At 43.8% G+C, this 137,278-nt stretch overlaps 2 protein-coding genes and 1 non-coding gene across 4 annotated transcripts; 2 read left to right on the top strand and 1 right to left on the bottom strand.

The window, feature by feature from the left end:
- Window positions 1–74,691: 74,691 nt before the first annotated feature.
- On the top strand, window positions 74,692–83,173 carry ARPIN (actin related protein 2/3 complex inhibitor). 2 transcript variants are annotated; one of them, XM_019983620.2, is made up of 6 exons: window positions 74,692–74,911; window positions 76,193–76,268; window positions 79,628–79,760; window positions 80,756–80,962; window positions 81,382–81,545; window positions 82,382–83,173. In XM_019983620.2, exons 1-6 carry the CDS (start codon window positions 74,820–74,822, stop codon window positions 82,388–82,390), a joined length of 681 nt encoding a protein of 226 aa, XP_019839179.2. In that variant the 5' UTR covers window positions 74,692–74,819; the 3' UTR covers window positions 82,391–83,173. The 2 variants fall into 2 exon arrangements, with proteins under 2 accessions (XP_019839179.2, XP_070631228.1); XM_070775127.1 differs by lacking the exon at window positions 74,692–74,911 and adding an exon at window positions 75,203–75,619.
- On the bottom strand, window positions 77,052–77,124 carry TRNAG-UCC (transfer RNA glycine (anticodon UCC)). Its single transcript has one exon. It is a non-coding gene; the product is annotated as a tRNA-Gly (tRNA).
- Window positions 83,174–86,976: 3,803 nt separating the features above from the next.
- Window positions 86,977–128,113, top strand: AP3S2 (adaptor related protein complex 3 subunit sigma 2). The gene is made up of 6 exons (XM_019983624.2): window positions 86,977–87,134; window positions 91,601–91,692; window positions 92,384–92,495; window positions 97,315–97,386; window positions 124,771–124,878; window positions 126,444–128,113. Exons 1-6 carry the CDS (start codon window positions 87,066–87,068, stop codon window positions 126,570–126,572), a joined length of 582 nt encoding a protein of 193 aa, XP_019839183.1. The 5' UTR covers window positions 86,977–87,065; the 3' UTR covers window positions 126,573–128,113.
- The last annotated feature ends 9,165 nt before the right edge of the window (window positions 128,114–137,278 follow it).

Here is a 137,278-nt window from a genome sequence, read left to right as displayed (position 1 = left end):
TGCAACCCCATGAATCGCAGCATGCCAGGCCTCCCTGTCCATCACCAACTCCTGGAGTTTACCCAAACTCATGTCCATCTAGTCGGTGATGCCATCCAGCCATTTCATCCTCTGTCGTCCCCTTCTCCTCCTGCCCTCAATCCCTCCCAGCATCAGGGTCTTTTCCAATGAGTCAACTCTTTGCATGAGGTGGCCAAAGTACTGGAGTTTCAGCTTTAGCATCAGTCCTTCCAATGAACACTCAGGACTGATCTTTAGAATGGACTGGTTGGATCTCCTTGCAGTCCAAGGGACTCTCAAGAGTCTTCTCCAACACCACAGTTCAAAAGCATCGATTCTTCGGTGCTCAGCTTTCTTCACAGTCCAACTCTCACATCCATACATGACCACTGGAAAAACCATAGCCTTGACTAGACAGACCTTTGTTGGCAAAGTAATGTCTCTGCTTTTGAATATGCTGTCTAGGTTGGTCATAACTTTCCTTCCAAGGAGTAAAGGTCTTTTAATTTCATGGCTGCAGTCACCATCTGCAGTGATTTTGAGCCCAAAAAGATAAAGTCTGACACTGTTTCCAAAGTTTCCCCATCTATTTGCCATGAAGTGGTGGGACCGGATGCCATGATCTTCGTTTTCTGAATGTTGAGCTTTAAGCCAACTTTTTCACTCTCTTCTTTCACTTTGATCAAGAGGCTTTTTAGTTCCTCTTCACTTTCTGTCATAAGGGTGGTGTCATCTGCATATCTGAAGTTATTGATATTTCTCCTGGCAATCTTGATTCAAACTTGTGCTTCTTCCAGCCCAGCGTTTCTCATGATGTACTCTGCATATAAGTTAAATAAACAGGGTGAAAATATACAGCCTTGACGTACTCCTTTTCCTATTTGGAACCAGTCTGTTGTTCCATGTCCAGTTCTAACTGTTGCTTCCTGACCTGCATACAGGTTTCTCAAGAGGCAGGTCAGGTGGTTTGGTATTCCCATCTCTTTCAGAATTTTCCACAGTTTATTGTGATCCACAAAGTGAAAGGTTTTGACATAGTCAATAAAGCAGAAATAGATGTTTTCCTGGAACTCTCTTGGTTTTTCAATAATCCAGCAGATGTTGGCAATTTGATCTCTGGTTCCTCTGCCTTTTCTAAATCCAGCTTGAACATCTGGAAGTTCACGGTTCATGTATTGCTGAAGCCTGGCTTGGAGAATTTTGAGCATTTCTTTGCTAGTGTGTGAGATGAGTGCAATTGTGCGGTAGTTTGAGCATTGTTTGGCATTGCCTTTCTTTGGGATTGGAATGAAAACTGACCTTTTCCAGTCCTGTGGCCACTGCTGAGTTTTCCAAATTTGCTGGCATATTGAGTGCAGAACTTTCACAGCATCGTCTTTCAGGATTTGAAAAAGCTCAACTGGAATTCCATCACCTCCACTAGCTTTGTTCATAGTGATGCTTCCTAAGGCCCACTTAACTTCACATTCCAGGATGTCTGGCTCTAGGTGAGTGATCACACCATCGTGATTATCTGGGTTGTGAAGATCTTTTTTGTACAGTTCTTCTGTATTCTTGCCACCTCTTCTTAATATCTTCTGCTTCTGTTAGGTCCATACCATTTCTGTCCTTTATCGAGCCCATCTTTGCATGAAATGTTCCCTTGGTATCTCTAATTTTCTTGAAGAGATCTCTAGTCTTTCCCATTCTGTTGTTTTCCTCTATTTCTTTGCATTGATCACTGAGGAAGGCTTTCTTATCTCTCCTTGCTATTCTTTGGAACTCTGCATTCAGATGCTTATATCTTCCTTTTCTCCTTTGCTTTTCATTTCTCTTCTTTTCACAGCTGTTTGTAAGGCCTCCTCAGACAGCCATTTTGCCTTTTTGCATTTCTATTTCTTGGGGATGGTCTTGATCCCTGTCTCCTACACAATGTCACGAACCTCCATCCATAGTTCATCAGGCACTCTATCTATCAGATCTAGTCCCTTAAATCTATTTCTCACTTCCACTGTGTAATTGTAAGAGATTTGATTTAGGTCATACCTGAATGGTCTAGTGGTTTTCCCTACTTTCTTCAACTTAAGTCTGAATTTGGCAATAAGGAGTTCATGATCTGAGCCACAGTTCAGCTTCTGGTCTTGTTTTTGCTGACTGTATAGGGCTTCTCCATCTTTGGCTGCAAAGAATATAATCAATCTGATTTCGGTGTTGACCATCTGGTGATGTCCATGTGTAGAGTCTTCTCTTGTGTTGTTGGAAGAGGGAGTTTGCTATGACCAGTGTGTTCTCTTGGCAAAACTCTATTAGCCTTTGCCCTGCTTCATTCCATATTCCAAGGCCAAATTTGCCTGTTACTCCAGGTGTTTCTTGACTTCCAACTTTTGCATTCCAATCCCCTATAATGAAAAGGACATCTTTTTTGGGTGTTAGTTCTAAAAGGTCTTGTAGGTCTTCATAGAACTGTTCAACTTCAGCTTCTTCAGCGTTACTGGTTGGGGCATAGACTTGGATTACTGTGATATTGAATGGTTTGCCTTGGAAATGAACAGAGATCATCCTGTCGTTTTTGAGATTGCATCAAGTACTGCATTTCGGACTCTTTTGTTGACCAGCTATATAGTACTGTACTTTAATAGGGTTATAACAATTTTCACAGACCTTACAAAGGACTGGGAAAAGACTCTTGGAGGGCACAAATAGAACCCTGTGTGCACCAGGACCCAGGAGAAAGGAGCAGTGACCCCACAAGAGACTGACCCAGACTTGCCCATGTGTGTCCAGGAGTCTCCAGTGGAGGCTTGGGTCGGTGGTGGCCTGCTGCAGGGTTGGGAGCAGTGAGTGTAGCAGTGCATGCATGGGATCTTTTGAAGGAGGTTGCCATTATCTTCATTACCTTCTCCATAGTTTGGCCCCAGGTAAATAGCAGGGAGGGAACACAGCCCCACCCGTCAGCAGAAATTTGGATTAAAGATTTACTGAGCATGGCCCTGCCCATCAGAACCAGACCCAGTTTCCCTCTCAGTCAGTCTCTCCCATCAGGAGGCTTCCATAAGCCTCTTATCCTTCTCCATCAGAGAGCAGACAAACTGAAATCCACAATCACAGAAAACTAGCCAATCTAATCACATGGACCACAGCCTTGTCTAACTCAATGAAACTATGAGCCATGCCTTTGTACGGCCACCCAAGATGGACAGGTCATGGTGGAGAGTCCTGACAAAATGTGGTCCACTGGAGAAGGGAATGGCAACCTACTTCAGTATTCTTGCCTTGAGAACCCCATGAACAGTATGAAAAGGCAAAAAGATAGGACACTGAAAGATGAACTCCCCAGGTCAGTAAGTACCCAATATGCTACTGGAGATCAGTGGAGAAATAACTCCAGAAAGAATGAAGAGACAGAGTCAAAGCAAAAACAACACCCAGTTGTGGATGTGAATGGTGATGGAAGCAAGGTCCGATGCTGTAAAGAGCAATATTGCATAGGAACCTGGAATGTTAGGTCCATGAATCAAGGCAAATTGGAAGTGGTCAAACGAGATGGCAAGAGTGAGCATCGACATTTTAGGAATCAGCTAACTAAAATGGACTGGAATGGGTAAATTTAACTCAGATGACTATTATATTTACTACTGTGAGCAGGAATCCCTTAGAAGAAATGGAGTAGCCATCATGGTCAAGAAAAAAGTCCAAACTGTAGTACTTTATGCAATCTCAAAAATGACAGAATGATCTCTGTTCGTTTCCAAGGCAAACCATTCAATATCACGATAATATAAGTCTATGCCCCGACCAGTAACTCTGAAGAAGCTGAAGTTGAATGGTTCTATGAAGACCTACAAGACCTTTTAGAACTAACACCCAAGAAAGATGTCCTTTTCATTATAGGGGACTGGAATGCAAAAGTGGGAAGTCAAGAAACACCTGGAGTAACAGGCAAGTTTGGCCTTGGAGTACAGAATGAAGCAGGGCAAAGGCTAATAGAGTTTTGCCAAGAGAACGCACTGGTCATAGCAAACACCCTCTTCAGACAACACAAGAGAAGACTGCACATGGATATCACCAGATGGTCAACACTGAAATCATATTGATTATATTCTTTGAGCCAAAAATGGAGAAGCTCTATACAGTCAGCAAAATCAAGACCGGGAGCTGACTGTGGCTCAGATAATGAACCCTTGATTGCCAAATTCAGACTTAAGTTGAAGAAAGTAGGGAAAACCACTAGACCATTCAGGTATGACCTAAATCAAATCTCTTACAATTACACAGTGGAAGTGAGAAATAGATATAAGGGACTAGATTTGGTAGACAGAGTGCCTGATGAACTATGGATGGAGGTTCGTGACATTGTGTAGGAGACAAGGATCAAGACCATCCCCAAGAAATAGAAATGCAAAAAGGCAAAATGGCTGTCTGAGGAGGCCTTACAAATAGCTGTGAAAAGAAGAGAAGTGAAAAGCAAAAGAGGAAAGGAAAGATATAAGCTTCTGAATGCAGAGTTCCAAAGAATAGCAAGGAGAGATAAGAAAGCCTTCCTCAGCGATCAATGCAAAGAAATAGAGGAAAACAACAGAATGGGAAAGACTAGAGATCTCTTCAAGAAAATTAGAGATACCAAGGGAACATTTCATGCAAAGATGGGCTCGATAAAGGACAGAAATGGTATGGACCTAACAGAAGCAGAAGATATTAAGAAGAGGTGGCAAGAATACACAGAAAAACTATAGAAAAAAATCTTCATGACCCAGATAATCACGATGGTGTGATCACTCACCTAGAGCCAGACATCCTGGAATGTGAAGTTAAGTGGGCCTTAGGAAGCATCACTATGAACAAAGCTAGTGGAGGTGATGGAATTCCAGTTGAGCTATTTCAAATCCCGAAAGATGATGCTGTGAAAGTTCTGCACTCAATATGCCAGCAAATTTGGAAAACTCAGCAGTGGCCACAGGACTGGAAAAGGTCAGTTTTCATTCCAATCCCAAAGAAAAGCAATGCCAAAGAATGCTCAAACTACTGCAAAATTGCATTCATCTCACACGCTAGTAAAGTAATGCTCAAAATTCTCCAAGCCAGGCTTCAGCAATACGTGAGCCGTGAACTTCCAGATGTTCAAGCTGGATTTAGAAAAGGCAGAGGAACCAGAGATCAAATTGCCAACATCTGCTGGATTATTGAAAAAGCAAGAGAGTTCCAGGAAAACATCTATTTCTGCTTTATTGACTATGCCAAAGCCTTTGACTATGTGGATCATCACAAACTGTGGAAAATTCTGAAAGAGATGGGAATACCAAACCACCTGACCTGCCTCTTGAGAAACCTGTATACAGGTCAGGAAGCAACAGTTAGAACTGGACATGGAACAACAGACTGGTTCCAAACAGGAAAAGGAGTACGTCAAGGCTGTATATTGTCACCCTGCATATTTAACTTATATGCAGAGTACATCATGAGAAACGCTGGGCTAGAAGAAGCACAAGCTGGAATCAAGATTGCCAGGAGAAATATCAATAACCTCAGATATGCAGATAACACCACTCTTATGGCAGAAAGTGAAGAGGAATTAAAGAGCCTCTTGATGAAAGTGAAAGAGGAGAGTGAAAAAGTTGGCTTGAAGCTCAACATTCAGAAAAGTAAGATCATGGCATCCGGTCCCATCACTTCATGGTAAATAGATGGAGAACAGTGGAAACAGTTTCAGACTGTATTTTTTTGGGCTCCAGAATCACTGCAGATGGTGACTGCAGCTTTCAGTCAGCAACCAAGCATTAAAAATGCTTGCTCCTTGGAAGAAAAGTTATGACTAACCTAGACAACATATTAAAAAGCAGAGACATTACTTTGCCAACCAAGGTCCATCTAGTCAAGGCTATGGTTTTTCCAGTGGTCATGTATGGATGAGAGAATTGGACTATAAAGAAAGCTGAGCACTGAAGAATTGATGCTTTTGAACTGTGGTGTTGGAGAAGACTCTTGTGAGTCCCTTGGACTGCAAGGAGATCAAATGAATCCATCCTAAGGAAATCAACCCTGAATATTCATTGGAAGGACTGATGCCGAAGCTGAAACTCCAATACTTTGGCCACCTGATGCGAAGAACTGACTCATCTGAAAAGACCCTGATGCTGGGAAAGATTGAATGCAGGAAGAGAAGGGGTCGGCAGAGGATGAGATGGGTGGATAGCATCACCGACTCAACATACATGATTTTGAGCAAACTGGAGATAATGAAGGACAGCGAAGCTTGGCATGCTGCAGTCCACGGAGTTACAAAGAGTTGGACACAGCTGAGTGACTGAACATAGAAAACAAACTCAAAAGATAAAGAAAACGTTTTGTTTTTTATTTTTTTAAAATGTTTATTTTTGTCTGCAGCAGTCTTCACTGCGGTGGGCAGGCTTTCTCTAGTTGCAGTGGCCAGGCTTCTCATTGTCGTGGCCCTTTTGTTGAGGAGCACAGGTTCTGGAGCGCAGACTCAGTAGTTGTGGTGCACAGGCTTAGTTGCTCCAAGACTCGTGGGGTCTTCCTAGACCAGGGACTGAACCCGAGTCCCCTGCACTGGCAGGCAGAGTCTTAACCACTGGACTACCAGAGAAGTCCAAGAAAACATTTTCAATCTTACAGTTTAGTAAGTAACCTTACAGTACAAGTAAGTAACCTTGAAAGTACAGTAGAGTACCAGCTACATCAGTACCACAACCGCTCTTTTTGGACATCCTGGGCTTGAAATAATGATGCTGTACTACTATACGCTATACAGTACTGTAAAGTGCACAAAATCACAGTCACTTACAAAGCATGCAGGCACGTGACAACGTATGCCAGATACTTGAACTATTAGACATGTGGACTATCTTATGTGATCAGACATGGCACATTCAAATCTTTGAAAGTTCAAAGAAACTTGAAGGTTCATACATAGGGGACTTACTGTATGTGTAATAAAAAATACAACAAAGGAATAAATATAAAAAAAAAGTGAAGCAGAGTCATAGATATAGAGAAATAACTAGTGGTCCCAGTGGGGAGAGGGAAGGGGGACAGTGACATAGGGTTAGAGGATTAAGAGGTACAAACTACGGAGTATAAAATAAGCTACAAGGATATATTGTATAGCACAGGGAATATAGTCAATCTTTTATACTAAGTATAAATGGAGTATAACCTTTAGGAACTGGGAATTACTCTACCATACACTTGTAACACATAATATTGTACATCAACTATACATCAATAAGGAATTCCCTGGTGGTCCACTGGTTGGGATTCTGCGCTTTCACTGAGCCCAGATTTTATCCCTGGTCAGAGAACTGGGATCCCATAGGCTGTGTGCGGCACACCAAAAGAACAAAATAGAACAACGACAGCCATTTCCAACTAAAAAGAAAAAAGCAGGGTAAAAAAATGAAAGCAGCTCTTTACCAAAAGACTACTTGGAGCCCTTAATTTGTCATTTTGTGTTTGGATTCTCTAACCTGGGTATGCTATAGAGAATTTCTTAAACTTATTTGATCAAAGAATGAAGGTTCTAAGGAAGATGACTTGGAGAAGTATTGCTGTAGGCATTGGGCAACCCTGAAAGGTTTTGAGGGGTATAAAGCCATGGGGTCAGATTTATGTTTTCTTATTTCTTAAATAATTAATTACTCAGTTGGCTGTGCCGGGTCTTAGCTGCTGCTCATGGGATTTTTTTGGCTATGACATGTGGGATCTAGTTCCCTAATCAGGGTGAACCTGGTGCCTGGCATTGGGAGCTCAGAGTCTTAGTCACAACCACTAGGAAGTCCCCAGATTTCTGTTTTAGGCCAAGAAATTCTGTGGCCCAATTGCCAGTGGGGGAAGAAGCATAGGGAAAGGAGAAGAAGGCAAATATACAATCCACCAGCTTCATGAAAACAGAGGCTCGCATGCCTGTCAGAGAACTGACTTCAGCCACTGACTGACACGGGGAGCACTGAGCTTAGGCTTGGCTTGGTTGCTGTCTCCATACATCTAGAGGGTCTGGCAGGGTAGATGCTGAGTGCTAGAGATGGGTTTCAGGCATCCGGTGTCTGTGATAAATAAGGGGAGCCTGGCGACTTTCTCCTCTACATACTTCCTCTGCAGGCCGGGGCCTCTCACGTTCACTGTCCAGCCTCTCAGGCCCTCCCCGCCCCCCGCCCCCACCCCTGGACACTTCCTGCCCAGCTGCAGTCGGACCATCCTGCTTTCCTCTCCTCCCTTGGATTCCATGTGTGAGTCCAAAATGGCCTAAGTCGCTGTGGAGCTGCAGATTCACCTCAGTCTTCCTTGTACACCTGTAAAAATCAGATATAAGAACGTTCTCCTTGACACACCTCTATCAAGAAAAAACAACAACAACCCATAATATATGAAGAGACATTCAGCCTAACAAAGCCCTGCCGTCAACCCCCTGAGCCCTTGGAAGCGCTCAGAAGCCCCTTGAGTTCCCCACTGGAGTCTCCATCTGCTAGATGATTCTCATTAATTAAGCTTGCTTTTTCTCAAGCACCAGCTCTTCTAATAAATCAAGTCCAGGTTTCAGATCCAAAATCTTTTTTATATGTCATCCGCGGTTGTAAATTTTGCTTTCTAATTTTTACTGCAAATATCCAAGCACTTCCTCTATATAATGGATTAAATAAAAATTTCCCTGCTAGCCTGGGAACTTGATAATTAGAAATCTCTCCTCTCCTCTCTTCACCCGAGTAAAAATGTGTCTGTTGTGGAGTGTGACACTGATTTACAAAAGACCTTTTCCAGCATAACCTATCTGGGAGCTCTTAGGCACTTTCCCTAATCATATAATTGTGTATTTCCTTGTGCATTTGGTCACCCCAGGTGAACTTTCACCTTACTCTTTCTCGATCTTTCTGACATCTAACACCCGCCTCTCCTGCTTCTTAAAATGTGTCCCAATATGGCTTCGAGGGCTTGACCCCAAGGGACTCTAAGTCTGTGCTATTGGGTGGGTGTTGACTCCACCCTCGAAGGCCCAGCCAATCAACACATCCCATTTCTGTGCGTCAGTGTAGAGCCAAGTCAGGCCTGCTAGAGTCAGTGAAACTCAACTAGTTACTTGACTTATTGGGTTTCCTGTTCCTTTTTCCTGATCGGCTGTTAAGGATGGGTGCCATGGCTGCCATCTTGCTGTTTCAGGAAAGTGAGGCCAACGTGAAGGAGAGCAGAGCTGAGAAACGGGACTTAGAATTAACCGTCCTTTGATCCTCTGATCCAGCTGCACCTGAAGCTCCACCTACACTGAGGTTTTAGTTCTATGCATCAATAAATACACTTTGGTTAAATCAGTTTGGGTAGGTCTTCTGTCACTGGGGAACCAAGAGTCCTCTCTCTAATACCCGTTTGCTTCTGCATTAGTGAACCCCAAGGCAGACTCTGGGATCCTGCACTGTTGATTCAAACACCCCACTCCTCTCCCTGTCTTTGGAGGCTCAGCACTGCGTACACGTCTTGCTGAAAAAACGGGAACAATTTTTAAACAGTGTGAGCTCCAGTCTCCTCTGTACCTCCAAATAGGCAAGTCACATATGTTCCTAGGGCTCCAGCAGACACTCTGGTTGATATCTGGCAGCGGTCCTGAAACCCAGAGCAGTTTTCCTGCAGGGAGAGACAGCCAGCCTCAGGCAGAAATAGGGTGTCAGGGAGCTCAGGGCGCTCTGAGTCTCCTCATGGGCTAACTGAACAAGTTTTCCTCTTCCTGGCCCATCTCCAGAGGCAGAGAGAATTCATGCCGTGTTTGGAAGAACTGTCAATATTGTGGGCAAGGTAAGGAGAGGTTAAAGGTAAGGGCTCAGGCATCAGCCAGATCTGGGTCCAAATCCTCATCTTAGGACACACAAGCTGTGTGCCAGTGGCAAGTAACTGAGCCCCTGAGCCTCAGTGTTCTCATCTGTAAAATAGGGATAACAGGATCCTAGGGCTTCCTAGGTGGCTCAGTGGTAAAGAATCTTCCTGCCAAGCAGGATACACGGGTTCAATCTCTGGGTCAGAAAGGTCCCCTGGAGAAAGAAATGTTAATCCACTCCAGTATTCTTGCCTGGAGAATTCCGTGGACAGTGGAGCCTGGTGGACTGCAGTCTATGGAGTCACAAAGAGTTGGACACTTAGCGACTAAACTACAACAGCAACAAAAACAGTATCCACCTCAAAAGTATTGATGGGAACTGAATGACAGTAAAAGACAAAGCCTGAAGGCAATACCCACTATATGGGAAAAAAATTTATTATTTTCATCTCCAAGCTTGGCCTAACCTCTGCTGCTGCTGCTAAGTCACTTCAGTTGTGTCCGACTCTGTGCAACCCCAGAGATGGCAGCCTACCAGGCTCCCCCGTCCCTGGGATTCTCCAGGCAAGAACACTGGTGTGGGTTGCCATTTCTTCTTCCAACCTCTAAGCATGCTAAAACATTCTGTTAACCGGAAGAGTTCAAAAGACAGAAAAAGGGACCTCCCTGGTGGTCCAATGGCTAAGACTCCAAGCTGCCAATGCAGGGTGCCCAGGTTCGATCCCTGGTCAGGGAACTAGATCCCGCATGCCACAAGGAAGATGGACGATTTGGCATGCTGCAACTAAGACCTAGTACAGCCAAATACATAAATAATTTTTTTTTAAGATTTAAAATATATAGGAAAGGCCAAATCTGGCTACAGTTTGGTTACCATTCAATAGGAACCATGGGATGAAGAATATGGACTTTAGCTTCGGGTAGACCTAGGTTCAAGTTGGGCTCTGTCACATACAGTTGTGTGACCTTGAACAAGTCATGAGTGACCATTCTGAGCCTCCACTGCTTCATCTGTAAAATGGGCAAATGAAAACCTACTTCAGAAACTTGTGGTGAGGATGTAATGAGCACCTGTTTGGCACATTGTTCAAACCTCCGTAACGGTGGGTATACCTCAGCTGTGTCTATGGGCAGGCTATGCAAGCGATGATCCTTATTTACATGAAGAGAGGAGTGAGGCTGCTGTAACTTTATTCAAGCAGCATTAATTATTCCTTAGACAAGGGCTGTGATTTATGATGAGAGAAGAGGAAGAGAAGAAAAAAGAAGAGGAGAGAACAGCCTGTGCTGGGGATGAAGAGCTCGGTGGAGAGATGTTATCATGAGACCATTATGCAGACTGCTGTTCCTGGAGCTGATGGCAGGAGTGCTGATCCAGGTTTCCTGAGACCTGCGTTCTAGCCAGTGCCTCTCCAGCCAGATATTTCAGTCCTGGCTGAGGCGCCTTCCTTAACTGTGTGACCTGGAAGGGCACAGCCTCTCTCAGCCTCTTGTCCTATCAATAAGATGGGGCTGTGAACACTGGTCTCTTTCACAGGATGGCTGTGGGCATTGAACGAAATGTGGAAACACTTTAAAAACTCCAGAATCCTCTTATTGCCCCCAGTGGCCCTCATATTCTATGGTTTAGGTTCTGCCATTTTCCAGTGTATGTTACACAGTGTAAAAACACACCTTTTCGGGACTTCCTTGGCCATCCAGCAGTTAAGACTCTCTGCTTCCACAGCAAGGGTCACGGGTCTGGGAATTAAGGATCCCGCCTGCCATGTGGCAGCAGCTAAAAAAACAAAGTACAAAAACATTCATGCTTTTTCTATATCTGTTTCATGCCTTGGAGGGTGGACACCGTGGGGACCTGGGTGGGGCAGCAACAAAGAATGTGGGCTCCCTGATGGAGGAGGTGGTTAGGGTGGGGCTGTTAAAGAGGCAGTGGCTGAAGGGGTGGAATGGAGACAGGCTAATCCACTTAGGTGTCAGACAGACCTGAATCTGAATCTTGGCCCCCAGCTGGAGACCTTGGGCAGATCACTTATGAACTTTCCAGCTTCCCTTTATTCACGGGGATGAGAGAGCTAATTGTAAGGACTAAAAGAGAAACATGTTTGAAGCACTTAGTATGATCCGTTGCTTGTTTTTGTTTTTGTTGTTCACTCAGCTGTGTCTGACTCTTTGTAACCCCATGAACTGCAGCATGCCAGGCTTCCCTGTCCTTCACTATCTCCCAGAGTTTACTCAAACTCATGTCTATTGAGTCAGTGATGCCATCCAACTATCTTATCCTCTGTCACCCCTTTCTCCTCTTACCCTCAATCTTTCCTAGCATCAAGGTCTTTTCCAATGAGTTGGCTCTTCACATCAGGTGGCCAAAATATTGTAGCTTCAGCTTAAACATCAGTCCTTCCAATGAATATTCAGGGTTGATTTCCCTTAGGATTGACTGGTTTGATCTCCTTGCAGCCCAAGGAACTCTCAAGAGTCTCCTCCAAAGACACAGTTTTTGTGCTTAGTCACTCAGTTGTGTCCGACTCTTTGCAACCCCATGGACTATAGCCCACAAGGCTCCTCTGTCCACGGGATTCTCCAGGCAAGAATACTGGAGTGGGTTGCCATGCCCTCCTTCAGGGGATCTTCCCAACCCAGGGATCAAACATAGGTCTCCCGCATTGCAGGTGGATTCTTTACTGTCTGAGCCACCAGGGACTCTTTGTAACCCCATGGACTGCAGCACACCAGTTTTTTGGTCTCCATTAATTCAGAAACAAATCCTCCCAGGGTTGAAACCACACACACAGATTGGGACTCGAACTCAGTTGCACCTCAGATGGCATTTGAGCCCAGCTAAAACTCAGACTGGGACTTGAACCCATGGGCTGGAACTTAAACCCGCTTGACTTACTGACAATCAGGTTCTTTATGTCTTAGCACAGAAAGAATTCATCAGGAGGCAAAGTGATAGGTAAAAAGTAGATTTATTAATATAGGATGCTTCTGAGGAATATGAGTAGGTAATCAAGGAGGGCTCTGCCTGGGGAACTAAGTGGGAAAGTAGGTTTATTCAGAGAGACACACATTCCATGGGCAGAATGTGGTCCATTTCAAAAAGTTGGAGCAGGCCCAAAATACAGAGTGGTTCGTTTTTACAGGCTGGGTAATTTCATAGGCTAACAAGCAGGAGGATTATTCCAACAATCTTGGAAAAGGGGCAGGCGTTTCTAGGAACTGGTTCACCCACCCAATTTTTGGCTGTTTTTGGTCAGTTAGAACTGCCACAGTGCCTGTGGGCCTATCGTTTTGCATAGGCTAATGTATCCCAGTGAGGCTCATGGTCTACTGGAAGTCGAATCTTCTGCCTTCTTGGGCTAATCATTTCTAACCAGTTTCTGTTGTATCCTCAGGGGCTATATCATTCCTTAAGGGTTGAACCATCCCCTCCCCACTTCTGTTTCAAGATGAGTCTGAGATTTTCAAATATACTTGGCTTCCTTCATTTAATGCTATTTGATTGACTTAGAATGGTGAAGTGTGGACTTTTATGGTTGGAAGGGATATTAGTCAGGGCTTAATAGCTGTGGCCTCAGGAATCCTGGGCTCTGCAGAGCTGCCTCAGAGTCAGGAAGGCCCAGCAGGCAGGGTTCCAGGACTTGGTGGCTAAAAGAAGTTTGAAAACCCCATAGTCCAATGCCTGGATCCATTATGCTGTTCTTAGTGTGAGGCTGAGGAGTAATTCTATAGCAGTAGAATTCACTATCTTTCTTTACTGGAGAATTGAGTGTCCTGTCATGGTCATCTGTGTCCAGCTTTTATTTTTATTTATCTGTCTATTTTTATTTATTTATTTGTCTGTGCCATGCATCTGGCAGGGATCTCAGTTCCCCGACAAGGAATTGAACCCACACCCTTGGTGGTGACAGGAAAGCCTGGTGTGCTGCAAAGGGTCGCAAAGAGTCCGACACGACTTAGCAATTGAACAACAATCTGAGCAGTGAAAACATGGAGTTCTAACCACCGGACTGCCAGGGAATTTCCTGTGTCCAGCTTTTAGATCAGAGCTCTAGAATTCTCTATCGTTAAAAAGCAGCTTCCAGCATAACCCACTAGGAGCCCCAGGGTTCTGCCTGATTGGTCCTCCTGAGAACAGGCTGGAGGGCTGAAGCCTCATGTTGAGGAGCAAAAAGAGGAAGGAGTCCAGAATTCTGGAGAAGTCAATCCTTTTGGGGGGAGATGTGGTCCTGGAGGCCAGATGCCTCTGGGACAGAGAACTCCATCCTCTATGAAACCTCATGTTGTTATACAAAAGGCTGTAATTAATACCACCAAGGCTCCGAAAAGACATCTTATCTTTCTAATAAAAAATGAAAGCTACTGGGCCCAATGCCCAAAGCGTGCAACCATTGCCAGCCCAGAAGCCTCCAGCAGAGGGCGTTCACAGGGACCGAGGTGTCCTCATGTCAACCACCCAAACTGCAGGAGAATGGAGCCCTGCCCTACCTAGTTCTGCTCAGCCAGAGCAGGGCAGGTACCAGGAGACCTGAGGCCCAGGGGATATGAGTCATTCAGTGAGGAAGCCTTGGAGTGTCGGGGGAGGCGGGAGATGGAGAACACGTATCAGGGTTGATTTCCTTTGACCTCCAAATTGCACATCAATTTGTCACCCATTTTGCACTGAACAGGCTTTCCACCCTGGCGCAGAGCACAGGGGCTCAGCCAGGACCTCCCCACACACTGCTTGCTCACCTGCTGAAAGCGCCCCTGGAATATATCATGTAAAAGCTCCCCATTCCATGGTATCATGTAAATGTCTCTGCCCGTTGTCAAGGCCTTTGACTATCTGCCTCTACAGTCTGCCTCATCTCTACATATGCTGTTTGCTTTGGGCAGACTGGTCCCCTGGACGGCTGCCCCACACTGCCATCCACTTTCCCTTTTGCAAAATGTCACTAGCAGGGCCCACTTCATAGTTGCTGTTGTGAGGATTAAGTGAGAGACCACATGTGAATCGCAAAGCTGGAGCATGATGGATACTTAGCATAAATGTTTGTGATGATGATAATTGTGGGCTTTTAAATATTTATTTATACATTTGGCTGCACTGGGGCTTAGTTGTCACATGTGGGATATTTAGTTAGCAGCGTTTGAACTCTTAGGGCAGTGGCAACCCACTCCAGTGTTCTTGCCTGGGAAAATGGACAGAGGAGCCTGGTGGGCTACAGTCCATGGGGTCTCGGAAAGAGTCGGATGCAACTGAAGACTCACGCCTGTGCTTTTGGTGTCACATCCAAGAAGTTATTGCAAAATCCAGTGTCATGGAGCATTTCTTCTCTGTTTTCTTCAAGTTTGGGGCCTTATGTTTAGATCTGAATCCATTTTGAATTAATGTTTGCATATGCTATAAAGTAAGGGTCCAGTTTTATTATTTTGCACGTGGATATCCAATTTTCCCGGCAGCATTTGTTAAAGAACAGTTCTTTCCCCACGGAGTGGTCTTGGCACCCATCATTTTGTAAGGGTTCATTTCTGGGCTCTCTAATCCACTGATTGTGTCTATAGTATCACAACATTTTGATTGCTGTATCTTTGTAAAACGTATAGAGATTGACATGTGAGACTTGCAACTTTCTTCTTTTTTTTCAAGACTTTTTTTTTTTCAGTTCAGATTCCTTTGAGGTTCCATGTGAATTTTAGGATAATTTTTTTTTTCTTAATTTCTGCCAAAAGTCGTTGGAATTTTGATAGAAATTGCGTTGAATTTGTAGATCACTTGTAATGACATATATTAAGTCTTTCAGTCCATTAACATGGCATGTATTTCCATTTATTTGTGTCTTCTTTAATTCTTTCAGCAGTGTTTTGTAGTTTTCATTGTACAAGTGTTTTTTTTTTTTTGATTGTTCTTTGTTAGTGTGTAGAAATGCAACTGATTTTTATGTGTTGATTTTGTATCCTTCAACTTTGCTGAATTTGTTTATTCTAACACTTTTTGGTGTTTGGAGTCTTTAGGGTTTTCTATATATAAGATTATGTCATCTCTGAACAGAGATAATTTTACTTCTTCCTTTCCAGTTTGGACCCATTTAATTTCTGTATTTCTTATACGATTGCTCTGGCTAGAACTTCAGTACTGTGTTGAATAGAAGTCGTGAGAGTGGGCATTCTTGTCTTGTTCCTGACCTTCAGTTCAGTTCAGTTCAGATGCTCAGTCATGTCTGACTCTTTGCAACCCCATGAATCGCAGCACACCAGGCCTCCCTGTCCATCACCAACTCCCGGAGTTCACTCAGACTCACATTCATCGAGTCAGTGATGCCATCCAGCCATCTCATTCTCTGTCATCCCCTTCTCCTCCTGCCCCCAATCCCTCCCAGCATCAGAGTCTTTTCCAATGAGTCAACTCTTTGCATGAGGTGGCCAAAGTACTGGAGTTTCAGCTTTAGCATCATTCCTTCCAAAGAAATCCCAGGGCTGGTCCCCTTCAGAATGGACTGGTTGGATCTCCTTGCAGTCCAAGGAACTCTCAAGAGTCTTCTCCAACACCACAGTTCAAAAGCATCCATTCTTCGGCGCTCAGCTTTCTTCACAGTCCAACTCTCACATCCATACATGACCAACTGGAAAAATCACAGCCTTGACTAGATGGACATTTGTTGGCAAAGTAATGTCTCTGTTCCTGACCTTAGAGGAAAAGTTTTCAGTCTTTCACCATTGAGTATGATGTTAGCTGTGGGCTTAACATACATGACCTTTGTAATGTTGAGGTTATTTCTGTCTAGTCCTAGTTTGTTGAAAGTTTTTATCATAAAATTTTGTTAAATTTTGTCTAAAGCTCTCTCTGCATCAATTGAGATGGTCAACTGGTTTTTGCCCTTCGTTCTGTTAATGTGTGATCTTTGAATGTTAGATCATCCTTTCATCCCAGGAACGAGCTCTACTTGGTCATGGTACTTAATCTCATTTTTTTTTTGGCTGCGCTGGGTCATCATTGCTTTAAGAGGGCTTTCTCTAGTTGTGGTGAGCTGGGGCTACTCTCCGCTGCAGTCCTCGGGCTTCTCAACACGGTGGCTTCTCTTGCTGCAGAGCACAGCCTCTAGGGGATGGGCCCAGTAGTTGTGGCACACGGGCTTAGCGGATCAGGGATCGAACCATGTCCCCTGCTTTGGCAGGCAGATTCTTATCCACTGCACTACCAGGGAAGTATGGTACATAATCTTTTTAAGGTTCTGTTGAATTCAGTCTGCTGATATTTTGTTGAGGATTTTTGCATCAGCCTTCATTTGGGGTATTGACCTATGGTTTTCTTTTATTGCAGTGTCTTTGGCTTTAATATGAGGGTAATGCTGGCCTCATAGAATGAGTTTGGGAGTGTTTCTTCCTCTTCACATCCTGTTGAAAGATGATGCCTAAAGCTCAATTTCTCTGTACGCTGGCGCCAATTCAAATCTTGGAGACAGCGTTTTGGATAAAGTAGAAAAGAGTAGCTTTATAGCTTTGCCAGGCAAAGGGGAGTGTAGTGGGCTAAGGCCCTCAAAACCAAGTATCCCAGCTTGGGGAAGACAGTGACAGGTTTTATAGTAATTGTTCAAAGACAGCATGATCAGCTTATGGACATTCTTCTGATGGATTGGTGGTGAGGTAAGTAGGAGCCCACATCATCAACCATCAGGTCCAACTGGTCTGGCGTCTACATGTTATGGCCTACTATAATTAATTGTTACTTCTTCCTCCTGGAGATGGTTTCAATATCTGCAGAATAGCTCAAAGATATTGTTGTGTGTATCTGTTAACGGGGCAACAGGACTTTGCCCTAAGGCTGCTCTTGACTGTTTCTCCCTGGTCTCACATCCCCTCCCTTCCCTAACCAACAACTGCTTGAATCTGCCCACTGGAACCCAGGAAAGGTCATGGAGGATGAATGAGTGTTGTTTCCTATAGTCAAAGAAATGGGGGACACAGAAAGGCCTTGTGCCCAGGAGCCCCACAGGATGCTGCGTGGTATCAAAGAGTTTGACGAGGATTGGTTCTAGTTCTCTAAATATCTGATGGAATTCTCCAGTGAAGCCATCTGGTCCTGGGCTTTTCTTGGGAGGTTTTGGGAAGTTTTGTTTACTAATTCAATCTTACAATAGTTATATGTCTGTTCAGATTTCCTATTTCTTCATGACCCAAGTGTGTATTTCTAGGAATTTATCTGTTTTTTTTTCTAGGTTATCCAATTGTTGGTGTACAACTGTTCATAATATTCTCTTATAATCATTTTTATTTCTACTGAGTCTGCGGGCTCTAGAGCCCATGTTCCAGAGCCCATGGAACTGGAGAAAGCCCTCATGCTGCAACGAAGACCCAGTGCAGCCAAAATAAAAATAAATAGTAAAAAGAAATTTAAAAAAGAAAAACAATAGAAAAGAATCAACATAATTAAGAGTTGGTTTTTGAAAAGATCAACAAACCCTTAGCTAGATTCACAAGAAAAAAAGAGAGAAGACTCAAAAAACCGAAATCAGAAATGAAAGAGGAGACATTAGAAACTTGGTAACCAGTTTGATGAAAAAGTGAAAGAGAGGCATCTTAGTATATTGTTCAGTCTGTATGCTAGTGAAACAATCCCTATTAAAAAGCCTCTATACAGAGACTTCCCTGGTGGTCCAGCAGTTAAGAATTCACTTTGCAATGCAAGGGATCTGGGTTCGAACCCTGATTGGAAAACTAAGATGCCACCTGCTACTGGGCAACTAAGCCCATGCTTCGTAACAAGAACCTGTATGAAGAGCCTGTGCATTGCAACAGGAGCCTGTGCGTGCGTGTGTGCTCAGTCATATCTGCCTCTTTGTGACCCCATGGACTGTCGTCTGCCAGGCTCCTCTGTTTTGGGGATTTTCCAGGCAAGAATACTGAAGGGGGTTGCTATTTCCTCCTCCAGGGGATCTTTCAGACCCAGGGATGGAACCCAAGTCTCTTGCATCTTCTGCATTGGCAGGCAGATTCTTTACCACTAGCGCCACCAGGCAAGCCCCTAATGAAGGCCCAGCACAACCAAAATAACAGTAGAATAAAATAAAATCACAACCCTCCCCACAGCACTTCCCATTACTCGTAAAAAAAAAAGGGTGTGGGGGAGAGAGAGAAGCCTTTAGGCAGAAAAAGATGTTGATTCCAGTGTTACTTTTGACAGAAAAAAAAAATTGGGGAGCATCCTGAACTGTTTTGAGATGTGTTTCCTGGGGTAAAGCCTGGAGATCTGTGGGACTAATTTATCTTAGCAGAAGCCTGACATGGGGAGGCCACAGTTACCAGCTTCTGATGGGAGAAAAGCCGTCTGAGGAAGATGGTACAAGGAGTGTAAGATCTTTGAGGACCAGAGACAGGCTTACTTCAGGAGGCCCCATCCCACATCACATGAAGCATATTAAAATGCATCCTTTGCTAAGTCACTTCAGTCGTGTCCAACTCTGTGCGACCCCATAGACGGCAGTCCACCAGGCTCCCCTGTCCCTGGGATTCTCCAGGCAAGAACACTGGAGTGGGTTGCCATTTCCTTTTCCAATGAATGAAAGTGAAAAGTGAAAGTGAAGTCGCTCAGTCATGTCTGACTCTTAGCGACCCCATGGACTGCAGCGTACCAGGCTCCTCCATCCATGGGATATTCCAGGCAAGAGTACTGGAGTGGGGTGCCATTGCCTTCTCCAAAATGCATCTGTATCCATAATTAAATATAATTTATGTCTAACCCCTCTGTAAGAATTGCATTACAGTATTCTGCTTGACAAATATTACATTTTGCAGACAGTTAAACATTTATCATTCATGACTACCATTTAAGGTTTTGGAGTCCATCCTTTTCGTTTGCTTGTTGTTCGTGTTTTAGGTTGCAAACATTTGACTGGGCCTCAACTCTGTGCCACAGGATCCGGTGGGTGCAGCAGCGTGGGGCATGCCAAGGCCAGTGAGTGACAGTTTCAGGAGCCTGGACAGGCTCTACAGAAGGAGCTCTCTACCCATGAGAGAGCTGCCTCCACCAGAAGAGTTTCCTGTTCCTCGAAATAATTTTCTTTTAGGACAACTAAGGTCTATTTAGCACCTAGGACATGCCAGGGACTGTCCTGCTATCAGAAATGCTGCAGGGAGGATTTCTGGCTTTAATAGGAAGCAGGGAATCATGGTTTCTGGAGTCTCTTCCCAGTTTAATGATTTCATGGGCATGAAGTCCTGGCTAGCAGCTGCCACTCATTCTGAGATTTCTGGACCAGCAGCATCAGTCCGGAGCTTGTTAGAAATGTTAATCTCAGGCCTACCAATTCAGAATGTGCATTTTCACAAAATCCCAGGTGATTCCCATATACATTGCCTTTTTAAAACTCTGACTAACCTGTGTCACAATGTTTGACTACGTGGGCTGGGAGCTGAGGCTCACGTGGGTGAGATGACTTGCCCATGCTTCACAGAGGGCTGCCCTGCACTCCTGACCTGAGAATGCCAACGGCCAGGGCCTGGAAGCCCTCAGGGTGATGTGGAGCAAGCGACAGGGGTGTGATGGATCTAGCAGGGACTGAAGCCAGTGGGCGTTCAACACTGGCCCTCGTGGAGCTGGCAGTCCTGGGAGTGTTAGACAAATGCCCATGTGACTCTGAGATAAGCTGGAAGATCTGGAAAGCCCCCTTGGCTGCTGGGTGGCCATGAAGTTGGCAAAGGTTGTGTCATCTCCTGGTAGGGAAGTTTTGCCATTGTAAGGATGCTCCAGGTCTCTGGCCTGCAGGACCTCTGTAAGGACTCACCCCTGATCTGCGTTATAGTGGCTCCTTTTCAACGTTTCTGGCTATTGATTTTTACATATTTTTAATCTTTTATTCATTTATTTGGCCGCATGAGGTCTTAGTGGTAGCATGAGGGATCTTTAGTTGTGGCATGTGAGATCTAGTTCCCTGTGTGCACGCTTAGTCATGTCCAACTCTTTGTGACCCCATGGACTGTAGCCCACCAGGCTCCTCTGTCCATGGAATTCTCCAGGCAAGAATACTGGAGTGGGTTGCCATTTCCTTCTCCAGGGGATCTTCCTGACCCAGGGATCGAACCTGGGTCTCCTACATTGGCAGGGGGATTCCTTACCACTGTGCCACCTGACCAGGGGTCACACCTGGGTCCCCTGCATTGGGAGCTCAGGTCCTAGTCACTGCACCACCAGTGAAGTCCTTCGACACTGACTTTTAGTATATTAGCTTGTTATTTTGTCTTATTTTAGTGCACATCTATTTTAATTCGTTCATTCTTTAGTGTATATACTTTATTGTTTTGGTTTGTATTATTCCCCATTATTTTTCCTTTCTAAATGATCTCATTGTACCTTCCATCCTTTCAAACCTTTTATGCCTCCTGGTTTCCTTTCAGATCTTCTCTTTAATTATCTGTGTTTATTGTTATATTTCCCTTCAATTTAAAAAATCATATTTTTCTGACTCAAAAAGCATCATGCATTTTTATTGCTAAATGTTGGGAAAATATAGGAAAGGGTATAAAGAAGAAAATTAAAATATCCCATTAAGCTCTTCTCTAGGGATAACCACTGTTGTTTTATTTTATTCTTTTCAACTACTTTTTCTGTTCATAAACACATAGACATTGCTTTAACCCTTTGTCTCTGATATGTGTTGTAAATATTGTTCGTTATTTGATGTTTGTTGAAAAAAGTCTTCATTTTTTAAACAGCAAAAGTGGCATATGTTTGATGTGAAAATATCAGACAATACTAATAGGTCTACAGGAGAAATGCAGTACCTTCCTCCCCCCATGTCTGGGAAACCAGCCTGAGACAACCACCAAGAAACTGTTAGGCAGTCATCCTTCTGCTGCTGCTGCTGCTGCTAAGTTGCTTCAGTCATGTCTGACTCTGTGTGACCCCCGAGACGGCAGCCCACCAGGCTCCTCCGTCCCTGGGATTCTCCAGGCATGAACACTGGAGTGGGTTGCCATTTCCTTCTCCAGTGCATGAAAGTGAAAAGTGAAAGTGAAGTCGCTCAGTCGTGTCAGACTCCCAGCGACACCATGGACTGCAGCCCACCAGGCTCCTCCATCCATGGGATTTTTCAGGCAAGAGTACTGGAGTGGGGTGCTATCGCCTTCTCCGAGTCATCCTTCTAGACTCTGAAAATGCCTTTTCATGTTCAGGTATTTTTCTCTCTCTTTTTTTTTTTTGCTAAGCTGCATGGCGTATGCGGGCTTCCCTGGTGGCTCAGTGGTAAAGAATCTGCCTGCCGAGCAGGAGACGGAGGGCTCCATCCCTGGGTCAGGAAGATCCCCTGGCGGAGGAAATGTTAACCCACTCCAATATTCTTGCCTGGGAAATCCCATGGACAGAGGAGCCTGGCAGGCTATAGTTCATGGGGTTGCAAAAAGTTGGACACAACTGAGTAACTAAACAACTATGGCATATGGGATCTTAGTTCTCTTACCAAGGATTGAACCTCTGCCTCCTGCAGTGAAAGCACGGAGGCTTAACCCCTTGACCATTAGGGAAGCCCGTTGTGTGCAATATTTGTACTAGACATACTGTTCCACCTTTTGCTTTTCCACTCAAAGGCACATGAAGGGCATCTTTCAACATCAGCCCTGAGCAGTGTGGAGGTGGGGTTTTGAAGGGACCACAGCCAGGACACCCTGGACGGCTGTACTTGCCAATCACTCGAAAGGTTCCCAAAGTAGTTTGCATACAAGAATCAGCAGCAGGATAAGGATCAAAGTGCCATTCATGTCATTGTTAGCTGAGCAAATGCCTGACACCAGAGAGGGCTGGGTCTGAGAAACCACACAAAATGTGTGCCCTGATGCTTCCGCCTTGTGTAGCAATTCTTCTGTACTGCAATTAGCACACGGCAGGTGACTTTCAGCCCCATGACTAGGTTTCACCCCCATGGGCTGGGAGTTTGAGAAGGTGACTTCCCCTGTCTCCTGGTTCTTCCTCAGGAGAGGTACTAGTGCAGGCAGCTGTCGAGGGTGGGGCTCTGCCTGCCTGAGCAGAAGTTTTCTGGGTCTCTTGGATTTCACTGTAATGATAATAACATCCAACAGACTTCTAAGTATGCTTCACATACACTAAACTTGGTTATTCTTCATGCATTCTAAGTCATGTCCAACTGTTAGCGACCCCATGTACTACAGCACGCCAGGCTTCCCTGTTCTTCACTATCTCCCTGAGTTTGCTCAAACTCATGTCTATTGACTCAGAGATGCCATCCAACCATCTCATTCTCTGTCGCTCTCTTCTCCTGCCCTCAATCTTTCCCAGAATCAGGGTCTTTTCCAGTGAATCTCCATTCTCTTCACATCAGATGGCCAAACTATTGGAGTTTCAGCTTCAGCATCAGTCCTTCCAATGAATATTCAGGGTTGATTTCCTTTAGGATTGACTGCTTTGATCTCCTTGCTGTCCAAGGAACTATTTTTGGATAATAATATTTTACAGAGGAGAAAACGGAGGTACAGTGTGGTTAACTAACTTTGTCAAAGGTCACAGGGCTAGCTAGATGTCAAACCTGGATTTGAAAGCAGGCAGTCTAAAACCTGTGTTCTTAACTAATATGCTACTCTACTTCACGTCCTAGTTCCTAGTGGCTTCTGGTTATTTGAGACTTCCCTGGTTGCTCAGACGGTAAAGGAATCTGCCTGCAATGCAGGAGACCTGGGTTTGATCCCTGGGTTGGGAAGATCCCCTGCAGAAGGGAATGTCTACCCACTCCAGTATTCTGGCCTGGAGAATTCCATGGACTGTATAGTCTGTGGGGTCAAAAAGAGTCTTGGACATGACCGAGCGACTTTCACTTTCACTTTCTAGTATTCTTGTCTGGAGAACCCCATGGACAGAGGAGCCTGGCAGGCTCCAGTCCATGGGGTCACAAAGAGTTGGACACGACTGAGGGGCTAACAATTTCACTTTACTTTCCGGTTGTTTACATCGTCCAGATCTAGCATCGGGGTTCACGGGATCACTTCTTCCTTCGCAGGACACCATATTGCTACAGTGTCCTCTGGTTATAAAGCAATGACTAAACATTGCCTGGGCATCCCAGGTGGCACTAGCGGTAAAGAATCCGCCTGCCAGTGCAGGAGACTTAAGAGACTTGGATTCCATCCCAAGGTCGGGAAGATGCCCTGGAGGAGAAAATGGCAACCCACTCCAGTGTTCTTGCCTGGAGAATCCCAAGGACGTAGGAGCCGACATAGGCAGACTGCAGTCCCTGGGGTCACAAAGAGCCGGACATGACTGAGCAGCAGCAGTGTGTTGTGGACGCTGTCTGTCGCAGCCACGCTGTAACCATGAGAGCATCTCATCTGCCTTCTGGGTCAGGAGGCCGAGGACAGTGGGACTAGCAGGCCTGGCCATGCTTGGCACAGTGTCTCTCGGGACTCGGCGGCAGATACCTGAAAGGGAAAGTAAGGGAATCTGAAGCCTAAGGGGATCTGAAGAAGATCAACTATTCTTTCATCTATCTAATTAATCTATTTTTAAATTCATTCAAAATATACTCATTGAGCTCAAACTCTATATCACGCAAAATTCTAGATGTCTCAAATACATCATTCAACAAAAGTGCTAGATTTACTGGAACATATTCTGGTAGAAGACACAAAATTTAAAAACTAAACATTAATTAATATATTCTTAATGTGATATGTTAGTTATAAAAGCAATGAAAAATGGGAAAGAGATGGTGAGTAAGAAGTGAGGAGAGAAACATATATTTATATATTTAATAGCAGGGAACAAAAGCTACCTTTCACATATTAATGTTGCTGAATCTCAGACAATTAATATTAAGCTGCAAAAACATGATGCAATATGATACCATATCCAAAATTCAACATAAGTTATGAAAAAAAGGATATTTATCTTGATAAAAGATTTGTTGTAAAAGTATTAGGAAAGCATGAAATGAAAATAATTGTGGTGAGTGAGAGAATTAGAAGGAACTTCCAGTGAATATCAGTAATATGCTTTCTTGATTTGTGTGGTAAACTAATGAATTCTCATTTTATTGTTGTTTTTAGAAATTATATGTCATTTTTGATAATTCCCGAAAGCACATTCTTTTAAACCATGGCACATCATGCAATCAGAAGGAGTAATTCATGAATATCTAGGTTCTCTCCTCTTTCTGTCTCCTTTCAAAGATAAAGATGGAGCGCCTAAATTCCTGTCCCTCACCAAGCTCTCCGTTTCCCAGGCTGTGGTTCGTGTCTTCCAATGAAGTTATTAGGCATTCCACATTTCCTGTTAAATTTATGCCTAGGTATTTTACAGCTGTTATCACTGTGAGCTCATGGTGTTTAAAATATAGTGCTTACAGTTTTGTGTTTTTATCTTGTCAAATCTGTCAACCTGTTCCTTTGTGCTTGCCTACTTTGATACTAGTCTTAGAAAAGCCTTCTCCACTCCAAGACTATGGAACTGTTTGCTTATATTTTCTTTCAAACCATTATGCTTTTACTTAGTGTGATTAAAAGTTTTTTGTTCACATTTAAATCCTGTAAGGGTTTATTTAGCACCTGATATGAGGTAGTGCTCAACTTTAGATTCCAAATGGTTAGCCGGTTGAACTGATGCACTGTATTGAATCACCCATCTTTCCCCCATTGATTTGAAATTCCACATTTATCACACATGCAGTTCTTATATTTATTGAATCTCTTTTTCAGTTTTCTCTTCTGTTCTATTGATCTGCTATTCCCCAACCAATACTACAAAATGACTTTATTTCTTATTAGAAAAGCAATAAAGGCTTATTACAGAAAGATCAGAAAATACACAGACATGAAGAAACAAAAAAACACCTGTGACTGTATCCAGGGAACTACCATTTTACTTGGTGTTTATCATTCCAAAGCATTTAATTTATATAAATATATATTCATAAAGTAAAACTAAGACCATGTCATATACTTAGTTTTGTAAACTTTTTCAATTTATGATGCTCCAGGAATGTTTCTTTGCCAGCAAGTACTCTTCTTTTTTAAACTTAAAAATATATATATTCATTATTTATTTGGCTACTCCAGCTCTTCATTACAGCATGCAGGATCTTTAGCTGTGGTGTAAGGAATCTAGTTCCATGACCAGGGGTTGAACCCAGGCCCCTGTATTGGGAGTATGGAGTTTGTTTTTTTTTTACCTAGTGGATAATTGTTTACAACATTGTGTTGGTTTCTGCTGTACAACAATGTGAATTAGCTGTAAGTATTTATATGTATATATCTCCTCCGTCTTGAGCCTCCCTCCCACCCCCAGGAGTCCGGAGTCTTAGCCACTGGACCATCAGGGAAGTCCCTTTTTAAAACTTTTTTTTTTTTTTTCCTGTAAAATATAACGTTTGTACAAAGAGTACACAAAGTGAATGTTTTTAGCTCAGTGATTTATCATGAAATAAACACTCACGTAACCGCTACTCAAGTTAAAAAACGCATGTCAGCACCCTGGAAGCCCATCTTGTTTGCTGTTAATCACTGCTTCCTTCCTCACAAAGATAACTTCTAACCTCCTTGCTTTTCTTCCCCTAGAACTTTACCACGTGAACTTTAATTACCAAACAATATAGTTTTGTTTTGTTTCTGTTTGTTTTTGGCTGCATGATTGTGGGCTCTTAGTTCCCTGAGCAGGGATGGAACCTGTGCTGCCTGCAGTGGAAACCCAAAGTCCTAACCACTGCACTGCCAGAGAATTCTCCAGCATATAGTTTAGTCTTAGCTAATTTTTGGACTCTATAGAAATGGAATTATGCAGTCTATGAGCTCATTTGTGGCTGGCTTCTTTCACTCAGTGTTATTTTTGTAGTAGCCCTGCATGTTGTAGCAGCAGTTCATTCATTTTTACAGATGTATAATATTCCACTATACAACCGTATGACAATTTATTTATAAATTCTACTTTCTATGCAAATTTGGACCGTTCCAAGTTTTGAACTATTACAAACAGAGCCACAATCATTTTTTGTGTTGTATATCTTTTGGTGTATGTGTGTACATTTTTCTGTTGGTTGTATGCCTGGGAGTGGAACAACTAGTCATCGGGGTTACTTACGTTCAGCTTTCATACATACTGAAACAGTTTTTCAAATGATTGTACCTTCTCGTCCACTGAGAATTTTAGTGGCTTTATGACTTTAAGGTTTTTTAATTAAAAAATTTTCAGCTTTATTAGTTGACCCAAAGTATATATATTTAAGGTGTACGATTTGATGTTTTATTTTTTTATTTTTTTTTATTTATTTTTTATTTGATGTTTTAATATGTTTACATTATGAAATGATCATCACGTCAAGCTCATTAACCTATCCATCACCTCACATACTATAATGTGGGAAGAGGAAAAATATTTTTTTCATCCCCTAAAGTTTTGATGACCATGAAAGAACAGAAAAGTTTGGGATACCCTACTCATTCTGGAAACTACTAATGAGATCCTGGGACAACAGGTAAAAGCTGGCAAAAAGGTAAGAATTCTTACCATGCCAGCCTTCTGCATTTCTATCTGTAGTGTCTGGTTGAGAAAGGAAGGCAAGAATTTTTCTTTGTCTTCTTTCTCTCTAAACACAGATTAATAGGAGAAAACATTTGTGTAGACCACTTCTTTGGGTTTGGGCAGCTTTGATTATTTGTTATCAATCCAATTCTCTCCCAAGGGAGGATTTAATTTTTTTTTTGTCTTTGTCTTTTGTGTTATTTGTCATAATGAAAAGAATCATAAGATAAAACATAAACGTAGGTCCTAGAAGCCTGCCGCCTGAGCTGGCCTCAAAAACAGGTGAGTTTAATTTTCACTGGACTGTCCTCTGTTGGGATGACCTATGTGGGGAGTCATCAACTTTTTAAAATATTTATTTATTTGGCTAAACTGGGTCTTAGTTGTGGCATGCGGAATCTTTCAGCGGCTGTGAACTCTAAGTTGTGGAATATAAGATATCGAGTTCCCTGACCAGGGAATGAACCTGGGCTTCCTGCATTGGGAACACAGAATCTTAGCCACTAGACCACCAGGGAAGTCCCTTATCATGCCTAATTAACCTGCTGCTGCTGCTGCTGCTAAGTCGCTTCAGTTGTGTCTGACTCGGTGTGACCCCATAGACGGCAGCCCACCTGGCTCCCCTGTCCCTGGGATTCTCCAGGCAAGAACACTGGAGTGGGTTGCCATTTCCTTCTCCAATGCAAGAAAGTGAAAAGTGAAAGTGAAGTCGCTCAGTCGTGTCCGACTCTTTGAGATCCCATGGACTGCAGCCTACCAGGCTCCTCCGTCCATGGGATTTTCCAGGCAAGAGTACTGGAGTGGGGTGCCATCGCCTTCTCCGCCTAATTAACCTAGGAGAAGGGAAATACCCAAATTTAGCAGGCTCTAGCCTTCCACCTGGGAGAAGTGAAATCCCTAACTCCTGTGCATTCTAGCCATCCTGTCCCAGGTAAGGAGGGTGTGGAGATGAAGAAGCACTTATGTATGAAGTTTATAGTTCAGACGCGCTGGCTCACTAAAACACTCAGACTTAATCATAAGACTATAGAACGCTTCTCCTCCCCTCAGGATTTAAACATTACTTAAGGCCTATTTGCAGCAGTTATTTTTAACTAAGACATCTTGCCCAGCACCAATAAAAAATCACAAGAAAAAAAGCAAAACACACAGTTGGAAGAGAGAGAGGGGAAACTTCAGAACCAGGCTCAGATATGACAGGGATGTTGAAATGATCACACTGGAAATTTAAGACCACTATGATTAATAGGCTAAGGGCTCTAATGGATAGAGTAAACAGCATGCAAGAACAGATGAGTAATATGAGCTGCTGCTGCTGCTAAGTCGCTTCAGTCGTGTCCGACTCTGTGCGACCCCATAGACGGCAACCCACCAGGCTCCCTGGTCCCTGGGATTCTCCAGGCAGGAACACTGGAGTGGGTTGCCATTTCCTTCTCCAATGCATGAAAGTGAAAAGTGAAAGGGAAGTCGCTCAGTCATGTCCGACTCTAGCAACCCCGTGGACTGAAGCCTACCAGGCTCCTCCGTCCATGGGATTTTCCAGGCAAAAGTACTGGAGTGGGGGTGCCATTGCCTTCTCTGGAGTAATATGAGCAGAGAGATGGAAATTCTAAGGAAGAATCAAAAGAAATGCTAGAGATCCAAAACACTACAATAGAAATGAAGAATGCTCTTGATGGACTTAGTGAACTAGAGACAGCTGATGAAACAATCTCTAAGCTTGAGGATCTCTCAATAGAAACCTCTAGAAGGTAATGTTAGCAAGCTGGCAGAATAGGAAGTTACCAGCCCTTGTCCTCCCACAAAAACAGTGATTTGGGGCTTCCCTGGTGGCTCAGAGGTAAGAATCCACCTGCCAATGCAGAAGACACCTTTCCATCCCTGGTCTGGGAAGATTCCACATGCCGCCAGACAGCTAAGCCCGTGTGCCACAACTACAGAACCTGTACTCTACAGCCTGGGAGCTACAACTACCGAAGCCCAAACACTGAAGAGCCTGTGCTCCACAACAAGAGAAGCTGCTGCAATGAGAAGCTGGTGCGCTGCAACTAGACAGGAGCCCCCACTCACCACAACTAGAGAAAAGCCTGAGCAGCAACGAAGACCCAGTACGGCCGAATAAATGAGAAGTTAAAAAAACAAAAAAAGCCCCAAACCAATGATTTGGTGGCCATCACAGATAACAGTGCCTTTGTGGGAGCTTTGGGATCCAGGTAGGAGTTTGTAAACCCCTAGTTGAGCCCAAGACTGAGGAGGGCCTCTTTGAGAAGGCAGATCCTGCATCCCAGTGGCCGGGCCATGGACCTTGGCCACAGCGGCAGGCCTGGAAGAGCCCTCTACCCCTGTGGACTCGGCTCCAAGCCTGCTTATCTATGGTCATGATATGGTTCTCAGCAGGGGAACTAGAGAGTGTCACACTTGTCACGCTGCTGGAATGACCCACAGACTGGAGAGCTAACTGAACGCCTGCGAGCAGGCCCTTCCGCTTTGCTCTCCCGCAGTCCTGATCACCCAGGGGCCCTGGGTGAGCCATGCCAGCCGGCACCTCTAGCAACAGGTGTGTCGACTGCAGACTTGACTGTGGGCAGCCCCACGACCCAGCTCTGGCCCCGTTCTATGACAGTCCAGAGGTAGTTGTGCCAGTCCAGGGGTCCAGCAGGGGCCTGCCCAGGCTAACCCCATTCATGCCCCAGGTAATAGGCCTGTCACCTGTGGGCCGGACTGTGGACCTGGGAGTGGCCGTGAGCCCTGGCCTCAGTCCACCTCAACCCTGGTCCCAGAGGCATTTCCCTTAAGTCTTGGGATCTTCGAGGAACCACTCCTGCCCGTGCCACTGGTAACAAGCCCACTATGTATGCATTTATGCTCGGTTGTTTCAGTTGTGTACAGCTCTTTGTGACCTCATGGACTGTAGCCCACCAGGTTCCTCTGTCCATGGGATTCTCCAGGAAAGAATACTGGAGTGGGTTGACATGCCCTCTTCCAGGGGATCTTCCTGACCTAGGGATGGAACACGAGCCTCCTGTTGTCTCCTGCACTGCAGGTGGGCTCCTTTACCTCTGAGCCACTGGGGGAAGCCCAGTAAGCCCCCTAACCAGGCCCAATTGTAGACCCAGTAACAATTCCATGACCCAGCTCCACCCTGGCTTTACCACCACCCTGGAGGCAGTCTTGTTGTCCCAGGGACCCAGCAGGAGAAAACAAGGAGAAAGACCTGCCAAAACCAGTCTGTAGAGACTAGGAGAGGTATCTGTTCCTTCAAATGCACAGACACCAGTGTAAGTCTACAAGTATCACACACACACACAAAAATCAGTTAATCATGATAAAACAAAAGGAAACTAAAGAATGCAAAAAGTGAAGAATACATTCAGGACTTACCAGTATACCATCAAATGAGATAACATACACACTGTGGAAGCTCCAGGGAAGAAGAAAGAGAGACAGAAAAGGGCAGAAGGCGTATTTAAAGAAATAATGGCTGAAAAAGCAAAGTGGAAGTATAAGTTACTCATTTGCGTCCAACTCTTTTCAAGTCCATGGTCTGTAGCCCACCAGGCTCCTCTGTCCATGGGATTCTCCAGGCAAGAATACTGAAGTGGGCAGTCATTCCCTTCTCCAGGGGATCTTCCTGACCCAGGCATTAAATCCAGGTCTCCTGCATTTCAGGTAGATTCTTTACCATCTGAGCCATCAGGGAAGCCCTACCAGGGATCAAACCTGGGCCCCCTGCATTGGCAGCTTGGAGTCTTAATCACCAGACCATGAGGGAAGTTCTCTTATTAATCTGTCTTTGTCAGTTTAATTTTCAAATCCAGCCAGGGACCCTAAGAGGGTTGAGGAGTACCTTTTATTCCCCAATAAATATGTACTTCTAAATGAAAGAAGCCAATCTGAAAAGGCTATAGACTGAATGATTCCAACTATATATCATTCTGGAAAAGGCAAAACTATGGAGACAGTAAAAAGATCAGTGGTTGCCAGGGATTTGGAAGGAGGGATGAATGCGTAGAACACAAAGGATTCTGGGGGGCAGTGAAACTATTCTGATGTAGTGGTGGATACATGTCATTATCCATGTGTCCCCACGCATAGAATGTGCAGCACCAAAGTGAATTTGAATGCAAACCATGGACGCTGGATGACAATGATGTGTAGGTTCATTAATTATAACAGATGCATCACTCAGGTGGGGTGTTGATAGTGGAGGAAGCTATGCCTGTGTGTGTACAGGAGGTATGTTGGAAACCTCTGTACTTTCCACCGAATTTTGCTGTGAATCGAAAACTGCCCCAAGAATAAAGTCCATAATTTTTTTTTAATGATTCAGTGTCTTTGCCAACCACAGAATCATTCTTATTTACCTCAGGACACTTTCAGATTCTGTAAAAAGTCAGGACATTGCGAAAATAATTGTCCTATAATTAAGAAGAAAGGAAGGGGGAATTTAATAGTGATTGCCCTAGATTTCTGATAATGGGCAAATAGGCCCCTTGAATTCCTCTTTAGAGGAAATCTACATCTTTTCTCTGTCTCCTTGAGATATACATCTTACTGAATCTTTGAAATATAAACATCCAAGGAGATAACTCTCAGCTAGCAGAGCCATCTGAGACTAAAAGGAATAAAAGGGGGAAAAGAGGCTCTTTGGAAACAAATTGAGACTTGCTTTTTCTATAGCGTTGCTGGCCCTAAATTTAGTCCACATTCTTCATAATAGTATATATCAGGACAAATAAAAATTCTTACAATTTTTCTCCAGAAAAATTGGTAAAAAGCTTTAGCCTTCATGAGCAGGTAATTTTAGCTGTTCTACTTGCTGGAAACATAATTCGGATTAAGAAAAAAAAAATAAGGCAAGCATGAGAATCAACTAACAAAAATTAGTGAAATATATGTTTTCTGTGTTTATACCTAACTGGTGGCCAAAAGAGAGAGAGGGAGGGAGGGAAGGAGAGAGGGAGAGGGAGAGAGGGAGAGGGAGAAATCTCTCGGGGGTCAAGCCAGCTAAACTGAATAGTTTTATTATAAGGATTAAACGAACTTTAATATCAATAGTGTACAAATGCAAAAGCAGATTTTTGTTTTCTTTCTGTTACAAGGATAAAATTTTCTTGGATTATTGGTCTGCTCTTAATGAGAGATTGTAAAAAGGGTGCTGTTTTTGTATTTTTAAGTACGATGAATAATTTTCCTAGGAAATACAGATTTGATGGCTTATCAAAATATAATTTCCTGTGCTTCTTGTTGACTTCATTAGGTCTTTGATTAGTTATAAAACCAAATCTTCTCAATATTAAAAGAGCTAAGGTTTTTTTTTTGTCTCAAGTATTTTACTTCCTATATTTGCCTTTGATATCTTTTATTGTCACTTTGGTAAATGAATATGTAACTATTGTTTCTTAGTGATCTATGATCCTATTTAATCAAGTGTTCAAACCTTTTGGCATTTTGACTAACTTTAAAACATAAAATTCTAAATAATGTCTTTTTGACTTCAGAGTAACTTTGAGATTTTCCAGAAGGCACCTGGAAAATCTCAAAGGATTTGTTTTCTCACCTGGTAGAAAGAGAGATGTTAAATTGATTAGATTTATTTGTGATGTTAAATTGCATGGGCAGCATTGTTAAAAAAAAAAAAAAGATGTTTAACCTTCTTTAGATTATATTTGTTGGATTTATGTTATTAATACAAATCTTTCAGGGACTCCTCTGGTTGTCCAATGGTTAAGAAACCACCTTGAAATTCAGGGGACTCGGGTTCTATCCCTGGTCGGGGAATTAAGATCCCACATACCTTGGAGCAGCTAAGCACCCCGAGCTGCAAATACTGAGCCTGTGTGCTACAACTAGAGAGTCGGTGCACCTCAATGAAAGATCCTGCATGGTGCAATGGAGATCCTGCCTGCCGCAACCAAGACCCAACACAGCCAAATAAATAAATGAGTAAATATTCTCAACTATATTTAAATATTTCAGCAATTGTGTAAAACTCCTAGAAATTTGTTAATGTACTTACTATCTATGGAAAATTCTGAAAGAGATGGGAATACGAGACCACCTGACCTGCCTCTTGAGAAACCTGTATGCAGATCAGAAAGCAACAGTTAGAACTGGACATGGAACAACAGACTGGTTCCAAATAAGAGAAAGAGTACATCAAGGCTAGTATATTGTCACCCTGCTTATTTAACTTATATGCAGTGTACATCATGAGAAACGCTGGGCTGGATGAAGCACAAGCTGGAATCAGGATTGCCAGGAGAAATATCATTAACCTCAGATATGCAGATGACACCACCCTTATGGTAGAAAGTGAAGAGGAACTAAAGATCCTCTTGATGAAAGTGAAAGAGGAGTGTGAAAAAGTTGATTTAAAGCTCAACATTCAGAAAACTAAGATCATGGTATCTGGTCCCATCAGTTCATGGGAAATAGATGGGGAAACAGTGGAAACAGTGACAGACTTCATTTTCTTGGGCTCCAAAATCACTGCAGATGGTGACTGCAGGCTTGAAATTAAAAGACACTTACTTCTTGGTAGAAAAGTTATGACCAACCTAGACAGCACATTAAAAGCAGAGACATCACTTTGCCACCAAAGGTCTGTCTAGTCAAGGCTGTGGTTTTTCCAGTAGTCATGTATGGATGTGAAAGAAAGCTGAGTGCCAAAAAACTGATGCTTTTGAACTGTGTTGTTGAAGACTCTTGAGAGTCCCTTGGACTGCAAGGAGATCCAACCATTCCGTCCTAAAGGAGACCAATCCTGAGTGTTCATTGGAAGGACTGATGTTGAAGCTGAAACTCCAATACTTTTGCCACCTAATGCAAAGAACTGAGTCATTTGAAAAGACCCTGATGCTGGGAAAGATTGAAGGTGGGAGGAAAAGGGGACAACAGAGGATGAGATGGTTGGATGGCATCACCGACTTAATGGACATGAGTTTGGGTAGGTTCCGGGAGTTGGTGATGGACAAGGACGCCTGGCGTGCTGCAGTCCACGGGATCGAAAAGAGTCAGACACGGCTGAGCAACTGAACTGAACAATCCAAAAGTACTTAATCCTCAAAGAGATTCATGGAAAAGACTCTGACAAATACTCTGGAGTACAAGTTTCTGATAACTCTGAGATCTTATCACTGGACTGGGTAAGGATTTCCAGAACTCTAGTAAAGAAACTGATGGATTCATAAAGGTGGTTAACTCAAGATAAAGCAGAACAAAAATTAACTCTACACGACTGAAAAAACTGATGAGGATGACTATAAAATTGTTATGATCTTTTTGTCCAAAACTTCGCTAGTTCTTCCCAGGTGGTTCAATGGTAAAGAATCCACTGTCAATGCAGGAGATGCAGCTTTGATCCCTGGGTCAGGAAGATCTCTGGGAGAAGGAAATGGCAACCCATTTCACTATTCTTGCCTGGGAAATTCCATGGACAGAGTGGCCTGGTGGGCTACAGTCTGTGGGGTCACAAAGAGTCAGGCACTACTGAGTGACTAAAACAAAAACAATAACAGTTCTTTAATGTTTTATTTTCTGGATATAAGGGTTTTTTTTTTTTCTTTTTTCACAAGTTATTTATAACTTACAGCAATTAATAAATTATACTATTATAAACAGAAGTAAAATTTCCTTATCAATTGCATTATAATGAACTCTAATCAGATCTTTAGTACTACCTACAGACTAACTATTTAGTGAGTGAAAATTGCTCAGTTGTGTCCGACTCTTTGTGACCACCCACCCCCATGGACTGTAGTCTGCCAGGCTCCTATGTCCATGGAATTCTCCAAGTAAGAATACTGGAGTGGGTAGCCTTTCCGTTCTCCAGAGGATCTTCCCTATCCATGGATTGAACACTGGTCTCCCACATTTTGGGCAGATTCTTTACAGTCTGAGCCACTAGGGAATGTCTGTGCCCACTCCGCCTCAGGTTGGTATGTTGGAATCTAACTCCCAGAGTGATGGTATTTGGACATGAGTGGATCATGTGGGTGGAACCCTCAGGAATGGGACTAGTGCCCTTATCAAAAGAGACTCCAGAGAGCTCCCCTACTGCTACCATGAGGACACAATGAGAAGACAGCTGTCTGTGAACCAGGAAGTGGGTTCTCACCAGACTCTAAACCTCCTAGCAACTGGATCTTGGACTTCCCAGCCTCCAGAAAGGTGAGAAGTACATTTCTGTTACTTGCAAGCCACCCAGTCTAGAGTTGGAGAAGGAAATGGCAACCCACCTTGCCTGGAAAATCCCATGGACAGAGAAGCTGGGAAGGCTGCAATCCATGGGGTCACAAAGAGTCACACAAGACGTAGTGACTAAACCACCAGTATAGAGTACTCTGTTATAGTAGTCTGAACAGACTAAGATACTACCTGATCCCTCCAGGGTTCAGAAATTCTTATTGAGCCTTGTAAACAATATACTGCTTATTTAACGTATATGCAGAGTACATCATGAGAAACGCTGGACTGGAAGAAACACAAGCTGGAATCAAGATTGCCAGGAGAAATATCAATAACCTCAGATATGCAGGTGACACCACCCTTATGGCAGAAAGTAAAGAGGAACTAAAAAGCCTCTTGATGAAAGTGAAAATGGAGAGTGAAAAAGTTGGCTTAAAGCTCAACATTCAGAAAACGAAGATCATGGCATCTGGTCCCATCACCTCATGGGAAATAGATGGGGAAACAGTGGAAACAGTGTCAGACTTTATTTTTTGGGGCTCCAAAATCACTGCAGATGGTGACTGCAGCCATGAAATTAAAAGACGCTTACTCCTTGGAAGGAAAGTTATGACCAACCTAGATAGCATATTGAAAAGCCGAGACATTACTTTGCCAACAAAGGTTCGTCTAGTCAAGGCTATGGTTTTTCCTGCGGTCATGTATGGATGTGAGAGTTGGACTGTGAAGAAGGCTGAGTGCCAAATAATTGATGCTGCTTTTGAACTGTGGTGTTGGAGAAGACTCTTGAGAGTCCCTTGGACTGCAAGGAGGTCCAACCAGTCCATTCTAAAGGAGATCAGCCCTGGGGTTTCTTTGGAAGGAATGATGCTAAAGCTGAAACTCCAGTACTTTGGCCACCTCATGGGGAGAGTTGACTCATTGGAAAAGACTCTGATGCTGGGAGGGATTGGGGCAGGAGGAGAAGGGGACGACAGAGGATGAGATGGCTGGATGGCATCACTGACTCGATGGACGTGGGTCTGGGTGAACTCCGGGAGTTGGTGATGGACAGGGAGGCCTGGTGTGCTGCGATTCATGGGGTCGCAAAGAGTCGGACACGACTGAGTGACTGAACTGAACTGAACTGAACCAATATACTGAGGCAACAGGGAAGCTGTGGGGTTTCCCAGGATGAGTCAGAAAAAGCTTTGCAGTTTCTGCCTTGTTCTCTAAAACACTCTCTACTGAAGCCCTTAGACACCATATTAAATCTGACTGTATAAAATCTGACTGCCCACCTGGGAAGACAATGTGAGGGAAGCTGGGGACTACCTAGAAAAGTAGAAAACCCAAATTGAGCCCAATTTGGTTTTTAGCTATTCCCCCCAAGGCACGAAGTATGAGAATGAAACCTTCTTGGACCTTCCAGCCTAGCCCAGCTGCCACCTGAATATCACCTAGTGACCCTTGTCAATGCCATGTGGAAGCTGAAGAATCAGCCTTGCTTAAATTCTTTTTTTGGCTGCACTACGAGGCTTGAAAGACTTTAGTTTCCTGACCAGGGATTGAACCTGGGCCATGGTCACATTCTTGACCCAAATACATTAAGATCTATTTCAAGTTTTTTTTTTTTTCTTTAAGTCACTAAGTTTCATGGCAGTTTGTTTTGCATCAATAGCTAGCTGCTGCTGCTGCTGCTGCTGCTAAGTCGCTTCAGTCGTGTCCCACTCTGTGCGACCCCATAGACGGCAGCCCACCAGGCTCCCCTGTCCCTGGGATTCTCCAGGCAAGAACACTGGAGTGGGTTGCCATTTCCTTCTCCAATGCATGAAAGTGAAAAGTGAAAGTGAAGTTGCTCAGTCGTGTCCGACTCTTAGCGACCCCATGGACTGCAGCCTACCAGGCTCCTCCGTCCATGGATTTTCCAGGCAAGAGTACTGGAGTGGGGTGCCATTGCCTTCTCCGCAATAGCTAGCTAAAACAATATTAATGTCAAATACCTTCATTCTATTTTTTTAGTTTGTTTTATTTCAGGTACATAACATTTATATTTTCTTCCTCAGTTGATTTGTACGAAGTCTCTTTTATTATTTTTCCTCCTATTTTGCTGTTCTTATAGGCACCTATGCTATAATCTTCCAAATCTACCAACTACATTTATTAAGATACATGTCTGGTCTTGAAAATATATGATATTTTATTTTTTGTACATACTTTTATTTATTTTTATTGAAGTATAGTTGATTTACAATGTGTTATTTTCAGGTGTATAGCACAGTGATTCAGTTTTATAAATATATGTGCTGTGCTGTGCTTAGTTGCTCAGTCATGTCCACCTCTTTGCTCGGCAGGCTACTCTGTCCGTGGGGATTCTCCAGGCAAGAATACTGGAGTGGGTTGCCATGCCCTCCTCCAGGGGATCTTCCCAACCCAAGGATCGTACCCAGGTCTCCCACATTGCAGACAGATTCTTTACTGTCTGAGCCACCAGGGAACCCAAGAATACCGAAGTGGGTACCTATCCCTTCTCCAGAGGATCTTCCCGACTCAGGAATCATCGACTGAGCGACTGATCTGATCTGATATACATATATAAAGTAGTGCGTGCTCAGTAGCTCAGTGATGTCTGCCTTTTTACGACCCCATGGACTGTAGCCCACCTGACTCCTCTGTCCATGGGATTTTCCAGGCAAGAGTACTGATTCCTCACCACTAGCACCACCTGGGAAGCCCAACACACCAATCTCTCTCTTGAGTGTACCCTCTCCCGCCTCACCTCCCCCAAAACTGTCTTGTGAAGGTTTCTAAGGTTTACAACAACCTTGTGTGTCATAGAAAGGACCTGGAAGCCAGCTAGATCCAACACTAGCAGAAAGGAGGAAGAACAGGGGCTAGGTTTTAGATGGAAGGATATCAGGGAAAAAGACCTAGATTCCATGAAGCAAAATGGTAAGATCTCAGAAATTTACAGTTGAGTGTAAAAAAGTAAAAAACAGGACATCATTTAAAATAAGACGTCAATTATGTAACTTTAAAAGTATGTACATGTACACCTCAAACTGGTACTACATTGTAAATCAGCTATCAGTTCAGTTCAGTTGCTCAGTTGTGTCGGACTCTCTGCAACCCCTGGACTACAGCACGCCAAGCTTCCCTGTCCATCACCAACTCCTGGACCCTGCTCAAACTCATGTCCATCAAATCCGTGATGCCATCAAACCATCTCATCCTCTGTCTTCCCCTTCTCCTCCTGCTCTCAATCTTTTCCAGCATCAGGGTCTTTTCAAATGACTCAGTTCTTTGCATCAGGTGGCCAAAGTATTGGAGTAGCAGCTTCAGCATCAGTCCTTCCAATTAACAGTCAGGACTGATCTCCTTTAGGATGGACTGGTTGCATCTCCTTGCAGTCCAAGGGACTCTCAAGAGTCTTCTCCAACACCACAGTTCAAAAGCATCAATTCTCTGTGCTCAGCTTTCTTTACAGTCCAACTCTCACATCCATACATGACTACTGGAAAAACCATAGCCTTGACTAGACAAATCTTTGGTGGCAAAGTAATCTCTCTGCTTTTTAATGTGCTGTGTAGGTTGGTCATGGCTTTTCTTCCAAGGAGCAAGGGTCTTTTAATTTCATGGCTGCAGTCACCATCTGCAATGATTTTGGAGCCCAAGAAAATGAAGTCTGTCACTGTTTCCCCATCTATTTGCCATGAAGTGATGGGACCGGATGCCATGATCTTAGTTTTCTGAATGTTGAGCTTTAAGCCAACTTTCTCACTCTCCTCTTTCACTTTCAACAAGAGGTTCTTTAGTTTTTCGCTTTCTGCCATAAGGGTGGTGTCATCTGCATATCTGAGGTTATTGATATTTCTCCTAGCAATCTTGATTCCAGCTTGTGCTTCATCCAGCCCGGTGTTTCGAATGATACACTCTGCATATGTTAAATAAGCAGGGTGACAATATACAACCTTGACGTACTCCTTTCCCTATTTGGAACCAGTCTGTTGTTCCATGTCCAGTTCTAACTGTTGCTTCCTGACCTGCATACAGATTTCTCAGGAGGCAGATAAGGTGGTCTGGTATTCCCATCTCCTTAAGAATTTCCACAGTTTGTTGTGATCTACATAGTCAAAGACTTAGTTATACACCCCCCAAAAATTTTTTTTAATTATGTATACATAATAGCCTATAAGAGGAAATAATCTGAAAAAGAGCATATGTGTGTGTGTATATATGTATGTGTATATATATATATATATGTATATATATATATATATATATATATTTCTTCTCAGGTGGCTCAGTGGTAAAGAATGTGCCTGCCAATGCAGGAGATGCAAGTTCGATCCTGGGGAGGGAAGAACCCAAGGAGAAGGAAATGGCAACCCACTCCAGTATTCTTGCCTGGAAAATCCCATGGCCAGAGGAGCTTGGTGGGCTACAGGCCATGGGGTCGCAAAGACCTGGCTGCATCTTAGTACAGCACAGCATAGGGAGTGTGTATTTTTTTCACCCAGTGGTTCAAACGCATTTTAAACAGCTTCTTATTTTATATTGGAGTATAGTTGATTAACAGTTATGATAGTTTCTAGTGTACAGCAAAGTGATTCAGTTGTACATATATATGTCTATTCCTCTCAAATTATTTCCCCATTTAGGTTGTTACATAATATTGAGCAGAGTTCCCTGTGCTATACAGTAGGTCCTTGTTGGTCATCCATTTTAAAAACAGCATACATATTGAAATGTACCATGTCAATCCCAAACTCCTTAACTATCCCTTCCCCTAGAAATGTGTATTCCTTTTTTCTTTCATCCTTTTTTTTTGACCATGCCATGCAACATGTGGGCTCTTAGTTCCCCGACCAGGGATTGAAACCACTCCCCCTGCAGCAGAAGCACAGCCATCTTAACCACTGGCCCACTAGGCCAATATTGGGAGTGTGCATTCTTAATTTTACCAAGTACTGTCAGATTACTCTGCAGACAGTTGCACCACTTTATGTCATACCAGCAAGACACGAGGGCTCTTCATCCCCCCATATTCTCCAGAACTTGATAACATCTAACTTCTTCCTTTTGTAAAGCGGTGTCAGTTGTTTTGATTTGCATTTTTCTCGTTACTGGTAAGACGGAATATCCCTTCCTGTGTTTTCTAGACTTCTGTGTTTCCCCTTCAGTGCAGTGTCTAGCTAATCCTTTGCCCATTTTAAAAATTGAGTTTCCTGTCTTTTTCTTGCTGATCTACAGTTCTTGAATGTTCTAGGTATGACTCTGCTCTTGGCTTTGCACAGATTGTTCTCAGACTACCATTAGTCTGCTCACTTTGTTTCTGGGGCACTCTATGGAACTCAAATCTTTAGATGGTCAAATCCCTTGATTTTTTTTTTTTTTTTGGCCTTTATAATTTTAAAAATCTTGTTTAAGAGTTCCTGCCCTTCCCAAGCTTATAAAGCTTTTCTTCTTCTTTTTTTCCCTTCTGATAGTTTTTACCCCTGAACCTGCCACCAGACCTCTGGGACTCTGAGTCTCTCATCAGCAAGCTCCCTGGCATCGTGAACCTTTCCTATCAGTGTTCCCTTAGCCTTTACCTTCTTTCTCTAAATGAATCCTAGCTCTCCCCAGGAATGCTGCTGAACGCAAGGCTACTGATTAGACTCTAGAGCACACTGGGATAAATTAGAAAAAGGCATCACTTCTGGGTAACAGAGGCCCAGGCACCCGAGTGGTGAAGGGAGTGTGGACCGGACATTTTCCCTGGTGACCGTCTTGCCTGGCACTCTCATGCAAGACACATTCCTGGGCAAAGTGTGGTTTTACTGTAGCCCTTGTCATCTTTTTTTTTTTTTTTTAATATTTATTTATTTCACTGGACTGGGTCTTCTTTGTGGCACATGGGATCTTCCCACTGGGGCACGAAGGATCTAGTTCCATGACCAGGGATTGAATTCAGGCCCCCTACATTGGGAGCTCAGGATCTTAGCCACTGGACCACCTGGGAAGTCCCACCTTTATCATCTTTTACCCCCAACATTTCAATTCTTAAGCACTGTACTCTCTGACCACTTCCTATATTTCTTGCTCCATCAATATCTCATCCCTGTAGGAACCTGCAATGCACTGACACCACTTTCTCCATGTGCCTCTGCCATCTGGTCTTCAGCCCCCTTCCACCAGCAACCCTCATGACACAGTTTAGCCTCCAGGTATCACATCAGGATAACCACTTCCTTGAACTCTCAGCTCCTCTGGCAAAACTCCAACCCAAGTTTTTTCCAACTTTCTTCTATCTCTGTAGTTGTACTTGAACTGACTGCTGAAAATTCATGATCATGCTGAAAAGCCTCACTTTTAACGTGTGACCACATATCTCAACATCCTTACTGACTCTTCCTTCCATGAGGACTGTTCTTCCAGCAGATAGTGAATGGCTTACTCCACTGTTTAGTTTAAGGCCCTGCTCAAATCTCTTTTCTCTTGCTTTTTTTTTTTTTTAATCAAAAAATTTTCTTTTGGCTGTATTGGGGCTTCATTATGGCACATGGGTTTTCTCTAGTTGTGGCACTAGGGTTAATTAGTTGTGCCATGCAGGCTTAGCTGCCCTGAGGCATGTGAGATCTTAGTTCCCTGACCAGTGATTGAATCTGTGTCCCCTGCATTGGAAGGTGGATTCTCAACTACTGGACCACCAGAGAAGTCCCTCAAGTCTCCTCTTTAGAAAGGCCCTTCTTGATCATTCTATATAAGACCCCTCTCCCAGCATCATCTCCCTTACTCTGCTCTTTTTCATATGGTATTTCATCTCCCAACATAATGATTCATTATGTGCTTGCTGCCTGTCTTCCCTATCTTCCACCTGAATGGAAGCTCAGTAAAGCCTACTTCTCTATTCTGTTCTACGCTGTATCCCCAGAACCTAGAACAGTGTTGTCACATGAGAGGCACTCAGTAAATAATTCTGAAATGAATGAATGATGATGGTCTCCAGAATGGATGTCCCAAAGCATTAAAAAAAAAAAAAAAAAAAGAGCAGGTGTGGCCATCACTGCCAAGAAGACCCTGAACTTATATCCTCCCAGGGGCACACCAAAATTAGAACTATTTACAGAACAACTATTTATAAGGACAAAATGAATATTAGCAGAAAAGACTTTCTGCAAATAAAGAAAGAAGGAACCACAAAGGGACAGGTAAGAAGTACATACATGCACCATAGTCAAAACCCATACCCCTAGGGAGGTGACCCACAAACAGAAGAATAACCACAATTGTGGAGGTTCTCCCCTGAGAATGAGAGCTCTGAGCTCTAACTGAGCTCTCGGGCCTGGGGTTCCTACACTGGGAAGACCAGACCCTGTAACAGTTGGCTTTGAAGGCCAGCAGGGCTTGCATATAGGAAAGTCTGAGGGCTGTAGAAAACAGACATTTCATGCTTAAAGAGCCCATACCAATCTACATGCTCCAAGTCTCAACTCAGAGGCAGTAATTTGAAAGAAGCCTGGATCAGACATACTTGCTGATCTTGGAGAGCTCCCCAGAGTGGCAGGAGGCAGGAGGCAACTAGAAGTCCCCTTAGAGATGTAGATGCTGGTGGCATCAATCTGGGGGAATGTGTTCTACCATGAGGACACTGGTATTGGCAAGTGCCATGTTAGAGTCTTCTCTCAGGCTTATTAGCACAAGGACATTGTCCACCCACCAGTTGGCTGGCACTAGCCCTGGGACCTTTCAGACTGTGCAGTACGAGGCAGGACCTGGCAGCCAACAGGCCAGGAGCTAATCCTGCCTAGCAGCATGCCCACAGTAGTCAGCCCCAGCACAACAGAAAAGTTCACAAAATTATAGTAATCAAATGGCATAAAAGCAGACACCTGGATCATAGAATAGAGAGCCTAGAAACAAACCCACATTTATATGGTCAATTAATTTATGACTAAAGAGGCAAGAATATACAATGGGGAAAAGAAAGCTTCAATAAATGATGCTTGGAAAACTGGACTGCTACATACAAATGAATCAAACTGGACTACTTTCTCACACCATATATAAAAATAAAGTCAAAGTGGGTTAAAGACTTAAATGTAAGACCTGAAACCACAGAACTCCTAGAAGAAATCATAAGCAGTCTGCTCCTTGACATTGGTGTTAGCCATATTTTTAGATATGTTTCTTCAGATGAGGGCAACAAATGCAAAAATAAACAAATGAGATCACACCAAACTAAAAAGCTTTTCCACAATGAAGGAAACTATCAACAAAACAAAAAGGCAATCTACTGAATGGAACAAGATATTTGCAAATTATATAACCAATGAGGGGTTAATATACCCCATAAATAAAAACCCAATTAAAAAGATGGGCAGATCTGAATAGATATTTTTTCAAAGAAGACATACAGATGGCCCACAGACACATGAAAAGATGTTCATCATTAACCATCAGGAAAATTAAATCAAAACCACAATAAGAGGGGACTTCCTTGCTGGTCCAGTGGTTAAGAATCCACCTTGCAATGCAATGGTTTCTATCCCTGATGGGGGAACTAGGATCCCACATTCATGGAGCAGCTAGGCCTGCACACCACAGCTAGAGTCTGGGCACCACAGTGAATGATCCAACATAATGCAGTCAAATAAAAAAAATATTAAAAAAAAACAAACCCGCAATGAGATATCACCTCATGTCCACTAGGATGGCTACCATGAAAAACGAACAAACAAACAGAAAATGAATGTTGGTGAGGACGTGGAGAAATTGGAATCCTTGTTGGGAATATAAAATGGTGTAATAATATGGTGGTCCCTCAAGAAATTAAAAACAGGAGACGTCCCTAGTGGTCCAGTGGCTAAGACTCTGCACTCCCAATTCAGGGAACCCAGGTTCCATCCCTGGCCAGGGAATTAGGTCCCAACTGCTGCAACTAGCAGTTTGCTCGCTGCAACTAAATATCCTCCTGCATACTGCATTGAAAATCCCACATGCTGCAACTGAGGCCTGGCGCAAATCAAATAAATAAATAAATATTTTTTAAAAAAGAAATTAAAAACAGAATTTCCATATGATCCAGCAATTCCACTCCTGGGTATATAATTCAAAATAATTGAAATCAGAGTGTCAAAGAGATATTTGTACACCCACATTTATAGCAGCATTATTTACAATAGCCAAAAGGTGGAAGCAACTCAATGTCCATCAATCAGTTCAGTGCAGTTGCTCAGTCGTGTCTGACTCTTTGTGACCCCATGGACTGCAGCATGCCAGGCCTCCCTGTCCATCACCAACTCCCAGAGCTTGCTCAAACTCGTGTCCATTGAGTCGGTGATGCCATCCAACCATCTCATCCTCTGTCAACCCTTTCTTCTCTTGCCTTCGATCTTTCCCAGCATCAGGGTCTTTTCAAATGAGTCAGCTCTTCGCATCAGGTGGCCAAAGTATTGGAGTTTCAGCTTCTACATCAGTCCCTCCAATTACTAGGTGAACGGAAAACAAAACGTGGCATATCAACATAATGGAAAATGATGGTCTTAGAAAGGAAGGAAATCCTGTCACATGCTACCACTTGGGTGAATCTTGAGGCCACTATGTTTAGTGAAATAAGCCAGTCTCAAAAAGACAAATATTGTACAATTCCACTTATAGAAGGTACCTAGAGTCATCAAATTTATGGAGACAGAAAGTAGAATGGTGGTTGCCAGGGGCTGGGGGAAGGAAGAGCTGCAAACTATTGTTTATTGGGTAAAGAGTTTCAGTTTTGTAAGATAAAAGGAGTTCTGAGGATGAATGGTGGTGACTGTTGCACAACAAAATGAATATACATAATCCCATGGAATTCTACACCTGTAATGTTTAGATGGTGAATTCAATCCTATGTATTGAATTTTTTTTTTAACACGATTATTTAAAAGGTGAGATCATTGTTCTCTTACAGCAGAATATAAAATTTGGAACGTATGAAGATTATAAATAAACAGAGGCTTAAATTGTATTTAAAATTTTAATGAAATAAAATAAAAATTAGGTTGTGTTATAAGCCAAACTTGCCTTTAATAAATTGGTCCTGATGAAACTCAAATAGTATTGTAAACTTGTAGATCTATTGAAATTTTCTACTTATACTTTCTGGGTAATATTTTCAAAGTGTAATAGTTCTGTAATTATTATAGACAATAACAGCAATACATTATATTTTAATACTTGATTTTATTTTTTGACACTCATGCTTTGGACATTTTGGACAAAAATGATTATATGTATATGTTAAATTTTAAAAATGAGTCTGTATTTGCCTATACAACAACCTAAACACAAAAGGAGAATATTGTCTCTAACTCAAAGTGTGTTTCTCTATATTCCAACCTTTGTTATACATATAAAACTCTACCAACAAATTGGTATTCTCCCTAATATGTCCCTAAGGGTATTTTTGTACATGTAATGAGCACTGAACCAAAGACAGGCTGATCCAAACTCTTGTACCTGATGTCTCCTGTTTTCCACCCATCTCCTAAATAAGATTTCTCTTCAGGTTAGCAACTAAATACATCTGCCAAAAAAGGATAAATAGCAGAAAGCCTCTACCAGATATAAACTATAAGTTCAGAGTAATGATAAATTACTAGAACACTATCACCTCTAATTTGAAAATAAATGCAAACAACTGGATCAAGTTATGCAAGTGTTTATACAATCATAGCAGAATCAGGAATTATTACTGGTACCTATCATACCTGGTAAGTCTGTTCACCATATGGCCACTGAGAACAATTCAGGAGTTATATTATCAGTGCTGATATTACATTTTATCTCAGGAGAAAACAAACAATTATAGCTTGAGTCAATATTTTTAGTGAAGGCTCATCAATTTATAAAATGAAAAGAGCAATACGTTTAAACATTGACAACAAAAGACTTTTGAAAGACCCATCCCCCAGCTGGGATGCACTTGTCCACAGATGGTATAGGCCTATGAACATTACTAGCCAGATTATAAAGGGAATCTTCATCACTTGGAATTAGTGGAAACTTTGGAATATAAGACAGGATTTAAAAAAATAAGCTGAACAAATTTTGCACAAAAATCTAATTCACATGGTCAGATGCTTTATCACTCGACAGTCAACAAAATGATAGAACTCTCCCTCTGCAGAGTCAGGGCAAAGCCCTTGTCTCTTGTCTATGGATATTTATCTAATGCAATCATATTCATTGATCTATTGAACACACACTTGCCTGTATTTTTGAACACACTGAAGGTTTTTGTTCAGATGTATTGATTGTATTTGAACATGACTATATTCACAAGAATCTTAAACCACCCCTTGAGATGTGACTCTCTGTGAAACACAACATTCCTCAAAACGATACTCTAAATATATTCACTATATTTATATATTTTCCTTATGCCATAGATTTTTTTACTTCAAAATATGGTCTGGATAAGCTAGAGTATAAATAAACTGATTACCTATAGGAGAGGAAGGGAACAGGGTGGAAGAGACAAGGGGAGAAGATATACTTGTCTGAATATACCTTGTTTTGTAGATTTGACTTTAGACTTACATGGATGTTTAACATAAAAGTAAAACAAACTTAAATCAAAATGTGTTGGCAATTTGTGTCTTCCTTTCTTTTTTTTTGATCAGTCTATCTAGAAGTTGATCAATTTTATTGCTCGTCTCAGAGAACCAGCTTTTGGCCTCATTGATTTTCTCTAATGTTTGCCTGTCTCCTATTTTATTGATTTCCAGTCTTATTTCTTTCCCTCTACTTATGTTGAGTTTAATTTGCTCTTCTTTTTCTAGTTCCTTAAGGTGGAAGCTTGATTTTAGACATTTTTTCCTTTATAATATAAATATTTACACAGCTATATATTTGCCTCTAAGAATGTTGCCTATGTGTATGTGTTTGCAAAGATTGTGTTTTTAAATCATAAACCCAAAGTCTTTACTAGATACAAGAATATTCAGATTGCTATTTTCTTCTTATACCAGTTTCAGTCATTTGTGGTTGTCAGTGGCTTTTCAAGGGACACCCTGGGTGCTCAGTGCAGCTCCTCCAGCCAGGCTGGCCGGAACCATCTCTGAGACCTGAGTGAGCTGCGGGAACTGCTCAGCTTACAGCTTCTCATAGTTGCTCTTTCGCTGCTCTGCAAAAAAGGACTCTGGGTGTGTGCATAGCTTTAAGGGTGTTACTCCTCCCAGGCTTTCTGGGTGGAGAGAGCTAAGGAATCTGTTAGTGTATTTCTTTTAAAGATTTTTTTTTCTTTTGATGTGGACCATTTTTAAAGTTTTTATAGAGTGTGGCTACTGTTTTATGTTTTGGTCTTTTGGCCATGAGGCATGTGGACTCTTAGCTCCCCAACCAGGGGTCAAATCAGCACACCCTGCACTGGAAGGCAAAGTCTTAACCACTGGACCACCGAGGAAGTCCCTCTGTGTACATTCTTATATCTGTGTCTGTTTCTTTATGTATCTATACTGAAAACCATAAATCACACAGTACCTCCAATTCCAATCCCATCCCGCAAGCTACCCTTTCCCTATTTTTAAGTGTTCTCCCTTTCCATATTTTTTAAGTCCTTTCTCTGACAGTGAGAAACTTGATCCCCACTGTCTTTGATATAATAAATTACATGGTGAATCCCCTTGTGTGTAGCTAGCCTCTTATTGCCACTGCCACCCCTCCCCATGCCCCTAGGCATCCACTCCCCTTGGGCTCCGTCACCCCTTGAAGGACCACCTTGCTCACAAGAACTCCGTCTCACCCCTTATCTCATGCCACACTGAACCTCTGCTCCACAGCCCCCTCAGCCCTGCTCAGACTCTGATGTCCCACACCAGGCCGCCCGCGGTGGGAACACCCTTCTTACCCTGCCCTGCACATTGACTCCCAAGTGGAGACACCCCTTACAAAGAGCAGGACACGAGTGAGCGACTAAGCACAGCACACAAATATCATTAACCTATCACCTAAACAAAAGTAAGAATCATGACAATAATTTATATCTAACATATACCCCTCCCCTTCATATCACTCCTTCCAGATATCTACCAAGATATCCTGGGGCTGGAGGGATAAATTCGGAATTTGAGATTAACAGATACACACTACTATATATAGAATATATACGTAAAATAGATACACAACAAGGTCCTACTGAGGACAGGGAACTATATACAGCATCTTGTTATAACATTTAATGGAAAAGAATCTGAAAAAGAACATATATATATATATATTATACATTTATAATATATTTGTAACTGAATCACTTTGCTGTACACCTGAAATATAAATCAACGATACTTCAATAAAAAAAATAATTTAGGGACTTCCCTGGCAGTCCAGTGGGTAAGACTCTTTACTCCCAATACAGAGGGGCCAGGTTTGATCCCTGGTTAGGGAACTGGATTCCACAAGCCACAACTAATACCTGGTGCAGCCTAAACAAAGACATAAACAAAATAAAATTAAAAAAATTAAAAGTGGAATGTAGTAAAATAAAGGTTAATAAAGATGGAAATCACTGCTCTGAAAAAAAAAAAGCATCCTGAAGCCAATGTTCATCATTCCCTTGATTTCCTTTGTATAATTTTATTGCATTTATATGTATACAAAAAATACATATTTTTTAGTTGTTTTTCAGCTTTACAGAAAAGGCACAGAATGTATGTAACCTTTTGGGCCTTACTTTTTATCTTTGTATTTTATTTCTAAGATTCATCTATATTTTGTGTTTCACTAGAGTGTATTCTTTTTTTTTTTTTTTTTTGATTTGTTTGTTTATTTGGCTGAGCCAGTTCTTAGTTGTGGTACTCGAGATCTAGTTCCCTGACCAGGGATTGAACTCAGGCCCTCTACGTTGGGAGTGCAAATCTTAGACACTGGACCACCAGGGAAGTCCCTAGTTCATTGAGTTTTGACTACTCTGTATATTTGAGTGTATGAATTTACCATAGTTAATTCATCCATTTCCCTATTGGGGGACATTTAGTTTATTTCTAGGTTTTGTTTGTTTTATAGTTTTGTCATTTCCTTGGAATTTGAAAGCTTTTTCAGGATGTGACAGAGTGTGAATCTTTTTTTTGTTGTTCAGAAAATTTTCTAACACCTGTGTGACTTTTCCAACTTGACCCTTTTTATTGTTTTCAGTCTACAGCCCCTATAGTAACTGCTTCCACATTTTTAATATTTTTAGTAATGCTGCTATGGACATTCTTACATGTCTCCGGATATGCATGTCTAACAGCGTAGGTATATATCTAAGAGTAGACTTGCTGAGTCATAATAATCTTATTGTTTTCTAAGGTTGTTGCCTGAACTTACATTCCCATCTGCAACGTTTAGGAGATATTATGGGTTTGAAAAGTGAAAGTGAAGTCCCTCAGTCATGTCCGACTCTTTGCCACCCTATGGACTGTAGCCTATCAGGCTCCTCCGTCCACGGGATTTTCCAGACAAGAGTGCTGGAGTGGATTGCCATTTCCTTCTCCAGGGGATCTTCCCGACCCAGGAATCGAACCTGGGTCTCCCACATTGCATGCTTTCTAATGCTTGATTGCATCAATCTTTTTGCTTTTGCCAATCAAATGCTTGTAAAAGAGTCTCTCCTTGTGGTCTTGATCTGCATTTATTGGATCATTTTTAAAATCTCTCTTCATATTTTGTTCATATATGTGGTTCCCACATCTTTTGCCTATTTTTCTATCAGACTTTTTGTCCCTTTCATATTAATTAATTAAACTTCTTTATCCATTTTTGAGTTGAATTCTTTGTCAATGTGTGCCTTTTATTTTCTTGAGTTTTCCTTTGAAAAAAAAATTCTAAAGCTTATGTAGTCAAATTGTCTATCTTATATTTTATTGTCAGTGTTTTTCATAGCTTGTTTGAGAAAATTTTCCCTCCTCCATGTTCTAAAGGATGGGTCTTTAAGCTCTCTGATAAAAATTTTCCCATTTTGCTTTGGAAGGTAAATTCTTAATTTTTTCTTTTTTTATTTCCTTTTTTTTTTTTTTTTGGCCACACCACAGGGCATGGGGGATCTTACTTCCCCAACCAGGAATCCAACCCATGCCCCCTACATTGGAAGCTCAGAATCTTAACCATTGGATCACCAGGGAAGTCCCTGAAGTCTTGATTTTTTGTAATTGAGTTCTACATATCATATGAGCAGGGGTTCAACTTTTCCCTACATAGATAACCATTTCTTTCAGCTCCCTTTCCACTTACCTACCACATAAAACTATTCACTCTGTCTTTAGAAATGTCCTGGCTATCTTTGGACCTTTACTTTTCCGTGTACACTTTGGAATAATCTTAACAAGTTCTATGGAAAACCATACTGAGATATTGATTGAAATGGCATCAACTGTAGATCAGTTTGGGGAAGACTGACATTTTAGAATAATATGCCTTTCTATCCATAAGTGTGATATATCCCTCTACTTATTTAGGTCTTTTAAAGTATGTTCTAATAAAGATTTATTATTTTGTCTTAGAAGTCTTTTAATATTTTCTCTTTAATTACATTTTCTAGCTGTTTACTGCTGGGGTATAAAAATGCAACTGACCTTTTGTATATTAATCTTATATATTTCCATTTTGTTAAACTCTTCTATTGTTTCTAATGATTTATCTGTAGATTCTTTTGGGATTTCTATATTATTATTTATAAATAATAAAAGCTTTATTTCTTTTTTTCCAATCATTATGCCTTTAATTTATTTTTCTCACATTATTACATTGACTAAAACCTCACATACAATACTGATTAAAAATAATGATAGTGGGCATTCTTATCTCGTTTCTGAGTTTAAAGGGAATACTTTTAAAGTATCCCTTTAGAATCATGTTTGCTCTGTTATTATTTTTGTTAATATTTATTTATTTGGCTGTGCTGGGTCTTAGTTTTGGCACATGGGATCTTTAGTTGCAGTGTGTGAACTCTTAGTTGCAGTACATTGGATCTAGTTCCTGACCAGGAATTGAACCAGGGACCCTGCATTGGGTGTGCAGAGTCTTAGCCACTGGACCACCAGGAAAGTCCCATTTTTTAAAAATAGACAGCATTGGAGAAGGAAATGGCAACCCACTTCAGTGTTCTTGCCTGGAGAATCCCAGGGACGGGGGAGCCTGGTGAGCTGCCGTCTATGGGGTCGCGACTGAAGCGACTTAGCAGTAGCAGCAAGCAGATTTAAAAAGTTTCTTTCTGTTTCTAATTTACTATGAGTTAAAAAATAATGTATGAATACTGAATTTTATCAAATAATTTTTCTGTATCTATTAAGTATTTACATGGATTTACAAATCTTTTAACTTAGTAAATTACATTTGTAGATTTTCTAATCATTCTTTCATTCTTTGGATAAATGTACCTTGGTCATAGTGTATTATATTTTTTATACACTTTGGGTTTGGTTTGATAATATTTTATTTAGAATTCTTACATCTATATTTATATTATTGTCCTTTCTCATAATCTCAGTTTGTCTTTAGCATCAGAATTATGTTGGCTCTGTAAAGTGTGTGTGAAAGAGTTTGTATTAACTTGGGTTGATCTGTTCTTTGAAAGTTTGATAGACTTTTCCTTTTTTTTTTTTTTGATAGACCTTTCCTTAAAAACTTAGGGCCTAAAAAAACTGAGAAAACCAAAACTGTATGCCTAGGATTTACTTAATGGAAAGATTTCAACCACTGATTAATTTTAAAAAGTTACAATGATCTTAGAAAGATAGCAATGAGTGGTCCCGGAGAGAAATCTTAGTTTCCTGCCCAGGAATTGAGCCTGGATCAGTTCAGTCGCTCAGTTGTGTCTGACTCCCTGTGACCCCATGAACCGCAGCACTCCAGGCCTCCCTGTCCATCACCAACTCCTGGAGTCCACCCAAACCCATGTCCATTGAGTCGGTGATGCCATCCAACCATCTCATCCTCTGTCGTCCCCTTCTCCTCCTGCCCTCAATCTTTCCCAGCATCAGGCTCTTTTCAAATGAGTCACCTCTTGGCATTAGGTGGCCAAAGTATTGGAGTTTCAGCTTCAAAATCAGTCCTACCAATGAACACCCAGGACTGATCTCCTTTAGGATGGACTGGTTGGATCTCCTTGCAGTCCAAGGGACTCTCAAGTGTCTTCTCCAACACCACAGTTCAAAAGCATCAATTCTTTGGCGCTCAGCTTTCTTTATAGTCCAACTCTCACATCCATATATGACCACTGGAAAAACCATAGCCTTGACTAGATAGACCTTTGTTGGCAAAGTAATATCTCTGCTTTTTAATATGCTGTCTAGGTTGGTCATAACTTTCCTTCCAAGGAGTAAGCGTCTTTTAATTCCATGGCTGCAATCACCATCTGCAGTGATTTTGAAACCCAGAAAAGTAAAGTCAGCCACTGTTTCCACTGTTTCCCCATCTATTTCACATGAAGTGATGGGACCAGCTGCCATGATCTTAGTTTTCTGAATGTTGAGCTTTAGGCCAGCTTTGTCACTCTCCTCTTTCACTTTCCTCAAGAGGCTCTTTAGTTCTTCTTCACTTTCTGCCATCAGGGTGGTGTCATCTGCATATCTGAGGTTATTGGTATTTCTCCCAGCACTCTTGATTCCAGCTTGTGAACCTGCATAGCCTGGGTGAACTCTAGGAGTCCTTGCCACTAGACCACCAGGGGCTAGCCAGGAGACTTTATCTCTGGATAAAGAGCAAAGTTCCCCTGGCTCTTAACCCCACTGGAAACAAGAATGTTTCAAGGAGGCAAGAAGTATAAAAACAGGTACAAAGTTTATCTTCAGAGACAAAGCACAACATACGGGAGAGCACACAGAGAACCAGTTTGTTTATTTAAGACAGAAGCAGGGCTGAGATAACACACCCAGAGATAAGGGCGTCCTCTCTAAGGAGCAGGAGAACAGTAGAGAGGTGATGTAAATCACTTATACAGGACTGTCCTTCAGGGTCTTATTTACCTTTGGCCTATTACCTTTTTTCTTTCTTCACACCTGAATGGTCCTAGGATACTCCCCAACATGTGTGTGCATCTTTTTGCTAAGATAGATCCCACCACAGAGGGCTGGGGGTGCACGTCCACTCTTATGGGGTGCTGCCCCATTCCTTTTTGACCTCCAAGGAGTCTTCCTGCACATGTGCAGACAGGGAAGTCTTGACCTCAGGAGTGGTCACCTTATCTCTGCTTTAACAGAGCGCAGCTTCTGCCACCAGCTTTGTCCTTGGAGTGTCTGGGTAAGAACTGAGCTTCAGTTTTAGTCCATTTGACAAACACCAGATGTCCAGCCCAGGGGTCCCTCTATCTTCTACATAGAGTATAAGACTACTCTAATTTTTCATTTCTTATTGAGTTATGATTAAATATATTTTTTTGAAAATCTGAATATTTTGTCCAAGTTCTGAAAATTGTTGGTGAATAGTTGTTAATCACAGCCTCTTGCCCTTTTAATCTATGCTTTATCTGTGATTATGTCTCTCTTTACACTCACAGTACTTGTTTGCATCTTATCTGTCTTTTCTCCTGATCAATATTGCTAGAAGCTTGTCAACTTTATTCTTTTTTAAAAATTCTTTTATTTATTCATTTTGTCAGGTTGGTTCGACATTTGGGATCTTAGTTCCCTGCCAGGGAGCGAACCTGGACCCCTTGCATGGAAGTGCGGAGTCTTAACCCCTGGAGTGCCAGAGAAGTCCTGTCAATTTTCTTCTTCTTTTTTATTGCAATTTATTTATTTTGCCTGTACTTGGTGTTCGTTGCTATGTGTGCTTTTCTCTACTTGTGGTGAACGGGCGCTCCTTTCTCTTCGCCGTGCATGGGCTCCTCTTACCGTGGAGCATAGACTCTAGGGCGCACAGGCTTCCGTAGTTGCTGCGCTGGGCTCTAGAGCACAGACTCAGCAGCTGTGGTACGTGGGCTTAGTTATTCTGGGGCATGTGGGATCTTTCCAGACCATTAGAACCTGTGTCTCTTGCATTGACAGGTGGATTCTTTACCACTGAGCCACCAGGGAAGGCTAATTTTATTCTTTTTCAAAGAACCAATATTCACTTTTTGATCAACTCTGTTGAATCCTTTTTTTTTTTTTTTTAATCTTTTATTGGTTTCTGCTTTGGTTATCTTTTTCGTTTTATTTTGTTGTTCTATTTCTAGTTTCTTAATGAGACCACTTAGCTCAGTAATTTTAAACCTTTCCTCTACTTCAGTATAAATATTTAAGCAACTTGAAGCAAAGATTTGCTGTATCCCATGTACAATATTTTCTATCATTCTGTTTTGGTTATTTTAAATTTCCATGATGACTAATTGTGTGTGTGTGTGTGAGTCTCTCAATCGTGTCCAACTTCGTATGACTCCATGGACTGCAGTCCGCCAAGGCTCCTCTCTCCATGGAATTCTCTGGAAAGAACACTGGAGTGGGTAGTCATTCTCTTCTCTAGGGGATCTTTCTGACCCAGGTCTCCTGCATTGTAGGCATATTCTTTACCACTGAGCCAGCAGGGAAGCCCAGATGACTAATTGTACACATGCTATTTAGTAGTATGTTTAAAGGTTTCCAAGTAAGTAGGGATTTTTAACTTACCTTTTTGTAATTAACTTCTAACTTAATGAAGTTTTACACAGAGATTAGGATCTACATAACACCAATGCATTGAAAAATGTGTTGAGGTTTATCAATTTTTGTTAAGTGTTTTGGGTGACTGAAAAAAAAATTTGCTTTCTCTCACTGTTAGATACAGGACACTCTCCATATTTATTATTATATCAAATTTGTTAATCATGTTCACATTTTCTATATCTTTGATAAATATTCTTCTGCTTGACCCATCAATATTCAAGAGAGATATGTTGAAATCTCCCACTTTGACAATACGTTTATGAATTTCAGGAGTTCCCTGGTGGGCTAGTGGTTAGAATTTGGTGCTTTCACTTCTGTGGCCGGGGTTTAATCCCTGGTCAGGGAACTGAGATCTCGCCAGCTATATAGCACGGCCAAATAAAAAAAAAGAATTCCTCCCCCCCATATCTTTATTCATTTTGTCTTATATACTTTATTACTTGCATACAAGTTTAAAGTTGCTATAACTTCTTAGAAAATTGTGTGTCATCATATGGTGGACATCTCCCTTTTAATAACATTCTTTATCTTAAACACCATTTCATCTAATAATATGATTACACCCATCTTTCTTTTAGTTTATATTTGCCTGATACGTCTTGATCCATCCTTTTACCTTTAACATTTGTGTGTTTTTATGTTTTTAGGGGCATTTTACATGAGATTTTTTTGTTTTCTTTTGGCTTCACTGAGTCTTAGCTGTGGCATGCAGGATCTTTAGTTGTGGCATGTGGGATCTAGTTCCCTGACCAGGGATTGAACCCGGGCCCCCGCAATAGGAGCATAGAGTTTTAACCACGGACTGCCAGGGAAGTCCCTGTCCTGATTTTTTTAGCTCAAGTGTCCGTCTTACTACTCCTGACTACAGGCAGCTGCCTCTGCTGTCCTCTCTTTGCCACAAACAAGGGAAGAAAGCAGAGAACTCGTCTCCTATTCTTACTGTGGTGCTTCAACAGATCATCTTCAAGCACCCCCGAGCTTTCTTCTATTTCCCGTACCTAACATTTCAGCTTAGAGCCTCTTCAGCAGCCTTCTCTTCCATGTGGTTGGTGTTGTGGCTTCCTCCTTCAGTCTAGCCTCATTCTCCTCCGTCTTCCAAGCAGTTCCTCGTCAAGTCCAGAACACTCCTTGTTTTCCAGTGTTGCATAGTGTTCATGTGTGTACGCATACACGCACACGTGGGCACATGTACACGTGTGCGTGTCTCCCTACCTCTTGTCTGATCCAATAACTGTGATGTATATTCATGAAAAGAATGCAAGCGTGCTCAGTCACTTCAGTCATGTCCGACTCTTTGCAACCCCATGGACCTTAACCGCCAGGCTCCTCTGTCCATGGGATTCTCCAGGCAAGAATACTGGAGTGGGTTGCCATGCCCTCCTCCAGGGGATCTTCCCAACCCAAGGACTGAGCCTGTGTCTCCCGCATTGTAGGTGGATTCTTTACCCACTGAGCCACCTGAGAGGCCCTCATGAAAAGAATAATCAGTCTTATTTTTAAGTATCTAAACCTATTCTAGGACTTTATCTGAAGAAACAACAGAATAGTAGTCAGTTTTATTTCAAAGATTTCCTTTGTATCAGTACTTACATAATATAATTAATACGTGAGAAAGTAGCAAGTCAACTTTCCAAGTACACGCCTTTCTTTCTATTTGGCTTGAAGCATTCACCTGCCTAGAGGTGGAAGAGGAAGTGTGAAAAGGAGAAACAGTACTAATAAATTTCATTGTAATTCATACTTTTTAAGACTTACATTTTGGGATTTCCCTGGCAGTTAGTGGTTAAGACTGTACTTCCACTGCAAGGGGCATGGGTTTGATAAATTGTGGGAACTAAAATCCCATATGCCTCCCAGTGCAGCCAGGGAAAGAGAACGAAAGACTTAATTTCCTTCTTTGAAATTTGGGTGTGTTCTACAATCAGTGTTGACTGACAACAGTTGTTGGCTAGGCAACAGCCATAATATGATTGTCATTGTCTGCACATACCCAAAGTTGGTTTGGAAACCTATTGATATCTTCTACAAGCCTTTTTAGGGGGAGCTTCCCTGGTGGCTCAGACAGTAAAGAATCTGCCTGCAATGCAGGAGACGGTGGTTTGATTCCTGGGTCAAGAAGATTCCCTGGAGAAAGAAATGGCAACCCACTCCAGTATTCTTGCCTGGGAAATCCCATGGACAGAGAAGCCTGGAGGGCTACAGTCCATGGGGGTGCAAAGAGTTGGACACAAACTGAGTGACTGACACTACAAACCTTTTTAAAGACTGGGGAGGAGCAGCATAAAAACTTGCAGGATTGGTGTCATCAGTTTGTAAGAAAATCCCAGAAGCCGTAGCAGATCTCTTAGAGCTGGGTTAAGAGATTCTGTGTTAACAACACTTTTGATGCACAGACAACAATACTGTGGGAAAAGACATGCTCATTACTAACTCTTAAACATTCTCTGCATCAGCTTCTTCTGTAAAGAAGTTACAGGAATACTTTCCAATTTGCTTATATTTTCCTTTTTAGCTATGCACAAGAGTGATCCATGATAAAAATGTATGTCTAAATAAGTCTAAAAAGAGCTTTTTTGATAAATATAAACCAACATTCTAAATGATAAGAAAGCATTGTTCATAACATAATTAGCAGCTTGTTTTTCTTCCTTAGGAGTACCTAAAATAACAGTGCATTTTACAACTGATGTCATTCATTTCAGTGAAATGCAAAATCGTGGAAAGACTGAAGAGAGAAGGAATTAATATCCAGCTTCTGACATTCAAAATAAAATTATGCAGCAAGATATTAGCCTTGCAAAATGAGTGTTTGTCTTAAGAGAAGTTCTTCTAAATTCTTTTCTTTTGATACTGGGCACATGAGCATTTCAACAGCCAGGCCCAGAGGTTTCAGCCTGTGGGGTCCTCTATCTCTAAGAGGAGAAGATAATCTTTCTGGCTCTGGAAGGCAGGCCAGGAGTCTTGCTGCCCCACCCTGGAGGGAGGTGAGGGAAAGCAGGGCGGAATGTCACCTGTCTCAGGCCCTGGGGAAAGTAGGAGATGAAAGCCATGAAGGAGGAGAGAAGGAGAGCAAGATAGGCAGAAATGAGACCCAAGTTTGGTAAGTCAGTAACACAGTGACACCCATGATGAAGGGGGCTATGACTCTCTTCTTGCTTGGAGCTCCTGGTGGCGGCTCCCTCAAAGAAAGCCCTATGGGACTTCCCTGGTGGTCCAATGGTTAAGACTTGCCCTTCCAATTCAGGGAGTATGGGTTCGATCTCTGGTGGGGAAGCTAAGATCCCACATGCTTCATGGCCAAAAAACCAAAACATAAAGTGGAAACAAATTCAATAAAAACTTTTAAAAAATGGTCCGCATCAAAAAGAAAGAAAGAAAGTCCTATATCAATGTGAGGTACAGTCACATCAAATTAAGGTGTAGTTTGGCAGGTGAAGGGGCCTGGCCACTGAAGCTCCCTGGGGCACTGCAGCACACTCCTGGGAGGATGGGACCCCGACCTAGCTGAGAGTGCCTGGTGGGTTCCAGCATGCTCTTGTCAATGGTTGTTCAATAGCTAGTTGTGATTTCAGCGCTCTCACACGAGGAGATAGCACATGTTCTTCTACTTTGCCATCTTGATTTGATTTGAGTGCCTGGTGAAGTTGCTGGAGAGGGTCACTGTGACGTGACATCCCCTACATTCAGAAGGGACCTGAGCCAATGACGGCGAAGGCCCCCGAGTCTCCCTTCCACCCCTGTCCTGGGGTTCCAGAAGCCACACCCTGTCCCCTTCTGCTCCTCAGTCACCATCTTGGACAGGAGTGGAAGACAGGCCATTTTTCTTAGAAAGCTGAGCCTTGTATGTAAAGGAAACTTTTTTTTTTTTTTTTTTCCCCTTAGAGGCTGGGAAACTGACACCAGCCAGAAAATAGGAAGACAAGGGAAAATGAAAGAGCTATATTTTTTTTTCACATATCAGCCAAGTCAAGACCCTGATACATTTATAAAAATAAAAGCTTGGAACTGAAATATACTTCAATAGGAGAATGGTTTAATAAATTATTTCATAACCATTTTACATGGCTATGAAAATTATCTTTGTGGATTATTTTAATTATACAATAAGTTGATGTCACGGAATCAATGTGTATATACTGAAAGATCTCAGTTATATATAAAAAACAGACTTGAGGAAAGTCATGAAAATGTTAACAATAGTTATTTTATTTAAAAAAATATTTATTTGTGAAATCTTTTTAGTTGCGACACGGGAAGTCTTAGTTGTGGCATGTGGGATCTAGTTCAGGGATAGAACCCGGCCCCTCTGCGTTGGGAGCACAGAGGATTAGCCACTGGACCATCAGGGAAGTCCCAACAATAGTTATTTTGAAAGAAGTTATTTTCTATAATGACTGTGTAGATCTGAAAAAATAATAGATAAAAATTTAAAACAAAATCTTACAGAGCAGTGTTACAAATGGATTTCTAAAGCCCCTTGCTCTTCTCAAATCAACATACCCCAACTGCAGCAGGATGTGGGTGACATAGCTGTGGGAAATGGTCACTCTTCCCTGTTTCTCAATATCTAGTCCAAGTAGGACAGTTTGCAAGGAAAAGTCAACAGGATATCTCTATAACACCATCCCTCAAAGCAGAAATATAATGTTTCTCAAAGATCATTGTCACACATTGTTGTTTAATACCACCCATTTAGATTGGCATGGATTCTGACAGGTCTAGGAAAACCCCTGATTCTGGCACTGACCCTCAGAGATAATTTACTTCTGCCTGGGGTATCTGCTTCTCTGGTGGCTCAGTTGATAAAGAATCCACCTGCAATCCAGGAGACCTGGGTTCGATCCCTGGGTTGGGAAGATCACCTGCAGAAGGAAATGGCAACCCACTCCAGTATTCTTGCCTGGAGAATCCCACAGACAGAGGAACCAGGTGGGCTACAGTCATGGGGTCACAAGAATCAGACATGTCCTAGTGACTAAACCACCACCATCACCATGGGATATCCAAGACAAATATTTAAATACAATCAAAATGTTACCAGATCCCCAAGCAGATAGCCTGAGAAGAATTACAAAAGGGAACTTGCCCTACTTTTTAAAGGAATATTTCATAGAACTACAACAATTAAAACAGTATTGGTACTACACAGACAGATCAGTGGACCAGAATAAAAAAACTAAGAAATATTTACACGTAGTTTCCACATTACAAAAAGAAAACTGATATGACAAAGATGGTATTTCAAATAACCTCTTAGGGATGTATTTAGTTCTGAATCAGGAGGAGCTATTATAGATTCATAAGAATTAGCTCATATTTAATCACTGTGAAGTCAGGTGGGCCTTAGGAAGCATCACTATTAACAAAGTGGAGGTGAAGGAATTCCAGTTGAGCTATTTCAAATTCTAAAAGATGATGTTGTGAAAGTGCTGCACTCAATATGTCAGCAAATTTGGAAAACGCAGCAGTGGCCACAGGACTGGAAAAGGTCAGTTTTCATTCCAATCCCAAAGAAAGGTAATGCCAAAGAATGCTCAAACTACCACACAATTTCACTCATCTCAAATGCCAGTAAAGTAATGCTCAAAATTCTTTAAGCCAGGCTTCAGCAATACGTGAACCGTGAACTTCTAGATGTTTGAGCTTGTTTTAGAAAAGGCAGAAGAACCAGAGATCAAATTGCCAACATCTACTGGATCATCAAAAATACAAGAGAGTTCCAGAAAAGCATATATTTCTGCTTTATTGACTATGCCAAAGCCTTTGACTGTGTGGTTCACAATAAACTGTGGAAAATTCTTCAAGAGATGGGAATACCAGACCACCTGATCTGCCTCTTGAGAAACCTGTATACAGGTCAGGAAGCAACAGTTAGAATTGGACATGGAACAAAAGACTGGTTCCAAATAGGAAAAGGAGTATGTCAAGGGTGTATATTGTCACCCTGCTTATTTAATTTATATGCAGAGTACAAATGCTGGGCGGGAGGAAGCACAAGCTGGAATCAAGATGCCTGGAGAAATATCAATAACCTCAGATATGCAGATGACACCACCCTTATGGCAGAAAGTGAAGAACTGAAGAGCCTCTTGAGGAAAGTGAAAGAAGAGAGTGACAAAGTTGGCTTAAAGCTCAACACTCAGAAAACTAAGATCATGGCAGCTGGTCCCATCACTTCATGTGAAATATATGGGGAAACAGTGGAAACAGTGGCTGACTTTATTTTTGGGGGCTCCAAAAATCACTGCGGATGGTGATTGCAGCCATGAGATTAAAAGACGCCTACTCCTTGGAAGGAAAGTTATGACCAATCTAGACAACATATTAAAAAGCAGAGACATTACTTTGTCAACAAAGGTCCATCTAGTCAAGGCTATGGTTTTTCCAGTAGTCATGTATGGATGTGAGAGTTGGACTATAAAGAAAGCTGAGTGCCTAAGAATGGATGCTTTTGAACTGTGGGATTGGAGAAGACTATTGAGAGTTCCTTGGACTGCAAGGAGATCCAACCAGTCCATCCTAAAGGAGATCAATCCTGAGTGTTCATTGGAAGGACTGATGTTGAAGCTGAAACTCCAATACTTTGGCCACCTGATGCCAAGAGGTGACTCATTTGAAAAGAGCCTGATGCTGGGAAAGATTGAGGGCAGGAGGAGAAGGGGACGACAGAGGATGAGATGGTTGGATGGCATCACCGACTCAATGGACATGGGTTTGGGTGGACTCCAGGAGTTGGTGATGGACAGGGAGGCCTGGCGTACTGTGGTTCATGGGATTGCAAAGAATCGGACATGACTGAGCAACTGAACTGACTGACTGATTAATCACTGTAAGCTCATATTTAATCACTGTGGACTCCATGGCTTACATAAATGCTTTCTACCTACCTGCTTTGGTCTTATGTTCTAGTTTAAAGATTTGGGGGCTCAATTTTTAAAATTTTAGTTATATTTTTGTATTCTTTATTTTTATATTCTTATAAGCACTTCCAAATATTTTATATAAAAGAACAAGACTTGTGTAGGCATAACTAATTAAAAGTCAGAAGTTTAGGGGCAATATTGTAAAGCAGTCACTCTCCAATTAAAAATAAAATAAAAAATTTAGGGGAATTCCTTGGTGGTACAATGGTTAGGATTCCACGCTTCCACTGCAGGAGGCACAGGTTCCAACTCTGGTTGGAAAACTAAGATCCCACATGCAGGGGGTTTGGCCAAAGATAAAGTCAAAAGTTCAAAAAGGCAGATGTGATAAATACAAAGTGCTATGAGTACTCAAAGGAGGTTAGAATAAGTTACAGGGGAAAGGTGGTATTCTAGATGAGTCTTGGAGGATGAGCCACATTTTAGGAGATGGAGATGGTGAGGGGATGGTGTTCCAGGTAGAAGGAACAGAAATGCAAAGGCACAGAGACAGAAAAGAACTGGGTTCTACGAGGCACAGGAAGTGGTCCTGTGTGGTCATGTATTCATTCATTTACTTATTCCAAAACACTTGTCAAGGGCCTAATATGTGCCAGATCCTTGCTTCTAGAGTTGGTTCAGTTGTTCAATGAATATCATCAGAGACTTTAGTCCTTCACAGATTTCCAGTTGTCCGTTTTCTGTGCATCAACAGTGTTCCCCTCTGGGGACACAGTGGCTGCAGCAGTCCCTAGCATCAAATCCTCATATGACAATATGCAAGAAAGCAATCTCCCCTCACTTGTCAATTATTATTAAGGGAGAAACCTCAGCAGATTTCCTTGAGGCTCAAGGGCTTTTTCCCATGCCCATCTCCAATTATTGAATTGTCTGTTTCTGCTGAGAAGACTCTTGAGAGTCCCTTTGCCGGAAGGAGATCAAACCAGTCAATTCTAAAGAAAATCAACCCTGAATATTCATTGGAAGGACTGATGCTGAAGCTGAAGCTCCAATATTTTGGCCACCTGATGCAAAGAGGCAACTCATTGGAAAAGACCCTGATGCTGGGGAAGATTGAAGGCAGGAGGAGAAGGGGATGACAGAGGATGAGATGGTTGGATGGCATCACTGACTCAATGGACATGAATTTGAGAAACTCTGGGAGATAGTGGAGGACAGAGAAGCCTGATGTGTTGCAGTCCATGGGGTTGCAAAGAGTTGGACATGACTTAGTGACTGAATAACAACACATTCTGCCTCTGATACTCTGATAAATGGAACTGGACAAATGAATTATCTATATAAGTAATAAATTGCATCCCTCCCTAAAATCAATACCAAAAAATCAACTCAGTTTATTATAGACCTGAATGCCTGGAATAAAACTTAAAAACATTTTTTAAAAATATAGGGAATATCTTTCAAATTTTAGAATAGGGAAAGATTTCTTAGACAAGATGCCAAAAAATTCTAACTCTGAAAGAAAAGATTTGTATGTTGCATTTAAATTAAGAGCACTTATTCATCAACAGACACTGTAAAAAATGAGAGGAAAAAGGGGAGAAAATATTTACAACATATGTATCCAAACAAAGAATTGCTGCCAAGAATGCATAAAGAATGTCTTCAAATCTATGAAGAAAAAAATAAACAACTTTATCAGAATATGGGCAAAAGACACAAACAGGCATTTTACAAAAAAGAAAATACATATGGTCAATAAGTACATTAATTTCCATATTAATCAGGGAAATGCAAATCAAGATCACAATGAGGTAACTTTTAACAACCATGACAAAAATTAAGAAATCTGACTATACCCAGTGTTGAAGAAGATATGGATTAATGTGACCTCATAAATGTTGCTGGTGAGTGTATACATTGATTTAACTACTTTGAAATATTTGAAATATAAATTTGAAAGATATTCCCTATATTTTTAAAAAATGTTTTTAAGTTTTACTCCAGGCATTCAGGTCTATAATAAACTGAGTTGATTTTTTGGTATTGATTTTAGGAAATTATTGTATACATTTGAGCATTCTTAAATCCTATGGCCCAGTGACTCGTAGGTGGATAGCTGAGAGGACTCTTATACACATGCGCCAAGAGACACATAGGAAGTGTTCACACATGTATTGTGCAGTGTAGTAAAAAATTAGAATTGATGCAATGCCCGTTGGTAGAAGAATGAATGAATAAAATTTGGTATATTTACACCATGGAATATTATACAGCTCTGAAAACAAATGAACTATAGCTCTAGGTGTTAGACAATAGGTATGAAGCTGGACAGCATAATGATGAGGGGGAAAAAGTACTTATCAGATGACCATATAGAATGCAATATATATTTTATAAGACTTTAAAACAAAGAAAACAATACATTGTTTGAAAGTGAAAGTCGCTCAGTTGTGTCCGACTCTTTGCAACCCCATGGACTATACAGTCCATGGAATTCTCCAGGCCAGAATACTGGAGTAGGTAGCCTTTCCCTTCTCCAGGGGATCTTCCCCAACCAGAGATTAAAGCCAGGTCTCCTGCAATGCAGGCAGATTCTTTACCAGCTAAGCCACAAGTAGGCAGCCATATATGTGATAAAACCATTTTTAAAAAGCAAGGACTATACGTATATGAAACCAGAGGCACAGACAACAACAAAAACCTACCCAATAAAACATGGGCAAATGGGAATTGCCTGGAGGTCCAGTAGTTAGGTTAGTAGTTAGGACTCCATGCTTTCACTGCTGGGGCCTGGATTCAATCCCTGGTCAGGGAACTAGATCCCGCATGCCGCAACTAAGACCTTGGCACAGCCAAATAAATAGTAAAGAAATAAATATTTTTTAAATGGTTAAGACATTAAATTTTATGTGATGTGTATTTTACCACAATTTTTTGAAATGAAAAAAAGCAAAGCAATTGTAAGCATAAAATTCAGGATGGTGTGTACTTTGGTTGTGGAAGGATGGGGATGGGAAAGGTGAGGAGCCAACTAGTTATCGGTAATATTCTAGCTCCATGGTGGATTCGTGGGGGTTCATTATAGAAATGCCTACATAAACAAATCAAAGTAAATAAAATGAAAATGATCAGGCACGGAATAAACAATGATAGTGTGATCTTATCTAAGAATTAAAATCTAAATACATGCATTTCAGGTCCAAAAAATAAAAATCATCTTTAAAATGCACTTCAACAACAAAAAAAAAGACAAAAAAATAAATAAATAAAATAAAATGCACTTCAAGCAAAAAGAAGAGACTGTAAATCACTCCCTATTTACTGTTGGAATATTTTCGCAGTCCTTCTATATATGTGTGTGTGTATATACATACATATATTTGTGCTAACACTAGAAAACGGAACACTCTCTTTTGTACTTTTATTTTTCACCTAACGATAAATTGATAACATGTTTGCATGTCATTAAATATTTTAAGAGTATTTTAAATATAGTCATAAAATTCCATTGTATGGATATACCATAGTTTAGTTAAATAAATGAATATTGTTAGAATTTAAATTGCTCCTAAAATTTCCCTGTTAGTAACATGCTAGATTTAATATTCTGGTGGTTAATCTTTGTACCTATTTTTTCTTTTTTTTCTTTTTGGCCATGCCAACAGGCTTGGGGCATTTTAGTTCCCCAGCCAGGGATTGAACCCAGGCCACTGCAGTGAAGGTGCTGAGTCCTAACCACTGAACTGACAGGGAATTCTCTTTGTACCTGTTCTTAACTCTTTCTTCTGGGGAAATTCATAGTCATTAAATAGCTGAGGCAAAGATACAGGAAAAAGTTTAAGGAGTTTGATATCAAAAAAAGTTCCATGATCCTTCAGAAAGGTTTACCAAGACTCATTCCCACCAATAAAATAAACAAACAGTACACAAGTCCATTTTCTCATATCCTCATCGACTCGGAGCTTTACGAGTTTTTAAATCCTTTCTAAAAAGTCTTATTTCTGTGAAGTTTTAATTTGCAATTCCCCGATTACAACTGACATTGAATATTAAGATGTTTCCATAACTTAAAAAATTAACTAGTTTTTAATCGAAAAAGTAATTCATGTACATGGTAAAAATATAGAACAGCATAAAAAGATACGCTGTGAAACCTGTCTCCTTCCCACCTTGGACCGCAGTCCCCTCCCTGAGCAGCCACCATGACCAGTTTCCTGTTTCTCCTTCCCAAAATATAATGTACATAAGCAAGCACACAAGTAAGAAGAAATGCATTTACGTACAACCATATTATTCTTTTTAAAAGCCAATGAGAGGGACTTCCCTGGTGGTCCAGTGGCTAAGATTCTGTGCTCTTAATGCAGGAGGCCTGCGTTCGATCCCTGGTTGGGGAACTAGATGTCACAACTGAAAGAGGCCAAGAGGCCCTTTCAACTATGCTTCATCACAGTCTGAACAGGGAGAGAAAGGAGGAAGAGTTTGTCTGCCAGTTGCCGTCCCCCATTGGTCAAAGATTCTCTCCACAGTTTTCATCCCTCTGCACTTAAGAGTTATACAAGCCCTGGTGCCCAGAGGGCCCTGGTGCCTCGTGCTTCAGCCTCAACAAGGACGCCCCAGGATAAGAGCGGGCACAAGTGACGCAGGAGCATCTGAGGCACTGTTGGGCTGTACCCACATGAAGTGAGTTGAAGCACTGGTGGTTTGTTGCTATAGCAACAGCTGGAACGGAACAAGAGGCCAAAGCCCCCAGAGACAGGTGGGGCTGAAGGTCCGACCCTAGCACGGACACTCAGATCTGCTTGGGCTGCCCCTCACCCATCTGATTGCCATACTGCTATGGGGTCTCCATTTTTGTTTTTCTTTTAGCCAAACCATGTGGCACGTGGGATCTTAGTTTCCCGACCAGGGATCGAACCCATGCTCCCTGCAGTGGAACTGCCCAGGAAAGTCCCAGACATGAGAAAAGATTCCTTAGTCTCAGAATTGCCTTCAAGATGGTAGCCAGCCACACTTCCCTGAAAAGACTTTTACTTGGGAGTCTAGTTTCCTGGTGGTGCCCATGTGTCTACTCCCACAACCCCACGGGGCCTCTGAAAGATACCGACTGGTGGCCGTGTTCTTCCTCAGTGTCCTTGGGCCTTCCTGGGCCTAGTCAGATAGTGGGTTCTCAGTCTTACATAGTAAATTCCTTCTTACATTCTCCTCTCCCTGAGCTTTGAAATCACCTTGTCAAGACTGTGTCAAGGAGGTTCTGGCATCTCCACCTCATCGTCATGTACAAGTTTTGTAGCCATCTTCACATACAGTTAAGACCAGCTCCAGGGCTTCCCTGGTGGCTCAGTGGTAAAGAATCCGTCTGCCAATGCAGGAGATATGAGTTCAATCTCTGGGTTGGGAAGATCCCACGTGCCAGGGAGCAACTGTGCTGTAGAGCCCACATGCCCAACTACTGAAGCGCGAGCCCATGCTGCACAACAAGAGAAGCCACCACAGTGAGAGGCCCACACGCCGCAACTAGAGAAGAGCCCCTGCTCGCCACAACTAGAGAAGAGCCCACACAGCAACCAAGTCCTGGTACAGTCAAAAACAAACAAATAAATTATTAAAAAAAAAAAAAAAAAAGACCAACTCCAGGCATCTTCACTATAATGTTGAAGGCCATCTCGCAGGCAAATACCAGATGGCAATACATTCTCTCAGGACTTCCCTGGTAGCCTAGTGGTTAGGACTCCACAGTTCCAGTGCAAGGGGGCATGGATTTGGTTCCTGGGAACTAAGATCCTGTATGCTGCATGGCGCAGCCAAAAGTGCCTACGTTCTCTCCAACCCAGCCACATATTTTACTCCCCTGGTCGATCACCTCGGATCCACTGCCACATGGCTTCCCTCTGTTCCAGATGGCCTGCGTGGACCAGGTCCTGTGATTCCTCGGGTGAGTCAGCTGAGTCTCTAGGAGGAGGGACTGTGTAAACTCCTGCTCAAGTTGTGGTGAGTCCTGATTTTCATTATGGTCCTGGAGACAGTGAGCGGTGATGGAGGCAGATCGTAAGAAAAGCAAATGACATCTTGAGAGGCATCTGCTTCCAGTGACGTCTGCACACTGTCTCCAGATTCCAGTGACAGGGGGCTGCTTCTGCTGGTCATGAACACTCCTGGGAATCTGTGGGATCAAGGTTTCTGTTCTCATCCACACAACACCCCCATCCCAGAGTCCCATGCTTTTCCGAGCGGAGCCTGGTTTTGACAGGAGATTTGTCAAAGCTACCCATTCAGTCTCCTTTGGCAGCACGGGAACCCTTACAATCAGCTGCTGAGCCTGACATTTAGCAGTTGGCCCTGAAGCTGCAGGAGATGAAAGTCTCCTTAAAAACTGCCATAAAGCTCTAGTGGCTTTTACACAATCTTAAGTTGGCTGTGAGCTACTCGAAGCCTATCATTTTCTTTTTTTTTGCAAGGTTTCTTTTTTGCAAGGCTCTTACTAAAAGCCAGCCTATTCTACATTTCTTATAATTATCATTGCCAACATACAATCAAATACTGTGTTCTCCTCTCCAGCTCAATCTCACCTTCCACTTGCACCTCACCCCCAATTAACCCCAGATGAAAACCTTAGTCATTCTGATACCACGTCATGCCAAGGGTTATTACCACCACCCACTTACCGTGATCAATATTGTCCCTACTGCAGTCAAAACAATAGGAACTCCAGTGTCACAATCCTATCCTTTTGTGGGATCTTAGTTCCCTAACCAGGAACCGAAGCCTCATTGGCAGCACGGAGCCTTAACCACAGACAACCAGGGAAGTCCCCACAGTCCTATCCTGAAAGTCTGCTTTTCAGGATCACCCTTGGGACCCACTGTCTCTGGGGGCCAGTGGCGCAGTGTGGCCTTGAGATGACGTATGGGGCATCGTTTCCGCGTGGAGTCAGTTGGAGCCCAGGTGGAGCTGGGTCACTACGGAGGGGCTAGGACAGGACAGGTCAAAGACACTGGAGGATGAGAGGCTCGGATATGGCATTGAGAGATGTCTGCTACAAAGGCTCAGCATAGATTTTCTTTCCAAACTAGGTTTACCCCATTTGCATGTATTGATTCGATGTGATGGATAGGTTTAGTTCTCATTCTGGCATCCTGTTTGACATTACGCTTTCCTCTCTTGAGTGCTCCCTTTGTTTTGCATCTTTTGCTCTGTGCTGGTGTGTATGTGTGTTTTCTTCAGGCTATTTTGCTGCATTGGTGGTAATTTAGCACACTATTTCTTCTGGAACCCTCAGACTTTGTCAGGGCAAGATGTGTCAGATATGCTAAAATGTGATCTGAGGCATAAAAGCCAAGAATCCACACACCCTCCGCCTCCTGCTTTGTTTTACTGTTACATATTTGTGCCCAGTGGAAATCTTGATAAATTCCATTTTTGCTTTCCACCAAAGGATGAAAAGAAATTTGGTGTGTTTATGATTACATGCACAGCTTTAGTGAGAACACTCCCGAAAGTGCTTCCATTTTGAGTAGGGTTTTTTATTGTTGTTACTGCTGCTGTTGTTTTTTTTTTTTTCCTTTTTTTTCCCCTGGCCACCCTGCACAACTTGTGGGAATCTTGGTTCCTCGACCAGGAACTGAATTAAACCCACCAGGCCCGAGGCAGAGAGCGCACGGAATCCTAACCACTGGACCACCAGGGAATTCCCTTGATTAGGGTAAATGAGAACCAAATCCTTTGCTTACAATTTTACCTGCCAAGTGGAAGAATTCTCTTGCAGCCGCTTTTGGCTCCTCAGTTTCACACTTTGTTCCCTCGACACTCCCCACAGTCGGAGCATGTTTTCCTGTAAAGGGACCCCTTGACCTTCTCCCCTGTGTCACCCACTGTGCCCTACGCCAGATGCATCATGGCACCAGAGGGTGGCAGGGCACTCCTACACCAGGACAGCTGTCAAAAACTGAATTATAGGTGGGAAGGACTACAGACCACATACATTTATTCTACAAAAAACAAACTAGATGTATCCCATGTCAGCTTTCACTCCATTATCTGACATAAGGCAAATAAAAATTTGGGCAAAAGGAGGTAGTGTTCTTAACTGACTACACCAAAATTGCCTTCTTGCCTATGAAAATTTTACAAAAGCAGATACCCACGTGAACACCTTGTTGCTGCTGCTGCTGCTGCTAAGTTGCTTCAGTCGTGTCCGATTCTGTGCGACCCCATAGACGGCAGCCCACCAGGCTCCCCCATCCTTGGGATTCTCCAGGCAAGAACACTGGAGTGGGTTGTCATTTCCTTCTCCAATGCATGAAAGTGAAAAGCGAAAGGGAAGTCGCTCAGTCGTGTCTGACTCTTTGCGACCCCATGGACTGCAGCCCACCAGGCTCCTCCGTCCATGGGATTTTCCAGGCAAGAGTGCTGGAGTGGGGTGCCATTGCCTTCTCCAGAACACCTTGTTAGGGACCTTCAAACCCTCCTTAAAAGAGACCATGGAACTGAGGAAGCTTAAACGATCTCCATGTTGTACCTTGTGTGTGCTCAGTTGTGTCTGACTGTGTTCGACCCCATGGACTGTACTACCAGGTACAGAATTATCCATGCAAAGATACTGGAGTGGGTTGCCATTTCCTCCTCCAGGGGATCTTTCCAGGGATTGAACATGAGTCTCCTGAATCAGCAGGTACATTCTTTACCACTGAGCCACCTTGGAATCTTTATGCTGTACCTCATGGTTTATAATGTAATATAGAGTCATTGATAACCCACAAATAGTTGTAAGAAAGTCCAATGAAGCTCTGCTGTTTTTTTCCCCCCATGATGATTGATGCTTTTTTAGGAAATGAATATCAGAATTAAAAAAAAATTTTTTTTTCTTGTTCTTTTTGGTTCCCTGTCTTGCTGGTGCCTGGTCAGCTGACTGTGCTGATGAAGTCACAGAGCTCAATAAGCAGATTACCCTTCCTAAGAAAGGATTTCCAGCAGTGCAGTCTAATAGGACTTTCTGCAATGAGGGAAAGGTTCTTATCAGAACTGTCCTACATGGTAGTCACTGATCACATGTTGCTAGCTTTTAAGCCCTTGAAATGTGGCTAGTGAGACTGAAAAATTGAACTTTACATTTTATTTAGGTTTAATTAACTAAAAAATCCAGATGTTCAAGCTGGATTTAGAAAAGGCAGAGGAACCAGAGATCAAATTACCAACATCTGTTGGAACACAGAAAAACCAAGAGAATTCCAGAAAAACATCTACTTCTGCTTTATTGACTACGCCAAAGCCTTTGACTGTGTAGATCACAACAAACTGTGGAAAATTCTTAAAGAGATAGGAATACAAGACCACCTTATCTGCCTCTTCAGAAATCTGTATGCAGATCAAGAAGCAACAGTTAGAACTGGACATGGAACAACAGACTGGTTCCAAATTGGGAAAGGAGTGTGTCAAGGCTGTATGTTGTCACCTTGCTTATTTAACTTATATGCAGAGTACATCATGCAAAATGCTGGACTGGATGAAGCACAAGCTGGAATCAAGATTGCTAGGAGAAATATTAATAACCTCAGATATGCAGATGATACCACTGTTATGGCAGAAAGTGAAGAGGAACTAAAGAGCCTCTTGATGAAAGTGAAAGAGGAGAGTGAAAAAGCTGGTTTAAAACTCAACATTCAAAAAACTAAGATCATGGCATCCGGCCCCATCACTTCATGGCAATAAGATTGGGAAACAATGGAAACAGTGAGAGACTTTATTTTCTTGGACTCCAAAATCATTGCAGATGGTGACTGCAGCCATGAAATTAAAAGATGCTTACTCCTTGGAAGAAAAGCTATGACCAACCTTGACAGCATATTAAAAAGCAGAGACATTACTTTGCCAACAAAGGTTCGTCTAGTCAAGGCTATGGTTTTTCCTGTGGTCATGTATGGATGTGAGAGTTGGACTGTGAAGAAGGCTGAGCACCGAAGAATTGATGCTTTTGAACTGTGGTGTTGGAGAAGACTCTTGAGAGTCCCTTGGACTTCAAGGAGATCCAACTAGTCCATCCTAAAGGAAATCAGTCCTGAATGTCCATTGGAAGGACGGATGTTGAAGCTGAAACTCCAATAATTTGGCCACCTGATGCGAAGAGCTGACTCATTTGAAAAGACCCTGATGGTGGGAAAGATTGAGAACAGGAGGAGAAGGGGACAACAGAGGATGAGATGGTTGGATGGCATCACCGATTCGATGGACATGAGTTTGAGCAGGCTCTGGGAGTTGGTGACGGTCAGGGAAGCCTGGTGTGCTGCAGTCAATGAGGTTGCAAAGAGTCAGACACGATTGAGCGACTCAACTGAACTAAAATTTAAATTTAAATAGCCACGTATAGCTAATGGTTGCCATAAAAGGCAGTAAAGATTTGGAACCATTTAAGGAAAAAGATGATACAGAAAGGGGAAGGAGGTGGTGGGGGCGGTATCCTGGCCATGGGGCTGTGACCAACCTGAGAGTATTTTGGTTGGTTGGTTTTTTAAATCATTTTATTCAGGTTTGTTTGTTTGTTGCCCCTTGGTGCAGCATGTGGTATCTTAATTCCCTGATCAGGGATCAAACCTGAGTCCCTTGCATTGGAAGCACAGGGTCCTAACCACTGGACCACCAGAAGTCCCCAGGTATGGATGACATACAAAAAGCTGTACATATTTAAGGTATACACTTCATGAGTTTGGAGATAAGTACACACTCATGAAACCATCACTACAAGCTATGCTGTAAACATATTGTCATCTGCAAGTTTCCTCAAGTCTTACTATTATTTTGTACTGTGTGTGTGTTTGTGTGTGTGTGTGGAAGAACACTCAACGTGAGATCTACCCTCCGTTAATGTTTAAGTATATAATACAATATTGTTAACTACAGGCACTCTGTAGTTATAGATCTCCAGGTATCATTCACCTTGTACACCTAAAACACTGTGCCCTTTGACTACTACCTGCCTGTTTCTCCCTCCCCCTTTCAGCCCCTGACAGCCTCTCCACTCTCTGCTTCTATGCATCTGATTATCTTAGATTCCTCATGTAAATGAGATCACGCACTACTTGTCTTTTTGTGCCTGGCTTCTTTCATTTCCAGGTTCATCATGTTGCTGCAAATGGCAGGCTTTCCTTCTTTTTTTCAACCCAAATAATATTCCATAGTATGCATATACCACATTTTCCTTTTCCATTCATCCACTGATGGACATTTAGATTGCTTCTACTTTTTGGCTGTTGTGAAAGAAACACGGGAGTGTGGACATTCCTTTGATGTCTTGATTTCAGTTTCCTTGTGCATGTACCCAGAAGTGAGATTGCTGGATCACTTGGTGGTTTTCTTTTTAATTTCATGAGAAACTTCCACAATGTCTTCCATAGTGGCTGTACCAATTTACATTCCCATCAATGCCATACAAGGGTTCCCTTTTCTTCATATCCTTGCTAACACTTATCTTTTGTTTTTTTTGATAATAGCCATTCTAACAGGTGTGAGGTAATACCTCATTGTGGTTTTGGTTTGCATTTCTCTGATCATTAGTGATACTGAACCGCTTTTCATACATCTTTTGTCCATCTGTATGTCTTCTTTGGAGAAATATCTATTTAGTTCATTGGCCTATTTTAAAAAATCATTTCCCCCACCTTTTCTATTGAGTTATGCGAGTTCCTTACATCAGCCTGGGGAGTTTTTGTTTTTTTTGGTTTGAAAACTGATTTTATTTACCAGCAATGTGATTTTGGTTTAGTGACAAATTTTATTTTTAAAAAAAATTTTTATTGGAGTATAGTTGATTTACAATGTTGTGTTAGTTTCAAGTGTACAGCAAAGTGAATCATTTCACAAATACACATATACCCACTCTTTTTTAGATTCTTTTTCCATATAGGTCATCACAGAGTGTTGCCTAGAGTTCCCTCTGCTATACAGTAGGTCCTTGGTAGTTACCTATTTTATACACAGCAGCGCACAGCGCGCGCATGCTTAGTTGCTCAGTAGTGTCCGACACTTTGCGACCCCACACTTTGCGACCCCGTGCACTGCAGGACCCGCTAGGCTCCTCAGTCCAAGGAATTCTCCAGGCCAGAATACTGAAGTGTGTTGCCATTTCCTTCTCCAGGGGAACTTCCCAACCCAGGGATCGAATCTGCGTGTCCCGGGTTCTTTACCGGCAGGGTTCTTTACCACTGAGCCTCCAGGGAAGCCATTAAACCCGTACAACCTCTCTGATTCGGACCCCGTTTTACAGAGTAAGAAGCTCAGAGAGGTTGAGGCACTTGCCCAAGCTCACACAGCGCGGATTCCAGCCTTGGTAGGTCAGTTGATCCGACACCCAAGCCCAGGCTCCTTCGTGACAGATCCCAAGAACCCCTCCCTCGGCCACTGTGAGGCCTCACCCGGGCAAAATGGGCAGCTCGGCACTTACACCACCCAGCCGCCTCTGGGGCCGTTTTCTTTTTCCTATTCTTGCTCTCTGGAAACGCATCCTATCGGACCTGATCCTATGGGTTCTCTGAGCCTCGATTTCCCCTTTGTGGGTGTAGGGAGTAGGGGTCTCCCACTAGTAACAAGGACGAGGGAGAGAAAAGAGAAGAGAGTGGCTCTCTCCCTCATCCCACCCCCACCTCCGGGCTAAGACCCCAGCCCGGTCCTCCCGGAAGCCCACTTCCCACCAAGCAAGGTCCTGCGGCAGGAATGGGGCTCGGCCCCTTTAAATCCCGCGCGGGAACGCCCGGGGCCGGGCCGCGCAGCCCGTGATCGGCCGTCGGGAATTGCCGGCCTCCGCGCGTCCTCCGGAAGCTTCCCCTCGCGCTGCCCCCAGCCCCGCGTGCCCACTCGGTTCGCCATCCCTCGAGGGCGCCGCGGCCGTGGGGAGGATGAGCCGCATCTACCACGACAGCGCCCTCCGCAACAAGGCGGTGCGGAGCGCGCGGCTGCCGGGGGCCTGGGACCCTGCCGCTCACCAGCGGTAGGCTCCGCCCGCGTCTCTCCACCGCCTCCCGGCCCGGCCTCTGTCGGCTGGCGAGCATCTGCTTTGAATCCAGGCTCCCTGATTGCGCGCGGGGGTTGGGGTGGGGATGGCGCCACCGGGATGGTGTGCGGGTGGGAGGAAAGGCGGGGCTCGCCGAAGACCTCCGGGGCCTCGGGATCGTCTCTCACAGTGCTCCCCTCGGATCGCACCCCAGAGACACCGATCCGCGTGAAGCTCACGGACGGTCGGTCTCAACTCCTAAACGGGTCTCAAAAGGCGGTGCTTACTCACCTCCACCTTTGTCTTTACCCCGCCCCGGTGACTCCACGCACCGCCACTTGCCCTTGCCTTGTCTTCAGGCCTTTGCACAGCTCCAGAAAGACAGTGTCCTGCAGGGACGGGCACAGCGGGTGGGAGTCGGCCTGGAAGGGTTGGGGGAGCGCAAGGCCTGCCCGGAGGCCTGTTGGGTCGGGAGGGCCCAGCCCTGCCATTATGGACCCGGAGGTTATGAGAACGAATGGACCATTCCATTTGCAATGACAAAACCTAAAGAGTTTGAGCAAACTCCAGGAGATGGTGAAGGACAGGGAAGCCTGGCGCGCTGCAGTCCGTGGGGTCGCCAAAGGTCGGACACGACTTTAACCACTGAACAACCAACCACCACCACCAAAGACTGAAGGGCTTAAGGGGCGTGGGTAGGGACAGGTAAGGTCCAGGGAGGTTTCATTTCATTCCCAGCCCTTCAGTTGCCCCCACCCCTCTTCCATTTCCATGGTTCCGAAGGCGGTAGTCCCTAGGTTCTGCTTTTATGAAAACTGTAATTGGGAAGAGAGGGTCCAGTTTCTCTCAGTGAGGGACCCTGTGACCTTGGGCTTCTCAGGAAACTTCTGAGTCTGGGTTTCTCCATTCTAAAAATGGATAAGAATGAGAACAGAAATAGGAAAGTGCTTTAAAACAGGTGAAAAGGGAAGATACTTTATAGCAGCTTAGACCTTAGAACCCCACCCCCAAATTTGGTTACCTAAAAAAGTAAAGTTCTTTATATTTTGTAAACGCTTAATAGTTTACAAAGCACCTTCGCAGTTTACAAGGCACCTTCACGTAGGTAGTCGGATGTCACCCTCAAAGAATCAAGTGAGGTGGTTGTTACTGGCATTTGGCGGATGTGAAGACTGAGGTTCTGGTTACAGTAACGCCCTGCAGGTGGGGCCATTGCACTTGTGGTTCTTTGCTGAGGACGACAGAACCAGTGAAGCCCTCATTCTCTCTCTTCCTCAGAGGAGATGGTGTCCTGCTGGAGGGAGAATTACTGGATGTATCCCGGCACAGCATCTTGGATGCCCACGGCAGGAAGGTGAGGATGTTTCCCAGGGGGCGCCCTCAGGGCACTGGCTTCAGGGTTCCCACCCACCAGGGTATCTCTCTCTGCTTGACTCTGCCAGTGCCAAGACTTGGGGTCCAGCTCTTTCCTTGTGAGGCTCACAGGGCAGGTAGAGGGTTGGCTGGGAGATTGGCAACCAAAAGGGGCCACGGATGGAAGGGATCAGTAGGGCTGTACTGGGTGGCAGACAGACCAGGGTTGGGGGTGGGCGGTGGGGACTGGGGTCTTGATGAGAAGACAGACCAGGCCCTAAACCAAGGGGTGTGTTTGGGGCCAGGACTGGGAGGGCTGAGAGCAGGATGGGGTGAGGTCAGTGGTTCAGGACTCAAGCTGGGGGTCCTGAGTGGGCTGGAAGGCCCTCTGAAGAGGTCCTATCTCCCGATGGAATAGAACTAGAATGCCGGGAACTTCTCTGGGTAGGCAGGATGAGTGGCTCTGGGCTGAGGGCCTGGCCCCTATCCTCTGGTCTGGTGGTTCCCATTGCTTCCAGACCTTGATGAACAAGGTCAGAGCAAAGTTACCTGCCTATACGGGTGCGAGGTGAACCGTGACCTTCCCCTTTGGGGTACCAGCTGTGTGGCTGGGAAATCATGTGTACCTTGAGTTGTTTAGAGTTGAATTACTTTAGATGTACTGTTGGAGTCTGCTTTCAGAAGGAGCCCTGAAGCAACTCCATTTGCAGAGTGGTGAATATCTTAGCAGGGCTTTCGCATCTTTTTTTTTGTCCACGTATAGCTCATTTTGCAGGGATCTTAGTTCCCTGACCAGGGATCAAACCCGGGTTCCCTGCAGTGGAAGTACGGAGTCCTAACCACTGTACCATCAGGGAATTCCCTTGCTCATCTTTTAATATCCCTGTGTGGCTGGGTGTTTTGGAATACTGGATTTTTATAAAGCAGGTCACCAGTGTGGACCTGGACATTCGTGTGTGCATGAGTGTGGAGCCCTGAGGTGGGAGGAGGGTTGCTGTGTTCTGGGCCTTTGTTTCCAGCTTGAATGTGAGGTCTACCTTGCTGATACCACCCGAGGCTTCAGCTCCCACGTCCATGCCCTTCTCTTCTTGTCCTCTCAGCCTCCTAGTGTCACGTCCTTTATCACCCCCTTCTCAGACGTCCATGGACACACCTGGCTGGCATTCACCATCCCCTACTAGCAAGGGTTTCTTTCCTGAGCATGAGTTCTGAAAAGCTTTTTGGAAGAAAAGCTATGACAAACATAGACAGCGTATTAAAAAGCAGAGACATCACTGTGCTGACAAAGGTCCGCATCATCAAAGCTATGGTTTTTCCAGTAGTCGTGTATGGATGTGAGAGTTGGATTTTAAAGAAGGCTGAGTGCTGAAGAATTGATGCTTTCAAATTGTGGTGCTGGAGAAGACTCTTGAGAGTTCCCTGGACTGCAAGGAGATCAAACCAGTCAATCCTAAAGGAAATCAACCCTGAATATTCACTGGAAGGACTGATGTTCAAGCTGAAGCTCCATTACTTTGGCTACCTGATGTGAAGAGCCAACTCACTGGAAAAGACCCTACTCGCTGGAAAAGACCCTGATGCTGGGAAATACTGAGGGCAGGAGTAGAAGGGGGTGACAGGATGAGATGGTTAGATAGTATCACCGACTCAATGGACATGAGTTTGAGCAAACTCTGGGAGATGGTGAATGACAGGGAAGCCTGGTGTGTTGCAGTCCATGGGGTTGCAAAGAGTCAGACACAATTTAGCAACTGAACAAGTTCTGAATCTGTACCCCTCCCCCCTTCCAAATAACCCCAGAGGTACTGACCGACTTATCTCCTTGATCTCTAGAACTGAGCTCAGCAAGTTCCAGAGGCCTGTGGCTACCTGGAGCCAGTTTCTCACCCACACCCCTTGTGAACCGCCTCAGCTTCCAGCTCAGCACTAGTTTCAGGCCAGGAGATGCTTTGCTTCACCCTCCCTTCCTTAGCACGCGGGTCAGCAGGGTGAGCACCCCAGCCCGTAACCCCAGCCAGCCTGCCCAGCAGAGCCCAGCAGGACCTGATGTGGGGCTGGACTGCCCCGGCTGTCCTCTGCAGGCAGGGTGTTCTCCAGCCCCTCTCCAAACCTTCCTCCTCCTTGTTCCTAATGACAATCACTATATGCCCCCGACCACCAGCCTGCAAGCCTCCAGTCTCCTCCAGCTCTCCCCCAAGTGGGTAATGCTTGGCCCTACAGGTTTCCTACCTTGACCATGTCACACCTCCCCTTCTATGTCCCCACATAGGCCCTTAGGAACTCAGCCTGTCCTGATTAAACCTTGTGCCCCCTCTCCTGCCTTCTGGCTGCAACCCAGCGCCGGTCCCTGCCCTGCAGCCTGCTGGTCTCCTGAAAGACATCTGTCATAGTCTAGGTGCTGTTCAGAAACCTTTCAGGATTCCCTCTGGTCTGCCATGTAAAACCCAAACTCCAGATGCCAACTCAAGGCCTGTCTTATATCATCCCCCACGTGCTTCCGCAGCTCAGACTCCCCTGAGGCTTCCAAGGCCCCTCCGTTGTTCAGACGTCCACATGGGACCTTGACTTTTGTTTTCTGTGCCTGTCCAGGCCTTTAAAATCCTGCCTATACCCTTACTCGCACAGTTGCAGGTTTCTCCACACTATGAGGACTTGCCTTCCCTTTTTGTCCCAGGTGGTGGTTTCCTGTTCTTCAATCTCTAGTTTTTGTTTTGGATTATAGTGTTTATTTAAAATTTTCTTGATGTATAGTTGATTTACAACGTTGTCGTCTCCTGATTAGGACAGCTGGCAGACAGCATGTGTCGCACACTTCATGTTTACACTGTGGTTGCTCCTTTGTTATCTCTTGAATCCTTACAACATGCCTGAAAGTAGACCTCACGTTGTCTCCAGGCAACAGGGGAAACTGAGGCTAAGCGTCACATGCTGCAGGACCCACATATGTTGGAAGGGGAAAGTGGCAGCCCTCACTCGGAACTCCATCTCAGTGCCCTTTCTGTGGCGTCTCGGCTGCTACTACTCCTGCTTTGTGATATTTGGGGTCCTTGGGTTATGGTTTTCTATTCTTTCTGGCTCTGACCGAGTGGAAGCTGTGGGGTTGGGCTCTGAGCCTGCCCTCTCATGGATGTGTGGCCATGGTTCATCACGTGTGGCACATGCTGTACTCAACATGTGAATGAATGAATAATGATTATTGGGAGTGGGGGCCCTCTGGCCAGCTTGAATATCTTTTGGAGCCAAGGTGGGATTCTAGGGTAGAGAGTGAGGCTGGGGGGCTGCAGCCAGAGCACATGGGGAGTGTGTGCATTGTGGGGTGAAGGGAATGAACAGCCCCTCACTCTCTCTGCTTGGCCCCAGGAGCGCTACTACGTACTGTATATCCGGCCGAGTCGCATCCATCGCCGTAAGTTCGACCCCAAGGGAAACGAAATTGAGCCCAACTTCAGCGCCACCAGGAAGGTGAACACAGGCTTCCTCATGTCTTCTTACAGTAGGTGCCCTCTGCCCTTCCTGCCCCGGGGCCGTCCTACACTGGCCTTCCTTTGCCTCCAGAGGTCTCTTAGGCGCCACAAAGTGTCTTCTCAGCATGACTGAAGTCCGTGTCTGGTCTGAGGGACATCTGGCTGGGCTCTTCCTGCTCTCCATTCACGCAGAGGGTCCCCAGTGCCCTCCCTCAGTGCTGAGGGCCTGCTGCCTTCCCAGTGCCTCCTGTCTCCTGCAGTCTGGTGGAATCATTCTCCCCACCCCCAAGCTGAGATCAGCAGATTTGGGACTTCCAGGGTGGGCAGTGAGAGGTTGTTGGAACCCTGGCTGAGCCCCTGCGCTCTGCCCAGGCCAGGATAAGCAGGCCAGTAGAGAATCTGAGGACCATCCAAGTTTGCTGCTGGTTCCAGCAGACCCCATCCCAGCCAGGGGAGACCTCTGCCTGGTCCCTGGGAAGGCAGAATTGTGTGAAGGGCTTGAATCCTGCCTCCTCCATGGACTACTGTGTAACCTTGGGCAAATCACTTAACCTCTCTAAGCCCTAGCTTTCTCATTTGTAAATAGAGACAGTAAGAACACTGACGCCTGCTGAGGGTTTGCTGTGTGCTGGGCCTCATGCTAAGCACTTTATGTACATTAGCTCTTTCTTTTATACCTCATGTCAGTCCCATCAGGTAGGTACCGCGTTTCACCCTATTTATCAGGCACAGAGAGGTTAAGTAACTTGCCTGTGGTCACACAGCATGTAAAGCAGATGTGTACCAGGCAGCCTGGCTCCAGAGCCCTTACCCATAATCCTCTGCATGCGCTCCTTGATGAGCAGGGGCAGGATGGGAGCGCGGGTGTTTGTAAGCAGGTACAACAGTCAACCCTCAGCTGGCTTCTAAAGAGCCCTCCCAGAGTGCTTGCTGTCACACTGGTAATGACCACCTCGTGCTGGTAGAAGCCCAGGGGGACAGCCGGCAGAGAGCATTTATCGCACACTTCACGTTTACACTGCAGAGGTGGAAGCCAAGGGTGACTCGGACAGACTGACGCCTGAGGCGCTGAAGGGGCTGGTGAATAAGCCGGAGCTGCTTGCGCTGACAGAGAGCCTCACCCCCGCTGAGACTGTGGCCTTCTGGATGCCTGAGTCAGAGGTGGAAGCCATGGAGCTCGAGCTCGGGGCTGGGGTACGGCTGAAAACTCGAGGCGACGGCCCCTTCCTGGGTGAGCAGTGCAGCCCTCGCTGTGGCCTGATGCCCCTGTATGGCCTGTGGGGGGGCTCCTGGCTTCCTGTCTGAGGGCCCCTCACCCCTCCTGCTTAGGGCTCACGGAGCAGGTCAGGTCCGGCCTCCCTGCAGACATGACCCCTTGAGATTGATTTCTCAGTTCTCTGGACAAGTGGCCTGGAGGCAACAGCCTGGACGTTCTGGATCCTGGGGTGCTGCTCAATCCTCTGGTTCCTGTGGGTGCCCTCTCCTATCTGGGGCCCCCGCCAGGGGCTCCCTGAGCACACTCAGGCCTAGAGGACCCCAGCAGAAGGGCCGGGCTCCACCAGGTTTCCACCACATGTAGAGAGGCCAGACAGTGTGAGGGAATTCTGAGGGAAAGGAAGGGAGTCTGAGGGAATTGTGAACTTCTTTCAGATTCATTAGCCAAACTCGAGGCTGGAACAGTGACCAAGTGTAATTTCGCTGGCGATGGGAAGACGGGAGCATCCTGGACAGACAACATCATGGCCCAGAAGTCTTCGGAGGGGGCTGCAAGCGAGACCCGCGAGCAGGGGGACGGCGCGGCGGACGAGGAGTGGGTAGGTCCAGGGTGTGGGCCTGGCGCTGGTGTGGTTTCTCTCCTGGCGGGAGTTTTGTATGGACTGGTTGCAGTTGGGTGGTAGCAGAAAGAGACAGCAACTTAACTTTACTCCCAGCTTTGGTGGACTTCCTGAGTGTAAGCCTGATGAAAAGTCCCTCAAGACATGAAGGGACCTTTCTTCCTGGTGGGCCTGAACTGTGCCAATCAACACGAGAGCCCCACAGATTTATAAGAGCAAAGGACAGGACAAAGGGAGCGCAGAGGGGAACCAAGGAGACTTAATGCCAGGAAGGCTCCAGACATTTCCACTTCACGTGAGTACATTAGCCGTGTCGAGCCGCTGAATGAACATTTCCCCCCACTCTGTTCTGGGCTTCCTGCCCAGAGTGGCTGGAAAATGGCTGACTTGGACCTTAATAGCTTTTTTGGCTCAAAGGTCAGCCCCCTAGTTGATCCTCAACTGATTCACAGTTGATTTGGTTTTTTGAGCTGCATTTCACCCGAAGATTTGAATTGGTGTCAAAAGACTCCCAAATTGAACATTTAAAACCAAGTCTCAAAAAAACGGGCTGTCTATCTAGCTGATGAAGTGAAGACATTAGCCAGAGAAAACAGGGGCAGATAGAGGAAATGGATTGTCTTTTGTCTTAATAAAGCGAGTCTTTGACTATAAAACAATGGGAATTGCCAGGCTGGCTCCCTGGGCCAACGCTAATGAGATGAGGCCAAGGCAGGCAACTGAGGGCCCGACCGGTACCACTGGAGCGAACCCTTGTTTGATGACAATAGAAGACGTTTATGAAATACACTCTGTTTATCTCTCTTTACCTCTAGGACGACTGAGGTCAGGGAGAGATGGGGTACCTCCCGGACCCACCGGCACCACTGAGCATTTCTTCCATCAACTTTCACTCTGGAGCTCAAGGGAGCAGGTCCACCAAGCCTTACTTGATTCTTCCTTATGGCCGCCATGGAATATAGTCTTCAAACAAGCTCTGCTCAAATCAAATCTAAGACCCCGATGTTAGCCGTGGGGCGCCAGGCTGTGGCTCGTGGAGGGTCACTCCCTGGCTGTGAGTCTAGCCTTCCCCAGATTTTCATGGTAGCCCTTGCCCTGAGCAGCAGGCTTGTTTGTGAAGGCAGGCAGGGGGGTGAGTCCCCCTAGGGCAGTCAGAAGATCTGGAGTTGCTGCAGAATTGGGGGGAATCCCTCATCTGTACGCAGAGTGGCTCCAAGGAGAAGTTACTGGGGCCTCCTCCTTCTGTCCTTCTATTTCCTGCTTTCCTCCTGCAGCTGCCCTCCTCCCCAGTACTCTGTGTTGGGGGCCTCTGCCCTCTTGCTCAAGCCTGCTCTTCCCTCGTGCCCTTCACAGCCCCCAGAACTGCCAGTTCTTTTTCTTCCTCTGGTTCTCTGCTACATTGGGGGTTCCTGTCTCCTGACCTCCCTTGGCTGTTTTCCTGGGGATGCTCTTTTTACCGAGGCTGAGCTCGTTCATAGGCACGGCCAGCTCATCTCCTTCTCACTGACTCCCTCTGCCAGGCCGCAGAACACATTTTGGATAACACCTTTCTTTCTTGTTTTGTACCTTGAGAATTTTTTATGAATGAGTAAAATTTCAGGAAAGGATTCCTCTACACTGACTATTTTATTATTAGGTATAAACTGAGCTGCTGCTGCTAAGTCATTTCAGTCATGTCCGACTTTATGCGACCCCATAGATGGCAGCCCACCAGGCTCCCCAGTCCTTGGGATTCTCCAGGCAAGAACACTAGAGTGGGTTTCCATGTCCTTCTCCAATGCTTGAAAGTGAAGTCGCTCAGTCGTGTCCGACTCTTAGTGACCCCATGGACTGCAGCCCACCAGGCTTCTCCATCCATGAGATTTTCCAGGCAAGAGTACTGGAGTGGGGTGCCATTGTCTTCTCTGATAAACTGAGCAACCTCCCTATAAGAAGACAGCCATATCTTTTTTTTTTTTTTGGCCACACCACACAGCATGTGGGATCTTAGTGCCCCCACCAGGGATCGAACCCATGTCCTCTGCATTGGGAGCTCAGAGTTTTAACCACTGGACCATCAGGGGAAGTCCCAAAAGCCCTATGCTTTTGATCATGAACATTATCTTGCAGGGTAATGTGCCCATATCCACATCAATGAAGAGAACAGGTGTTGAAATCTACATATCCTAAGAATGGGTAGGGACTTAGAATGTAGATCCTGCTTGCCTCAGGGAAAGGGGGGTGGTGGTAAACTAACGAAGTCCCCTAATGGGCCAAACACAACACTAGATGCTTTCCGTGATGATAATTATAGTCACTGACTGCGGAGGGCCTCTTGGTTCTAGTACTTGTGCCAAGCATTTGCAGTGTTTTACTTGTTACAACCATCCCAAGAGGCACAGGTGATTATTATCTCCATTTTTTTTTTTCAGATGGTTTTCATGGTTGAGATCCCAGCATGTATTATCATGGTTCAAACTGTCATTTGCCTTCCCGTATATTTGAGCCTGGGCTCAACAGTATGGCTGTGAGGCTTGGGATTAATACTTCATTTAGACTGACCGAAGTTACAGGTGGCTGGAGCGCTCATGAGTCTCTTCTGTTCTTGCCGCCCTTGTCTCGGTTCACATCTTTTTCTCTCATTGCGGTACTCTAGAAGCCGCTTCCCTAGTGTCCTGTGCCTGAATGGGGCTGGCTCACCATTGAGCATGCTGGGACCTCAAGCACGTGGTGGCCAGGGAGGGCTTAAACAGGAGGAGGACTGGGTACACTGACTTGGGGAGAGGCACCCAGGGAGGGCATCCTGCTGCCCAAAGGGTAGGGTCAGCTCCTGTGGGCAGGCCACCATCCTAAATAAGCAGGCACAGTGTGTCAATCGGGAAGCCGGGGGCAACAGCTAGGTTCCGGGATCTCAGCAGGTTGGGGAGGGGCTCCTGGAGGAAAAGGCTATCATGGCTGGAGCTCAGAGAGTGATGGGAGTGGAACTGCGTTGGAGGTGAGGCTGGAGGTCAGGCATGGCATCTTCAGCATGTTAAGTGTTGATGTTTTGGGACATTATCCTTAATATCTTGGAAGCCAGTGATCCCAGGGAGAGTAATATGATCTTATTTGTATATTTTAAAGATTGCTTGACTGCAGAGAAACTGAAGGCAATGAGCCCAATAGGAGACTGCTGCTGTGGTGGGGGTGAGAGCCTAGAGTGATCTGGTCTATAGCAGCGGCAGAGGAGATGGAAAAATATTCAGGCAGGCAGGTGGAAAGGGACTTTCCAGCAAGAGAATAGGACCTACAAAGCCATGGAGATAGGGGAGTGGCCTGACCTTGGATATATAATTTCTGTACATGGTTACTGCAATATTATACCAACACATAAAATTTGATAATCCTTTTTCAACTGATGTTATATAACCATTGTCTATATTGCCACATAGTCTTCATACATTGTTTTTAAGATTGATTAACCTTAATGAAGATGCCCTGGAGGAGGTCATGGCTACCCACTCCAGTATTCTTGCCTGGAGAATCTTACGGACCGAGGAGCCTGGACAGGACTGAAGCAACTAAGCAGCAGCAGCAGCCTTAATAGTTCTGTCATTTTCCAAAATTTGGGTAATTAATTGATCCCTATTTGGAGCTATGTCAAAAACAATTTTAAGTTACATAGTTCTCTCACCTGCCTGCCCCTCCCCCTTGACTATATTTTGGGGGTAATTTCCTTAGGGATGGATTCCCAGGAGACAGATTACTGGAAATCTAGGGATTCTTTGTAAAGATCTTGTCATATTGCCAGATTGCTTTACTAAATTATCTCACCGGCAAGGCAGAAAAGGACTTATTTTCATGCTACTCTTGCCAGATTTGGATGTGATAATATTTTAAAAATGGATATTGATAAGGTGAAAATAATATTTTAACTTTAAAGTTAATACTTTAATTTTAATTAGCCTTTTCCCCCATTAATAGTGAGCTTAAATATTTTTTTCATCTTTGTTTCCTAGATGTATATCCTTGTTTGTTATTCAGTACCTTTGCCTATTTATTACTGAGGGCGAAGGTCTTTTGGGTTGGTCAGTTATATTTTAAATATAACCATTTTCCATATTTAAAAAACTTTTCCATTAAAAAATTGATTTACAGACATAAAAAATTTATATATTAGTAGCTATGCTGTTGCTAAGTCATGTCTGATTCTTTTTGACCTCATGGACTGTAGCCCGCCAGGCTCCTCTGTCCATGGAATTTCCCAGGCAAGAATACTGGAGTGGATTGCCATCTTTTCCCCCAGGGCATCTTCCCCACCCAGGGATCAAACCTGCCTCTCCTGCTTGGCAGGTGGATTCTTAACCACTGAGCCACCACGCAAGCCCTTTTGTGTATATACTTCTAGTCTTTTACAAAGTACAGTGTCCCTGTACATACTTCGTGTAATCTTTCCACTCACAGCTATGCCATGAACATTTCCCTAGACATAAACCTTTCACAACATCATTTTTTATAACTTTAATATTTCTCGTATGCACGTGGATCAATGCATTTAACCAATTTCTCATTTTGGAATAATGAGTTGTTGCTTCCCATTTCCCCCGAAATAAGACTACTGAGATGCACGTTCCTGAGGGTAAATCTTTTCACACATCCACAGTCGTTTTATTATAAGTTCTAAACTGCAAATGCTGGGTCTAATGTTCAATATATTTTAAAGGCTTTTTTATACGTATTGTCAACAGTCCTTTGGGCAGGTAATTCCCATTTGCAGCTCTATCTGCAATATAAGGACGTGCTCCACTCACCCCCACTAAGGTATTAAAAGAAAATACAAACCCTACCAATGTGGGGTCGCAGGTACCTTTTAAAAGGAATTGCATTAAAGATCCCTTAATTCCACCATTCGCTATCTACCATGGAGAGACAGCCCTTTTGCACGAGGAGGACTTTTGCACGAGGAGGCACATATGTAATTCACTACAGCACTGCTTGTAATACCAAAAAGTAAAGATGTTCCCTAATGTTCGGAACGCTCTGCAGTGTCAAGCGAAAAGCATGACCGTGTGTGTTGACGCAGACCCAGATAAAAAGAGGCGCCCGCGCGTCTTCAACCGCGCTTCAAAAGAGCGCGGCTGCTTTTGCGGTTTCTGCTTCTCCATCCCATCCTTTTCCGACTGGCTCGGCTTTGCGCAGGGCCGGGATTCTGCGGCAAGCAGTCGTTCTAGACAAAGGGCAGAGAGCCGCGTTCGCGCCCTGGCCAGACCCTGAGTGGGCAACCGACGCCGGCCAAGGTGACGGCCCTCCCCAAATTCGGTGTTCGCAGGAGCCTTTCCCCGCCAGCCAGCCTCCCATCCTAAAGAGCCTTCCTCCAAGGCTTGCCGGGAAGCCGGACTCTTCGTGGTCAGGTCCCTGGGCGCCGGGACATGTTTCCGGGGACCACTCTCAGCAGCGCACCAGCCGGAAGAGTCCTTGTTGTGGCGGAAGGAGAGGCTCCTCTGGAAGCAGCCGGTGGTGAAAGGAGCGTGGCGGGCAAAGATGATTCAGGCGATTCTGGTTTTCAATAACCACGGGAAGCCGCGGCTGGTCCGCTTCTACCAGCGTTTCGTGAGTGCGCAGCTTCGTCACGTCCTTTCAGGGCGCCTGCGCCCCCTTCCCTTTTTGGGGGCCGTACGGCGCTCGCGGGCAGCGGCCGCTGACCTCGGGGTCCAGCAACATGAGTGACCCCAGACTCAGCCTTCCGCGGACGGCAAGTCCCGGAAGGACTCTTCCAGTCTCAGGCCTTGGGTCCCACGCCCCGCTTCACCGGCTCTTCCCTCCCTCTTCCTGGACCCCGACATTTCTGTGCTATTCTGTGACACTTCTCCTAGAGTCTCGGGGCACTTTAAATGATGGTGGGGATGTGCCTCCTTGACAGCTTGAACGAAGTCTTATTAATCTTGCTGGTCGCTAAACGGAGTTTCCTGAGGAGGAAGAAATATGCAGCCTTTTAATGGTTTTGCTTTAGCCAGAGGATTTGAAAAATGCTTTCTTGGAATTATTTTACTTCAGTGTAGGCTAGGAGTGCCCAGGGACTAGACAGCCTTCATTCTGTAGAATTGAAGAAAGTTTCAAAGTGGGAAATATTGAGAAATTATAAATGCTGCCGCGTGGGGGCTCAGTGAGTGAGAATGCGAGTTATCACTCACGAATTTTCCAAAGACGTTCCTCTGAAAAAATAAGCATCATCATTTGCCTCCTGCACCCCGACGTTTTATTTCTTCGTGGCTAGGTTTCAAAATGTTACGTATATAATTGGTGGACTGAGAAAACCATAAAGGGGAAAGTGTCAGAAAACTTAAATTCAGGCCTCAGCAACACCTTCTTTTTTAAACCCTTGTGTCAAGTTAACAAACCTCTTTCAGACTTTATTTCCTCTTGTTAAATAGAATGAATAGAAATGAGAGAAATTTTCGGGGGGTACCTTTTAAATAGACTTGTATAGCTTGGTTACATTTTATTAAATCATACCGATTTATATTAACATTCAGTAACTATTCCGTTTGCATTTGTGTGTCAGTTTTTCTCAGGTTCTTAAAAGTGTTATTGTGATATGTTACATACCTACAGTTCACCTTTTAAAAATATACAGTGGAATGGTTTTTACTACTTTAAAAGTTATGCAACCATCACCACAATTTTAGAATATTTTCATTATCCCCAAAAGGAATCCCTACCCATTAGCAATTACTCTGTATTTCCTCAATTCCCCTAGTCTTAGGCAACCAATATCTATTTTCTCTCTCTCTAAATTTGCCTGTTCTGGACTTTTACGTAAAATGGGATCATACAATATGTGGTCTTTTATTACTGACTTCTTTCTTTTAGTATAATGTTTTCAAGGTTCATCCATGTTGTAGTGTTACCAGTTCTTTATTCCTTTATATTGCCAAGTTACATTCCATAGATAGGTTTCCCAGGTGTTGCTAGTGATAAAGAACCTGCGTGCCGATGCAGGGGACATGAGACCTAGGTTCAATGGCTGGGTGGGGAAGATCCCCTGGAGGAGGAAATGGCAACCCACTCCAGTATTCTTGCCTGGAGAATCCCATGGACAGAGGAGCCTGGTGGGCTACTGTCCACAGGGTTGTAATGAGACGCTAGTAAAGTGACTTGGCACATATCCCATTGAGTGGATCTATCACATTTTGATTATCCATTCATTAGATGCTATTTCTACCTCTGGCTCCTGTGAATAATGCTGCTACAAACATTCATGTACAAGCTTTTTGTGTGAGTGTGTATTTACATTTCTCTTGGGTATGTATCTCGGAGTAGAATTGCTGAGTCACGTAGTGACTTTGTAGTTGTCATTTGGATGAACTGCCAAACTGCTTTCTAAAGTGGCTATGCCATTTTACATTCCTATCAACAATATATAAGCAATACAGCTTGGGACTTCTCTGATGGTCCAGAGGTTGAGAATCCACCTTCCAATGGAGGGGACTCCTTGATTGGGGATCTAAGATCCCATGTGCCCTGGGGCAACTAAGCCCATGCCGCAGCTACTGAGCCTGTGGGCTTCCCTGGTGGCTCAGACGGTAAAGCGTCTGTTACAGTGCGGGAGACCTGGGTTGGGAAGATCCGCTGGAGAAGGAAATGGCAATCCACTCCCGTACTCTTGCCTGGAAAATCCCATGGACAGAGGAGCCTGGTAGGCTACAGACCATGCGGTCGCAAAGAGTCGGACATGACTGAGCAACTTCACTTTCCTTTTCTTTGGTGTGCTGCAACTAAGACTCAAAGCAGCCAAAAATAAATATTTTTTAAATTCTAATTTTTCTACCTCTCTGTCAACATTTTCTATTATCTTTTTGATTAAAGACATTTTAGTAAGTATTAAGTGGATTCTCCTTGTGGTTTTGGTTTTTTTCTAATGACTGATTTTTTTCCTGCCCTTACTGACATTTGTATATCTTTGAAGAGAGGAGGATTTTTAAGAACTAAATTAGCTCCTTAGTGAAAATAACCTTGGAAACTGCAAAGTACTAAAAGATATGAGGGATTATGAAAATCACTGAGAGATGTAAGCAGTTGGTAATTTGCTGTTTTGTTGAATTAGAAATTAGGTAGCCTCAGCATTTCATACTGCTTACCCACTGACTACCATCACTTCCCGGTAGAGTCAGATAAAAGGCTTTAGTTTTCAAGATTTCTTTCAGTTTAAAAATGCTAGTGCTTAGCATGTTTTGTATTTCTGGGTACCCAGAGTTAAGCCTTTACAGCATCCTGGCATCTTTGAACTTTGTGAGTTCTTTAAAATGGGAACCAGAAAATAGTGATTGATTTACTTAAACTTACAGTGTCCAGTTATTAGCAAGTTTTATTATTCATCCATTCATTAAATGTGGAGAGCCACTGTGTACCTGTGTAAGTCAAAGTTTTGAAACATAATTGCTCCACAATGATGTTTTTCCTCTTTTTTCTTCTGTTTCTTTTAAATAACCACTTCTAGCCTAAATTCAGTGCTATGGAGGGAAAGGGGTTAATGTTACTTGAGTTTATTTTCTAACTCTGAGGGTGAGTCCAGTCTGACAGTTTTCTTAAGCTTTGCTACTCAAAATGGTTCTCAGATCAGCAGCGTTCTTATTACCTGGAAACTTGTTAGAACTTCAGTCTCAGGACCTACCCCAGACCTACAAAATTAGCCTGCATTTTAACAGTATTTCCAGGTGAATCATTATTCAAACTCACTGGGTGGTTGTTGCTTTTTTTTGGCTGAGACACCTCGCTTGAGATATCTTAGTTTCCCTGCCAGAGACTGAACCTGTGTCCTTGGCAGTGAAAGCGCAGAGTCCTAACCATTGGACCACTGGGAAAATCCCATTATACGTTGAGATTTGAGAGCACTGGTTTATAGCTTTTAATTACTTTTGTCTTTTTTTTTTTGACCAAGAGACACATGGGATCTTAGTTCCCTAACAAGGGATTTGAATCCACACCCCTAGCAGTGGAAGTGCAGAGTCTTAACCACAAGACTGCCAGGGAAGTCCCTGTTTTTGTTTTAATAACTGATTTCTCCCTCTCCATATCCTTTTTTTTTTTAAACATACTTAATATGAACCTCATATATATAAATAGAAATCAAATGTGGGTCATCAAGAGATCCCATCACATTTGAGCTTTCTGGTGTGTAGTAAGTGAATAGTAAGTGAAAAAAGGTATTTATAGATCTGCAATTGTTCAAGATTCAAATCTCTCAATAGAATATTTTCTGCTTTCTCAGTAGTACTTTGTTGGTCACACAGCATCTTATGTATAATGTCTGTATTACCGGTATTCAGTTCAGTTCAGTTGCTCAGTTTCCAACTCTTTGCAACCCCATGGACTGCAGCACGCCAGCCTTCCCTGTCCATCACCAGCTCCCAGAGCTTGCTCAAATTCATGTCCATCAAGTCGGTGATGCCATCCAACCATCTCATCCTCTCTCGTCCCTTTCTCCTGCCTTCAGTCTTTCCCAGCATCAGGGTCTTTTCCAGTGAGTCAGTTCTTCGCATCAGGTGGCCAAAGTATTGGAGTTTCAGCTTCAGCATCAGTCCTTCCAATGAATATTCAGGACTGATTTCCTTTAGGATTGACTGATTTGATCTCCTTGCGTTCCAAGGGACTCTCATGCAGGTTTTTAAAACGTGTACATGACTACATCTTGACTTCCTTACAGTGGTAGATCTATTGACATTTGTTATTTGTCCTGGCATAGATGTTTTCTAGGGTAATATAAAATATTTCAGGACTGTGCCTTCTAGGTATTTTTTAACCTTGTATGAGAATTCTTTGACGCTGTATGAGAAATATCAGCTCACCTAGCAGGACAGTAATGGTTAGGGACTAGATATCTAGGTTAATATACCTTATTTTATTTCCTGTAACAGAGCCTTTTCCATTTGCTATAGATTCTCCTTTTATTTTTACCTCCACTCATCATTTCTGTCTTTTCAGGAAACTGGTACCAAATGTTCAGATCATTCCTGTTTGGAAGGGGTATAGTTTTTCAGGCTTTCCCACTGACTCACTTTATTTCTTTTATTCCATAGCCAGAAGAAATTCAGCAGCAGATTGTTCGAGAGACCTTTCATCTAGTTCTCAAGCGGGATGACAACATCTGTAACTTCTTGGAGGGTGGAAGGTAAATCATCAGTTTTCTCCGCATATATCCACTTTCGGGTGGCCTTCATCATGCCATTATTGCTTCTTCACGCAGTGCTTAAGTGTCGGGCAAGTATCTGATGCAGTTGATCTGAGCTGAGCATAGTCTGCTCAGGGAGAGACTCAGCTCTGTTTGGGAAGCTATTAAATGATTGTGCTTCAGATATTTAAATGTTTGGTTCCTGGGAGAATGCTGCTGCTAAGTCACTTCAGTCATGTCCAACTCTGTGCGACCCCATAGATGGTGGCCCACCAGGCTCCCCCATCCCTGGGATTCTCCAGGCAAGAATACTGGAGTGGGTTGCCATTTCCTTCTCCAGTGCATGGAAGTGAAAAGCGAAAGTGAAGTCGCTCAGTTGTGTCCGACTCTTAGCGACCCCATGGACTGAAGCCTACCAGGCTCCTCCGTCCATGGGATTTTCCAGGCAAGAGTACTGGAGTGGGGTGCCATCACCTTCTCTGTCCTGGAAGGATGGGTAGAAGAAAAAATGAAGTAAAATGGCTTTAGGCACCTCTGCCAAATTTGGTTGCCCTTCACCTGGTAGAAATGGCTTATTGTTTGGCCTACCCTCCTCCTTTGTTTTGGGCCCATTTTCATTCCTTGGCACAGAGCTTCTCTTTGATATGTTCAATTCCAATACAAGCTTTTAAATGTTTCCCATCCTCCGCAGTTTGATTGGTGGCTCTGACTACAAACTGATTTATCGGCATTATGCTACCCTCTACTTTGTATTTTGTGTGGATTCCTCAGAGAGTGAACTTGGGATCTTGGACCTCATCCAGGTATGTGTAGCAGGTAATGATGGTAGCCACTTCAGAAAGTTTGGTCTGGATTTTTAGTAGCTAAAAATCTGTAGTAGCTAAAAATTTTTGATCTGTATGTAGATCCTAATTTAGTCAGTCTCTTTATTGATACTGGTAAACATTGCTGCATGTCCACCAGGTGGTGCTCTGAGAAAGCGCCTTAGCAACCCTCGACCATTCTTAGCGCTTTTAGGTTCTCTGCTTCTCCAGCTCTCACTGCCCTTGGCTTTCTTATGAGTCTGACACCAATTCCTATATGTATACTCCCCCCACCCCGCACCTGAAGCAAGTAACTCAGTTCTCCATGGACACTCACCAGGGGTCCCACAAATTTACTCAGCTCTGACACTTATCTACCCAAAGATGGACACCGATGTCAGGTCCGAGTTGTCTGTCGCCTGTGCATTTGACTGACAGCCTGTAGATTGACTACGCCCAAGATTGCCTCCTCGCATGATTTCCTCCTCAGGTTCAGTTGATTTGCTAGAGTGGCTCACAGAACTTTATAGAGAAACATTTTACTCTGCTAGCTTAATGTGAAAGGATATAACTTAGGAACAGTCAGATGGAAGAGATGCATAGCACAAGGCAGGGGAAAAGGGCGTGGAGCTTCTGTGCCCTCTCCAGGGGTGCCACTCTCCTCAGATCTCCACTGTTACTAACATAGAAACTCTCTGAAACCTATCCCTTTTGGGTTTTATGGAGGCCTCTTTACATAGGCAGGATTGATTGAGTCATTGCCTGAGGCTGCATCCCCTCTCCCCTCCCAGAGATCAGTAAGTGGGACTCAAAGTTCCCAGTCATACAGTAGGTTCCCATGGCAACCAGCCCCCATTCTTTGGTGCTTTCCAGAAGTTAACCTTATTAGTAGAATAAGACAACCCTATCACTGTGGAAATTCCAAGGTTTTTAGGAGCCAGCAACAAGGATGAATACCAAATATTTGTCATTATAAATTATACTATCATGTCATGTTTTGAAATATTTTTTTAAGTATCAAACTAAATGATATTTTAAAAGACATACTTTATATTTTCACTTGTAATTCTAGCCTGAAACAAAGGAACTTGATGTTTTATCTAATAAGTACAGTCTTGACATAGGTAAACATGATTTTTTAAGGCTTCTTGAAAATTAGAAATGGCTTACAGATTTGTTTTCATTACTTTCATGGAAATTGAGGTATGGGGGACCCTATACTGGGAACCATTAATTAGGACAATAATGGGTACAATATCATGTACCCATTATTTGTTACATGATATTCTAGATAGACTTTGTGTGACTTTAACAAGTCACTTAAGTTGAAAGCACTCAAAAAGAGCATGTGTAAAACCTAATAACACCAATTATAGAAAACTCTAGCTATAAAATACAAACTTTACTTGTTTACAACGATATTTTATTAAGATAAAATTAAAGAAGCTAAATTTAATAAACTTTAGGATAAAGAAATGGAAATTTTGAATGTGTATTTTTATTTTACATATACTATACTCTTCCAAAAAGTTATATTCTTGGATATAGTAACTTTTCATTTTATTTATATATTTTACCCATTCACATTCAGAAAATGATTTAGTAGTAGTTTAAAAATTTCATGTATCATATTCACTTATCATATGTAAAAGTATAAATAAATACTGGAAACAGCCAAAAAAGACTCATCTCTGTGGTAATTTTAAATGCTTTCTTAACACCTGAGTCAGATTGGATATTGAGAGTCAATGTGGGATAACAGAAAGAGCTCAAGATCTAGAATCAGAAAACCTAGGTGTGAGTCATGGATCCCCCATCTGGTATAGAAATCTTAGGTTGTTAGGATGGAAACAGACTTGCAGAGAACAAATGGATGTTTGTCAGGGACGGGGGATGGAGGTGGAAGGCAGCACAGGCAACGAGGACTGAGAATACAGACCTCTGGGTGTCAAACAGATGAGCCGGGACATAGTATACAACGTAAGGGATGTGATCCGTAATATTGCAGTAACTGGGTTTGCAAACAGATGATTACTAGTCTTATTGTGTTGATTGTATCATAATATATGCAAATGTAAAATCACTATGTAGTATATCTGAAGCTAACATCATGTTGTATGTCAACTATATTTCAACTAAAAAAATCCAAAATACTATGTCATAGAATTCAATTGTGACAATGTATTAAATATTTTACACTATAGAATGCCATAGGAGTATGCATGTAACACATGTATTAGAAAATAAATGAAATATAGCGATAATATATTTTTTAAATTGAGATGCAGTTTTTGGAGGAGGTGCACTTCAGATATCTATGTTAACAAGACAAAGAGAAAATGTAACTTTATGATATTACGGACATTTATTAAATACTTAGGGTGCATTGGATTTGGGAAGATAGATAAATAAAAAGTGAGAATAATAGTAAGTAAGAGGTTTGATCTTTTAAAAGACAATAAAATCAATAGTTAACCTGATAAAAAGAATAAAAGTCAGAAAAAGAAACCATCAAAATGTTTTTAGAGGTTGAAATACATAGTTATAATGCCAATGTATTTGAAATAACTGACTCCAAAAAATAAATACCCAAAGTAGGTCCACAGAAAGACCTTGAATCCACAGAAAGACCTTGAATCCAATATCCTGATGAAATAAGAAAGGTTAAATGAAAAACTGACTCTCTAATAGACTCAGTAGATTTTTTTAAAATGTTAAAGTACAAGAAAACCTCTATTATGTAAGTTATTTTTTAAACTCAGACTAAAAAAATCGTCCTGTTTAAGTGTATTTTATGGAGTAGATTGGTTATGATCCAAAAGCCTCTCAAAAAGAAAATATTAGTCAGATATGACATATTACTATTGGACAGAATTGTTCAATAAAATCTTAGCCAGTTATTTGTTGAAGCACGAGTCATGAGACCTGTCTCTTGTTTTAGATTCTCCCATTAACAAGCAGTATGATCTTAAATCATTCATGTTTTGTTGGTGTAAGAATTTTTGTTTCATGTTTTGGCTCTGTGTGTATAAGCATTTGTTTTGATTTATAAGTAAGATGTTCTTTTTTAAGTTTTTTTCTCTCTGGAATACTGCATACTAAAAGAATTATTCAATATGTCCTAATAGTCTTTATTCCAAGGGTACAAGTCAGTTTAACAATGAAATATTCTTGTGTATGTGCTTAGTCGCTCAGTCATGTCCAACTCTTTGCAACCCCATGGAATGTACCCCGCCAGGCTCCTCTGTCCATGGGGATTCTCCAGGCAGGAATACCGGAGTAGGTTGCCATTTCCTCCTCCAGGGGTTCTTCCTACCCCAGGAATCAAACCCAGGTCTCCTGCATTGCAGGTGAACTCTTTACCATCTGAGCCACATCTCTGTTACAGCAATAAGAAAGATAGTAGAAACTAATGTAATTTCATCCAGTAGATGCTCAGAGAAATAATTACCCAAATTATTTTTCTGAAGTACTCTTAAATTGGAATAGGAAGTATTTTTACTTGGGTATTCAGTGTTTATTGTTGAAGAAATAATACACTTATGTGGCTCAAAATTCAAAAGGTATACCAAGAATATAGTGAAAACATCTTTCTTCTCCTCTCCCCGTCACCCAGAAACAGCCAATTTTAGTTTTAAAACCAAGAGCCAGAGTGTTCTCAGGGGAGAAATCTACAGGCATTTATCAAAAGGGTGTTTCTTACTGTTCACTCTAATTTGAGCAAACATTTTAATGAATGATTAAAAAATTAAGTGGACCCGCACTGTTCAAACCTGTGTTGTCCAAGGATCAACTGTGCTTCCAGCTTATAAATTACTAAAAACCCAATCAGAATCCCAATAAGATTACTGTTGTTTTTAAGTAATTTTTATTGTGAAACATGTATACATAACAAATACGGAAAACATGCCTATATAGTTTGAAGAATACCAATTTAAAGAAGAAATTGTCACCCAGATTAAGAAATAGTACGTTGCTAGGGCCTTAAATCTCCTATATGTCCCTCCTCAGTTCTATCCTTCTCATTCAGTTTTTCATACTTTTAAGTTGATCATTGCTTTGCTTCTCTGTATTGTTTTATCATGTGATATGTATTCCCTAAATGATACTTTGCTAGTTTGGAAAAACTTGAGTGTAAGTAGCAATGTAAGGAAAGGATAATTTGCCACCTTTTATGTAGATTCAGGGGCTGGCAAAACTAAATTGATGGCAGGAGTTAGGATGGTGGTTACCTTTGGAGAGGGGGCTTCTAGGGAGCTCTAATACTGCATTTCAGTATCAGGATGGCATTTATATGGTGTGTTCATTCTGAACTCATTATCATTTGTACACTTTTCTGTTTAAGTCTTATATTTAAAGGTAAATTAAAATTGTTAAGCATGTTAATTAAGTTGATTCATGGAAAAGTATTTTGAAGTTAACGTTCATTGAAATTAGCCGGATAGATCTGTTAACACCATCATAATGAAAAATTCTTTCGCATGTGTAAGTGGTGGCTTGGGGAAAGGACATAGTTAAATAGTTATTTTGTTATTCTTTTGTATATTGATAAATTAGCATCTTATAAAAGGGGAAAGAAAGCCATATGTGTCTGCTGGTTGTGTTGCTATACTGACAACAAGGTGGTCCTATCCTCAGTTGCCCCCTTCAGATTGGGATAAGTAGGGAGATCAGCTGGAAGGTTTGGAGTGCATTGGGGTTTTTTGAGGGTTTTTGAGATCTATCATAAGGCAAATAGTATCTTGACTGCCCCCTTTACTTTCTCATGTGACATTTTATGAAGATAGGAATTGTGTATCTATTTCTCCTTGTTTCCTAGGTTTTCGTGGAGACTCTGGACAAGTGTTTCGAGAATGTTTGTGAATTGGATTTGATCTTCCATATGGATAAGGTACTACTCTCCCAAGCCAGGGTTACTGGGAAGCTAAGAACTTTGACCATCTCTAGCCACCTGTACACTTTCATGTACTTCTTCTTTTTTTTTTTTTTTACTTTGGAGATAGTCTTAGAACTTGTTTTATTTAGTAACTTAAGTTTATAGTTTTGGGAGTACTTTGCTAAGATTTGTTACCAGTTTTAACACACACAGGATTATTACTGGGCCTATATTATGGTTCATTTTTCACAGACAGATTTGTTGGTTTAGGACAGTGATGGCTACCAGGCCAATGGTGAGATAAGTAGGTTTATGTTGATTTTGAAATGAGTTTCCTAGGTATAGTCCAGTCACAGTGAAGCTTTGAAATAAACACTGCGTGGAGTTATTTTGGGTTTTTTTTTGCTGCTCCGCAGGGCATCTTAGTTCCCTGACCAGGGGTCAAACCCATGCTCCCTATACTGGAAGCACAGAGTCTTAACCACCAGAACACCAGGGAAGCCCTGACACAAGGGTTTTTGACTTAGTGAAATTTACATTTTTCCTAAAGAGTAATGTAGTGACTGAGACATCAGTAACATGTTTTGAGGTCAGGTGATTGATATTCTATAGCCTGCCAGGCAGAATTGAAGTGGGCCAAAGTACATGTCCGTAGTTACGAGTTGTTAGCATCTAACAGTGACATGGCTAACATCCTTGTGTGAAAAATTATATGTGGGAGATAGCCAGCAAGGGGATAGATAGGGGCTTCTTTTATCCAGCTCAGCACACGCTGTACCCAGTGCTGTTCACTGGTGGAGGTGGGTATATCTTAGGTTTGCTTGGCTCTGGTCTTTCTCCCACCGATTATCATCTCTATGATCCATGGCCCTTGGAGGGAGATAAAGATGTTTAGGAGACTATTCCTCATTGCTGAGCCATGATCCTTTATTAGTCTGTTTTCATCATGACAAGGCAGGTTATTTTTAGATCCATCATTGCCATCGTGAGGACTTTGACATCTCAGTAGAATCTTCAGTCTCGGTTAACTTTCCCAGAGTTTTCCTGGGGCACATTCTGGGCCAGTGCAGTGGGTGTTGGAATGGAGTAACGTTTTCTCTCTCAGCATCTGGCTTGGCTGTGTGGCTCCCTGAGCAGCCTGGTACAGGAGAATCACAGAACCTCATTCCTTTGGTATTAATAGGTACTTAACTTGGGGCTCCCTGATAGCCTCACAAGGCTTCCGGGGCTCACCAATGCTTTTGAGGTGGTCAGTCTCTCTTTTCATATGAAAGGATCTTAGAAACTTCAGAGACCTCTTATCCCTCCTCTTTGCAGCTAATAAGAGTTGTTGTAGACCGGGCTTCCCTGGTAGCTCAGCTGGTAAAGAATCCACCTGCAATGCAGATGACCATAGTTCTATTCCTCGGTTGGGAAGATCGCCTGGAGAAGGGAACGGCTACCCACTCCAGTATTCTTGCCTGGAGAATTCCATGGACAGAGGAGCCTGGCAGGCTACAGTCCATGGGGTTACAGAGTCAGACACGACTGAGTGACTTTCACTGTTGGTTGCTAAAGATGCTGCTCTCTGGTAATTTCTGTCAAGGAGAGGCATAGCTCAACTCCATTTTCCTTCTGTACCAGTGGGGAAAAAGGTTAAGATTAAAGAGACTTGAGAATATGGAAGGAATCGAGGAATGCCATCCATAGGCCTTATTGTTACTATTATTTTAAAGCAATTAAAAAAAATTGTGAAATACAAGGTGTTACCTTGGGGTTACCACCTGGTTTCAAAGTGGATTCCTTTTCAGTCATCACCTGTTGCTTACCAAGCCGGATCCACATCTCAGATCACAATTTAAGGGGTAGATTTTCCCAGGGAAAGGAAATTCCCAAGCAATAGAAGAGGAGGCACTGGTCTTATCCTCCCGTTGTCCCCATGGGGAGGGCCTGTCTCTGCTGGTATCCCCCACCTCCCCCCCATACCCTCCTCCTCCTCCCAAGGCCCTCTCTTTTTATCACGCAGCTAAGGGAGCAAACTTACTAGTGAGATACACAAACTGCCTGGATACTAGACAATCTGTGTTTGGGTGCCAGCTTTCTGTAGAAGTTGTCTCAGAATGCCAGCTGCCTAACACCTGAAAACTCAGGGGCCTATGGGATGATATACCTGGAGGAGGCAATTGAGGGTCCTGTGGGAAGTTGAGCTTGGGTCCTTTGCATTTTAGTTTACAATTTAGGGTCAGTTTTTAAGTTACACATGTGCTCATGCACACACACACATGCCTGCTGGAATTTTGATTGGAATTGCATTGAATCTATAAAACATTGAGGAGAATTTACTTTTTATAATATTGTTTTATCCATGTTATGGTATATCTATTTATTTAGGTCTTTGAGGTTTCTCTGAACTTTTACAGTTTTTCCCATAGAGATTTTACATATGTTTCATTGAATTTGTTCTTAGATACTTGTTTTTTTATGTACTGATGTTTTAAATATTCATTTTTTCCTTTATTGCTGCTGTCGTCATATAGAAATCACTTTATTTCTGCATGTTGATGTTCAATTCAGAATTATGTTAGACTCTTACTAATTCTGATGTTTTATCTGTAAACATTCTGCTCCTTTCTTTTCAATCCTGTACATTTCATGTCTTTTTCTTGCTCTACCCTACTGACTAGGAACTCCAATGTAATGTTGAATAGAAGTGGTGATAGTACTCATCTCATTTTGATCCTGATTTCAAAGGGAAGTTCTCTTCCTGTCAGTATTTGCTGTATATATAGTATTTGAAGTATAGTAAATTTGGAGGTAAATGTTCTTTATTAGGTTAAAGGAAGTGTCTTCTCTTTTTAGTGACTAAGAATTTTTAGTCATGGAAAGTTGTTAAAATATATCAAGAGCTCTTTGTCCATCTCCTGAGGGAAACACTTTTTTTCCCTGTATTATTCTAACATTGTTTTTTAATTATTTATGAGGATACTTGCTAAAGCAGTAAAGTCATCTCAGTCCCATCTATTTTATTGCACATGACTTTTGCAGGAAATAAAAGGCCATAAAAATATTGTTCTTTCTCGTATGTCTTATCTTCACATGAGTTCTATACAGTGTTTTGCTGTGGCTGCACATTTCTTTTACAGGTTGTAAAACTGTTTTATTTTTAGTTGCTCTATGACATCAGGAAATTGCTATCCATATCTCCTAAGGCTTTTGAAAAGTGATGATCCAAGGAACCCAAATCTCACTCTACTAGCCGTATAATGTCAGCAGGTATCTTCCAACAGGTGGCTTTCTTTCAGTGGGATTTCAGGCTCACCTTTGCCCTCAGTGTAGAGCAGCTGCTAATCCAGGCGTAGCTTCTGTTGATAGAAGAAAATGGTCTTTTTACTCAGATAAGTAAAGGATCTATCAAAAGACAATAAGAATGTCACCTTTAATGCCATCCTTCTTAATTGAAGAGTCTGTCCACCTCAAGTCAGGATTCCCCTCAGATGGTTTTACACTGTGCATTGAGTCGTCACGGGGAGCTGCCCCATTCCTCTATGCAGTGGTGGCTGGAGCAGGAGGCCTGTGTAAGGACCAGAAATGACTGAATTCCTGCGGTCCTAGGAGTTGTTTTTCTTCCTAATCTTGAGATTTCTTTCTCAGCTTCTAAGTTATTTTTGTCAGTGTCCTGTTTTTATTACTGTGGCTCTCTTCACCTCTTCTCTCACCCTTTCTTCCTGTATTAAAGAAAGTGTAATCCATTCCATTTCTAGAACTAAGTTCTCTTCCTGTCCCTAATATGCATCATAAATCTCACTTGTTCAGCTCATCTCTGAGATGTCTTTATTTGCTCTTTCTTCTGTAACTGCAAATTTCCCCAGATTGCCCCAGTCTCCCACAGAATACAGCTCTCCCATGCTTCTGCTGCTCCTTCTAGCTGTCATTTCATTTCCATCATTTCATTGAAGGTAAACTTCTTCAGTACGCAGTCTTGCATTTCTACTTTATCTGTTCTTTTTCTGGAGCCTATAGCCTGGTTCTCACTTCTACCCAGAATTCATTGATTATTTCCTAAATCCATTTGCCAGTCATCACCTTCTGTAATGTTTCTGCAGCATTTGATGCTGTTGATCATTCCATGGAGCACTGCCTTAATCCTTTTCCTGCCTTAGTTTCTGTCACATAGCTCTCCTGGTTTTTCTCTTATCTCTTCCCACCTTCTACCAGTAAATTACGATGTCAGTCCTCTCTCGCTTTACTCATTTCCTTCTCATGCTTCCCTCTTAGGTCCCAGTTGCTCAAAGACATTTCTTTCTCATTTCATTCTAGTGTGTTGTTTCTTCTTGCCACTTCTTATCTGTAGCCAGGTTCAACATGTGTCTCCTGAAAACTGTTTCTTCCCTTAGCTTCCCTTTTTTGGTGGCAGTACCGGTATTCTGTGTCAGGTACATGCAAAACCTTTCCTCCTCCTTTCGTGCCCCCAACAGCCAGCCAGTCACTAAATCCTGTGCTTCTTTCCATAGGGTCCTTCTTATATCTTGTTCTTAGATTCACTGATTATTAACATTTGTCACACTTGTATTTGTATTAATCTCTCTCTAGATGTATACGTTTTTTCCCTGAACCATTTGAGAGTTGCTGACATCGTAACTTTTCAACCCAAAGTACTTCAGCAGACATCTCTTAAGGACAAGGACGGCATGTTATATAATACGTTGTGTATAATTCTCTAACATACTTAATTACAGCATAATTAATTATTAACCACAACATAATTAACTCTCAGGAAATTTAACATTAATAAATACTGTTATCCAATATATAGTTTATGTTTAATTTTCCACATTTGTTCCACTAATGTCCTTTATGTGTATGTATATTTTATGATCCTAGTTTCAGTTGAGTCAAGCACTGCCTTTAGCTATGGTAGCTCTTGATTTCAGTTGTGTCTGTCAGATTTTCTAACTGTGTTTTCTCTTATTGTTGGTCCTACACACTGGAATTAGATTCATTTTCTTTCTTTTTTTTTTTCTTAGATGTTTTCAGTTCATTTATTTATTTTTATTTATTCATTCATTCATTTTTTTGTGCCATGTGGGGTCTTAGTTCCATAATGAGGGATTGAACCAGTGCCTCTTGCAGTGGAAAGCATGGAGTCATAACCACTGGACCGACAGGAAGTCTCCTAGATTCATTCTCCAAACACTTTAAACAAGCTCCCTTGATCACAAACCTTTTTTGGTCCCCCATTGTCAAGCTTTGACACCGTGGCCGGGCATGCAAGGTTCTCCACCATTTGTCCCTGTTCTATCTTGTCCTCACTTACCATTACTTCTAGCCAGATACCTTCTGCTCTAGCCAGACTGAATCAGTCTTTATGTCTTTGTAATTCCTGCTCCAGAGCCTCTGCCTGAATTGCCTTTCAACATCTTAAACAACTGAATCCAGCTTGTCTTTTAAGCTCAGCTCAAGTCCTACCACCCTAAAGATTGTCCTGGTTACTCTGACCCGTTGTCATCCCTGTGAACAATACGTAGTGCTATTTCTGATTTGTGTACCTTAGTTTATGTAAGTTTGTATGTTTTTCCTTCTTCATTAGACTGTTCTTTTCTTTGTGTTTGCCCTTTTCTCCCTCACTGGATCTAGCGTGGCCCCTTTCACTGTGGGAGTGTCTCCAGGTGTATATCAATAAAGAGTTCTCATGCCTCTAGCCTCACAAATTTCTTCATGACTTAAAGTGCTGCAGGTTGGAGTCAAGTTTGTTTTCATAACCTCTGGCATAGTCCCCAGCTCTCTAGACTGTGCCATTTGGAGCTTATCTTGCCTGGGGCAGTTGGTTCCCTTCCACTTTCAGAAATCCCACCAAGTACATCCTGGCTGAAGTGGGAATTGGCGTTGATCTTGGTGAATTGAGTTTTGTTCAAAGAAAGTCATGTGAGTAGCCTCCTATTCTGTTCTACTGGTGTCTTAGCAGCAAAGCTGGAACTCAGTTGTGCTTTCACAGTTTTGGTCATCAGAGTCATCATTTAGTGGCTGTGTCAAGGGAGGGCATCTGGTTTTTATAGATTTCAGTCTGCAATGGGCTGTCTCAGGAGATTTGGAACATATGTTTTGGGGCAGGTCTGAACCCAAGAAACCTTGTAGTATAGAATTTAAAATCTCTGCTAAGTATAGGCTGCTGAAATGGGAAAATGCTGACGGCTCAAAATTGAAATGAACTGTTGAGCCTTAAGATGAAAGGATTGTAGATAGTAATAATGCATGGTGCTCCTTAAATGTCCCTTCTGAAAACAGATGCTGTGATAAGAAAGCTCATTAATGCTCTCTACACCAGTGACATTTGAAGGAGATATCCTGATTTCTGTCTCAAAAACTGGAGGAAGAATAAAGGACACACGTTTTGTGTGGTTTCAGTGAGGAAGGAGGGGCTGTTTGGGCCCAAAAGGACAAGATATTCTGTTTGAGTTTCAGTTCTTATGTAGGGTGGTAGTTGGCATATCTGGCTACCTGTGTTTCTGTTTCTGAATGGTCCCAAGAGAGTGGAGGGGAGCTGAGGCCTGTCTTTTGTCCCATTGCATTCCCAGGCCCTGATGCTTGAGAGAGAATTTTGTGGCAGAATATTTTTCAGAGGCCAGTATCTCTTTCCATCAGGACAACTCAGAGATTAGCAATAATGATTTCTTAAATTTCTAACATTGCTATACTTGGTTTAAAAAAAAAAAAAGGAAAGAAAAGCTTAGTTCAGTTCAGTTCAGTCGCTCATTCATGTCCAACTGTTTGTGACCGCATGAATTGCAGCATGCCAGGCCTCCCTGTCCATCACCAACTCCCGGAGTTCACTCAAACTCACATCCATTGAGTTGGTGATGCCATCCAGCCATCTCATCCTCTGTTGTCCCCCTCTCCTTCTGCCCCCAATCCCTCCCAGCATCAGGGTCTTTTCCAATGAGTCAACTCTTTGCATGAGGTGGCCAAAGTACTGGAGTTTCAGCTTTAGCATCATTCCTTCCAAAGAAATCCCAGGGCTGATCTCCTTCAGAATGGACTGGTTGGATCTCCTTGCAGTCCAAGGGACTCTCAAGAGTCTTCTCCAACACCACAGTTCAAAAGCATCAATTCTTCAGCGCTCAGCTTTCTTCACAGTCCAACTCTCACATCCATACATGACCGCAGGAAAAACCATAGCCTTGACTAGACGGACCTTTGTTGACAAAGTAATGTCTCTGCTTTTGAATATGCTATCTAGGTTGGTCATAACTTTCCTTCCAAGGAGTAAGCGTCTTTTAATTTCATGGCTGCAGTCACCATCTGCAGTGATTTTGGAGTCCCCAAAAATAAAGTCTGACACTGTTTCCCCATCTATTTCCCATGAAGTGATGGGACCAGATGCCATGATCTTCGTTTTCTGAATGTTGAGCTTTAGGCCAACTTTTTCACTCTCCTCTTTCACTTTCATCAAGAGGCTTTTGAGTTCCTCTTCACATTCTGCCATAAGGGTGGTGTCATCTGCATATCTGAGGTTATTGATAGACTGCTCCAAACTACACTTAACATTGGGTACAGTACACACTATCACTTTACTTACTTGAACTTTGCACTGCCTCAGCGTGCAGTGTCATTGATTCCCACTTGAAATCGCAGAGAACCCTTTTGGTTTGTTTAATTGTTCCTTATTGCCGGTTAAGGGCATTAGGATGACAGTGTACACAAAACAGCCAGATTTGACCTTTAGAGCTATCTGTTTGTATCCGGCCTTTTCAGTAAAACCAGTGTTTGATAAGATTGTAGTTAGAGCAGAGCGTATTACCGATGATGTTACTTGGTTGTGTTGCTGCTGCTGCTGCTAAGTCGTTTCAGTTGTATCCGACTCTGTGCGACCCCATAGATGGCAGCCCACCAGGCTCCCCCGTCCCTGGGATTCTCCAGGCAAGAACACTGGAGTGGGTTGCCATTTCCTTCTCCAATGCATGAAAGTGGAAAGTGAAAGTGAAGTCGCTCGGTCGTGTCCGACTCTTAGCGACCCCGTGGACTGTAGCCCCCCAGGCTCCTCCGTCCATGGGATTTTCCAGGCAAGAGTACTGGAGTGGGGTGCCATTGCCTTCTCCAGGTTGTGTTGCAGGTAAATTGTATATCCCTTTGATGGCTAATGTGTAGGTGCCCTAGAAGTTTGGAACAGAGATTTAGTTGTGTTGTTCTTGCTGTTATCCTTTAGGATACACAAGAGGATTGGCCTGCTCTGAGATAAAAAGCAGAATTTCTTGATCCCTAGTTGAGAACCCTTTTTCAGACTTGATGTTTGTATCAGTCTAGGTAGACTTGGTCACGTGAGCTGTGTGTGCTAAGTTGCTTCAGTTGTGTTCAACTCTTTGTGACCCTGTGGATTGTAGCCTTCCAGGCTCCTCTGTCCATGGGATTCTTCAGGCAAGAATACTGGAGTGGGTTACCATTTCCTTCTCCAGGGGATCTCCCCAACCAAGGAATCGAACCCATGTCTCCTGGGGCTCCTGCATTGCAGGTGAATCCTTTGCTGCTGAGCCACTGACTTTAATTTTCAATAGCTTACAGCAGAAAGGCTCACTTCTCACTCATGCTGTGTGGCCATTGTAGTGTCTCTGCCACTGTAGTCACTCGGGCCCAGGCTGATGGAAATCTTCATCAACGTGCACTTCCACCTGGGCACTTGATGTGTTGGCTCTTAAAGTGGCATATCTATCACACTCACATTTCATTGGCTAAAGGCAGGTCACACGGCCACGCTTAAAGACCTGGGGAAGTGCATTCCTACCCGTGTGCCCAAGACGGGGGAGAACCTGAAATAGTTTTGAATATACTAATGACTACTACAGGGTTTTTTTGTTGTTGTTGTCTTCATTTATTTTCTTAGGGGAAAAATAAATCTGACATTTGCTTCAGTATCACTTTATAGGTGAAAACAGAAATTTTTAGTATCAGAAAAATAGAGGAACACACTTGTAAGAAGGAAACATCATTGACTCTTAGTAAAAGGCATCTAGTGTAGCCACTTTTCACTTTCTCTAATGAAATACTTGGTATTTTTCTCTTCTATAGTTCTCCAATGAATTTCAGGTGACTTACCAAATTAAAATTCCCTAATAGAATAAACTGCTTCCATATCTGCAAATGCTATAAGATATGATGTGTAAAAATTTACTGAATTTGTTGATTTCTGTTTCCAAAACCAGAATTTTAGGAGACCAAATGGTAGGAACAAAGGTTAAAGGTATGGCAGGGGATAAGGAGGCATGGGAACATTGCGGGTGAAGACCACTGGGACTGGGAACTTGGCATCAACTCCGGCTAGTCAGAGGGTCTGCCAGCAGGGGCACTAGTGGCGTTCTGGTGCAGTGCAGTTTCTCACTGAATTGCTGATATCCTTGATCCCCTCTGCTGAATGCCAGTGGGGCCTCTGCCTGATACATTTCCAGATGCCCTCTGGGATGGGAACAATGCTGCCCTAGATGAAGAGCAGTGAGTAAGAGTATGGAGTTGGTCAGAGAGAAGTTTGAAGAAGTAGTTGATGATCAGATTGTGGAGGGCCTTGACCCTTGAATTTCTTGAGTCCAGTGTACACTCCCCATTGCCCTTCTTGTTAAGCACTTTTGATATTTCCTCATTCTTAAACTATTCTTTGTTTCTAGTTTCCATGGTTCCCATTCACCTGATGTTTTTCTACCTTTCTGGCTGTTTGATCTGGCACTTTGAGCTTCTTACCTCTTAAATGATCTCTCTTTTCTTTTAGACATTCACTTCTTAGGACATCTCACACAGTCCCATGATTTCAGTTATCTTTCTGCTGGTGGTTCCTAAAGTACCATCTGAACTCACTTCACACTCAGTTATGTCCAAAATAGAATCTCTAGCCCCTTCCATTTCCAGACTGACAGTTCTGGAAAAGTTTTTAGGGAAACCTTTCTTGGCATTCCCCTTCCTGCCCGTAGACTGAAATAGGTGTGTGCATGTGTGTGCTCAGTTGCTTCAATCGTGTCTGACTCTGTGACCCTATGAACCGTAGCCCACAAGGCTCCTCTCTCCATGGTATTCTCCAGGCAGAAATACTGGAGTGGGTTCGCCATGCTCTCCCCCAGGAAATTTCCCGACCCGGGGATCAAGCCCTTGTCTCTTACGTCTCCTGCATTGGCAGACGGGTTCTTTACACTAGCGCTGCCATTTCCCCAGCACCCTCAACTGCTTTTGCCGTGACATTTAACACCGTGTATTGTTTTTGCTTACTTGCCTGGTTGAGAGCACACACCCTGTGTGTGTTGGGACCTGATTCCTGGCTCTGCCACTTAAGAACTGTATGGCTTGTGCCTTTGGAACTTATATGTAGACAGGAACTCGTGATAGCACCTAGCTTTTATGGTGGATAGCAGCTGGCTTATATGGAGCATTAAATGTACAGCAGGTACTTAGAACAAGGCGTGTACATAGTAAGTATTTTATTCTTTTGTTTGTTGCCCATCCCCACTTCAAGATACTGTTAAGGTAAGGACCAGACTGTCTTGTTCACCCCCCTGTATTTCCAGATAATAGCACAATACTTGACACGTACTGCTTATTTATTGTTGACTTCATTTGTCCGTCTGCTAATAGGGAAATAGTTAATCAAACTTTCGTTTTCTCATGAACCTTTTATCTACTAGAGAGAGAGAGACAATAAATGTTAGGTGGTGATAAGTTCAGGGGAGAAAATAAGCATGCTGAGGAGTGGGTTGGTAAGGCTTGATGTTTTATACAAGGTGCTTAGGGAAGGCATCACTGATACAGTGGCATTTGAGCAAAAACCAGCAGAAAGTAAGAGAAGTCAGAGATAGGTTCTTCCCTGGGGAATTCCAGGTCAGTGGATCCAGTCCAGAGACCTTGGGGCCAGTATACCTGAGTGGAAGTGAGAAAGGGGGAAAGTAGCAGGAGATGAGGGAGGGATGGGGAAAGTGGGGCAGGTAGGTCATCGTAGGTTATTGTTACAAAAGAGATTGACATGACTCCCTGCCTCTGGAGAGGGCAGCTGGGTAAGTGTGGGGACTCACTTTTCCAAAATGTTGGGCCATGTGCATTTTTTGCCGGTTTATCACCCTGGGGCTTTAGGCCCAGTGCACTGAAGAGAACAGTCCTCTCTCGGTTCAGGCTTTATTGCCTAGGACAGCCAAGAGTTTAGATTGCTCTCTGCTGCTCTGAGACAAAGTCTGAGCTTGAAGCCAGATAAGTTGATAGGTTGTCTGCAGATGACCCCTTTCCCCTAGCCTAGGAACTGTGATTAACTCCAGAGGATGAGTGGGGAGGGCTAGTGAGTGTGCACAGCAGCAGTCATGGCCCTGAGTACACCTCAGGACCCAGTTATGAGTCTGAAAGATCGCTCCTGATTGGGGAAAACAATACACTACATCTTGGTCCTTGATAAATCTTTGTGGCTTTATCTGCGTATGACCTCAAAAATTAAAGTCCACATTCTGTAGAGAATAAGTTGGTCTATTTCTGAAGGTAGCCAAGTCTGCACCACGAGACATTTTAAGTAGCTTAGGGGTGGAGGGAAGCCCAGGCCCGTCCACCTGAGGTTTAACTCCAGACAGCCCTGAAGGGAGGTCACCCTGTCATAGCCTGGAGCCAAGCACTTGCTGTTTTTTAGCCCAGTCGCTACGCGAGTACTGCCTTTTAGATTTTCAGGATCCATGTATCTGAATTTACCCTACAGCAATCATGTTCATGTTGATTAGAGAAACCTCAGGAAAGGAGTGGACAGTTCCTTGCTGACTGCGCCCGACCCCTTGGCTTTTAAAGCTGCTGCTGCTTATCCTACTCACAGAGTGAGAGAAATGGGCACATTCTGCACAGGTCTGTCCCTGGCACCCTGCTGGCTTTCTCCTCATACCTTGACCCTTGGGCGCTCGTCTGCTTTGATGCAGACAGGGAACAGATCCGCCTCTTGTTCTGGCCCAGGCTGAAGGCCTGTGTTTCTGTGGGTGCTCAGTGCCTTCCGTCTTTATGAGCTGGCGCCACTTCCAGCCTCATGTACGCCCACAAGTCCACTCACTTTCTCCTCCCCCCTCACCTCCTTTCCTGCTCCCCTCCACCCACTTACCCACTGAGTCACTGTCTTCCCATTCTGCCAGTGTATAAATACCGTCTTTCTTCAGAGTATGAAATCTCAGGGATGCCTGCTTTGCTTTCTGTTTCCAAGTGGTGACAAAATGATACTGGTTCTTTCTTCAGGTCTGCTTCCGCCCACCTCTGCCTTTCCTTTCCCTTTCCTTTTCCTTGCCAGATAACTAACAGATCAGCTCTGGGTAACTACAGCAGCTAAGCCAGTCTTTCTCCCAACTGTTTTCACTTAGTCTAATCTTTCATAGAAACAGTTTCCCCATTTTCCCTTCGGTCTACATTCTTCCCTCTGGTCTCAAAGGATCTCTGGCTTGTGGATTCTCTCACTCCTGGGGCTCCCTCTGCATTAGAGCATGGACCCCCCAGGCCCATCGGGCACATCTTCCTGTTTTCCATATGTACTGTGATTCATTCCCACCTTTCTGCCTTTGCCCATGCCTTGTCGCCACCCTGAAACATCCTCATCTTCCCCCCAACAAGCTTTGGAGATTTCAGAACCCAGCTCAAGTTTTACATTTGATGAAGTCTTCTTTGAACTCCACTATTGTAGATCTCCAACCTATTTCTCTTCTTACTCATGCTTTAAAGTTTGTATTCCTAATTCTTTCCAGTAGGTTTTAAAGTCTTGGAATAATGTCAGTATGTCATTCTTTGTTGGTCATCTGAACAGGACAGGGCACTCAAATATAATCTATGGGTTGATTATTACGGTTGATTGATTGTCCAAATTTGGTGTGTTTTCAATTTTCAAAGCACTTTTCAGATATAATGTCTGATTCACACAGCTAAAGGCTTGTTTTTAAAAACTGGTTTCTAATTAGACCTCCACTTTCAAGATTATGACCTATGTGTGCCCACTGGTTTCAGGGCATACATCAGCTTAACTTTGCCTTTGCTCCCTTGGGAGGTAACACGTGGTGGGCTCAGGAGGAGCCCTGTGTTCCTTGAATGGGATTCTGCCTGAAATGGCTTCGTGGGTTCTGGCTCTGACAGATTCTGTGTGACTTAGGCAGCCCTCTTGAAACCTTCTTGTACCTCAGGTTTTTTGGTTGTAAAACAGGGGTGACACCATCTTTACTTGACTCTTAGACCCCCCTTTTTTGGGTAATATTTATACTTTAGCATATCAAATCCAGTTTGCCTTACAGGCAGTGGCATTTCATAGTTCACTTGCGTTTCAACATTATCTTTTTTAGTGATACATAAAATAATGGTATGATTTATAATCAAAAACTCTTTGCTTTGATTAAATACATTAATATTCACCATTCATGGTTATTTTGAGGATTGAAGTTGGTGAGTAATTGCTTAGCTTAATAAATGATGACTTCTGTCTTTATTTTTATAGTTTTCCTACTGTTCTCTCTGCTTTCAGAATTACCCCCTTAAATCCATCCTTTACACACCTGCCTAATGACGTGTTACAGGTGTGTTGAGACTGACTGCCTCCCCTGTTTGAATTATTCAGTGGCTCTCTCCCCCCACAGCAGTGACTCTTCCTGGGAAGAGGTATGTGCCTCATTCCTTCCCCCACCGTCCTCAGAACCCTTGTGAATACTGAGTGACACTGGCTGCTAGAGAGAAGTGTGTTCTACAGGTGAAATTTGGTGAATGTAGGAAAAGAGCTGGGGACCACTGCCATAAGGATTGAACTAAGGCCCTTTAACATCAGCTGCAAAGACCTCCAAGACCTTCTTCAGCCTGCCTCTCGAGCCTCACCTCCTGCCATTTCCTCCTTGAACTCCGTGTTCCAGCAACACTGACTATTTATATAGCTTGCCTTTAGGGATGTTATAGCTTTGTAAATTTTTGACTCAGCATATAAAGGGCTAGAGAAGATGGGCAAGGTCCAGGGCCGTTCCAGGAGCAATGCTTTAGAAGGAACAGGAACTGTGGGGATGGGGATCATCTCCTCAGAGACAGGATTGTGGACCCAGGCATGGCATTTGGAACTTTTTCTTGATGGTCAAATAAATTGTGCTTCCCTTTCCTGACTGCCTGCCATTTGTTCAGATTAGAGAGAATGATAATAGTTCTCCGCATTTTATAGTCGAAGAAACCGAGTTTTAGAGCTGAGATGACTCAGTAAGTGGCAGAGGCAGAATTCAGACCCTGGACTCTGGTTTCAGAGCCTGTAGTCTCACAGCTATGCTACCTGTAGTGTCCTCTTCTGATTTAGCATTCTCAACGTGGTAAGAAATACATTAAGCTCATGTTTTGCTTTTTATGATTATTATTATTATTTTTATTTGGTTTCACTGCAGCTTAGTTGGAGCATGTGGGATATAGTTCCCTAACTAACCAGGGATCGAATCCGGGCCCTGTGCATTGTGCATGTGGAGTCTTACCCACTGGACCAGGATGTCCCTAAGTTCATGTTTTGTTAGTAGATAATCAGCCAGAGAGAGGATAAAATTGAGGAGAACAGGCCTGGACCATTTTTTTTTACCCAGTGTTGTACTTAGTGCATTTGGGACCAGTGTTACAAACAGGCAGGAAATGGCGGAGGATGAAACAGTAGACAATAAAGAAAAGGTCCTGCTAGAACATTTTTATAAATACTTTAGAGAGAACTCTGACTCATGATGGGAAGTTTTTTTAAAGGAAGGAATAATATGCAATGAGTATAATTTGCTAGTCAGCGATATAGATGTAACGGCACAAAACATGAAACCTGCGCTGAGGGACTCCCTGGTGGTCAAGTTTCACAGTCCGTGTTCCCACTACAGGGGCCATGGGCTCCATCCCTGCTCGGGGAACTAGGATTGCACATGCTGCACAGCCTGGCCAAGGGAAAAAAAGCAGAAAGCGAGTAATCCTATTTTAAAGAAGAAGAATCACTAGCAGAGCACACAGAATAGTTAATGAGTTACTGGGTAACTTTCTATTCCCCTGTCTGGATAGCTTCTCTTTCATTTACCAGTAAAGGCCCACCCTCATCCAGACTTCATAGCATTTTATACTTGGGTCATAGTACTTACCACTTCCTTTTATTATAGTTAATTCCATACATGCTTTATCTCCCCTACTTGACTATAAGCCCTTTGAGGACAGGGTCCAAATCTTATCTTTATTTCTTCCTTCTGGCTCTTAACATTCTGTGATGTTAAGCATATTTAAAAATAGACATTGTTACAGATCACGTTATTTTGGTGAAAACCAGTGATTACTTGAATCTAATACATTATCTCGTGTGTGTGTGTGTGTGTGTGTATACAGTGGACTCACATACAAATATTTAGTTTATACAAAGTCATCTCTAAACCATTTGGCAAAAAGAAAGAGAATAAAAATCGTAAATACAGAATGATTCCGCCCACAGTTCTCCTCCCTCAGTCTGTGTCTGGAGTGAGTGTGAGATGGAAGGTTTGAATCTTTGCCTCTGCCCTCATGTGCCTGTCACGTGCCTCCCATGAGCAACTTAGGGTCTCTGGAGTGATTTTAATGCTTAAAGATACAGTGCAGATTTTCAATCTGTGTAGTCCTTTAAGAAACCAACCACTTCATCTAGCACTTAACTGGAAAAAAGAAAAGAAAGGTCTGGGTTGGACCTTAGGTGATTTTAAGGGCTTTTGGCCATGTATGGTTTCCATCTTACTTCCTTAGAACTTGAACCTTATATAAGATGAGACTCCACTATTTTCTCATTTTTTTTTCATTGAAAATATGTGTGATCATGTGAGTAAAAGAGAATGAAAGGCAGGAAGTCAGGGGCTAAGTATTGAGTCTTCTGGAATTTCATGACAAGTCATCTGAAGAAAACTGTGGAAAAAGTCCAAAGACCAAGGAAGTTCATAAGGAGTTCAGGAGACACTAATAGCAAGGAAAAGAGAAAAACAGAACTTTATTAAACAGATTGCTTTGTTTACCTGTTTTCTTTAGCAGAGGATGCCACGTTTCTGGAAGGTGTTTTTATGCCCTCTTCCCCTTTTTCATTTCTTTTTAAAATGGATAATACGGGAACTAGAGACTGGCTCTGGGCAAAATGATTCAGACGGTTTTCCCTTCCCCTGTCAGTGAGGGTCCTCCTACCCATTGACCTGTTAAGAGCCACCACACCCGCTAACACAGACAAGGAGATGATGCATGCATACCCCATCTTACCTAGAATCTCTTCCTTCCTTACTCTCTGGAGGCGTTTCCTAGGAATTGATGAAACCAAACAGGCTTTGTGACTTGGGGTAGAAAAAATTATCAGCACTTAGCTTTTGTATAGTAGACTGTTTTATTAGTGATTAACAATTCTCTTTCAGAACTTGAGTGTTGCAGTATTGGCATCCTCCTGTTCCAGTGCAGCAGACTCTGTGACCATGCTTTCTTGTTTGATTAGTGTCTTACTGTCTTCTCTGTGGTGATCGTTGTTTTAAAAAAGATAGGAGAGTATGGCTAGCCAGTGGGGATGTGAGCACTTGTCTTTTGTGCATGGCAGGCTTCTGTCCTCCAGTGTGAAATACTTGAAGAGGATTGATTTGGTTGAGAGGTTTCTGTGGATATAAGTGAACTTGCAGCGTGGTATGTGTTAACGTCCCAGTAGTGTCCTGGAAGATCTTACCTCCCGCCTCTGCCTGTGGAGTTCCTCCAGAAGGGTTCCTGCCGTCCCCATATAGAACTGCATTTTACTGTAGGAACAGTGTTTCTCATGGTGCTTCGTTGTCACTGCACGGCTGCTCTGTGGTACCACGTCCTGAGTCAGCATTTGTCCTACTGGCATGAGAGCCTTGTTTATTATATCTGTAGAAAAATACATTGTTAAGTTTAATACTTAAACGTTTGGAATATGGCCCACAATCCCTGGAGACAGTATTTTTACTGGAGGAAAAAGAGTAATGTTTGTTACCAGGCTCCAGATCACTTTGCTTTTAGTGATTCCTGGAGGACCAAGGGAAGGAGAAGTGCCCACTCAACTGAGAAGGTATCTTGAGACTGAAAGACAAGGCGGGTGGCTCTATATAATCAGTGGATCAGTTTATTATTATAGGGTAACTTACTCACAGGGTGGGGTTAGGCAGACAGTGCTCCAGAAGCTTTTGTAGCTGCAGTCCACACAGCTGAGGGGCCACTGAGACAGTTTCATAGCTTACCTAGTGCAGGAGAAGGTGTATGCTTGGAAACAGTCATGCGTTCCTAAATCATGACTTATGAATGGGTTACTAGTCTCATGGGTGTTAAGCATAAGTGAGCAAAGGTCTTCATCATTGTTTGGGGACTAACAGAACATAGAGGCCACCTGGTTCTAATGATTATTAAACACTATCTATTACGTACAATTCCCAACAACAGAGAAGGGATTACCACACAGTACAGTCTTGGGAAGGGTCAGCAGAAGGACAGGAGGATCTGTGTGGGCTCACGATGGCATCAGTTACGCTAATGGCCATAGACAGTGGTGGCTTCTGTTCACCTGGAATTGGATTCAGGACGTTTTTTACTTCAGTGAGAAACATAACCAAGGATGAACTTTTGAAGATCCTAGAATCCTCTGTTCTTGGATAGGGTTGTTGAAAGTAACTTGCCTCCATTCCCTGCAGTTCCAGAGCTGTGTCCCCAAGGAGCACATCTGTCCTTGAAATGACACTTTTATTTTCCCCCTTAGATTGCATCAATCCTGACATGAAACAAGCAAGCTCATTTTAACCCGCTTTTACTTGTAGAGGTTAACTCCTCTATGTCCAGGCAGTAGAGGGTACTTTTCAGTGCCAGAGTGGGAAGCCAGGCCAACTCAGAAGGCCTGTGTCTCCTCAAAATCAGGACTTGTGAACCATATAAGCCCCTTTCATCCATTCAGCCAGATTTGTGAAGTACCGCTGTAACCACCACAGCGCTTGGCAGTGCAGACCCAGAGATGAATGTGACATAGACTCTGCCCTCAAGATCATGAACTCCTTATTGCAAAATTCAGACTTAAATTGAAGGAAGTAGGGAAAACCTCTAGACCATTCAGGTATGATCTAAATCAAATCCCTTATGATTATACAGTGGAAGTGACAAATAGATTCAAGGGATTATATCTGATAGACAGTGCCTGAAGAACTATGGACAGAGGTTCGTAACATTGTACAGAAAGCGGTGATCAAAACCATCCCCAAGAAGAAAAGCAAAAAGGCAAAATGGTTGTCTGAGGAGGCCTTACAGATAGTTGAGAAAAGAAGAGAAGTGAAAGGCAAAGGAGAAAAGGAAAGCTATATCTATCTGAATGCAGAGTTCCAAAGAATAGCAGGAGAGACAAGAAAACTTTCCTCAGTGATCAGTGCAAAGAAATAGAGGAAAGCAATAGAATGGGAAAGACTAGAGATCTTTTCAAGAAAATTGGAGATACCAAGGGAACATTTAATGCAAAGATAGGCACAATAAAGGACAGAAATGATATGAACCTAACAGAAGCAGAAGATATTAAGAAGAGGTGGCAAGAATACACAGAACTATACAAAACAGATCTTAATTACCCAGATAACCACAATGGTGTGATCACTGACCTAGAGCCAGACATCCTGGAGTGCAAAGTCAAGTGGGCTTTAGGAAGTATCACTATGAACAAAGCTAGTGGAGGTGATGAAATTCCAGTTGAGCTATTTCAAATCCTGAAAGATGATGCTGTGAAAGTGCTGCACTCAACATGCCAGCAAGTTTGGAAGACTCAGCATTGGCCACAGGACTGGAAAAGGTCAGTTTTTATTCCAGTCCCAAAGAAAGACAATGCCAAAGAATGTTCAAACTACCTCACAATTGCTCGCATTTCACACACTAGCAAAGTAATGCTCACAATTCTCCAAGCCAGGCTTCAACAGTACATGAACCATGAACTTCCAGATGTTCAAGCTGGATTTAGAAAAGGCAGAGGAACCAGAGATCAACTTACCAACATCCATTGGATCATAGAAAAAGCAAAAGAGTTCCAGAAAAACATCTACTTCTGCTTCACTGATTTTACTAAAGCCTTTGACTGTGTGGATCACAACAAACTGTGGAAAATTCTTACAGATGGGAATACCAGACCACCTGACCTGCCTTCTGAGAAATCTGTATGCAGGTCAAAAAGCAATAGTTAGAACTGGACATGGAACAACAGATTGGTTCCAGATTGGGAAAGGAATACGTCAAGGCTACATATTGTCACCTTTTTTATTTAACTTACATGCAGAGTACATCATGCGAAATACCAGACTGGATGAAACACAAGCTGGAATCAAGATTGCAGGGAGAAATATCAGTAACCTCAGATATGCAGATGATATATCTGTGACCCTTATGGCAGAAAGTGAAGAGGAAGTAAAGAACCTCTTGATGAAAGTAAAAGAGGAGAGTGAAAAAGCTGGCTTAAAACTCAGCATTCAGAAAACTAAGATCATGGTGTCTGGTCCCATCACTTTATGGCAAATAGATGGAGAAACAATGAAAAGAAGAAACAGTGACAGACTTTATTTTCTTGGGCTCCAGAATCACTGCATATGGTGACTGCAGCCATGAAATTAAGACACTTCAAAGAAAAGCTATGACCAACCTAGATAGCACATTAAAAAGCAGAGACATTACTTTGCCAACAAAGGTCCGTCTAGTCAAAGCTATGGTTTTTTTCAGTAGTCATGTATGGTTGTGAGAGTTGGACCATAAATAAAGCTGAGCACCAAAGAATTGATGCTTTTGAACTGTGGTATTGGAGAAGACCCTTGAGAGTCCCTTGGACTGCGAGCAGATCAAACCAGTCAGTCCTAAAGGAAATCAACCCAGAATATTCATTGGAAAGACTGATGCTGAAGCTCCAATACTTCAGCCCCCTGATGTGAAGCACTGACTCACGGAAAAGACGCTGATGCTGGAAAAATTGAAGGCAGGAGGAGAAGGGGATGACAGAGGATGAGATGGTTGGATGGCATCACTGATCGATGGACATGAGTTTGAGTAAGCTCTGGGAGTTCGTGATGGACAGGGAGGCCTGGCGTGCTGCAGTCCATGGGGTTGTAAAGAATGGGCACAACTGAGCGACTGAACTGAACTGAAGGTCTCCCTTCAAGGAGAAGAACAGACAAGTGAAAAATATGACAGTGCACTGAGCTGAGTGCCTCGGGCGAGATGCATACTGGACACAGCAGTATCACTGAGAAGAGGTGATTGCCTCAGCCCGGAGAGGTCTTCAGTCTTTCTTGAATTTACTTCACCAAAGTCTTGGGTGTTATCACCTCAAATCTTGGAAGGCTCCTTTTGCAATCTCTGATTTTTATAGAACTGCTTAAGAAGATCAGCATGAAGAATAGTGGAAGGTAGTGAGGGTTAGGATTAGCAGTTCTCAGCAGAGTCGGCAGCACCATAAGCCCTTGTTCCAATTAGAGAAGTGCTTTCTTTCCATCAGGAAGTCCCAGCAGGTTAGACAGTCATTTAACTCTCCTTTAATACCTCCCAGGGCTGTTTTCCCCTTTCTATGCATTTTCACAGTGCAACTGCTTACCAAGCCTTTGTTGGCACAGAACCTCTGATTCAGGTCCTTCAGAACAGAAGAATCACACCTTCCAGGAGTCCCAAAGCTATACCTAAGCACTAGTGAATGCTCAGCATGCACCAGATTTATTCTTCTTATTTTCTATATCAGTAAACTGGGTCACAGGAAAACTTCTGAGAGAGCCCAGGGTACAAACTTACATTCAGGTCAGGACCTTCATCTTGCCTCTAGGGAATGAGACGGAGAAGGCCTCAAACAGTTAGCTTATACAGACAGAAAAGAATAGAGGGGGCCACACTGGATGCCCAGCGGGACCAGTTATAGAAGCAGGTGCCTCCTCTGGAGGGAGGGTGATGTGACAGCTTCCTGGAAAAGAAAAATGGGAGACAGATGTCCACGTGTGGGGGGAGGGGAGAGGGAAATAGTCTTGATAACAGGTTAGATTGCTTTTCAGAGCTATACACCTCTTGACTTCTAGTCATTCCTGCTTTTTGACTGTTGTGAGGGGACTCTCGAAGAAGTCTGCTTTCTTCTGTTCTTGTGCCCCCTCCCTGATCAGGTTTTGGATTTCTTCTTCCTCTACCTCCCTTTGTTGATTTGATCTTTAACTCTCAGTGTTCTCTGAGAGTTCTCTGAGATGCTTCTGGCATCCTCAAGTTCAGTCCATCAGTCAGCTCGTGTCGTTTGTCAGAACCATTCTTTATGATTTGTTACCTATAGTTTTTTAGGTACATGAGTTTGGTGCTGATTCTCCACTGTCTTCTCCCCACATTCATGCTTGGCAACCTCCAACTTTCTCAAGGCTCCTCTGTCTCCACTCAGAGAAAGCTCACCCACTTTCCATGGTTCGCTGCAGGTTCAGTGAAAGAAGGTCTTCACCGACTTGTCAGGTTAACCTGGGCATCTCGTGCGCTAATCCCCCGTGGCTCATCCTTGACTCGTTAACACCACATGAGTCACTGTGGTTACCAAAGGTCAGTTGTGATAGCTCCAGACCTGTTGATGCCAGTTATATTGGTATTGTGGGTAAGTCATTTATCATAATTAATAATACACAGATAAACCATACGTGAGAAAAGAGATTTGTTCTATAAAACTTATCTTGCTTTGGAAAGGCAAGATACTTAAAAGAGGAATGAAGTTGAAGTTGGTTTGGGCAGGATAACTAAAGGAGACCAGAGCAGGAGGACTCCTAAAGTCTAGAAAAATTCCGTACTTCCTGTTTCACAGAAATCTGAGTCCTCCCTCTCCTTTAGAGAAACTGGAAATTGTAGATGATACATTATGAGTGAAGTGTATACAAGAGAAATTGCATAGACGTTGTTTAGTTGCTAAGTCGTGTCAGACTCTTTGTGACCCCCATGGACTGTGGCCCACCAGGCTCCTCTGTCCATGGGATTTCCCAGGCAAGAACACTGGAGTGCATTGCCATTTCCTTCTCCAGAGGGAGCTTCCCAACCTGGAGGTTGAACCCGTGTTCCCTGCATTGGTAGATGGCTTCTTTACTACTGAGCCGGCAGGGAAGCCCCCACTGATGTCTAACCGGTAGAAAAGAGCCTGTGGGCTCTACACCAAAAGTTTGGTGGCTCTCAGAGTAGTGTCTGTAGTAGATGGTTGTAGTAGAAGCTTGGACTTTGAGGGAAAAGTCACAGTCAAAGTCAAAATAACTATCTTTATTACATGAGTTGTTGGTTTTAAATGCTCTTCATTGGGGTAGAGAAATCAGTGTTACTAATCTGCTGCCTCCCTCTTTTCCCCCCATCTTCCTAATTCTACTAGCTCTCGTTTTTCTGCATTGTCAAAGCATATAGCATTGACATTCTCTTGTCACTCTAACCCCACTTATCTTAGTCCTACCAGTAAGGAATCAGTGCTCACTGCCAGTCTTTTTGCCACGGTTTTTCCAGTCACCTCTTGGTTGGCAGAGTTTTTTCTTCAAAACAGAGGAATTTCTCTTCTGTTACTCTTAATTGACGGTCACCTAGGTGTAAAATTCTTGAGGTTACCTTTTCTTTCCTTGGGAATTTTTGTAAATACTGCTCCTTTTTCTGCCAACATTGAATTTTACTGTGGGAATTTTCAAGCTTGTGTCCCTCTTTTAAGTGATTTGATCATTTCACCTGCTTGTGGAAATTGAGAAACCTTACCTTCAAGGTCTGTCTCAGCACTGACTGTTCTGGGTCAGTTTTTCCCTGGAATGCAATGTGCATTTTCGGGAACATCTTGAATTACATTTTTGCATCATCTTTATGAGCTGAAGGAGAAGGCAATGGCACCCCACTCCAGTACCCTTGCCTGGAAAATCCCATGGATGGAGGAGCCTGGTAGGCTGCAGTCCATGGGGTCGCTAAGAGTTGGATACGACTGAGTGACTTCACTTTCACTTTCATGCATTGGAGAAGGAAATGGCAACCCACTCCAGTGTTCTTGCCTGGAGAATCCCAGGGACGGGGGAGCCTGGTGGGCTGCCATCTATGGGGTCGCACAGAGTCGGACATGACTGAAGCGACTTAGCAGTAGCAGCAGCAGTTATGAGCTGAGTCTTTACATCCCTCTTCTGTTCCATGTTACAGGTCTCTTTTACATTATGTTTTATCTCCTTGGCTGTCTTCTGTAACTTATTTTCTCCCTATTGCTGTTAATTCTTCTTTTTGTCTGGTTCCTTTTATTTGCTTTTTAAAAATTTCTCTCCTTTTTGCTCCTTCCTGTGTTTTTAGCAGTGTCTCTTCTCCCTTTTCTTCCTTCCAGATTCTTCTTCATTTCTCTGTGTTTTTTTTTCCTTCCATTTATGTCTTCTCTTCTTGTCTCCATTTCTCCCATATAAGCTCTTACACTTTGGCTTTGAGCTCTTGCTTCATAGTTTTCTTTTTTCAATTCTGTAAAATATTTTGTTGCATTTTATGTGCTCTATGACAGCATTTTTCTGACATGTAGTCTTAGTCTGCCCTTTGGTTTTCTTGTATCTTTCCTAATTTTTTTCTTGTTGTATCTTTATATAGATCCCATGCAGATTTCATTTTTATAACTCATCTTTAAATAGGTGGGTTTTTCAGGGACCAGCTATTTGCAGGATGCTGTTTAGGGGAAGTACCAAGTCTGTGTTCCAGGCTGACTGCAGTTGTTCTCATGATTTCAGGTTCCAGCCGAGTTTCTTTACTTTTATTTCTACCCAGCCAAGAGAAGTGGACATCTGTGATTTTTCTACCATGCAAAGACTGCCCTCTCTGCTCCACAGAGACCAGCTCTGTGAGGCAAAATAGAGCTCATTTGGATGATTTCTCATTTAGCCCCAACTTCAGGTCCAAGGAAGCGCTTATCTTCCAAAAATCAGGAAACTATTGGGTCACAGAGGGTGTGTCCCTCACCTACAAGAAGCATGTTTTGCAGGCCTTCCTGAGCTCTCCAGCTCCCATGCCCTCTGTCTGTAGCATCCTTTCTTTTCAAAAGGAAAGGAGCCCTTGCTTGGGCTCCCTGCTTTTGACAGCTTTTACACCCACTTAGTTGGCTCTTCGCATCAGGTGGCTAAAGTATTGGAGCTTTAACATCAGTCCTTCCAATGAATATTCAGGGCTGATTTCCTTTAGAATTGACTGGTTTGATCTTGCTGTCCAAGGGACTCTATATAGAGAGTCTTTCCCAGCACCACAATTCAAAAGCTCAATTCTTCAGCGCTCAGCCTTCTTTATGAGCTGACTCTTACATCCATACATGACTACTGGAAAAACCATAGCTTTGACTAAACAGACCTTTGTGGGCAAAGTGATGTCTCTGCTTTTTAATTGGGAGCCTTGGATTATGGTTATCTTCAGTTTGTTGAAAATGGAGTTTGCATTTTTGTTTATTTCTCCTTCTTGCACTTGAATACCTTTTTGAATAATATTTAAAAATTATGACTTCACAATGCAGTGTTCAAATCAGACTAATGTTTTCTATTAACCAACCACTGGTCCCCTTATATCCTCTGTTAGGCCTTTTACTACACCTTCCCCATGAAGCCTCTCCACCACACTGTTATCCATCTTTTAAGCACTAAAGCCCAAGGAGGATTCTGTTCAGATTTATGAAAAGCCTGTTATTCATTCAGCACGCCTACTCCACACTGGGCATTGGTCTAGGCCTTGGGAAGAAAACATGGAAGAATTCCTGCTTTATCTTTGACACACCAAAGGCAAGTCCTAAAGCGATTCCATGTAGAGTCTTCCTCTATGTTTAGAAGAAGAGAGTAAAAGACTCAGTTTGGGATTTTGAGGAAGTATGGTGGAAACATGAACTCTGGAGTCAGACCTAGATTCAGTGATCAGGTCACTAAATATGACCTGCTAAATATGTGAGGTTGGGACAGTTTATTGACTTTCCATGTATTAGTTTCCACATACCAGTTTACCTCAGGTGGATGTTATAAAGTTAAAATAAGTTACATATAAAGTGCTCAGCACATAGTAGATGCTCAACAAGTACCACTCCCCCCATGAAAAAGGCATTCTTTACAAAGAATAAATACTAGGAGTACAGGTATAGAGACCCCTATTTTTTAATTGTGGTAACATTTACATAACATAAAGCTTACTATCTTCATTTTTAAATGTACTGTTCAGTAGTGTTAAATGAGTTCACATTTTTGTGCAGCCCATCTCTAGAGCTCTTTCTCTTGCAAAACTGAAGCTGCATACCACTGAAGAGCATCCCCATTCCCTCGTCCCCACAGCTCCTGGCAGTCACCATTCTACTTTCTGCCTCTATGATTTTGACCACTAGGTACCTTATATAAATGGAACCATACTGAATTTGTCCTTTTATGTCTGGTTTATTTCACTTAGCATGATGTCCTCAAGGCTCATCCATGGTGGAGCACATTGCAAGATTTTCTTGTAATGCTGAATAATATTCCATTGCCATGTATATGCCACATTTTATTTATCCGCTCACTCATTGATTAGGTTGCTTTCTACTTTTGACTATTGTGAGTAATGCTGCTGTGAAGATAGGTGTACAAATCGCTCTTTGAATCTTTTGAGGATAATCCCAGAAGTAATAAGGTAACTCTATGTTTAATTTTTTAAGGAAACATCATACTGTTTTCTGAAGCCTATTTCTTGATGGGGAAGTATAAACAGTGTAGTTCCCCAGAGACTAATTTTAAAACCAGCTTGTTTAATGTTTTATAAACTATCTGTATATGAGAGTTTCACTATTAAATCTCCTTTGCATATAGATAATGAAATAGTTCATATTGTGTAAAATATAAGAACACCTCATATGAGTATAGACAGAAAAGTGGTTAATAAGGCTTAATTAGTGTAGGGAAACATATTTGTATCTGAATGTATGCTTTAGTATCCTCCCTCAAGGTCAGAAGTACTCTAGTTGCAGCTGTTAGTGTATTTCCCCACTTACTGTGAACAAAACATGGAGAACTGATGGGCCAGTAAACTTCATATGTCAAAAGTACACAGACACACAGACATGTCTTTTTTCTTGACTCTCCATACTGTGGAGTATATTGGCCGTCAAATCCTCCACAGTCTAGTCTAGTCTAGACCAGTGTGGTCTCAGCTGAAGACGGTTGTTGCCCCTGCAGACATTTGGCCATACCTGGAGACACTTGTGTTGTCTCAGCTGAAGGGGTGCTCTGGAATCCAGTGGACAGAGACCAGGAGTGCTGCTCCACCTGCCACAGTGCCTGGGGCAGCTCCCCACCACAGAGAACTCTCCAGCCCCAAGTGGCAGCTTGAGAGACCTTGCCCTAGACCCAAACTACCTCCTCAGCATTGTTCTCAGCCTCTCTCGCGTGTAAACCTGACATTCCAGCCAGACCCGGGTGCGCCTCAGACTGTACACCAGCTGAAATCCTCCTCCCTGCTTCTCTGGTGTCAGGCCCAGCTTCAGGTCTCTCACTGTCTGTGAAGCTGGCTCTGGCCTCTCTGACCACCACTGTCTCCCCTCTTGGACTTCCTGTAGGGCTGTCCCACTAATTTGGCACTTGGTTGACCATACAAGGTGGTCTCTTTCCAAGTTGACTAAAGTGCCTTGAAGGCCATGTTGATATGACTTGATGTGAAATGTGACATACCAGCCCTTACATACCCCAGTGGGCACCTCTGACCTGACCCACCTGGGGCTCCATGAAAGCTTCCCTGCATGCATAGTGTAGAGTTGCTGAATCAGCACAGTACTCGACCATCACCGCAGTCTGAGAACTGTGAGCTGGGTGGAAGGCCCACATGGGAGCCCCATGACCAGAGAGGTGTTCCTGCTGAACCTGGTTTCCTCTCTAAGCTAGAACATATGAGGGGGGTGCCAGAGGATGGGCCTGTTATGACCTAGCTTATGAAGCCTGGAGGATAACGTATTTCACATGGAAATGTATGCAGACAGGAACTGTTCTGTCATAGCTGGGCTAGTTGAATACCAGTTGGTATTTATGATGATCACACTTATAATGAAAACCATCATTATTTATTTAGAGCCCAGTGTGTGCCAGGCACCACGTAGGTGCTTTATACAGCTTATCACATTCAGCCCTTACCGCAGTCCTGGAAGGAACCTGAAGCACTAAAAGGATCATTTGCCCAAGGTCACTCAGCTCACAAATAGTGGAGCTGAAATTTACACACAGTCTGACTTCATGCAGCATCACCTTGCCTTGAGTGTAGCCAGGCCCTCCTGCCACTGGTCCTGGGGGACATCTGTGTCTTGACACACTGAAATGTGGCCTCACCCGGGAGGTGGGTGATCCACGGGGCGGAGGCGTTCATTGCGCATCAGGTGCCAGTGTCGTGTCTGGCCTCTCTGCTGCTGCAGGAGAGCCCACAGGGTTTGCTCTGGGGCCACAGCCTCACAACCACAAGGGGCTCTGACCCTTCTCACTTCTGCTTCCCCTGCAGGTACACTACATCCTTCAGGAGGTGGTGATGGGTGGGATGGTCCTGGAAACAAACATGAATGAGATCGTGGCTCAGATTGAAGCCCAGAACAGGCTGGAGAAGTCCGAGGTGAGACACTGCTGGAATTTTGCCGTGGCTGGTTAGAGAAGACCTGGGCAGAGGGAGGAATGGCTGCTGTGTGGAGTTGGATTATTGTGGAACCTTAGGAGTATTTTCTGCTCCATCTTCTTTTTTTCCCTGACTCAATTGACACTCATTTGGTTGTTCGAAGATTAAACAGGTGAGAATGAGGCTAAAAGTGTGAATGGAAAGCCAGGTGGCACAGGAAGGCAGACCGCTTCTGGCTTGGGGGATTATGTGGGTTGTAATTCCTCCTTTCATGACCACATGTTCCCTGGGGGACCCAGAATCACCTCAGATTCCAGTGTGGTTTCCTAGCTTGTGTGCCTGAGAGTCTGGCTCCAAGCAGCCACTTCTTGTGGTGTCTGTCAAACCTGAGTGGCCAGTTTCCAGTTAGCCTGATAAAAAGCTACAGTAGAGTTTGGGCTGAGTTTGAAAATAGCTTACTCCCAGGTCACCCCCTGATAGTGCTGTCTGATACAGATGCTCCCAGTACGTTCTACCCTGTTCCCCTGAGGTCTCTCCATCACCTTCGTCAGCAGTACCAGGGAGCAGAGGTTACCGGCACACACCTTCACAAATGGGACAGCAAGCACGACAAATTACCTCTGTAGTTATCTGAGGGTCTTAAAGAACTTCACCACTTTGTGTATCAGAGCTTGATCTTGCGAAACCAGGGATTCTTTGTGAGGACTGGCAGTCCTGCTGAAGAAGCTTTTCCAAACCGCAGCTATTGTGACAACTAGAGTTCTCTTAGAAATGCAGGCTGGGAAGCTTCCAGGAATAGTAAGTGAGTCAGAGGCCAGAGGTTTGGAAACTGGAAGAAACAGAGACTTGCTGGGCAAGGGTGGGATTGGAGTCAGGATCCTGAAAGTGGAGGAAATGGTTTTGAGAATGTCCTCATCAGCTCTGCCCTTCTCCGCACGCCTGGGCCGCTGGAGGGCTGGGGCTCACCGCAGGTACCCTGCTCTGTCTCCAGCCCTTCCGTGTCTGTGTGTGCTCCACCTCCTCTGTGGCCTCCCCCGTCTGTGGCCACATGTCATTTCCAAAGCCAGCTCTTCTCCATCTCATGTTATTAGTTGGCAAGCAGTTGTCCTAAGCTGGGACATTCCTTTTTCCATTAAGAATGTCCCTGTGACTGCACTCGTCTGTTAAGAGTCTTCAGTTTCTTGAGGAAAGTGTTGTATTTTTGTTTTGTAACCTGAAAAGTGACCCTGATACTGAAGACAACTTGGTTAAACCGAGCTGGTTATTTCAGCGGGCATCTGTTGGGCAGCCCCTGTGTGCCAGGCACTGTGGGCGCTGGGGCCAGGAAACTGCACGAGACACAGCACGTGTTCTGGGGTGCAGAGTGTGGGCCCCTTTACTGCGGGACCCACTGACCTAAAGAGTTGTGTTGGCCACCTTTGAGGTATAGGATGGAAAAATCAAAGCTTGAGTTACATGTACTCAGTTTGGACATTTTCTCTCCCTCTTTCACTTGTTTTTTTGTTGTGAAAACATTAAGCAGATTACAGTGAGTTTATCACACAGCCGCCTTTATACCTCTGCAGGGTGGCCTTTCAGCCGCACCTGCCCGGGCGGTGTCCGCTGTGAAGAACATCAACCTGCCAGAGATGCCCCGGAACATCAACATTGGCGATCTCAACATCAAGGTCCCCAACCTGTCCCAGTTTGTCTGAGAGTGGAAGACAGCCGAACTGAGTCCTTGGAGCCAGCAGAGCCTAGCCAGCCCTGCAGCACAGTCCGCTCTGCGCCCTCAAGGAGTCCAGCCTCGGGCCCTGGCCCCCACTGTCCTGGAGCAGGAAAGAGCCCTGTGTCCACTGCCAGCCTTCTCACGTGTGCGGCCTTGCCCATCTCTCGGACACGGCGACTGTGGATGTGAGGGGCCCTGGCTACCTCAGTGGGGGTCAGGTGCCCGAGTCACACGCCCCCTTTCCCTCCTGTGTGCAGCCACTCCCAGGGATTGGGGACTGTAGGGAGAGCCCTCTCCCCACCCCAATCCCAGAACCCCCCACGAGGATGTGTGCTGACTCGAGGCTTCAACCTTGAGTTGAAGGCTCCCTGAAATCCTGCAGCATTGACTGTGATGGCGAGGTGCTGTAGCTGGGAACGGATTGACCCTCTAGATCTGGAAACATGGTGCATGGCAAACAAGGACAGGAATTGAAGGTGATCCAGAGTAGCCTGCTGGCTCTCCTAGGGTTGGCACACCTAGAATCCTTGGGCACAGCCCAGTCTTCTCACCCCACCTACGTTCCCCACAGCCACAATTCCAGCTCTGCTAGCCTAGCTGTGTGTTTACAGGACACAGTCCAAATTGTAAGCCTGTTGCTTGCCTGCCTGCACACTTCTGCCCATAGGGAGGGTACCTCCCACAGCCAGAGCGGGTCCCGTCAAAGGGGTGGGGCCCCATGTCTGTAGAAGGCAAAGTTGACAACATGTGGAACATCTCAGAATTGTGACTGTTCCAGGTTTAAAATACATTCTCCTCCCGAGGAGCAGATGGGTCCATTGCTGTGTTCTGAATGATGGGTGCTCTCTGGGTGGAAAGCCACTGCAGTCTGCACCAGCTTGTGGAGCATGAGAGCCTGTGCCGGGGCCCCCTGTTCTGGACCTGGGGACACAGGGAGCGTGCTGGCTGAGACCTGTGGCAGCACAGCATCTTTTCCCCACGTTCAGAGGGTCCCTCCCTGAGCTTGCTCTGGGCTCGCCCTGTGCCCTAAGGTGACAGTTCACTAGAGCTCACTGTGGAAACCTGTAAATATTTTCCATGTGGTGAGGGTCTTTGTGCCTGTGGTTGGTTATCTTAGAGCTGGAGCTGCTCCTCGGAGCGCCTCTTACCCCTGCACTGCCTTGGGGCCAGGCTCAGGTGCCTTGTTGAGCTGCCTTGAGGTTAGGGAGCTCGCTGTACCATGCTGTTAAGTCTCCCAGCCTGGGGACTTCTCGTGCCTGCTGGCTGTGGCCCAGACTGTTTCCTCAGGCCTCCTGATGTCACAGAGCCTGTCTGAGGTGTGCCCACCGAGACCATGTGTCAGGTCACGTCTTCTCCCGCTTTGAACAGTGCTTCCTGTGGTGGGTGTCCTTTATTCCCTGTAGCCTCTTAACTTCAGTCTTTTGGAACCTCTCCCAATAACCTCAGAGATGGCAGTGTTGCTCAGAAGATAGACGCTCTTATGTGGGAAGAGGGAAATGTAAGTAAATATATCTATCCAATGTCAAAGCCTCTGATGTTCTTTTAAAAAGTTTTCATTTTTTTTTTAACAGACATTTCAGCCTGTTCACATTCCTCTTTCATAATTTGCTTAAAGTGAAGTAGGAAAATGTTATTTATTTGATACTTTCTGTAAGATGGCATGAGCAAGATCCTTCCGCAGTCCTTACAACAGACATTAATATCTCTCATTCTGCAGGTCAAGAAAGTAAGACTCAGAGGGGTCAAGTAACTTGCTTTAGGTCACACAGAGCTAAGAGTTGAGACTGACTGCCCAAGTCCATGGTTCATTTTTTTTTCCCGCTGCTCAAAATGGCTTCTCCCAATTTTATTTTCTTTGTTATGGATAAGGAAACCTCAAAATTTGTAGATAGCTTCTCAGAAGCTGTGATTAAAACAGGTTTGGTTTTCTAAAGTAGCCAGTGAAAGCATGAAAGAGTATAAGAACTAGAAGGTCCTCCACATGCCTGCAGTGACCTGATGAGGAAACCGAAGCCCAGGGTGTCATGTTGAGGGTCACAAAGCTAGAACCAAGTCTCTTCTCCTTTTTAGAATTTTTACTGGAGTATAGGTGATTTACAGTGTTGTGTTAGCTTCAGGTGTGAATCAGCCATGTGTACACTCACCAAGTTGTTTTTCTTGTTTGCTTTATGGCCCATTGCATTGCTACGGCACAGCCACATGTCCTGGATTTCCTGGGATACTCTGAATGTCTTGCCTGCCAGAAACCAGTGATTTCCCCCAAACCATTGACTGGTCTGGAGACTCCAGCAGTGGAAATTCCAGCCTCATCCCTTGCACTGCCTCTAAAAAATGACATAGAACTTGAGCCTGGTCTGTGGTGTGGAACACTTGATCCCTTTGGATGAGCCACAGTAATTGTTCATTAGCTACTTGAGGTTGCCTGTAAATCAACCTTTCTGGCCTGGTATCAGCAAAGCCATAAACTTTAATAATAAGGAAATCCTTATTGGCCTTTTTTCGGAGAGGGACACAGATATTGCTGCTGAGAGACGTCAGTTGTGTAAAGGGGCTAGGTTTGAATTTGGGGGTCCTTGGCCCTGCGTGTCTCACACTGAGGATTTCCTAAAGTGGTATAGAACACTGGGTTTTCAGTGCTCACTGCCACTAATAAAACTCATATTCTTCCATCATTCAATTTCTAAGTGCCAGGCCAGTTCTAGGCCCCCAAAGATAGAGAGAAAAGAGGCTCTGGCCCCTGCAGCTGTCTCTGCTGTGTCTAATGCTCAGGTTGCATCTGGCAGCCTGAATGTGGAGACGAGTCAGTGACTTTGTGTTGCATGGAGTATTTAGCAGACAGTAACTCGTCTCCCAAGCCCAGCTGACCCTACTGTGCCCTGCTGTCCCTGCTCCAAACAGCCTGTCTTCAAGCTTCTATCTCAAAAATACCATAGGCCGGGTAGCTTAAAGAACGATGTCTCACAGTTCCAGAGGCTAGTCACGGTCAAGGTGCTGGCAGATTTGGTGCCTAGTGTGGACCAACTTCTTGTTTCCCAGAAGGCCATATCCTTGCTCTGTCCTCACATGTTGAAGAGAAAGCCCTGGGCTCCATCCCCGTATAAAGGCACCATACTGACCGTCGGGGTGCCCCCTCATGATGTCACCCAAACCTAATTACCTCTCAAAGGCCCTGTCTCCAGATACTTGCACATAGAGAACTGAATGTCAGCATATGAATCTGAGGGAGGACAGTGAGATGGATGGCATCACCAACTCGATGGACATGAGTTTGAGCAAACTCCATAGGGAAGGAGTGCTGCAGTCCTGGGGGTCACAAAGAGTCAGACATGACTCAGCGGCCGAACACCACCACCAAGCATTCAGTCCACGCAGCGTACCTAATGACCCCCTGTTCTGCTACGCCTGGTCATGGCCCTGTGCTTGTCACATTGAGGACTGTTAGGATATCTTGAATCTTCTCAAGTCCTTGTTACTCAGGCCTCTGCCACTGACAGAGCCAGCCTTTTGTCCCCACCACCTCCAGCTCCATGGAGCCAGCCCAGGGAAGCCCTCTAGGGCCCCAGCTTCACCAGAGAAGAAAGCAAGAGAGTTAGGCTGAAACCAGGGTGCTGGCTAAATCCTGTCTTGTGGACCAGTATTTTGTAGGGGATGTCAGTGTGGTCTGTGGGTTTCCAGATGGGATGCAGCAGTGATTGGTGACCTAAGATAAAGATCAGGAGAGATTGATAGCCAGGAGACAGCCTCTTAGGGATGGGCAAGACCCTGGGAGGAGGATGTTGGCTGCTAGCAAACATCCTGGCCGTCAGCTTCCCAAGTCTCCTCCCTGCTACCAGAAGGGTGTCCATCTCACTGTGGTCATTGTGAGCCTGGTGCCACAGGCTAACAAACAGCTGACCTCGAGATTAAGTTGATGCCGGCCAGGGAGCACTGGGGATCCTACATCTGCGGTGCTGGCAGCAGTTAGCAGATGGACAGGCCTCCTTTAAGAAACAGTTCATGGAAGTGATTACTGTTTCCGAAAAGATTCTTTCCTATTTCAGTACATTCATGTGGTCCAAAAAATAAGGAAAGGCTTTGAGCCAAACTCCCACTCAGTTCCCCCAAACCACTGAGCACCTCCCACCCCAATCCCTGGTAGCGACAAGTGTTTCCAATTTAAAAGATGAGGAAACAAAAGCCCCTGCAGTTTTATTACCAAAACAGAGTGTACTTTCCTGAGTTCTGTTCCCTTTGACCTTGGTGGTTGACCCCAGCCCTCTACCCCCAGCCGTCCTCTGTAGTGAGGCAGGGCCTCCCAGCCCACCCCGTTTTCCACGGGACTCTGATGTCCTGTGTGTTAGAGCTGTTCGTTTGCACCTCCCCTACTAGAATGTACGCCCCTCAAAGGTGGGCTCTTGTCTCTCCTGCTGAGTTCTGTGTCCCAGCTGCTATGAACAGTGTGCATGGTATGTATCAGTAAATAACTATGGAATGAGTGAGCGGTTGAGACCAATGGTCATCATTCTACCAGTCGTTCATAGCTTCTGCTCCCGAGGGCCCCATGCTCAGTCAGTGTTTTGGGTAATGGCATTGGGAACTGCCGGTAGAGAGGGACCAGGTAATGGAGAGGAGAGTTGAGATAGGAGCTGCTTCAAGTCAAGGGAGGACTCTCGGTGGGAAGGACCCTTGCGAGACGCCAAGGAGTGGAGACTAAGAGATGGCCTCTCTTGGTCCTGCCGTTGCCTCCACCAGGTTCCCTCAGGGAAGTGAATGAGGGAACTGGGAAGGGGTGGTTAGCCTGGTGGGGCGGGTCTAGACCACAAGGTGGTCCTGACAGCGTGGGTCACAATCCATCTCTGTGATGTATAGAGCCTTCTTTGGAAGGTCAGCATCTGCATCCATAAAAGGATGCCAATAACTCCTGCCTCCGGAGGTGTTTGAGGGTTAACTGAGGATTGATGAAGACCACGGAAGAGTCGGTAAACACAGGCTGCTGTCACCACTGGGGCTTTTGCAGAGGCAATGGGAACTGAAGTAGATGCAGTTAGCTAGGAGAGGTTTGGTGGTGCTGGGATGCAGAGACCAAAGTCCATGGTGCTCGAGTCCTGGCAGAAGCTCTCAAAGGTGGGGCCACAGATGGCTGCTGGGGACAGAACCTGATGGCCTGTCCCCCCCGCCCTCGCAGTGCACCCCATGGACTGTAGCACGCCAGGCTCCTCTGTCCATGGGATTCTCCAGGCAGGAATACAGGTGTAGGTTGCCTTTCCCTTCATCAGGGGATCGTCCCAACCCAGGGATTGAACCCAGGTCTCCTGCACTGCAAATTCTTTACCGTCTGTGCCACCAGGAAAACCCACATCTAGAGGCCACCACTGGATAAAGTAGGGGTAGGGGAAGCAGTGGAATCTGGAAAGTGAAGCTTCCCTTACAATGAGGGGTTTGAAGGCACCAGAGAACAAATGTGTGATTGGTGGGACCAGAAGTGCGGGGGACACAGCCTGGAACTCACGCCCCCCCAGAGTCAGGGCCATGGAGAGACCCCGAAGGCACAGTGGCAGGAGTTGGCACTTGGCCAGGACTGGGATGAGGACCTCTGACCGTTCGGGCCTGGCCAAGAGTTGGGGTCCTAGAGGAACTTCATGCTTCCCATGAGACATGGGAGCTTTGGCCTTTCTCAGGAGCTAACCTGAGAAGGCAATGGCAACCCACTCCAGTATTCTTGCTTGGCAAATCCCATGGACAGAGGAGCCTGGTAGGCTGCAGTCCATGGGGTTGCTAAGAGTCGGACACGACTGAGTGTCTTTACTTTCATTTTTCACTTTCACGTATTGGAGAAGGCAATGGCAACCCACTCCAGTGTTCTTGCCTGGAGAATCCCAGGGACGGGGGAGCCTGATGGGCTGTCATCTCTGGGGTTGCACAGAGTCGGACACTACTGAAGTCACTTAGCAGCAGCAGCAACCTGACTTTTTTTTTCAACACTGATATCAGCCTGGCCTCCTGAGAGCACCTAGGATGGGGCCACACCTCTAAGAGGGCAGATTGAAGGTTATCTCCTGTATTGGTGATAACAAATGCCTTTGACAGACCCAGGGAGTAAAGGCACAGCTGACATAATCTGGAGAAGGAAATGGCAACCCACTCCAGTATTCTTGCCTGGAAAATCCATGGATGGAGGAGCCTGGTAGGCTACAGTCCATGGGGTCACAAACAGTCGGACACGACTGAGTGACTTCACTGGCATAAGAAGAGGAGGTACTGGTCAATTTGTACTTTATTCATTTTTTTGGTAAGAGTTCGGCTTTTTATATCAAACATGTTACAAAAGAGGTTTAGTCAAAAGCCCAAAGCCCATGTCATGATCAGACTCCTCAGGCCCCTCTTTCTCAGCTGTCTTCTTAGATGTTGGGGGCAGCAGGAACTCCTGCAGCTGCAGCCCCAGGCACTGGGCAAGCTCACCAACCCCTGCCCTGCACATGAGGTTCAGAGTGTCGACACTGGCCAGAGCCTTGGCAAACCATCCTGGCCAGAAAGGGTCAATGTTTACACCAGCCGCTTAATGAGGGCATTGCTCCTCCATGACCGTCACCTCATTGTGCAGGGTGAGGGCCAAGTTAGATGCAGGCGAGCTTCAAGATGGAGGCCACGATACAAGCAAACGTGAGGCAGGCACTGCTGGGCAGGTGCTGGGTACTGGGTGAAGTGAGGGCCTCACTGCAGCACGACCCAAGCTTCCTCCGAGGGACTCCGCACCTTAGTGGCAGCTGAGAAAGGGAGCCAGGTAAGTTTCTCAAGGACGGGATCCACGGACTCTTCAGGCTCAGATGATATTCAAAATATCTACCAACTATTTAGAAATATGGTAACAATAACCCTGTGTACGAGACAGCAAAAGAGACACTGATGTATAGAACAGTCTTATGGACTCTGTGGGAGAGGGAGAGGGTGGGAAGATTTGGGAGAATGGCATTGAAACATGTAAAACATCATGTATGAAACGAGTTGCCAGTCCAGGTTCGATGCACAATACTGGATGCTTGGGGCTGGTGCACTGGGACGACCCAGAGGGATGGTATGGGGAGGGAGGAGGGAGGAGGGTTCAGGATGGGGAACACATGTATACCTGTGGTGGATTCATTTTGATATTTGGCAAAACTAATACAATTATGTAAAGTTTAAAAATAAAAATTAAAAAAAAAAAGTTAAAACTAGAGGAAAAAAGGAGAAATAATTCATGACATATATTAATGGCACACTACAGAAAAGTTTAATGAATGTATTCCATTATTATATATATAATTATACACAATTCATAAATACGAGTCACATATATACTCATAATTATATGTAATTATGGATAAATTTCCAAAACATAATATGAGTGTTGAATGAAATGAAAATTGCAAAAGACATGTATGTTATTATATCATGTATATAAATAAAACATCTAACATAAAAAAAAAAAAAATATCTACCAACTAGGCCTGGCTCAGGCACTGACAAGTGGAGCTACCAGACCAGGGCTTGGCGATGCTACTGGTGGTCCATGATGCTTCTGCCTCTCCTGTGGCAACAGAGAGGAGCAGCTCCATCCTCTGCTGGCCTGCGTGGGGCCTGGTTGTTGCAGTTGTGGCTTGGACACTCAGCGTGCCTCTTCCTGCTTGGGTCCTGAGGTGGGAGGGACAAAGAACCTTCTCATACCCCATCCCTCAACCCTTATGAACTGGCAGTGAAACTGGAGGTCAGGAGATAGCTGCAAGCCAGAGCACCCATTGCAGAAGGTCACTGCCTTGGCCCTGGGCAACCTGGGAGTGAAGTTTTCCTCTAGCCACCCAGACCCGAGCACTTGACATTGGGCCCCCTTTCCAAGCCTCCAAGTGGCTCCTCAGCTGGCCATAGACCTCACTAATCTCACTCTGGCTGGCAGGCAGAGGGTAGCTGCACACCATAGATGGCAACATGCGTGGCCTGGGAGGTAAGCCTTTCTTGCTAGGAAAGAGCTTATTCAAACTGAGGCAAGGTAGGATTTGATCCGCTGAGTGCTGAGCCAGCTTTTCTGGAACTTCTTTTGTGTGTCCAGCAGGTACAGCTGCTCCACCGGGAAGTGGCTCCCACTCAGATGCTGGCCTGGGCACTTCTGGGTGTTTTCTGTTGAAATTCCCTCTTTTTTTCTTTTTTTTTTTTTTGCTGAGTTCCCCCAGCCTCTACCTGCCTCTTTTCCACCAACTGGCCCCCTGCCTGGACTCTAGGAAGTGTCAACCAACCCATCCATTGTTTAAAGTAGACGATGACATTACAAGATTAGAAGGAATCCCTGGGGCCAAGGTCTGTGCCAAACTAGCAAGTGATACGGTAATACCACCTGGCATTGCAAGTTACTTGGCACAGGTTGGCAGCCCATGGCAGCAGACTCTCCCTGTCAGGCCCCTCCCTGAGCCACAGTGCTCAGGGTGACAATCGTTTCCTTTCAAGTCACCCATTCCATCCCAGCCCCACCCCATTGAGCTGCTCTGGGTTCCTGTGGTCCCAGAGGCCTCAGAGTCCAGGCCAGGGCAGGCTTTGGTCCTGGCCATCCCCTCTGCCTGTCTTCAGGCCTTCCTCACTCCCTCACTTCAGGAGAGTCTTTGCACAAATGTTGCTCTCAGACCTTCCCTGCTCTCCTTCCCTGTTTCTCACAGCGCTTGTCAAACTGACATCATCATGTTTGTAACGTCAAACTCTTTTTTTTTTTGAACTGTTTTTTGCTGCTATTTTTGCTGTGCCTACCACAGCACCTGACCCACTTTTGCTGCCAGTTAAATGATTGTTCGTGAGTGAATGAATGAACACCTCTGTTTCTCTCTCAACGTGCATGAAGAGAGAGAGCTCCACACTCACTCCAGGCTTGGGGGCTCTGTGGGAGGGAGTCTTGGGGCCTGGTTTCTTGATTCCCCATGTGAGCCTGAATGTGTCATTTAGTGCCTGCTTCTTCCCTGATAGTTGGTAAAGAATCTACCTGCAATGCAGGAGACCCCGGTTCGATTCCTAGGTCGGGAAGATCCACTGGAGAAGGAATAGGCTACCCACTCCAGTGTTCTTGGACTTCCCTTGTGGCTCAACTGGTAAAGAATCCGCTTGCAATGCGGGAGACCTGGGTTCAGTCCCTGGGTTGGAAAGACCCCCTGGAGAAGGGAAAGACTACCCACTCCAGTATTCTAGCCTGGAGAATTCAGGGTCACAAAGAGTCGGACACAACTTGAGCAACTTTCACTTTCTTCCTAGTTGTAAGAATAGTGTATGAGAACACCCTTATCATGGAGATGTAAAGAAAGCCCCAAATGGAAGGTAAACTGGGTTTGAATCCTGGATTCACCACTTGCCAGCTGTGGCCTTGGGCAACATACCTAACCTCTCTCTGCTTCAGTTTCCTCATCTGTGAAACAGGATTAAAACAGCTTCCTTGAATCAGTCAAAGTTCTTGATTGCAAACAATAGAACTGACCCAGAAGCTTACTAAAGGGTTATTGAGGAGGCTCAGCAGGAGGATGGAAAGCCTAAAACAGCTGACCAGGTCACAAGGAAGACTATGCTCGGGAGTATGCCACCAGCATCGCCAGCACTGGCCCTGGGGCTGCAGACCCTGCTGGCCTTCCTTGAAGAGACAGACTCCTAGCAGTACCTTTGATTGGTGGATCAGAGGCACTGCTCTGCTCCACCGCTCTGCTCCACCTGGTCAGCAAGTAGAGGGGCTGGCCCAGCATCACACAGTGGGGAGCTCGCTGAGCTATCGGGGAAGAGATGCCACTGCCCACCACATTACATGCAGAGGGTTGTCCTAGGGATTAGCAGTTAATCCAGAACCCTGTACGCAGCTGGTGGGAAACTGGTGGAGTCCACTGGAGTTAGTGCATGCTTATCCTATGACTCACTGATGCCAAGCGAGTGTGCATGTCCTCTGGAAGACAGGGACAAAAAACATTAATAGCAGTGCTATGCATAATCACCAAAAACTGGGTATAGCCAGATGCCCATCAAAAAGGGAATACATGGGCCCTTCCTGGCAGTCCAGTGGTTAAGACTCCACACTTCCAACGCAGGGAGCACAAGTTCCATCCCTTGTCAAGGAATTAAGATCACACATGCATCATGGCCAAAAAACCAAAACATAAAAAAACGGAAGCAGTATTGCAACAAATTCAATAGAGATTTAAAAATTGGTCCACATTAAAAAAAAAAATTTTAAAAGGGACTACATGAATAAATAAGTACCCTGGAATACTACAAAACCACAAGAAAGAACTACAACTACGTATAACAATGTGGAGATATCTAAGAAACACATCGCCAGGCATAAAAAGCCAGGCCGAAAACCATGTAGGTTGTATGGGTTCATTTATTGCCACTTCAAACACAGGCAAAATGGTTTTAGAAGCTAGGACAGTGGGTGTCGGTCTAGAAAGACAGAGAAGAAGGGGCTGGGGTGGGGTTCCTGATGCTGAGAATGCTCATTTTCTTCAACTGGGTGCTGGTTTCACAGTGTATTCTTTGTGAAGCTTCACTGAAGTTCCTCATTTATGATTTTTTTTTTTTTTCTCTAGGCTTGATATATTTCTATTTAAAAAATAACATACAGGGCTTCCCTGGTGGCTCAGTGGTAGAGTCCACATGCCAATGCAGGAGATATGGGTTAGATCCCCAATGCAGGAGGATTCCACATGCTGAAGAGCAACTAAA

The sequence above is a fragment of the Bos indicus genome, chromosome 21, assembly GCF_029378745.1.
Source record: "Bos indicus isolate NIAB-ARS_2022 breed Sahiwal x Tharparkar chromosome 21, NIAB-ARS_B.indTharparkar_mat_pri_1.0, whole genome shotgun sequence".
Taxonomy (NCBI): domain Eukaryota; kingdom Metazoa; phylum Chordata; class Mammalia; order Artiodactyla; family Bovidae; genus Bos; species Bos indicus.
Note: the sequence above shows the minus strand (reverse complement) of the source record. Positions and strands in the feature narration are given on the sequence as shown.

Bases quoted from the DNA above. Each gene is read 5' to 3' on its own strand.
- ARPIN (XM_019983620.2), top strand. From the start codon at position 74,820: ATGAGCCGCATCTACCACGACAGCGCCCTCCGCAACAAGGCGGTGCGG. The intron at 76,269-79,627 runs GTGAGGATGTTT...GCTTGGCCCCAG, and splicing joins TGGATGCCCACGGCAGGAAG to GAGCGCTACTACGTACTGTA. The intron at 79,761-80,755 runs GTAGGTGCCCTC...TTTACACTGCAG, and splicing joins CTTCCTCATGTCTTCTTACA to AGGTGGAAGCCAAGGGTGAC.
- AP3S2 (XM_019983624.2), top strand. From the start codon at position 87,066: ATGATTCAGGCGATTCTGGTTTTCAATAACCACGGGAAGCCGCGGCTG. The intron at 97,387-124,770 runs GTACTACTCTCC...CTTCCCCTGCAG, and splicing joins TGATCTTCCATATGGATAAG to GTACACTACATCCTTCAGGA. The intron at 124,879-126,443 runs GTGAGACACTGC...ATACCTCTGCAG, and splicing joins ACAGGCTGGAGAAGTCCGAG to GGTGGCCTTTCAGCCGCACC.